Source organism: Eretmochelys imbricata, chromosome 2 (assembly GCF_965152235.1).
Source record: "Eretmochelys imbricata isolate rEreImb1 chromosome 2, rEreImb1.hap1, whole genome shotgun sequence".
Taxonomy (NCBI): Eukaryota; Metazoa; Chordata; order Testudines; family Cheloniidae; genus Eretmochelys; species Eretmochelys imbricata.
In genome coordinates, this window is record NC_135573.1 from 267,290,897 (window position 1) to 267,431,785 (window position 140,889).

At 50.5% G+C, this 140,889-nt stretch overlaps 4 protein-coding genes across 8 annotated transcripts in view; all 4 read left to right on the top strand.

The window, feature by feature from the left end:
- The first annotated feature begins 17,763 nt into the window (after positions 1–17,763).
- On the top strand, positions 17,764–25,189 carry LOC144260050 (zinc finger protein 783-like). Of its 3 annotated transcripts, none has more exons than XM_077808556.1 (6): positions 17,764–17,907; positions 19,536–19,925; positions 20,755–20,881; positions 21,365–21,478; positions 21,736–21,849; positions 22,170–25,189. In XM_077808556.1, exons 1-6 carry the CDS (start codon positions 17,884–17,886, stop codon positions 23,483–23,485), a joined length of 2,085 nt encoding a protein of 694 aa, XP_077664682.1. In that variant the 5' UTR covers positions 17,764–17,883; the 3' UTR covers positions 23,486–25,189. The 3 variants fall into 3 exon arrangements, with proteins under 3 accessions (XP_077664682.1, XP_077664684.1, XP_077664685.1); XM_077808558.1 differs by having other exon boundaries at positions 22,173–25,189; XM_077808559.1 differs by having other exon boundaries at positions 17,792–17,907; positions 19,144–19,925.
- A 5,975-nt stretch (positions 25,190–31,164) lies between these two features.
- On the top strand, positions 31,165–43,466 carry LOC144260057 (zinc finger protein 783-like). Its single transcript, XM_077808575.1, has 6 exons — positions 31,165–31,304; positions 32,146–32,544; positions 33,706–33,832; positions 38,789–38,902; positions 39,337–39,447; positions 41,412–43,466. The coding sequence occupies exons 1-6, from the start codon at positions 31,281–31,283 to the stop codon at positions 42,320–42,322; spliced, it is 1,686 nt and encodes a 561-aa protein (XP_077664701.1). The 5' UTR covers positions 31,165–31,280; the 3' UTR covers positions 42,323–43,466.
- Positions 43,467–44,672: 1,206 nt separating this feature from the next.
- On the top strand, positions 44,673–90,547 carry LOC144260217 (uncharacterized). Its single transcript, XM_077808772.1, has 18 exons — positions 44,673–44,929; positions 46,278–46,676; positions 48,274–48,400; positions 49,113–49,226; positions 50,749–51,623; positions 60,199–60,384; positions 61,406–61,795; positions 62,714–62,840; positions 63,825–63,938; positions 64,945–65,055; positions 65,557–66,505; positions 74,918–74,996; positions 75,503–76,050; positions 78,401–78,842; positions 82,615–82,741; positions 84,413–84,529; positions 85,900–86,154; positions 89,184–90,547. Exons 1-18 carry the CDS (start codon positions 44,906–44,908, stop codon positions 90,281–90,283), a joined length of 6,084 nt encoding a protein of 2,027 aa, XP_077664898.1. The 5' UTR covers positions 44,673–44,905; the 3' UTR covers positions 90,284–90,547.
- A 17,466-nt stretch (positions 90,548–108,013) lies between these two features.
- Positions 108,014–140,889, top strand: part of LOC144260049 (zinc finger protein 783-like) — a 33,608-nt gene continuing 732 nt past the window's right edge. Inside the window, exons 1-8 of one of the 3 annotated variants that reach the window (XM_077808553.1) lie at positions 108,014–108,155; positions 118,486–118,887; positions 121,232–121,358; positions 126,928–127,041; positions 127,230–127,343; positions 127,614–127,727; positions 138,977–139,090; positions 140,039–140,889. The exon at positions 140,039–140,889 is cut by the window's right edge and continues 732 nt beyond it. In XM_077808553.1, the coding sequence (XP_077664679.1) occupies positions 108,132–108,155; positions 118,486–118,887; positions 121,232–121,358; positions 126,928–127,041; positions 127,230–127,343; positions 127,614–127,727; positions 138,977–139,090; positions 140,039–140,889 (1,860 nt within the window). In that variant the 5' untranslated portion in view covers positions 108,014–108,131. Of the gene's footprint in view, positions 108,156–118,485; positions 118,888–121,231; positions 121,359–126,927; positions 127,042–127,229; positions 127,344–127,613; positions 127,728–132,603; positions 135,868–138,976; positions 139,091–140,038 lie in introns of those variants that run through there. The other 2 variants (XM_077808554.1, XM_077808555.1) reach the window with 2 other exon arrangements.

Here is a 140,889-nt window from a genome sequence, read left to right on the forward strand (position 1 = left end):
CAGATAAACGGGGCTCCGCTGTACATTCAAAGCACCTTCAAAAATCGACCCCAGGAGGGGGAGGTTGCACTCACTAGGGGACACAGGTGCTGTCAGTAAAAAATAGTGACTTGTTAACACAGGCTTTTATTTTTTCACACAATGTAAAAACTCAAGATTCTCTGTAAAAATGCAAATTCCACCTTTTTCCCCCTGGCAAATGGATTTCTAGGCTCCCTGATGAGCACCCTGTTTACCCTCTTCTAGGGTAGCCTGGATCTTCGGCCTGCCGCACCAGGACAACGATGAAGCTGGGCTCCTGCCAACAGACTTCTGGGTCCCACACTACTCTCAGGTAAACCCCAAAGCGTTCCCAGGCCCTGGCACTCCTCCATTAAGCCAAGGCCTCTCTCTCCTGGTAGGACGGAGGGCTGGGGCTCTCAAGCTCAGTAGGAGGCATGCAATGGGAACGTCACGCCTCCCCAGCTGCAGCAGAAAGCAGCCCCCGGGCCCAGAAATGGTCTGTGTGTGTCAGTAGCTGGAGCTCAGTGTCATGTCATTGGGGGGGTCCGTCAGAGAGAGGTGTGTCCTGAGCATGGGGCTAGGAGCTAAGCCAGCTCCTGGTCCTGGCTCTGCAACACAATGCTCTGCGGCCTTGGGCACATCACTTAAGCTCTGTGTGCCTCACTTCCTCCCCCTGAGAAATGGAGCTAATTCCGCCTGCCTCTCAGCTCAGGGGGATGCCAGGAGGATTAACTATGGCTTGTGAAGCCCAGTATAATGCTGTGTAGGGGAGTATCTTGGGGGGCATAGAGCCACCATAATGTTTCTTACATGCCCCCATCTTAGCAGAGAACATAGCCAAGAAAACAGGGGGTGGCACAGGCATCCCTATGTTATGCTGATCCCTGGCTACTGGAAAGGCCCCTTGGGGCCATGGGTAGCTGATATAAAACAGCCCCAGGAGCAAGCGTCCGAAGCACAGCTCAGGATCCGGGTCATTAATATTTATTTATAGGCATATCCATGGCATTCCTCTCTGTAGTATCTGAGCAGTTACTGTTGGCAAAACACTTTGAGAATAAAGTGCTAAATATTATATCAGTGACATCAGCTTATATGGACTGTGCAGCATCAGCTAATATGGACCATGAGGCATCAGTTTGGACAAACCATGTGATAAGCATTGGCGAAGCTGTGTTTCTCTCCCCAGGAAATAGCAAGCCGGGCTTCATTCATCACAAGATGGGAACCACAAAATGATTTTAAAGACCTCACACGCGTATTTGTGATTGGAGAGGAAGCCTGGCCTAGTGGTTAGTGCTCTGCCATGGGTTCAGTGCCCTACACTGCCATGGACAGCCTGCACATCTTGAACAAGTTATTTGGGGTCTGCCCCAAAGCCCTTTAAAGTTAATCAGAAGATTCCCACTGACTTCACTGGGCTTTGGATACGGCCCAGGCCTGCTTGTCGACATAGGATTGGGGGGAGTTAAACCAGTTTGAAAATACTTGCGTACACACGATGCAATTCATTATAGTCCACTAAAACTCTGGATTTATCAAGGACACAGGAGCCCTCTTTCAAAGAGAACTACGTTTGCTGCAAATTGAGTTAGTTTAGGCAATTGCTCACATGCAGGCAATGTTGCAGCGTATTACTTTGGCAGTCCTCCAACTACTATCCCACATTGCTTTGCAGGCAACCATTAATGACCTGTCTGTTTACCTGTGTGCCCTCTGCTGCTCTGGGGTCACATTGACCAGATGTCCTGTCCCCCATTTAAAATCTGGCGTGGGGCCAGACTTTGCCCCCTTGGTCCTGGGTTTGAGTATATCCGCCTTGCTGTGATATTACTCCAGAAGCCTCTACAGCATGCCTTGAGCAGTTGCTTGGAACCATGCTGAGACCCTGAATCTCATCACATCTGTGGAGAGGAGTCGGTACAGGAAGCTCTTTTTGTGGCCATTGCTAAGCAGATGACTGTGAGGGGCCAGAACCAGGACACCCATCAGTGCCGGATAAAAACAAACAGTTCATTCGGACTTACATTAAAACCAGGTTTCAGAGTAACAGTCGTGTTAGTCTGTATTCGCAAAAAGAAAAGGAGTACTTGTGGCACCTTAGAGACTAACCAATTTATTTGAGCATGAGCTTTCGTGAGCTACAGCTCACTTCATCGTGAGCTGTAGCTCACGAAAGCTCATGCTCAAATAAATTGGTTAGTCTCTAAGGTGCCACAAGTACTCCTTTTCTTTTTATTAAAACCAGGGGTGCTGGTCATAGTAATGTGACCTGTCCATTTTTTGAGGAGCTGGAGAAGATTTTCATAGAATCATAGAAATGCTAGGCTGGAAGGGACCTTGAGAAGTCATCAAGTCCAGCCCCTTGTGCAGAGGCGGAACCAAATAAACCCCTAGACCATCCCTGACAGGTGTTTGTCCAACCTGTTCTTAAAAACCTCCCGTGATGGGGATTCCACAACCTCCCTTGGAGCCAAGATCTCTTTGGGACTCAGGACCCTGATACCGGCCACAGAGAAGGTGAGCCTGATTCCTGCCATGAGACTGATTCCTGCCAGCAACTAAGCCCGGTTCCTGGACAGAAACCCAACCCCTGCAGGCAGGCCTGAATTCCTCATCTATACAATTCTAATAGCCCGTCCTGACCTTCCCAGGAGCTGTGAGGATAAATACATTACAGAGCGTGAGGTGTTCAGGTGTTGGGGCCAGGTGCGTACCTGGAGAGAGCACATGATTCAGAAGTGTCGGCCGCGGAGCCCTCAGCAGTGGGAGAGGCTAGTGAGATTGTCCAGCAACAGAAGAACACACTGTGCAGTCTTCAGACACAACGTCTGTCTGAAGGGGCCAGGGAGGAGGGTGTTGGTGGTGAAATCCAAAACTGGGAATCAGGAGAGCTTGGCTTCATTCCTAGCTCTGTAATTGACTCACTGTCTGACCTTGGGTAGATGAGCTAGGCCCAACCTTTCAAACCTGGGTGCTGAATGGTATGGAACTGGATTATATTTTATTGATTTCAGGGGGAGTTGCTGGGTACTCAGCCTGTCTGCAAATGAGGCTACTTATTTAAGTGCTTTAATATGGATACAGGGGTCTACTTTAGCTACCCAAGTCAGAATATTTTGGCCTTAGTTGCTTGGTGCCTCAGTTTCCCTTTCTGTAAAATGGTATGCTACTTCCTCTACTATATCATACCTCTTCCTCTACTTGAGCCAGCATGCTAACAAGAGCCATGTGGCTGCTGCTGCATAGGCGGCAGCTCAGACTAGCCACTGGTGTCCGAGACCCCTGGGGTCCGAGCCTGGGCGGCCGCCATCCATGCCACCAAATCCACACTGCTCTTTTTAGCACACTACACTGAGCAGAGCTCGCATGAGTGTGTCTCTCCAGGCCGGGAGGCACGCTCCCAGCTGCAGTGTAGACATACCCAGTCTGAGGGGGTGCGACTAGAGGGCCCTCTGATGCTTTAATGGACACCTGGGCCTTCTACAAGGACTGAGAGAGCTCAGGCTAGGAGAGGAATCACAGGAAGGGGGCTGGCTGCCCGACCCCTCCTGTAAAAGGCATGGAGCCAGCGTCCGCAGACAGGATACCAGTGGAGCTAGCCTGGGGGCTGAGAGCGCTATACTGGGGCAGGGAGAAGACTCAAAAGTAGCCCAGAAAGGGATTAAGAACAGGGCCCAGAGGGCAGACTGAAGAAAAGCCCATGAAGGGCAGAAGAACCCTTTATGTGCTGGGACTTTTCAGTTGGACGTGTTTGTTTGTGGCTTGGCCAGAAGGCTAAGCCACATCTCCAGCACTGACCCAGTGTGTGGAGTTTGAGGGCCTGAGGAAGATGGCAACTGAGGCACGGTGCCCCGGAGCGGCCAGTGGCCACAAGGGGGTGCACAGGAGGCGGCCCCAACCTGTTACAGAGCAGGAGACATTCCAAGCAGTTTGTCTCCCAGGTCAACATAATTTCCCCATGACACTTGTGTCCTCGTGCCGTAATAAAACACGGCACGATGTCCCACTGGGATGGAGAAATGCAACAGGGCAACTGCCCTGCAACCTCAGGGGACCTTCAGGGGACATTTTAAGGTGGATGGTAACATGCATTTTGCCCGAACAAAGGCTGTGGTAGCAAGGATCCCCCTTAAATGCAGAGCGCCGAGGGACCCAGTTAGCTAATGGCGGGGTTTTGTGATGTGGAGATGTGGTAACTGGACTGTAGCTTAACTCACATAGGCCACTGCTCCCCTGAGGGTGCCTCTTCTCCTGTCCCTCCTCGCCTCGGACAGGTACAGAACAGTAGGGGATGCACTTCACAGCAGGGTGAGCAGCTCCCCCACCACAAAGCACCTCCCTTTTCCCAATGGGGGGCTGAGATGGGCCTTAAGTTAGCCCCACCCCCTCGCCACAGAGCCCTGCCCCCTGCTCCTCCTCTTCTCCCCGAGGCCCCACCCCCTGGCCAGGCTGGAAGCCGGAGCCAGGCTATGGTAAGGAGCCCTGGACTGCTGTGGGGAGCCCTGGACTCTCCATCTGCCCTGGGCGGCATGCCAGGAGGGGTAGGAACATGGGCCAGGGGCTGCTCTCGGGCACCCTGGCGCTCAGGGCAGGTGGAGGATCCAGAGCTCCCCACAGCTGACTGGGCTCCCTGGGCGGCTCTTACCATGGCCTGGCTCTGGCTTCCAGCCTTGCCAGGGGGAGGATCCTTGGGGAGAAGAAGAGGAGCAGAGAGCCTGGCCACAGTTCCGGCACTGATGCCCCCACTCTTCTACACAGGTTCCAAAGCTCCCGCAGTTAATCTGCCACCGCCTCCTACAACTTCCTCCATTGTCAGGACGCCCGGCCGTGATGTTTAAATATTACCCCATGGACTCCAAGCCTGCCTTGTCCTCTGGGGGTGCAAGGTCCTGGGGCTAGAATGACCCTTGAGGATCAGAGAATTGGCAGTGCAGACATCCTGGGGGAATTAAAAACTTGGGGGACTGCTCCATACTGACTGATACAAGAGGGGCACCCCTGCCTCAGGAACACTGTTCTCTGCAGTACCTGGCTTCTCCCTGGGGTCTCCCAGCCAAGCGCTGACCTAACCTAGATGGCAAAATCACACCAGGTCACAGTCCATGCTGGTGTGGTTTAATGAAATGTTCCAGCTGCCCGGTTTACCGCAATCCCACCCTGTGCCTTCCCACAGCAGTTTGTTAACAGGGAGCCACATTGCAGCCACAGAACTGATCAGGCCCCAAGGGAAGGCAGGGGTTGCTTGCTGTCTTGGTGGTGAAGCACCTGGACCTCTATGATGTGGCTGTTACACTGAGAAACCCCATCATATTTCTCAGACATCCCTAAAATTGCTTTTAAGCATGAAACGCCACTCCTCCGGCTAAATTAAATAGAGCTGTCAATATATTGTTTCAGAAGGGTGGAGGATGTACCCCGGGGGGCACTATTTTAGATTTGATTCTGACTCACAGGGAGGAACCAGTTGGGAATCTGAAGGCGGAAGGCAGCTTGGGTGAAAGTGGCCACGAAATAACAGAGTTCGTTATTCTAATGGCAGGAAGGGAGTGAGAACAGCAGAACAAAGGCACTGGGCTTCAGAAAAGCAGACTTCAGTAAACTCAGGGAATTGGTAGGTAAGGAGGTCCCATAGGAAGAAAATCTAAGGGGAAAAGGAGTTCAGGAGAGCTGGCAGTTTGTAAAAGAGACAATATTAAAGGCACAATGGCAAACTATCCTGATGTGAAGGAAAGACAGGAAGAATAATATGAGACCAATATGGCTACTGCAGGAGATCTTTAATAACCTGAAAATCAAACAGAAATTGTACAAAAAGAGGAAACATGGACAAATTGCTAAGAATGACTACAAACAGACAGCACACGCATGCTGGGACGAAATCAGAACAGATAAGGCACAAAATGAGTTACAACTAGCAAGGGACATAAAAGGCAGGACAAAGAGGTTCTATAAATAGGTTAGAAGTAAGACAAGGACAAAGGAACGTACAAGTCCATTACTTAAAGGGGAAGGAGAGCTAATGACACAGAAGGAGAGTTTATCAGATGGCACAGAAGGCTGAAGGGTTTAATACCTTTTTGCTTCGGTCTTCACTAAAAAGGGTAATTGTGACCAGATGTTTAACATGATTAATATTAATAATCAGGGGAAGGAAAATAGGCCAGAATAGGAAAAAACAGGTTAAAGAATATTTAAATAAGTGCGATGTATTCAAGTTGGCAGAGCTTGATTCAATGCACCCTAGGGTACTTAAGGAACTAGGTGAAGCCATCTCTGAACCATTGGTGATTGTCTCTGAGAACTCCTGGGGGATGGGTGAGGTTCAGAGGACTGGAGAAGGGCAAACAGAGTACCTATGTTTAAAGAGGGGGAAAAGGAAGATCAGGGGAATTATAGACAGTCAGCCTTACTTTGATCTCTGACAAGATACTGGAACAAACGATTAAACAATTTGTAAGCGCCTAGAGGAAAATAAGGTGAGATCCAATCTGATTTTTTCTTGGTTCATCTTCCTTTCATCAGTTAAAGGTTCTCCTCCCTAACCCTTTCCTGTGCTTCCTTAATATGGATGCATGGGCCAGATCCTCAACTGGTGTAAATTCTCAGAGTCCTATTGACTACAATGGAGCTACACTGGTTTTCAGCAGCTGAGGATCTGCCCCCAGATATTGGTGGATGATTATCATGTCCCCCTTAGTCATCCCCTAGATTTAGTTCTTGAGGGCATTTGTTCCTTCCCATCTACTTTGGAGCGTGGACCAGGCCTTAGCCTCATGAAATCTATCATTTTGTGAGCACCGTCACCCAAGTTGCCTTCCACCTTCAGATTTGCAAGCAGTTCCTTCCTGCTAATCAGCATCAAGTTTAAAATGGCTGCCCCACCACCACCTCCGGTTACTGTCTCCACCGTCTGAAAGAAAAATTTGTTCCCAACACATTCCAAGAACTTACTGGAGATATTGTGTTTTGCCGTATTGCTTTTCCAACAGATGTCTGGGTAGTTAAAGTCCCCCATCACTACAAGGTCTTTCTTGTGTTTTGGGTATTTCTGTTATTAGTTCTGGAAATCCACCTCCTCCTCTTGATTTGGTGATCAGTAGTAGACCCCTACCAGGCCACTGCCCCTGTTAACATTTTCCCTTTTAATTGTGATGCGAAAGCAGCCACTCAAAATGTTTCTGAATACCCCCTGCTAGATGGTAGATATTTCTGAGAGTGACTAAAGCCACAGTAAAAAGGGAATGCTACTATCCTGCCCACAAAGAAATCCGACCTGGACAAAACACGCTGCTGGAGTTGTTGGGACAAAGCTATTGCAGCACCAGAGTCCACAATTTAATCAGATGCAGTGGATAACTGTCTGAACTACGTTCTCCATGGTCCAGTGAGCCTACTGAGAGAGTCACAGTGGAGGTTCCAGCACAAACCTTCCCTCTGCTCTTGTATCCCCGCTCAGGACTTCTGAAAATTCAGGCCTGTGGTTTCTCTGAGACTCACTTTTCCCATCTGTAAAATGATTTTTACCCATTCATGCGCTAAGTCTCTACAGGGCTAGAAACAACTGGTTCCCGAGCAACTGCTGCCGACATGCCACCACCAACAGCTCTGCTACGACAGAGGAATATTTGCTCCTTTGCCTTCCTGGCTTCTGGCTCTGACCCGTGGCTCTGGTTCCTGGCTTCTGATTCCAGCTCTGACCCTTGACTCTGGCCCTAACCACTGGGCCTGACTGTGGCTCCATCGCCTAGGTCTGACTGCCCACTCCCTGGCCTAATGCAGACCTGCTGCTGTTACAAAGAGCTACATGCCATCCTCGACAGAGACCCCAGCACCATCCCCAAGAGCACCGTGGATACTTCAGAGGAGCCTGAGTCACAGGCCCCTGCCTCGAACAGTGAGGAGGAGAAGGTGGGAGCAAGAAGAGGAGTATGGGGGACAGGCAACTGGGGGATCCAGCTCTGCAGCAAGCCAGGACCTGTTTTTTACTCCACCGCAGTCCAGCCAGTCCCATCAGTCGAGCACAGGCAAACCTGATGCAGGGGAAGGAACCTTGGGTACGTGTGCACTTGACTTTGAAATTACAAGGCTGGCCCCCCAGAGTAGCAGCACTCATATTTTGATTTATTCATTTTCACTCTAGAGTTAGTGGGGGCCATGCGGAACAGTTTGTGTATGTGCACTAAGATGTCCCATGAACCCTCCGTAGAGATCTAAGTGACTCTTCCATGGAGGTACTCTGCAATCCTCTGCCAAAGGTTTTGGGGAGGGCTGCCTTCTTTCTTCTGCTGCAGCAGGACACTGTCCCATACCACTCAGCAATTATTCCAGCAGGCAATATTGCAGCACTCAGACTAGCAGTATACGGGCCCAGGCGGCATGGGGATGCCAGCAGCCACTGAGCTCTGTCTGCCTCTTACCCTCAGGAGTGAGATATCAGCTAAAATTACTGTGGAAAACAGTGCCAGTATTCAGTGCTGCTGCCCTATACAACTAGAACCATGTAACCAAGCTATTCCCACCTCATTTCCCCAACCCCGACAGACCATATTCACCATGGTTGTGAATTCACCATGGTTGTGACTGGTGCTGTGCACAAGCAATCCCAAGCAGAAGTGAGAATGTGCTTACAACTTTTGGAGAGCAAGGGGAGTGAGTTCCGCCTCTTAAGTTTTGATTTCCATTGTGAATATAATGACCACGGTGTCTCTGTGTGTTTTCTCTACAGCTGCTACCACTGCAGCCTTCAGGGTCTCTTCCTACTCACCCATGAATGTCTACGCCAGATAAGGAGGAGAAAGAAGAGGGCTCAGGATGACAAGTTGCAGGAGATCCAGCAAGCCAGTGCTGCATGAGAGAACAAACACAGGGCCTGGAGGGTCACTCTTGCAGACAGCCTGGAGAAGGATAGAGGGGAGAGGGAAAAAATGCAGGAGAAGGAGAGGGACATGCAGTAGGACATGCCTGCGTTTCTCAGACAGCAAACAGAGATGCTGCAGACTCTGGTGGACTTGCAGGTTCAACAATCCCATGCTCACCTTCCTCTGGAGCCCACAGAGAATTCAATATCGGGACCTCCCTTGGCCTGCCCCTGAACATTCCATGTGGCATCAGGGGTCAGTGCATAGACAAGACAATCACAGCTTCACATACACTGTCCTGTGAAAGCCACAGTTGGTGTATGTGTACCTGAAATGGAAATGACTGTTCTTTCCCCTTCATAAGTTCTGTTTGCTAAATTTATTAAGGTTTATAAAATTTGAAATGGTTTTCTTTTGAATGCTACAGAATAACATTTTATATTTTTGAACATAATTGATCTTTATTGGTTCACAACATATGCTGGCTGATACAGATCAGTTCTGAAAGTGACCAATTCCCAGTTACTGCACTGTGTCACACAACTCATAACATCATTCACAAACAAAATTAATAGGTCCATTGACAATGCAATATTCCTACATATACAGCAATCAGCACAAGATTCAAACTAGGCTGCAAAAGAGCAAGGCCAGGTAAAGCACACTGCAGCAACACACATTACTCTGGCTTGCTATTAAAATGGTCTTTCAAAGCCTCCCTGAGATGTATAGCTCCACGTTGATCTCTTCTAATAGCCCTTGTATCTGATTGTTCAAATTCAGCAGACAGCCGCTCCACCTTTATCATCCACCTGGTGGAAACTTTCCCCCCTTTGATTCACACATATTATGTAGGACACCGTGGGCAGCTATAACCATTGGGATATTTTTCTCACTGAGGTCCAATCTGGTAAATAAACTACGCCAGCGACCCTTCAAATGACCAAAGGCTCATTCTACTGTCATTCCACCAAAGCCATCAAGCATTGCAAAATCTTTCAAAAAGACCCTGTGCTGGATGGTGGCGAGTTCTCCAGTGAGATACCTACCCATGGTGCACTTCACTCTGCATCAGTACAAGTGCTCTTGGTGAGTGCAAGCACCGCCAGCGCTGACCTTAGGCATGGGTGAATGGGGTGCAAGCCCGGGCACTGTTACAAATGGGGCGCCTCCGGAGCAGGGGTGCCCCTCCCCCTGCTGGCATCTTCAACCCCATGGCTCCTGCCCCCTGTCTTGGAGCTGCCCCTAGCCAGCTGCTCCCAGGAACTTCCTGTCCGCTGTAAAGGGGCGGGGAGGGACTCTGATGTCAGGCTGCCTCCGCCCCCCCTTCCCCCCTGCCCATGTACCCTGTCTCCACAGAGCGGGGGCGGGTGTGTATGTGCTGACAGGGCTCACCAAGAGAGGGACGGAGCTGCTGGTGGCTACTGCTGTATCTGAAGGAGCTTTCCTTCAGACTCTTGAGTGCAGCTCTCTTCAAGGGGCAGCACGCGGTCTCTCACACACTCCCCCAGCTCACACATGCCGGCAGCTCACAAATGCTGTCTCTTTCACACTCATCGCCCCCCAACACATACTTATATTGTTGTTTGTACTTGTTGGTACTTCCTGCAATAGACATATAGTCTCTGTAATTTTATTCTTTCAAAGTGCTGTTATTTTAGTTTTTTGACTGGTCTGTGCATTTCATAATTTTATTTCTCTCTTATGCTTACATTGAATTCTTTTGAGTAGTGAGTTCTAAAATGCCTAACCTGTCCTCGTTGGAGTAATTATAATTATTACTGTTATTATCATATTGTGCTTTTTCATTCATTATTTAAAGTGGTACAAGCAAATAATCGTATCCTCCTAGAATGCACCTTTAGCTTGTACTCATTTAGTAATGCCAGTTTAAAAAACATTAGCTAAACACATAACTTTAGACACTGGGCAGATGAAGGTGGCTTATGTTCAAATTATATTTTTAGTTATATCTGTAAAATAACTTAAAATTTGCATGAAAATAAACGCAGTTCCAGCTCTGATATCAATAGCAATGATGGAGTCAAATGTTAGTGAGTCACAGACATGATTGTGATCAGTAAACATAGATGCCGAAATAATTAGAAAAACGAATTCCCTTTCTTAATAAAAGAGAAAAAAACCCTTACTCACACATGTTGAAATTATGTTTTAAATGAACAACAATTGACTAGAACAGAGGAGATAATGGCAGTAACACAGTGTTTCTGTTAGAGAAGGTAAGCAGATTATATTTATTTTTATTTATCTCCACTAAAGATAGTGAACTGACACCTCAAGGCTTGGGATGGGGAATATCTTGCTGTATTATCTCCTGATTGTTCTAAATTTACATATAAACTTTAAACGTGGCTTTAATTGGCATTTGTACTGTATATATTTTTTCTTTCTTTATATAACAATTAGAGAAAGTGCTCCTGTCAGCTAATCCCTAAATTATTATCTGAAAAAACCCTAGAGTTTTCAGGTGCCTAAGTAGTCCCTGGAATCATGAATAAAGATTCCTCCCACCCCCCAAAATCTGAACCAGTGCCCTGGGTGAGCCAGGGGTGGCCAGAGGGCTGCAGGAGGGCCTTGGGCTCTGACAAGATGCAGTCACCCTGCGACAGTGCGAAGCCTGCCTTGAGCCACATGCCCGAGCATCAGGCACCACAAGCCACGGTGCAGAAGGGTGGCAACACACCATATGCCAGGCCACCCTTACTTCTGCACTTCTGCTGGCAGTGGAGTTGCCTTCAGAGCTGGGCGCCCGGCCAGCACCCTCCAGCATCAGGCCGCCCTGCCGGTGCTTAATTTGAGCCACGGCTCAGCTCTGGCATCTCTTTCAATACAAATTAAACACTGCGGGAGGCAGCGGGGCCCAGAGGTGATGGGGGGAGGGAGCCCGTGGGGGCCAGGAGTGATGGGGGGATGCCAATATACAAGTTCGCCCAGGGTGCCATTTTCCCTAAGGCCGGCCCTGAGCACCGCCAACACAAGCAGCCAGGTATGCACACACACAAGCGATGTACTAACTGCCGTGGCCATATGCCGACGTAACGTAGGGCAACATAACTCTAGGGTAAAAAGAAAAGGAGGACTTGTGGCACCTTAGAGACTAACCAATTTATTTGAGCATGAGCTTTCGTGAGCTACAGCTCACTTCATCGGATGCATACCGTGGAGCTCACGAAAGCTCATGCTCAAATAAATTGGTTAGTCTCTAAGGTGCCACAAGTACTCCTTTTCTTTTTGCGAATACAGACTAACACAGCTGTTACTCTGAAACCTGTCAAATAACTCTAGGGTAGACATGTCCGAAGTGGCTGAAGGGTCAATGACCAGAGGCAAGAACTAGATTATGGAAAACAGCTTCTGCACAGTGATGTGTCAAAGCCCGTCAGAGGGGGGCTCAAGGGGTGGCTAGAGTGGGGAAAGGGAACATGTGTCACTTCAGAGAACACAGCATTGCGACCAAAGCAACTGATTGCACCTGATAATGAAATGCCACTGTTAGAAAAGCCTAATATTCTGACATAAATCAAGCTGAAGCGATGGCCTTCTAGTCTGTCCCCTCTGGGCCCCAAATGGGAGGTAGGCTGACTCTTGCCAAATACTCTTTACACGCTATTGTTCTTTTGGGCTATACTCATCTTGAGAGAAGGAGCAGGTGCATCCAAGTGAGTGTCTGAGTTTTTTAGTAAAGAGCATAAGGAAACTGTGAGGATTTAGATGAAACCGATTAGACTCTGAAGTTCTTACTAAGCAGAAGAAGGGGAGGAGCTGCATCACCGTTGCTCTAGTTTTTTGGCAAGAGACAGATTTCTGAAGGGAACAGGTGCATGTGACTGATACGGAGGCAGCTTCATAACAGAGGCAGCTTTCTCCAGTGGTCATAGGAAATGACTGTGAGTCGGGGACCTGGGTTCTAGTCCCAGTTCTGTCACTGGCTCCCTGTGGAAGGCTGGGAGTTAGTGGGGGAGCCAGGAGTATGTCCAAGAGTACCTGACCCCTTGGTCTGTTCCAACCACTCGACAACTCTCATGGGTGGCCTTACTCTGAAGGAATCTCTGTCCCTGTTGTTCTCCCTTGTGCCCTGAGATGCAGTTGTGTGCTAATTCTCGATCTCCTAGGTAAGTGATTTACTAAAAACTTAACCTTTTACATTTGCTTTAAAGACTCTTAACTACCATCAATTTCAGACTCTTGATGTCGTTAACAGATTAGACTCACTTTAGCCAGCATATTCATAAGATTATGCTAGTTCCTGTGCTGGAGGTCACCCAACTCTATGGCTATTATTACTGAGTATAATTAGGCTTCCCTCATAAGAGATTTTGGAAATAGATCCTCCCTTTATTCCAGCAGATGGGGGAACCATGATCAAAACTGAGAAGCAGCCTAAAAGCCTACCACCACCAGGGGGACGCTCAGAAGAGGAGTGTGATCCACATCCTATATTCTTCATCGAGATATTGTTATGATAGGAATATGGCATAACTAAGGTATGTTTTATGCAGATGAGTCATGTGAGGTATCATTGGAAAGGTTATGATGTACTGACTATGATTATCCTATTTGTAGACATGTATCATTTCTGTATCTGAAGTTAGGAATATTGACAAAGTAACAATTACAACTGTGTTTACACCTGGGCAATGCCCACCAGACAGTATGCAATCAGCTTGAATGGGCCATTAGGGAGAACAACAGGACTTTGAAGATGCTAATCTCCCACCTTCCTGAGTAGCCTCCTGGGATGCTGCTTTGACACTGCAGGGTCATGTGATCATGTCACCTGCTACTGGACACCATCTTGGGCTGCTAGTATTTTGCCACTACTAGGGGGTGGGGTTCAAACTGGGAAACAAAGGATTCCTGCCATATGTAAATCCTATTTAAGGCTGGGGTGTGAGTTAATCAGAGTTGGTTCTTCATTGAATCCCGGCCCAAGATGACTGCTAAAAAAAACTGAACTGGGGAAGGACTGGACCCAGGCTAGAAGGTGTCTGGTCTGTGAAAGGAATATCTGGAATTCTAAGCTGCAAGCAAAAGAAGTTTGTCTTCAAGAATTTCTGCAACCTGCTTAAAACAACATTTAGGGTGAGAAATTACTACTTGTAGCCAGTTTCTTTAGTGTATTAAACTTAGTTTGTGTGTTTGCTTTATTTGCTCAGTAATCTACTTTGATCTGTTTGCTATTCCTTATAATCACTTAAAATCTATTCCTTGTAATTAATACGCTTGTTTTTGTTTTCTATAAACCAGTTTGTGCAATTAATAACTAGGGTGGCAAAAAGCTATGCATATCTTCCTCCACATTGAGGGAGGGGCTGATTTTCCTGAGCTTATGCTGTACAGATTTCTGTGCAGCGCAAGACAATACAGTTTTGCATTTAAACTCCAGAGGGGGCGTGAATTTGAGTGCTGGGCAATCCCCAACCTGAGTCTTCCCATGCAGACTCAGCTTGGGGCTTGCCCAGCACTCAAGTGCAGTCTTCAGTGTCTGTGTCTTCCTACAGCTGGGCATGTCCCTACCTGTGCGTGTGCTAGAGGAGGCTTGAGGGCCTGGCATAGCAGGACGGGGTGAGGGAGCCTAGGCTGGTGGAACAGGTGGTCTCAGTGGGACTCCAGTACATCAGGTGGCACCCTGGAGTGAAGGGTGGGCAATCCATCATAAAGAGGTTTTCCAAAGGGAAGAGCAGGAAATGACCCATGAGAGTTGAGAGAGACAGCAGACTGACAGGACTGGAAAGAACCCTGAGGACTCTGTTCGGTATAAGAGAGGTTGCAGTGAACTCCTTTCAAATCACAATCCTTTCATGTATTTATACCTGCTCCTGTATTTTCACTCCATGCATTCAATGAAGTGGGTTCTAGCCCACGAAAGACTTATGCCCAAATAAATTTGTTAGTCTCTAAGGTGCCACAAGGACTCCTCGTTGTTTTTGTTCTGGAGGACGCTCACATGGAAGAGGGGCCATGTACCTCCACGGATCCTGGGCAAAGGCAGAGGAATCTCTTGGAATGTGCCAAAATTCTGACTCTTGCTATGCACTGAATGTGAGGATCTATGCATCTTGGATCTTACTGAACACCAGCGACCCACGTGGCAAAGGAACCATATAGCTGTGTGGAAAGCTCTAGCCAAGAGCAGGGTCTCGGAAGGCCTGGAGGGAGTCCATATCGGTGCTCTAAGTGCCTGAAAAGTGTTAGATTTAGATCGTATCTCCCCATTCACAAATGGACCCACCCGGGGAGAGGCCCTTCTGCTGTACTCTGTGTGGGAAGGGCTTCATTGAGAAACATCTGCTCACCAGGCGCTCCAAAACCCACGCAGACAGACTCTACCGCTGTCCATGGCAAGAGAGGAGCTTCGCTGAGAACACACCAGCCTTCACACAGCAGAGATGCCGTCCCACTGCACTCAGAGAAAGAAGGATTTCAGGGCTAAGCACTTTCTCACCAAACACTCCATAGTCAGTGATGGAGAATCTACTACGACCCTTTTGGTTAATTAGTCTCACCATTAAAAAAATTAAGCCTTATTTCCAATCTGAATTTGTCTAGCTTCAACTTCCAGCCACTGGCTCATGTTATACCTTTGTCTGCTAGATTGATGAGCCCATTATTAAATATTTGTTCCCCGTGTAGCTACTTATAGACTGTGATCAAGTTGCCCTTTAACCTTCTCTTTGTTGAGTTAAATAGATAGACTCAAAGAGCTCAATCACTAGAAGGCAGGTTTTCTAATCCTTTAATTATTGTCATGGCTCTTCTCTGAATCCTCTCCAATTTACCAGAACTCTTCTTGAATTGTGGGCACCAGAAATGGACCCAGGATTCCAGCAGCGGTCACACCAGAGCCAGATACAGAGATACAGATACAGAGATACAACCTCTCTGCTGCTTCAAAAAAGAGTCCTGTGTTTACACATCCCAGGACTGCATTAGTCCTTTTGGCCACAGCAGGGCACTGGGAGCTCAGCTGATTATCCACCAGGACCACCAAATCTTTTCCAGAGTCACTGATTCCCAGGACAGAGTCTCCCATCCCGTAAGTATGGCCGACATTCTTTGTTCCTAGATGTATATGTTGACACTGAGTCATATTAAAATACATATTTGTTTCCACCCAGTTTACCATGAGATCCAGAATGCTCTGAATCAGTGACCTGCTCTCTTCATAACTTACCACTTCCCCGATTTTTGGGTCATCTACAAACTTTATCAGTGACAATTTTATGTTTTCTTCCAGGAAACTGATAAAAATGTTAAATGGTGTAGGGCCAAGAACTAATCCCTGCAGGATCCTATTGGAAACACTCCCACTTGATGACAATTCCCCATTTACAATTATGTTTTGAGACTTATCAGTTAGCCAGTTTTGAATCCATTTAATGTGTGACATGTTAATTTTATATCATTCCAGTCTTTTAATCAAATTGTCGTGCAGTACCAAGTCAAATGCCTTACAGAAGACTAAGTATATTATGCCATTGCTACTACCATTATCAACCAAACTTGTAACCTCATAAAAAAAATCAAGTTTGTTTGACGGGATCTGTTTTCCATAAACCCATGGTGATTTGCATTAGTTACATTACCCTCCTTTAATTCTTTGGTAATCAAGTCCTGTATCAGCCACTACATTATCTTGCCCCAGACTGATTTCAGGCCTATAAATATCCTTTTAAAAAATTAGCACATGAGATTTCTTCCAGTCTTCTAGAACTTCCCCAGTGTTCCAAGACTTATTGAAAATCAACATTAATGGTCCAGCCGGCTCCTGGGCACTGTGCTTACAACCTAAATAAAGACAAACGGTGGGAGGGGAAACAGGCATGGAGTGGAGACTTGTGCAAGAGATCTCCCAGCAGGTTGGTGGCAGATAGAGACTAGAATCATGGTGTCCTGACTTCTTTTTCCATAGATTTAGCAGAATTTGATTTTTTTAAAAATAATTTTATAATGTCAATGTTCATTTTAAAGCCCCCCCCCCCCCAATACTTATTGATTTTAATGTTTCGCAGTTGTGAAAAGTTACGAGTAGTATCAGAGGGGCGGCCGTGTTAGTCTGGAGCTGTAAAAGCAGCAAAGAGTCCCATGGCACCTTATAGACTGACAGACATATTGGAGCATGAGCTTTCATGGGTGAATGCCCACTTTGTCAGATGCATGTAGTGGAAATTTCCAGAGGCAGGTAGTAAGTGTTTTCAAATCAATGTACATGTTCACAGTTGCGGGACATTGGGGAGGGGGAGGTCAGCCAACAATGATTTTACAACAGTCTAATTTGGGAGCCAAAGAGACAAAGCTTTATCACCGTTAAAACACCAACTGTCAACAAGTCCAAGTATACGAATAGGAACTCCCCTTCATTTAAAACCAAACTCTAATAAGTTCCCCGCAGCATTTGTCTCCTTTTGCCTGTCCGTGCACAGACAGATCGGAACATGGCCCCTAGGTTTCTGTGTAGGGTGAACTTGACCTGTCCCAACAAACATCGAATCCTTCCAAGCCGAAGAAGGGTCGCACTGGGCCAGGGCAATGGTCCACCCACCGCAGGGGCTTGCCCTGGGCCAGGGCCAGGGCCAGGGGCTTCAGAGGGAAGGAACACAACAGGCGATCAGCCCTCCCGCCACCCAGCCGCCCGCCTGCCCCGGCTCGGCACCGCGGCTAACAGGCCGCAGCAGCAGGTCCCCGGGCAAGTCCGGCTGCGAGACGCCGGAACCCCCCAGTCCCAGCGCCGCCGCCGCCGCCCCCCGCCGGGCTCCGGTCACACCCCACCCGCCGCCAGGGGCCGCTGCCGCCCCGCTCCCCGCCGGCCCCGCCCCGCCGCTCCCGGCCCCGGCAGCCAGGCCGCGGCTCCCTCCCTCCCTGCGGGCCGCGCTCGTTCTGCTCCGCCCGGCAGCGGGGCCGGCCCGTGGCGAGGCGGCGCCGGGACTCTGCCCAGCCCGCAGCGGGAGCGGGGCTCGGCCGGGCCGGGCCCGCGGGAGCAGCCCCGCCCGGGGGGGCCATGGCCGAGCGGGCCGCTGCCCAGGTAAGGGCCCGGCGGGCGGGGGAGCCTCGGGCCTCGGGAGCTGCTCCCAGCCCGGCCCGGGCTGCCCCGGGAGCGCGGTGCTGGCCGGGGTTGAGCCCCGGGGCGGGGGCGGCTCCGGCGGGGGCGGGGAGCAGGGACCCGCCCCCGCTCCCGCCAGCCCCGCTGGCTTGGGGCCCTCACGGGACATTGGCCGCTGGAGGGCTCGGGTTTGCCCAGGCTCTGGTCGGCCTGGGTCTTTGTCCCGCCCCGGGGAAGCCAGGAAGCGGCTGGGAGCCGAGCTGGGGCCGAAGGATTCAGGCTGCAGGGGGATGAGGGATCGGAGGTCCCGTCTACACCATCACCACAGTGGTTTTGTCCCCGTTTGCGACCCGAGTCTGAGCCAGTTGCGGCAAACACCCCTCAGCCGTGTCTCTGCCGCCCCTTTTCCACCCCACGGCCCTTTTCCATCCTCCCTAGGGAGCTTGTTTCCCTGCGGTCCGGGCTCCCCCAGGCACCTACCCGGGTGGCCGCGGGCTGTCGTGTCCCCAAAAGCCCAGAGCCGCAGAGCAGCATGTGGGGGCCGTGCGCTCTGGGGCGTCCTGGCAGCAGCCGCGTCAACCTGGTGGCGCAGGCCTGGCTGCCGGGTGTCGGTACCAGGGCTGTGGTGCTGGCCCATGCCACCCGCACACCTGCTCACAGAGTCTCTCGCCCTCAGCAGGGACCGAGCAGGGTTTTCTCACAGGGGGGCTGCTGCTGCAGCTCCAGCACTGAGCGCTCGGACGGGGCCTGTCTCTTCCTGCTCTCGGTTTTTCCCCAGCTCGGCTGCCTGGCGTGTGCTTGTCGGGAGCAGGGAAGAGGAGTAGGAGGAGATAGATATTGGCAGCACCAGAGCCTCCAGGCTTGTGTTACCCCCTGACTGGCCGTCCCCGGGCTCTACCACTCTTTCTACTTGAACAAAGGCTGGCCTGGGCCCTCTCCAGTACACCCATCTCGCTGGTTTTTCCAGGCTCCCTTCCACTCTGCTCCTCCCCCCCCGCGCACCTGTCATACTGCTCACGGTCAGGCTGTGCGGGAGATCATAGAATATCAGGGTGGGAAGGACCCTCAGGAGGTCATCTAGTCCAACCCCCTGCTCAAAGCAGGACCAATCCCCAATTAAATCATCCCAGCCAGGGCTTTGTCAAGCCTGACCTTAAAAACTTCTAAGGAAGGAGATTCCACCACCTCCCTAGGTAACGCATGGTTGGCTCTTTCCAGCGGTGAAAAATGTCACGCATGGAGCGCCACTCAGCTGAGTGGTAAGAGTCTCTGGTGTGGGATAGGCCTGGCATGTGTTCCCCAAGAACCTTCTCCACGTCTGTTTTGAAATGGCAGCGGAATTAGGTCACCTGGTGGAAGAAGCGTTCAGATCAGCAGGTGTAGCAAGTACGTCGGTGACGAGCCTGAGAAGTTTATATCGTTAGAGTCCCAAACCCACCAACATGAGGCTGACAGAGAAGGGTCTGTTGTCATTTTTGTTGTTGCATCTGGAAGGCAGCCGTAAAAGACTAACTCTCGAGCCCAGAGAGCATGGAACAGCCTGGAACACATGAGCGGGCCTTACGCCCTTTCTCTTTGTGGCCGATCTCTTCTTTTCTCCTTGCAAGCAGGCTCCGCAATGGGATGTCACAGCCGAGCAGCCAGTGCCTTTAACCCCCCCGACTGTCCCTGAGCATACTTCTGAGGCAGGAATGCAGCTGCCGCTGGAACAGACTGCCATGTGGCCAGAGGTAACTGTGGAGACGACCGTGGAGTCGCATGCCACGCGACTGTTGACGCTAGAGGGAAGAATGGGGATGGCGGAGAACAAACTAGTTGGCTGCGAGAGGACAGTGGTGGAGTTTGGGAACCAGCTGGAGAGTAAGTGGGCCGTGCTGGGAACTCTGATCCAGGAGTATGGGCTGCTGCAGAGGAGGCTGGAGAACATGGAGAACCTGCTGAAGAAAAAAGATGTCTGGATCCTAAAACTTCCCCCAGGCACCCAGGGAGAAGTCCCCAAGGTAACAATATCCCAGCTAGCACTGAGGGGCAGACGTAAAGCTGTCCCCTCTATTAGATGTCCACGGGGTGTGTAGCCCAGTGATATTCAGGTCTGTTACAAAATTGCTTGGGTAGATTGGGTGTACTGGTGCATAATGAAGCCCTGGTTGGGGCTCCTTAGCTCCGTTCTCCTGCTCCCCATCTACAGACCCATCTATAAGGGGGGAGAACTACAAGACACTCTGTCTTAAGCTAAGATGCTGTGACAGGCTCTCAGATCCGGAGAGAGTACAGGGAGCCATGGAGTGAGAACAGGAAATTAGCAAATGTAGTCTAGAGCTATCGATTTTAACGGTGGTCATCAAGTCTTAAGCTGCAGGTTCAGTACTACAGGTTTTCGTAGTATGCAACTGGTCAATGATCAGTTGAAGTGTCAGTCTTTGGTTTTATTACATCAATCGAACTATTGCAGGCTAAGGCATGAAGAGGGGGGTAAAGTCACGCTCAATCAGCAGTGGAAGGCTAGATGAAAGTAGTGGGTCCTGAGAAGGCAGGAGGGAGAATGCTTGGCATACGCACTGCTGGAAGCTTTCCAGATGTAAGGGCAGCATGAGAAGAGGCATAAAGGCAGAACCTGGAGAAGCTGACAGAGTGTTAAGAGGGAACTGGGCAGAGTACGGCCATGGGAGGGAGCGCTGGGGGTGCTGTGAGAGGCAGGGGTGAGCTGCGTCACGCTCTGAAGGTGATGACGACGGAGGTTTGTGCGACACTGTGCTGGGGAGGGGAGGTGCTGAATACTCTCCCCAGTGGGGGCAGGAGGTGCTGAGGCTGTGACGCTTGTGATTTCAGGTCCCTGTGAAGTTCGATGAGGTCTCGGGCTGTTTCTCCGGGCAGGAGTGGGGGGTTTTAGAGCAACGGCGGGAGGAGCTTCACAAGAACACAATGAGGAACAACTATGAGACGTTGATCTCGCTGGGTAAAGATGAGTTGAAAATTCCTTTAGTAACAGTCAGATCTCGGAAGTGCCAGATGCTGCTCAGTATATTGCTCAGGCTGTAGGCACCTGCTAGCCCTGCCTCTGGAAGACTCTGGTCTTACCCACAAGGAGGTAGGGAACCCCTCTTCCTGATCTCTCTCCCCATGCATGATGGGGGGTACCTAAAGCGTCTCCTGCAGGGCCCGTTTTGCTCCGCACTACTTGGCTGATCAGATTCGGGGAGCACTCCTGTGATCTGCTTACTGTTCCTGAGCCCAGACAAAGCGAGCCAGTCACACGTCAGACCTGTCGTTAAGAAAAGAGCAGCCACCCTATCATTTACTTCCAATGGTGCTGCCCATGGCCTCTGGTGATGGAAGGGGGTGGGTTTAAACTAGTTAAAGATTCTGTGGATTTGTAGGTGTGAACTCAGTGAATTATTAACCAAACCCTAATCCGCTTAATATCTTTTTCCATCTACAGACAATGCTGCTTCCACACCTGATGCTCAGGCCCGGATTGAACCCGGGGTAGAGCCTCGTGTCCAGGAACAGCAGGAATGTCAAAAAAGAGAAACCCCGCCGGATCCCAGCACAGGTGAGGAGGAACTGACCAGAGCATCTTGGAAGCAGCAAGAAGTCGTCGAGGGCAGGAAATTAACATGATTTTCCTGTGCTCTTGTAGTTGTTATCTCTTCTGATGAGTTCGATCAACATGTTCCTTCTCTGTGGGAGTTTTCGCCTTTCACATCTAGTGCTGGCGCCAGTCAGGTGTTGCCATCTGCCCTGAAATCCTCCCTAAAGGGTTCAGCGGGTGTGAGAGAAACCTAATGTCATTCTCCTTCCCGTGAACAGGATCTCCCATTTCTACTCCCAGCGATAGCTCATGGATTAAACAAGAGGAAACGCCGTGTGCTGAGAGTCACGGGGGCTTGGTGGAGAGAGAAATCCCTACAGATCCCATCAAGGGTGAGTTTACGTACACAGGAAATGCTTTGCCCGCAGAGGCAGAGAAGAGGGATGTTACTGGGCAGTGGAAGTAGATCACAGACTGGAGGAACAGAATGGGGGGGTGGGAAGGTGATAAATATGTAAGGACAAGGTAGCTATGGTGAAGCAGAATTGGGGTGGGTTATGATTATTCATTTGTATGGCTCCAGCAGTGTGCTAGGCACTCTGCAGACAGCCACCCTCTCCGCTCTCAACTTCCTGGGTTTTCCTGGTGAATGAGGAACGTCCTGGGATGAGGTTGCTGTTAAATCCTCTCTGGATTCCCTTTTATATTCCAGCAGATGAGTGGTGTCTTGAGGACAGTGCTGCCATCCCGGAACTTCCCAGGGGGGCGCAAGGAAGCTCAGAGGAGGATTTCCAGACACCTGCTGAGAGATGGAGCCACGGCAATCAGTGCAGCTCACTGACACAGCAGGGAAACCCTGCAGAAAGCAGCCTGGGCCAGCTCACTCCGTGTGGAGGAGACTTCAGCGGCCTTGCACCAGCCACTGATCAGGAGGAAAGTCACCCAGGAGAGGGACCGTATATATGCAATGAATGTGGGGAAAGCTTTGTCTGTAAGCAGTTGTTCGCAGCGCACCAGGGAGTCCACACACCAGGGGAAGTCTCCATTTCTCCAGCATGTGGAGAAGGCCTCACTCAGAAATCCAATCTCCTACATCCCCAGAGAAGCCAGGTCCTGGCAGGTGCAAAGCCCTACAAATGCTCTGAGGGCGAGATAAACTTTAGCCTCAAATCCAGCCTTCTCAAGCACCAGGTCAGTCACATGGGGTACACCTGCGCTAAGTGCAGGAAGAGCTTCAGGCTGAAGATAAGCCTCCTCGTCCACCAGCGACTCCACGCAGGGAAGGGTGAGGGCTCGCTGCTCTGTACGGACTGCGGGAAGAACTTCACCCACCCCTCGCAGCTGGTCCGGCACCAGCGGATCCACACTGGGGAGCGGCCCTACCAGTGCACCGACTGCGAGAAGAGCTTCACGGAGAAGTCCAAGCTCACCAACCACTACCGGACGCACACCGGGGAGCGGCCCTACGCCTGCGCCCAGTGCGGGAAGCGCTTCATCCGCAAGCACCACCTGCTGAAACACCAGCGCGTCCACACGGGCGAGCGGCCCTTCCAGTGCCCCGAGTGCGAGAAGAGCTTCACCCAGAAGTACTACCTGGTCGATCACCGGCGGCTGCACACGGGCGAGCGCCCCTTCCAGTGCCCCACCTGCCAGAAGAGCTTCACCGAGAAGTCCAAGCTCACCAGCCACTTCCGCATCCACACGGGAGAGCGGCCCTACCACTGCGGGGAGTGCGGGAAGCGCTTCACAGAGAAATCCCAGCTCACCAACCACTTCCGCATCCACACCGGGGAGCGGCCCTACGCCTGCGCCCAGTGCGACAAGTGCTTCATCCGCAAGCACCACCTGCTGAAACACCAGCGCGTGCACACGGGCGAGAGACTCCACCGCTGCCCCCAGTGCGAGAAGAGCTTCCGCTACAAACAGTCGCTGAACTGCCACCTGAAAATCCACCTGGGGGACCACTGCCCCGTGGGCAGCGCCCTGGCCCCCGAGCAACAGACCCCGGCTAGACCTCGTTGTTTATGAGAGAGACGGGGCAGGAGTCCCCGGGCTGGGAGCGCCTTGCAGGTTCTGACGTCATGTGACGTACAGGGAGGCTGGGATTCCCAATTCGACCTACAGGAGTGTGCAGTGTTGTCGTAGCTGTGTTGGTCCCAGGAATGAGAGAGACAAGGTGGGTGAGGGAATCTCCTTTTATGGGACCAACTTCTCTTGGTGAAGGAGACAAGCTTTCGTGCCCCCCCAGAGTTCTTCTTCAGATCAAGCTGGAAAGCTTGTCTCTTTCACCAAGAGGAGTTGGTCCGATAAGATATTTCCTCATCCACTGTGTCTCCCTGCAGGAGTTAGACATCCAACTCCGGGGCATCGCGTCCCCTGAGGCTGCTTGGAAAATCGCAGCCTAAAACAACCCACTAAATTCCTTAAACATCCAGCCTACAGCCGGCGCTGGATAACTGTTTTATAACTGTTGGCAGTTTCATGCTGCCATCCTGTAAGGGGTTTTTAATAAAACTACCTAGTTCTCACCTGGCACTTTTCATCAGTAGAGCCCAAAGTGCTTTCCAAATTTAAAATTATTTTAACACGTTCTAAATTTTGGGAGCCCAGCTGGAGAAGCCTTAAAGGAGCCTGATTTTCAGAAGGTGTCTGCTTGGCACTTGCTTAAAATCAGACCTCTTGAAGGCCCAATTGAAAACTGAGGGGGCCGCCCCAAATCATTTGTCACTGCTGAAGGACACAGGCCATGATGTGCAACTGACTCCTGTTTAAAGTCTCTTTGGTAATAAATATGAACTTTTTCCCCGGGGGGCTCTCAGGTTGGGAGGTGTTGCCAGCTATTCATTGGCTTGTGGATATTTGGAAGGGGTACGGGTTCCCCGTCACTGTTGTTCCATCTCCTTTTGCTGCCGCTCTGAGCCAGGAGAGTGAAGCACTAGACTAAAAAGCCTGGTGGTGTTGAAACACAGTGATCAGCACTCCTACCTACGGGCCAGAGGTGGAACGGGGGACTTCCTCCCCTCCCTGTTTGGAAGGGAAGGATTTTGCTGGGTGGAATGAAGCAGGCAGATGCACAGTCTAAGTCTGATGTGACAAGGTACTGAATGGTCTCCGGTCCTGTTGACTGCAATGGGAGTTGATGGCGCAGCTCAGCACTTTGTAGGATTAGGCCCACAGAGTGGAGAGCTTAAAAGCGAGAGGGACCAAGGGCCTGCATCGAGCAGCTTTATGGAGTAAAGAAAGCATGGAAGGGGCAGCCCTGTGGGCAGGGGGGATGGGGAGGAAGGTGGCAGTGAGTAGGAGAATGGAGCAAAGGGGACAGGGGGGAGGGATGGTGGGGGTGGGGGGAGAAAAGAGAGGTGATCCTCCCAGGAAGAGGGCAAAGCTAAAGAGCAGAGTCCCACAGCTCTTAGCTCAGTCTCTGATGAGGTAGAGCTTGATAGCAGGAGGCTCAGGCTTATTTGGGTTGGGGCCAGTGGAAAGGTGGTCACAATCCATTCGGATTCATAAATGAGGGGAGTGTCACTCTGGGTTGGTCAAGTAGATCATGGGTTCTGAGTACACTTCCCAGTAAACATCCTAAAGAGCTGCTGGGTTGGTGACAGTAAAACCTGGCAGGGAGTCTCCTGAATGATCCAAGCCATGCGGACAAGGAGGGTTTTCAAATACTGTTGTAAATATCAGTTTAATGAACATGGTGCCTCTAACTAAACGTCTTTCCCTTGGTTTCAAGTCAGGTGCAAGTCTGTGTTTTGTACCATACCGCTTTCTGCTGAGCTTTCCAGCATTTCCATTCGGCCACCTGTGTAACTTGCTTAATGAGCGCCACTAACCCAGCCCACCTCTGGTTTTTCTACTGGTTTATCTTCCACTCCCCGTGGCTGCTGCCACTCTAACCTCCTCCTGCTACAAGCTGAGTTTCACTAGCACTTTCCCAATGCTTGTCAGGTGAAAGACCCATTTTCAGGGTCAGGCCTATTAATTAACACACCCAGCATTGTGAGATCAGTAAATACGCCCATTGGACAGATGGGGAAACTGAGGCAGTGAGCGCTGAAGGCACTAGTCCAGGGCTGTCGTTATCAGTACTCCTGTTAGAGGTTTCAGAGGAGCAGCCGTGTTAGTCGGTATCCGCAAAAAGGAGAGGAGGACTTGTGGCACCTTACAGACTAACCAATTTATTTGAGCATAAGCTTTCGTGAGCTACAGCTCACTTCATCAGATGCATTCAGAGGTGTATGAAATGCAAAGTGAATCTTGTGCATTAACCTGAAGTTTAAGACTTAGTGTGCATGGAACCACCAGTGTGTGCTCCTGAAAAGCTTGTGGTTCTGTATGGCCACTGTGCTGGCTGCCCCTCGCCAAGTTTGTGCCCATGTTGGCCTGCACGCCCTATTCTCCCTCTGTTCCAGTCTAGGGGGCCCATCTCCTAGGAATGGCCGAGGGGTGCTAGGTGGCCGGTCCCAGTCCCCGCATCTGGTTGTGGGGAGGTGTCTGGTGTTGGGCTGCTGGGGCTGAGCCCTGAAAGATCTTCCAGGGCGGAGGGTAGGACGCAGCCTGCCACCCCCGGCCTGGGGCTGAGGGACTAGCAAACGGCCCCGGCCTCTCTCTGTCAGCACTGAGACAGGGGTGTGAGACCTCAATGGCTGGCACCAGGGGAGGGTGACAGCAGGGAACCCCCCCAGTGCCCAGCGCCCGCTTGCCAGGGGTCCGGGACATCAGGGCCCTGCTCTCCCGGGGGCACGTTTGTAACCGGGGGGGGGGAGGTCTAGCCAGACCCTGCAGGGACGGTGAGGGGCGCCCCCCGCCCTACCCCATAGCTAAGGCGGGCGGGGGGGGGGGGGTGTCCCGCAGGGTCTGTGACCTGCGCCCTCTCCTGGGCGGCTGTTCCACCCGGGGGCGGGGCGGGGCGGGGCCGGGCTGCAGCCCCTCCCCCCGGACCTTTCCCCACGGCACGCAGGGACCGGCTCCGGCTGGCGCCCCCTGCAGCTCCTCCGTCGAGCCGCCGGGGGCGCTGCCGCGTGCGTTCACCTCGCGGCGGGCGGCGATGCCCTGCCGGGGTCGCTGGGCTGCCGGGCGGGGGCGGGGAAGCGAGGGCCGGGCCGGGCCGCCGCCGGTCTGGAAGCCGCTTCTCCGCTCCCGGCATCCCGCTCTCCCTCCCGCCTCCTCCCCGCAGTGCTCCCCTGCCCCAGGGACCCCCGCCCGGTGCCCCGATCCCCCGCTGCTCCAGGGACCCCCCCAGGCTGCTCCCCTGCCCCAGGGACCCCCGCCCGCTGCCCCGATCCCCCGCTGCTCCAGGGACCCCCCCCCAAGCTGCTCCCCTGCCCCAGGGACCCCCGCCCGCTGCCCCGATCCCCCGCTGCTCCCCTGCCCCAGGGACCCCCGCCCAGTGCCCCGATCCCCCGCTGCTCCAGGGACCCCCCCCAGGCTGCTCCCCTGCCCCAGGGACCCCCGCCCGCTGCCCCGATCCCCCGCTGCTCCAGGGACCCCCCCCCAGGCTGCTCCCCTGCCCCAGGGACCCCCCACCCGCTGCCCCGACCCTCGCTGCTCCCCTGCCCCAGGGACCCCCGCCCGCTGCCCCGATCCCCCGCTGCTCCCCTGCCCCAGGGACCCCCGCCCAGTGCCCCGATCCCCCGCTGCTCCAGGGACCCCCCCCAGGCTGCTCCCCTGCCCCAGGGACCCCCGCCCAGTGCCCCGATCCCCCGCTGCTCCAGGGACCCCCCACCCGCTGCCCCGACCCTCGCTGCTCCCCTGCCCCAGGGACCCCCGCCCGGTGCCCCGATCCCCCGCTGCTCCAGGGACCCTCCCCAGGCTGCTCCCCTGCCCCAGGGACCCCCGCCCAGTGCCCCGATCCCCCGCTGCTCCAGGGACCCCCCCCCAGGCTGCTCCCCTGCCCCAGGGACCCCCGCCCAGTGCCCCGATCCCCCGCTGCTCCAGGGACCCCCCCCAGGCTGCTCCCCTGCCCCAGGGACCCCCGCCCGCTGCCCCGATCCCCCGCTGCTCCAGGGTCCCCCACCCGCTGCCCCGACCCTCGCTGCTCCCCTGCCCCAGGGACCCCCGCCCGGTGCCCCGATCCCCCGCTGCTCCAGGGACCCCCCCCAGGCTGCTCCCCTGCCCCAGGGACCCCCGCCCGCTGCCCCGATCCCCCGCTGCTCCAGGGACCCCCCCCAAGCTGCTCCCCTGCCCCAGGGACCCCCGCCCGCTGCCCCGATCCCCCGCTGCTCCCCTGCCCCAGGGACCCCCGCCCGCTGCCCCGACCCTCGCTGCTCCCCTGCCCCAGGGACCCCCGCCCGGTGCCCCGATCCCCCGCTGCTCCAGGGACCCCCCCCAGGCTGTTCCCCTGCCCCAGGGACCCCCGCCCGGTGCCCCGATCCCCCGCTGCTCCAGAGACCGCCCCCAGGCTGCTCCCCTGCCCCAGGGACCCCCGCCCGCTGCCCCGATCCCCCGCTGCTCCAGGGACCCCCCCCCGGCTGCTCCCCTGCCCCAGGGACCCCCGCCCGCTGCCCCGATCCCCTGCTGCTCCAGGGACCCTCCTCCGGCTGCTCCCCTGCCCCAGGGACCCCCACCCGCTGCCCCGACCCTCCCTGCTCCAGGGACCCCCCCCAGGCTGCTCCCCTGCCCCAGGGACCCCCGCCCGCTGCCCCGATCCCCCACTGCTCCAGGGACCCCCCCCAGGCTGCTCCCCTGCCCCAGGGACCCCCGCCCGGTGCCCCGATCCCCTGCTGCTCCAGGGACCCCCCCCCGGCTGCTCCCCTGCACCAGGGACCCCCGCCCACTGCCCCGATCCCCCCTGCTCCAGGGACCCTCCCCCAGGCTGCTCCCCTGCCCCAGGGACCCCCCACCCGCTGCCCCGATCCCCCCTGCTCCAGGGACCCTCCCCCAGGCTGCTCCCCTGCCCCAGGGACCCCCGCCCGCTGCTCCAGGGACACCCCCGCAGGGTGCTCCCCTGCCACAGGGACCTCTGCCTCAATCCCCTGCTGCTCCAGGAACCCCCCCCCAGGCTGCTCCCCTGCACCAGGGTCCCCCACCCACTGCCCCGATCTCCCGCTGCTCCAGGGACCTCCCCCAGGTTGCTCCCTTGACCCAGGAGCCTGCACCTGGTGCCCTGATCCCCCGCTGCTCCAGGGACCCCCCCCAGGCTGCTCCCCTGCCCCAGGGACCCCCCACCCGCTGCCCTGATCCCCCGCTGCTCCAGGGACCCCCCTAGGCTGCTCTCCTGCCCCAGGGACCCCCGCCCGGTGCCCCAATCCCCCGCTGCTCCAGGGACACCCCCCCAGGCTGCTCCCCTGCCCCAGGGACCCCCGCCCGCTGCCCCGATCCTCCGCTGCTCCAGGGACCCCCCCCCCCAGCCTGCTCCCCTGCACCAGAGACCCCCACCCACTGCCCCAATCTCCCACTGCTCCAGGGACCTCTCCCCAGGTTGCTCCCTTGACCCAGGAGCCTCCGCCCGGTGCCCTGATCCCCTGCTGCTCCAGGGACCCCCCCCAGGCTGCTCCCCTGCCCCAGGGACCCCCCACTCGCTGCCCCGATCCTCCCTGCTCCAGGGACCCCCCCCCAGGCTGCTCCCCTGGCCCAAGGACCCCTGCCCACTGCCCCGATCCCCCGCTGCTCCAGGGACACCCCCCCCCAGGGTGCTCCCCTGCCACAGGGACCTCTGCCCCAATCCCCTGCTGCTCCAGGGACCCCCCCCAGGCTGCTCCCCTGCCCCAGGGACCCCCCACCCGCTGCCCCGATCCCCCCTGCTCCAGGGACCCCCCCCCCAGGCTGCTCCCCTGCCCCTGATACTCCTTTGCCCGCTGCTCTAGGGAAACCCCAGCTTGCTCCCCCATTGACCCCCGTACCCCTTCCTCCCAGCCAGTTCCACCCACCGCTCCCTGATGCCCACCATCCCCCCAGGGATACTTTCCCTCTCTCTCTGCCAGCCAGTTTATAGATTCATAGACTTTAAGGTCAGAAGGGACCATTATGATTGTCTAGTCTGACCTGCACAACACAGGCCACGGAATCTCACCCAACCATTCCTGTAACAAACCCCTGACCTATGTCTGAGCTGTTGAAATCCTCAACTCGTGGTTTAAAGACTTCAAGGTGCAGAGAATCCTCCAGCAAGTGACCCGTGCCCCATGCTACAGAGGAAGGTGAAAAAGCCCTGGGGCCTCTGCCAATCTGCCCTGGAGGAAGATTCCCTCCTGATCCCAAATATGGCCATCAGCTAAACCCAGAGCATGTGGGCAAAACTCACCAGCCAGGCACCCAGAAAAGAATTCTCTGTAGTAAATCAAATCCCACCCCATCTAACGTCCCATCACAGGCCATTGGGCATATTTACAGATAATAGTCAAAGATCAATTAATTGCCAAAATTAGGCTATCCCATCATACCATCCCCTCCATAAATTTATCAAGCTTAGTCTTGAAGCCAGATATGTCTTTTTCCCTCACTGCTCCCCTTGGAAGGCTGTCCCAGAACTTCACTCTGATGGTTAGAAACCTTAATCTAATTTCAAGTCTAAACTTCCCATTGGCCAGTTTATATCCATTTGTTCTTGTGTCCACATTGATACTGAGTTTAAATAATTCCTCTCCCTCCCTGGTATTTATCCCTCTGATATATTTATAGAGAGTAATCATATCTCCCCTCAGCCTTCTTTTGGTTAGGTTAATCAAGCCAAGTTCCTTGAGTCTCCTTCATAAAACAGGTTTTCCATTCCTCGGCTCATCCTAGTAGGCCTTCTCTGTACCTGTTCCAGTTTGAATTCATCCTTCTTAAACATGGCATCCCTCCAAGCTAGCTCCCCCCCCCGCGCAGCTGCCCAAGAAACACCCCTTGGGGTGCCCCTCATTCCTCCCAGGTAGCTGCCCTTTCACCCGAACTGCTCCAGATACCCCAGACTTCAATCATGCAGCACCCCCATCTACCAACCTGCCCCTCATTTCCAACTGCCCCAGACACCCCCAACCTTGAACTCCCAGATACCCCCTGACGCCTGCCAGCCCCCAGCCATCAGCTTCCCCAGTTGAACACCTCTCACTATTAAGACCGTCTGGAGCCCCTACCCTACCCCCGCTGCCAAACTCCCACCCACCAGCTGCTTCACACTCTTCCACCCTCAGCAATAGTGTGGAAGGCTGGGCTCTTTCACCACACCCCTGACTTTCTCTCCTCTGAGAAATGTCACACACCAAGCTAGGCAAATGTGGCTGCGATGTGTGTCCCAAAACCAGTCCCCTGCCACTGGCCTGAAAGGAGACTCCCCGTTAGCTGTTCGCAGTACTGCGTCAATGACACACAGCTGAACGGACGGATGCCATCCTTGGGCAGACACCCGCCAGCGTGTTAAATACTGACGCTGCCGTAGCACGACGCTCAGGTTGCAAGGATACAACTGTTTCGGAGCTGGGCAACGCAAAAGTTAATGCAAATGCAATCGACGGGGGCACCCTGCCGATGCCACAGTGCACCCCCCCCCCCCCCGCTGCTAAGCGCCTGCAGGCCGCAGCCAGGCTGAGCACTGGGCCAGCGCCCACAGAGGTGACGCGACCCCGGGTTTCTATTTGGGCTTGACACCCTCCCTCCCCGCAGGAGAGTGGGGGGGGTTGCAAACCCTTAGGTGCCGTTTGGCCCTCCCCCCTGCAGGGGGCGCTGCTGGCGCTCGGGCCCCGCGGCCGGCGAGCCGGACTCCCAGCATGCACTGCTCCCCCAGCATGGCCGCCGTGCCCAGCCCCTATTGAGGAGGTGCTGGGACTCTGCCCAGCCCAGAGCCGTCGCTGCGCTCGGCCCCGCTCCCCGGCAGGCTCCGGCTCGACGCTCCCAACCCAGGGCCATGGCTGAGTGGGCGCCCGAGCAGGTAAGGGACCGGCGGGGGCCGGCACTGCCCTGGGGGGCGGCATCCTCCCCCTGGGCCCGGGGAGCCGGGAGCCGGCCCCAGGGGAGCCCTGGGTTTCCCTGCCCAGGCCCAAGGGGCTGCGGGGGGGGTCCCTGGTTCAGGGAGCGGGGAATGGAGCTTTGCCGCTTTTCAAGCTGCAAGAGCCGGTTCCTCCCCCCTCCCCCCCCCCCGCCTTGTGTGTTTCTATGGCAGCAAATGCTGTGACTAGGGCTGCTCCCACCGCCTTTGTAGCCCAGAGAGACTTGCTGTGGCGGAGAAACCTCTAGGGCAGAAGGCTCCAAAGGGCTCCATCAACGGAAAGAGCCATCTGCCTGAAAAGCTCTTACCGGCTGTTGTTACATGTGATGCTAAATGTTCTTACAAGTCACTGATTAGAGAAGGGGAAAATGGATGGTATTTTTTTTCCCCCAGTTATTTGCCTTGTGCATTTGACAGCCCTTTGTGTATACTCAGTTTTGCTGTTTTCTCTGGGCGGGTGGTCTGTTTCCCCTATTGCTGGGGATGGGGAGGCTTTCACACAGCACCAGGGTGTGGAGAGAGAGAAAATCAAAAATACAGCTGGAAAAACACAAACATTGGTGGGGTTGCAGGGACAGAGAGAGGAGCTGAAATTACTCTTAATGCATGTTTGGTTGGATTTCAAGTTTCACATTCTCATTGTGACCCTGTAGTAGTAAAGATCCAGACTCGGAAAGCTCTCAGCTGGCTGTGGCATGTGGCTCTTTTGTCGTTTCTCTCTTCGACTGACTCTGCTATGTGAGAATGTGACCCCCTCCTTTCCAATATCTGTCATTGCAAACAGGCTCTTGAATGGGACATGGAGTCCCAGGACCTGTCACTTGAACAGCCTCTTGCTGTCCCCGAAACAACTTCTATGGAAGAAACAGATCTTCAGACAGCAGAGATTTCCCTTACCGTCGTGGCTGAAATCCAAGCTGTGGACAGGAAGGTTGAGGTTCAGGCAGCACAACTGATGAATCTGGAGGGAAGAATGAGGATGGCAGAAACAAAACTAGTCGGTTGTGAGAAGACAGCAGTGGAGTTTGGGAATCAGCTGGAGAGTAAGTGGACTGCGCTGGGAACTCTGATCCAGGAGTATGGGCAACTGCAGAGGAGGCTGGAGAACATGGAGAACCTGCTGAAGAACAGGAACTTCTGGATCCTGAGACTTCCCCCTGGTGCTAATGGAGAAGTCCCCAAGGTAACAAGGTCCCAGCTAGTGCTGAGGGGATGTAAAGCCAGACCCTCTACCAGACACTGAAGGGGCTTTTCATACACTCAGAATGTTCTGCACAAGTATATTTGTTTTAAAGGGAGTCATACTGTGGGTGTTCCCATCCCCATTCTTGCTGCTCACCTGCTCTGCAGCTTCCCTTTGTCCCATTGTTTCCAATGTATATGGATTCTGCTTCTAACATTGCTTCCTTTGGAAATTTGACCTCTTAGCTCAGGCTAAGGTGAAGGGGGGAGGCTTTCACTAATCACGTGACAAACAATTTGAGAAAGGGAACAGGCTAACTAACCAACCGCTGAGATAAAATCAGCAGTGTTTCTTCCGTGCCCATCTCACTCATATATTTGGTTGTTTGGAGAATTCTAATGTAAATGTAACAGTGTGGCTGGCAACGGCAGAGCTGTGTTTAATGGGAGATTTAAATGCAGGGTGTGACATCCCCAGAGAAGCCAACTCAGCCAATTGGAACAGGGCTTTGCAACTAAAGCATCTTTTTTTGGATACTGATTGGTCAAAGTGCCCAAGGCAGCTCAGCCTACATAGTGTCTGGTGTACGCGTGGCATTTGATAACGCATAGGTAAGACATGCTGCTGCTCTGAGCGACTTACAGTCTGAGTCACCGATCCTGCAGTCAGATCCGTGTGGGCTGACCGTTTGCTCCTGCAGAGTCTCGTGCAGTTCGGGGGGCTCTGCACGAGTACCAGGGTCTGCTCATGTCCCTCCCTTTGCAGGATCAAGGGTCAATTGCAATAGACGCAACTAAAGGATGAAGCATGCAGCAGGCTGTCCAAAGGGTCTGCGATGGAAATCATACAGAAGGCTTTGGCTGTAGGAAGAGGCAAGGACTAGATGAGGTGAAATCCTGGCCCCAGTGAAGTCAATGGGAGTTTTGTCACAGACTTCAGTGGAGAATGGATTTCAGCTGTGTACAGCTGATGGGAGCCAAGCCCAATCTTGGGGAGCAGCAGATGGGAATGGGGAGGAACAACAAAATCCAGAAGAGAATACGGTGACAGAGGGAGCACTGGGAGGGAGAAGACAGGGCAGAATGGGGTGTTGGAGGAAACAAGGGGTGGTATGTAGACAGGGAGCAGAAGGTGCTGAGTGTATCATCCTTGTAATTGCAGGTCCCCGTGACTTTCAACAACAACTCGTTTAATTTCTCTGAGCAGGAGTGGAAGAGCTTGGACGAATGGCAGAAGGAGCTTTACAGGCACATCATGAAGGGCAACTACGAGGCTGTGATCTCGCTGGGTAAAGACTGGCTGGGCTTTTGTTCCTCTCTTCGAAGCTGTGTGGTCTCTGAAGTGCCAGATTTCCCCAGGGTCTGACTTACGCAAGCTCCATTGCACCCTGGTGGATCAGGGGTCTGGATGTCTTGGAGGGGGTCTGATAATGGGATATGGAGACTTTGACGCAATAGTGGGTTGTTCAGTTAATTATCTAGGCTGCACTATGAGTACCTAATGACAGTCAGTGGATGGGTGTGTCCATCACAAAAGAACCCGCACAATTAGTGCACCTTGCTCAGGGCTTGTGTACACTACAAAATTAGGTCTACTTAAGTTAGGTTGATTTACAGCCACCGCAGTAATGAAATCAGCTGTTGCTGTCCACACTGCCCTCCTTCTACCGGTGGTGTGTCCTCGCCAGGAATGTTGCACTGACGGAAGTGGAGCGTTGTGGGGCACTGACAGCCATGCAGGGCTCATAGCTAGAGCTCCCCCACCCAGGCCTGAGGCTGGGCTCAGTTTCATAGCAGGGAGCCTACCAGCAGTGAAATTGATAGTCATGTCAGTTTCACAGCTGCTGCTATGTCACATTTCCTCTCTGGCTCAGGCGGTCAGCCCACAGCAGGGCTCACAGCTAGAGACCCCCAGCTCTGGGGCTGACAGCCAGAGCCCAGACAAAATGTGAAATAATAGCAGCCATGAAACTGACAAGAATGTCAATTTCATGCTGGTAGGCTCCCACCTGTGAGATGGAGCCCACTGCTGGGCTCACAGCTCAGACTGTTAGCCCCAGGGTGGGGTGGGGCTCCCACTTTGAGCTCTGTTGCCAGGACTGACAGCCAGGAACCCTGCTGCCGCCTCCCAGTGAGGGATTGGGTTAGGGGCGAGGAGAGCCCAATCCCAGCCACCTCCCAGTCAGGAATTGGGATGGGGGGGAGGGGGGAGAGTCTGAGCCTGGGTGGCAGCTGGGTACAGGCGCTCTTCCCCTCGCCCCCCCCAATCCCTCCCCGGGAGGTAGCAGGGAGACTCTGGGCTGTCAACCAACAGGCGATGTAAGTAACACAGACAATGTGTCGCCCGAACTACATTGACCTAAGTGCTTCGCCTCTCGCAGAGGTGGAGTTTTTAGGTGGATGTCGTGGGCGACTTACATTGGTGGGAGCACCATTCTAGTGTAGACACTTACATAGTTAGGTTTCAGAGTAACAGCCGTGTTAGTCTGTATTCGCAAAAAGAAAAGGAGTACTTGTGGCACCTTAGAGACTAACCAATTTATTTGAGCATGAGCTTTCGTGAGAAAGCTTATTATCTATAGCTTATTACCAGCAGGACAGTGGGGTGGGAGGAGGTATTGTTTCATATTCTCTGTGTATATATAAAGTCTGCTGCAGTTTCCACGGTATGCATCTGATGAAGTGAGCTGTAGCTCACGAAAGCTCATGCTCAAATAAATTGGTTAGTCTCTAAGGTGCCACAAGTACTCCTTTTCTTTTTACATAGTTAGGTTGATGTAAGCTACCTTACGTCAACCTAACTCTGTAGTGTGGACCAGGCCTCAGCTTGACAGGCAGTCCAGAACCTGGATACTGGAGTGGAGACGGACAACAGTTATCACAGAGCTGGGGCACAGGTAGAAGAGGGGTGCTCTGAATGGAGAGAGGGGAATTTACCTGTCGTCTTCGTGCTAAGGTCCAAATCCATTAAAATGGGTACTTCAGTCTGCTTGCCTCCTGGAGTCAGAACTAGTCTGTCAGTCACTGGCAATAATCCTCTGTAGGTCCCTCCACTTTTCTACCTCCCCAGCAGCCTGGCATCCCCCAGCCGTCCCTGCTGGACAGCATTGCTGAGAGAACTCCAGGCTTCATTTCAAATGTTCAGCCTCACAGCTGGGCTCCGTATTTTGTCTGCTTCCCAGGGCAGCATTGGATTTTGAAGGAGTTGGTTCCCTCAGCTCTGCTTCCCATTTGGAGGCATTTGCAGTGGCTGCTGTCCCTCCAGGCTTCAGGGACGGAGCTAGGCTGAGAACAGCCAGAGGCAAAAGGAAAGGTCTGTCTCCTGCTTCACTTCATTACTGAGCGTCTTGCTGGGTGCTGAGCTGGTGCTGTGTGCGGAGTGCAGTTTGCTCACAGCCAGTCTGGGTGGGGTCAGCTTGGGCCCAGCTTCTGCAGACAGGAGAGGTGGCAGCTAGGATTGGAAAGAGGTGACAAGGCAATGGCAAGCAGGTGCCCCATTTATGTGAAGCGGATGGAGCTAGAAGGGCAGTGAACCAGCATGGAGATCATGCCGCCATCATCCCCACAGCCTGCACCAGCAGCCATGCCTTTGATTGCGGCACCTCCCGCTCCACTTCCTCACGGGCTGTGCATGGAGGGAACTGACACAGCAACAGATGCTGCCAACACCAGAGAGTGCAGAAAAGGGGCTCCCGGCCCAGCTTTCCCCCTGTTGTCATATCTATAAAGCCCCTCCGCCGCCCCTGCCTGGAGCCTCACTTATATCCCAGACTGACATTTCCAAAGTAAACCGAGACCTAACTTGTCCTTGTGGATTCCATGCCACAGAGAGCAGTAGAACTTCTGGGAAGCCCATCCTTGAGCCCCAGGCCAGTACCTTCCTTGAGAGACTCAAGAGACATGTGGGGAAGGGGAGATAAGGAAGCCTAGCCTCTGCGGATGGGGAGATCACCTGTCACTGGCAATATTTTCAGAGCAATCTGAGCCCAGTTGTATGCCTCCCTCTGAAGCAGCCCTATGGGGACCTATTTCTGAAGGGGAAAATGAATAAATAAAATGAGCGCTGTTTTCCACACTCACCTTCCCAGCATGCAGCAGGGCACAGCGATGCAGAAACCACCAGGCTGTGGAAATATACTGATTCCTCTAGGTGCATGTGCACACATGCTCCTCTACAAAGGGAATTGTCCCTGCTTAGGAGAGGAAGGCCAGCAGCCTAAAGCAGAGGAAAGAATCAAATAGTAAAAAGCAAAACAGGATAGACTCTTCCTGGCCAGAGTGAATGGAGTATTGTGGAGTTTCGCAGGCTGGGTCTGCAGCTTCCCCAGACAAACTATAGCTGTATATAGCCTCATGCACCTTGGGAAGGTGTAATGGAGGACAGGGATTTCTTGCCTCTCCTGAAAGACTGAGAAAGCATTGGGCTGTCGTCCCCAACTGCTGCTGACGTCTTGGGTATTGTTCCCAGCTTGTGTTGCTGGTCCCATGCTTCACCACCTCCCCGCTGCTCCCCAGAAGATGGTTGTGGAGTGAGGAGAGGGACAGCAGCCCGGCTGTGGAAGAATCAGGAGGCAGGAACGTGCCTCTTGGCCCATCATTTCTTGGTTTCTACCTGCCCTCAGCCTCCATTTTCTAAGGCCATAAGTTTCCTTATTGTGCACAAGTCAATTTCCCCTGGTATCGCTACGAGGACAAGTGTGGTTATTTCCCCTGGTGGTAGGCGATGCAGTGTTTCTCACCGGGGGAGATTTTTACCTGGAAGAATGGACTTCTCACTCTCCAGGCCCTTCCCAGGCAGCCAAGACCAGGCAGGGGTCATTTCAGCCCCTGCTTGGGCATGAAAGCTCTCAGGTGACATCATCCAACCAAAATAAACAAATATAAACTGCCATCTGACGCTCAAAGTGCCCCCCACGCTTTCACAAGCAGTGCTGACGTGGGTGAACAGTATCGCAAGTATGGCCCTTTTCAGTCTACACATTGCATGGCCTAAGGACTCCCCCCTGGGTGGGGAATAGTGACAGTCACATCTTTCACGTAGGTTTCCTGCGATGCATAAGCTGGGGAATCTTGAGTTATTTCCTTCTTGGTTTGGCACTGGTGCAATGCTGCTGGAGTCCTGGGGGCCGGTTCTGGAGCCCGCTGTTCAAGAGGGATGTTGATAAATTAGAGAGGGGTCAGAGAAGAGCCACGAGAACAATTAAAGGATTAGAAAACCTGCCTGAGAGTGGTAGACTCAAGGAACTCCTATCTATTTAGCTTAAGAAAGAAAAGGATAAGGGGTGACTTGGTTACAGTCTAAGTATCTACATGGGGAAAAAATTATCTACATGGGGGACAATATTTAATAATGGACAAATTATTAAATATTGTTCTTAATTAACCACTGGAACAATTTACCAGGGGTCATGGTGGATTCTCCATCACTGGCAATTTTTAAATTGGGTTTGGATATTTTCTGAAAGCTCTGCTCTCGGGATTATTTAGGGGAAGCTCGCTGGCCTGTGTTATCCAGGGGGTTCAGACTGGATGATCAATGTGGTCCTTTCTGGCCTTGAAAGGAAACTCATAGATTGAGCGATTCTTTGAGTAATGAGGTCCACAGATCCTCCCCCACCCCACGGAGACAAATGCATCCTCCAGAATAGAGCTGGAAATTGACCTCCAGGGATTCGGGTTTGTTGTTAGGTGGAATTTACCATGTTCTGCAGTAGGAGAAATCATTGTGCCTTTTCCCCAAAGTATAATTAACACAGTCTGTAATTTAGAAAAATAGAATGAAATTATCCTGGCTGTGGAAGTTACCTCAATTGGAGGGAATTTCATGGTGCAGGGCGTTCCCCTGCCGTCAGTGTCTGACCAGGCTGGTTCTGCCCCCAAGCTGCAAGCAGGCTCTAGTACTTGTTGTAATGAATCTGGTAACCTTGTTACTCCAAGAAAGGAAATGTTCAGATAAGCACAGATAAAATCTTCCTACTCTCCTCCCCATGCTGCAGGGCGTGTTCCTTGGGAGCACTCCTGGGAACGCTCCTGGTGCCTGAGCCAGGCAGAGCGAGCCGTGTGCAGTTGGGTGTGATTGCTCAGACTGTGGGTATGAGAGCATCTTCTTTAGCCTCCGTTCCCGTCACCCTCAGCAGTGAAATGGGGGTAGCCGGCAGTGATTTTAAGGGTCTGTGTGTATTCTGACCTGCACTGTGTGAGTATGAATAAAAGTTTCTGCCCCCAATATCCATTTCCACATGCAGATGCTGCCATTTCCAAACCCGACCTTCTGTCCCGGATTGAACGAGGGGAGGAACCCAGTGTGGGAGATCAGAGTGACTCTGAGGAAAGACAAATCCCTGCAGATCCCGGCCTGGGTGAGTAATAGATTAAAACTCCTCATAAACTGTATGAGAGAGATGCTGAAACCTGGGGCAGTCTGCCTGAGTCTTTCATGCATATCTCTGCTGATGAGTTTTGTGAATGTTTTTCTTATCATAGAATATCAGGGTTGGAAGGGACCTCAGGAGGTCATCTCATCCAACCCCCTGCTCAAAGGGGGACCAATCCCCAACTAAATTATCCAATTTCCCCTATCCCATCTCATCCCTAAATGTCCCCCTCAAGGATTGAACTCACAACCCTGGGTTTAGCAGGCCAATGCTCAAACCACTGAGCTATCCCTCCCCCCGTCAAGCCTTTTCTAGCTACCTCTGGTTCTAATCTGATGTTGACGTCTCTCCTGAAATCATCTCTATAGCATCTAATGAATGTTAGTAAAACAACACGTAATTCTCTCTCCTGTGAACAGGATCTCCCGTTTCTACTCCCAGTGAGAGTTTGTGGACTAAATATGAGGAGCCGCCTGTCACGAATCAGGGAGTCTCTGAAGAGGGAGGGATCCCTACGGACCTTGGCACATGTGAGTTTTAGACACAGAGCATCACAGAGCTCTACGTAGTCAGAGGTGGAACAGAGATGGCGCTCTGTAGATCTAGGCTCTGCGTCTGCACCCGGACAAAGAAGGAAAGTGGGGAAGCTGAGAGTGGTTGATTGCAGTTAGGGAGGGGGCAATAACAGAGAGGCCATGGGCTCTGAGTTTTGGACGGATCATAGCCTCCGTGGAAAAGAGATGGGCAAGAGAGAGGGAAAGGGGAGGAGTTTCACGTGGATGGAGTCGGCACGCGGAGTGATAGGCAGACACAAGGTCAGAGTGTTAGGGAAGAAAGAGTCTGCTGAGGGATCCGAGGAAATGTAGGAAACCAGCGAATGAGGGGGCGGGGTGATACTAGAACTGCAAGAGTTGCTTGGTTTCAAGGCTGCCTGATCCCTGAAGTTTGGGGAGTAGAGATTTAGAAGAGTAGAACAGCACTGCAGGGTAGAAGATAAGCAGTGAGGCTCCTAGCCTTGAGAGGAAAGCTGTGGAGAGCCGTAATGGAACTGGGGGGAGGGGACTTCAGCCTGTGGTAGTGTGTAGTGGGTGTAGCCAGGACTACAAGCAGGAACAGTGTATGTCTTCTCTGATGTGTGAGGGTGGAGAATCCAGCCTAGAGAGACAAGGACACATAAAATAGTATTTAAAAGTATCTAGAGTCCAGCTGAGCACTATCTTGTGTCATACTTGGGTTCTGCTGATGGGATCCCAGGGAAGTGAAGGAGGGTGGAATTCACACTTTTGCAGGGGTTTCCTGCAAAGCCTGTTTAACGGGACGTTGGACCTGTAATGGGACGCACACAAACCAAGTTAGAAGTACATTAAGGTTGCAAGTGAAGCACTCATGGGTTAGGAAGCGCTAGGGTTATGGTTGCTTGTGCACTGCTCAGTCGTGCTATGGGGATGGTTGCTTGCACAGTCCAGCACACACAAGCTAGGAGGGTCTGGAGCATGCGTAGCACGGACAGATTCCTTGACTAACTGACCAGTGAAGCTGTGAGAAATCTAGTGAGCGTGTGCAAATGTAGAATTTTCAGAGGGTTCTAACTTGGCCAGATTTGGGTGATTTTCACAGGAACATCAAAAAGCACTTCCCTGGCTCAAAGGACCCACCTCTTGCTGCCAAATTTCCAGTCCGTGCCCCAAAGCACAGGAGTGCCAGAGCTTCTCAAAAAGAGAGGTTGCTAGGATTTTAACACTGAAAACCAAAATATTTTCCCCAGCCTTGTTCTCATAAATGGCTGCACTGTTTTGACTGAAAATTTACCCACACACAAAATTCAGCCTGAGGCAGATACGCAGCATGGAACATTTCAGCTAGAACCATTAAGATTTGGCAAAGTTCTAAACAACTGAAAAGAGGGTGTTCTACTGGAAAGGGTTGGGCAACTTTAATAATAGGTGATGCTGGCAGCCCAGCCCCACCTGTGGCTACTTTTAAAATCAAAGCTTAAATTCTGCAGAAATCAGGGATGTGTTCAGCTCTCACCTAAAATGGCTGAGTCTGCAATAGTCCTGTCTCTGTGTTTCTTTCCAGTGTCTTTGATAACTGCCAAACATTGAAGCGGAGCAGGACCCCATTGTGCTAGGTGCTGTTCTAACATAGAACAAAGATGGGGCCCTGCCCCAAGAATATTTTGTATCTTTTCCAGTGTAAATGCCATATTCTCCAAGATTTATTGTGCTTCATCTCCTGAGAAACCCGCCATCTCCATCTAGCTGGGCCTCGTCGCCATAGATTCAGGCTTCAGTTGTGAATCAGAAATGTTTTGGTCTATTTGCATGCCAGTAAGGTCTGTAGGCCCCAGCTGGGGGTCATGGCCCCATTGTGCTAGGCACGTGCACACACCTAACAAGACAGTCTGTGCCCCAGCGAGTTTACAGTGCACATAATGAGGCTTTTGTTAGGCCACTGGATGAAGTGAATGTCTCTGTTCTCTCTGTTCTGGCAGACGAGCAGCAGTGTGGTGAGGAAGGTCCTGCAAACCTAGATCTTCCTAGCCTGTTACCAGGAGACTGGGAAGAGCTTTTCTGCAGTCCTGAGGAGGAACTGACAAAGGAGAGCCAGTCCAGCTCAGCGATGCTGCAGAGGAGCCCTCCTGGGACTGGGCTGAGGCGATCTGCTCGCCGTGGAAGAGATTTAATGAAAAATGTCTCTGAGGAAGCACACGCAGCAGAGGGGCCGTACATATGCTGCGAGTGTGGGGAAAGCTTCCTAGACAAACAGCTTTTTGCCACACATCAGAGAATCCATGCATCAGGGGGAGCCTGCACTTCTCTGGAGCATGGAGAAAACATTAGACAGAAACCCAAAATCACAACTCCTCCAAAAACCCAGGCACCCGTCCGTTCAAAACCCCCTAAGCGCCCTGAGCCAGAGAAAAGCTCCAATCTCAAATACGGCTTCGTAAAACACCAGGCAAACCACATGGTGGAGAGGCCCTATACGTGCACTCAGTGCAGGGAGAGCTTTAGTCTGGAGGTGAGTCTTATCTTACACCAGAAGCTTCACACGGGGAAGGGCGATGGGCCCCTGACGTGTACGTATTGCGGCAAGGACTTCCGGGACCTCTCCAAAGCGATCCGACATCAGCGGATCCACACGGGAGAGCGACCATATCAGTGCACGGAGTGTGGGAAAAGCTTCATCCGCAGGGATCATCTCCTGAAGCACTGGCGGGTCCACACGGGGGAGACGCCGTACCAGTGCCCCGTCTGTGGGAAGAACTTCCGCTACAAGGAGTCGCTGAACTGCCACCAGAAAATTCACACACGGAACCCCCAGCCCCTGGAGGGCTCACAGCAGCTGGAGACGGGAACCCAGACCACCCTCCTCGGTGTGAAAAAAGAAAATAAACAGTAGCTCCACCCTGGGTGGGGACTGAGGGGCTGTTGCATTTAAAATGAAAGAAAGCATGGGAGGTGCTTCACAACGGCGAATGAACGGAAGCCACGGCCCGTCCTTGTGGCCATGCTACAAAGCTTTGCTTCACTGACGTTTAAATGGAGTTCCTCTTCCTAACTACTGGGGTGAAATCCACCCCATGCAGGGGGCCAGCATGAGGCCTGTGCACCACTTAAACCCTGTGTGGGTTGCATGGGACTTAATAGGCCTTGTGGACTTTACCCCTGGAGAATAAATGAGCTATTCCCCGGGTTGCCAGCAGGAGACAGCATTTCGTAGGTGTTTCCCCACCTACCCTGCTTCTGGTGCATATTTATAGGAGTGATACCAATTTTCATGGTCATTGTTTTCCACAGGCTTTCATTGCAATGCTGGAAGCATGGAGGGGGCACCATTCCCAGCCAGCAGGCCAGTCAATCTAGTGGAAGAGAAGAACTTGGCTGGGGAGGTGATGCAGGGGTGGGGAAAGGGACAGAAAAACCCCAAGCTGGAAGAAGTGGACGCAGAACTGGTCCTGGAATGGGAAGATAGAAGGGATTGGAGCAGAGGGGACCGGGAGGGAGGCAGATGGACATGGATGAAGGCTGTTGGGTGGGAGAGTAACTCCGGGGAGGATGTGACTGTGGAGATACTCTTCTCATTCCACCCCTGAGAGGGTGAAATTATGCACCAAGTGGGCTCTAGACTCTGTTTTGGACTTGGCCCAATGGAAAGGTGCCTATGATTCATTCATGTGAACTGCCACTGAAGGTGATTTTACTGGTCACAAGGGTAAGTGACACAGGTGAGAGCAACTTATGCTAAATCCTGGGAGGGGTGGTTTTAGTTAATGCTATATCAGAACTAGGATATTATTCTAAGATACAATAAAACGTGGCACTATATTTCACAGTCGATCTAAGCTATTTAAATGTATGAAATAACTGACCCAAGATTTTCAGACTTTTGTAAATATTGGTTGAATTACATAAGAAATAAGTGGTGTTAAGGAGTGACTGTAACTAGATGTCTCTTTCTCTGTGGAATGTCAGCTGCTGGTCCTGGTTGTGTTTTTGTAATACCTTGTTTGCAAAATCTGTCAATACAGTGTTTCCATTCTGAAGCCCTTGTCCGGCGAATCAGTGGCTGGAGCTCTGTCCTACCTCCCCGCCAGTCTCATCCTCTCCCTGCTGTATAGTTTGTTCTCCCTTTTCCCCCCGCTCCCCTGGCTGAAGCATGCTTGGCTGTACCTGTTAAGAGTTGCAAGTTTTCCTAGCACTTTCCTAGCAACCTAATTAGTTTGTCAATTGCATGGTCTGAACTAGCTCCCCCTTGTAGTCAATGAAAACAATATTGTCAATGGCCAAGCATTGAAAAAATCATGTCATGCCCCCCTCCCCCCATCATGAGGTTGGTTTCAGCCTCACCAGGTGTTCAAAGTAATAAATGATGGAGATGTGTGTGTGTGTTTTCTCAAAGATCTTCCTGACAATTAGAACCTTTCCTTTACTAGTAAGTGAAAGTGGTGACTGTCAGGTAAGCCCAGGCCTCAGAAAGTGGGTGTTAAGGAAAACACCAGCGAGTGTGAGATGAGGGCCACAAGAAGCGTCCACTGCTGCTAGTCAGTGTCTCCTGAAGGTGAAGCTGAGACAATCCCATGTCATCTAGAGTCGCAGGCCAGTAAGAAAGGGAACCTTTCTGTGATTCCCATGGCAATGGTGCTGGGGTGGCTCTGGGATCTCCCCCCTGCATGCAGCACTGCACCCATCTGGATCTGTGTGGCGTTAAGGGGAGGCTCGGGCCAGTGCTGTGTAGGGGGTGCTCCCCGCAGGGTGAGGGGTCGACAGCTGCTCCTGGCCTGGGGGAGGCTGGTAGTGCTGAAGGGCTGGGAGACGTTTGACTGGGAGCCTGAGCGGCACTGGGTGTCAGGCAGCAGCCGGGGATTGGCATCCAAGCGAACCTGCCGGCCCGGGGAGCGAACTCCGCGAGGGGCCCGTCGGCTGGGGCCCCCGCCCCGGCTTTCCACCCCCTGTGGGGGCTACTCCGCCCCGCGGCCCGGCCTTGCACCGTAGGGAGCTGACGGCGGGAGCGGCCTTGCAGCGGGCCCGGGGCGCTGGAGGGACCCGCCCCAGCCCGAGCTCCAGGCGGCTGAACCGGGTGCGCCCCGAGCGCCGCGTTTCCGTGGGGACGGGACCGACCCGAACCCGCAGAGCGACCGACAAGGCCCCGGGGCGCCCGGCGCCGCGATCCACCCGCCGGCAGGGGCCGCTGCCGCCCCGCTCCGCCGCTCCCGGCCCCGGCAGCCAGGCCGCGGCTCCCTCTTTCCCTCCCGGCCGCGCTCGCTCTGCTCCGCCCGGCAGCGGGGCCGGCCCGTGGCGAGGCGGCGCCGGGACTCTGCCCAGCCCGCAGCGGGAGCGGGGCTCGGGCTCGGATCCGGATCCAGCCGCCCGGCTCGTTCCCTGCGGAGCAGCCTCGCCCGGTGCCCCCAGCCCGGCCAGCGGGAGCTCCTAGGGCCGCCCCCGGGCCGCGGTGAGGGGCGCTCCCGGGCCGGGACAAAGGGCCATGGCCGAGCGGGCCGCTGCCCAGGTAAGGGCCCGGGGGGGCAGGAAACCGCCTGTCGCGGGGGACCCCCGGGAGCTTCTCCCGGGCCCGCGGGGAGCCGGGACCGGGGCTTTGCTGCCCGGCAGCCGCGGTGTCGGTCTCGGCTGAGCGCCGGGCGATGGGGGCAGGGCCCCGCACCCGGCTCCTGCCGCCGGGGCTCGGCTCCGCCCGGGGCCGCACGCTCTGGGGAGGGCCCCGGGGCCGGGTGGTGTCTGCCGGGCTCGGGCGCACGTCGGGGCGGGGAGCAGCGGGCAGGCGGGCGGCCAGTGACACCGAGACCGGGCCCGGTGGCAGGTTAACCTGGGGCATCTGCTCCGCCTGCCCGCCCGGGGGCTTTGCGCTTTGTCCCTGCTGGGAGCCGGCGGGGCGGTTTTCCTGGAGCCCCCCCGGGGGAAGGGGATAGTTCTGGTCCTGGGCGCCCAGACCGCGGGTTTCTAACGGCACGGGAACAAGGGCAGCGCTTTCTGCACCCTTGGGGCGGGGCTGGGCTGGGCTGGGCTCTAGGGCAGAGAGAGGATTTTCAGACCCTTCAGAACACAAACCTCCCCTTCTGCCCTGACACGTGTTTGGGGATCGGACTGGATACCGCCCGCCCCCTGGCTGCCCAAGGAGGCGTCGCTGCAGCTCAGGGGGGGCTTTGCTGCCCCTTCCCCGCAATGCTTTTATAAAAGGCAGCCTGACCAGAGATTCTCCCTCCCTACTCTGAGCAACTTATTTACTTGTAGTTGACCCGCTGAGTAATTTGATTGGTTACAGCTGGCTGAAAACTTCCCAGATCCTCCAGGGCTGCCACAATGGTTAGCTCTGAATAGAAAAGCCCTGGAAGGATGCTGGATCTGCTGGGCCTTGAGAGCGTGGAAATGTTCCAGTTCTTACTTTGCTGGGTCTGTCAGGTGCTTACAAATACTCAGCTGGTCTCTCAAGTGGGCGGCAGGGGCACTTTAGACAGGGGGTCTGAAACTTTTCCATGGTGTAGCCCACATCTTTAATAACGTGTGTATCTTGCGGACACCCCCCTCCTCCCACTGGCTGTCTCCCAGCCCAGCGCCCGCTGGTTTGCAGCTTCCCTGCGGCAACAACAGGTTTCAAAGCAGAAATGTACCTGATAGTTGATCTTTCAGCCTTAGCTTCTGGAATCTCGTACTTTTGAGTGCTTAATTTCTCCACCTGACCTCTGCATAACATCATGCTAATTCTCTAGGAGGTTTTACGTGTGCATTCAATAAAAATAAAAATGGGGTCTGAGAAAGCATCGAGCAGCTTGTAGCGTGCGAGCGGCTGTTGCTCTCTGGAGCTGCTGTTGACAAACTCCTTTTTCCATGTCCCCGCACAGGCTCCTGAATGGGACGTGGAGTCCCAGCACTCAGCTCTTTCGCAGCCCCACGCTGTCCCCAGACGGACCTCTGTGAGGGAAGCCCCGCTGCAAACTGCGGAGATCTCCCTGACTCTAGTGGCTGCAATCCAAGCCGTGGAGAGAAAAGTGGACGCTCACGCCGTCCGGTTGATGAACCTGGAAGGGCGAACAGGCACGGCTGAGAAGAAATTGATAGGTTGTGAGAAGACCGTGGTGGAGTTTGGGAACCAGCTGGAGAGTAAGTGGGCCGTGCTGGGAACTCTGATCCAGGAGTATGGGCTGCTGCAGAGGAGGCTGGAGAACATGGAGAACCTGCTGAAGAACAGGAACTTCTGGATCCTGAGGCTCCCCCCAGGCGCTAAGGGGGAGGTGCCCAAGGTAACTATCCCAGCTGGCTAGATCATACTGATTAAAGATGGAGGGAAATTATGAGGTAATTGAGTCAATTTCTCCTCCACACATGCAAGGGCCAGATGTAACACCCCACTCAGCCCCATGCAGGATGTACAGGTGTTACACTGATCGATTGTTTTTTGGCTAAGAAGCAGCATCTGCTTCTTGTTTCCTTGTGATTCCATCCATCAGCCCCCTCTCCTCCTCCCACTGGGTTCTACACACGCCAGTCACGGCTCCCCCCCACGGGGTCAGTGAGCTCTCGAGCAGAGAATCACTTCTGTGGGATGTTTGTGTAGTGCCAGGTCTATAATCTCCGCTCCTGACTGGGACCACTAGGGGCGATCACGATACAAATAACTAGGATAGAATCAATGGCTAGAAACCACTTGAAAGTGGCTTCAGGTTGTCCTTTGCCCCTTGATCCCCCGGCCAATTCATGAGGGTTTGAAAATCGCTCCTTCCTTTTAAGCCGTGGCGGTGTGGGAGACCCACACAAACAACAGGGAAACTGGCCGGCTTTGCGAGGGAGAAGACAGAAGTGCAACTCACACAAAGGTGCTGTCGTGCACAAAGCAAACAGGCTCGAAAAAGAGAGAGGAAAAGGGCCACCTCATCTCTTTCGGTTCTGGGCTCCGTAAGAGTTGCATATTAAGAAGGAAGTGTGTGGGGTTTTTTTTAAGTTGAGGGCACCCCTTTAAAAATAGGGAATGATCCTGAACCATATCAGAGCATGCACTGGACTGGGAATCCAGAGAGTTGGGGTCTGTTCTTAGGTCTGTCACCAACCTGGTCTGTGACCTGGAGCAAATCCCTTCCTTTGGAGCCTTTTTCCCCTCCAACCCTATGACTGCCTTGTGAGCTCTGTGGGGAGGAGGCTGAGTGTGTATACAGCACTCAGCACAAGGGGACTCTGAGCGCAGCTGGGGCTTCCAGTAATAGAAGGGGAGTTATACCCAGGTGATCTATAGATCTGATATAAACCAGTCTATGAGGGCACTGCAAAGCCCTGGTCAGAGCTGATTAACCCCATTCTGCTCCTTCCTACCCTCCAGCCAATGAAAGGAGAGGGATAAAGTGTGAAAGCCTCTGGAAGGGCTGTACCGCTGTGTGTTCTTCACTGTCACTTACCATGTGACAAGGATCCTACTGCCAGGGTTGCTTCCTAGGGTGATTTCACCTCTTCATGTAGGGCCAAGTGGGAGGACGAGCATTGACAGATCCGGCAGGGGACAGGGAATTCTGGAGAGGAAACAGGCCCGGATTGTCACACCCTTACTCACATTGAGTAGCACCTGAGTGCATACCCTATTCACCAGGAATAAGGGTATCAGAATCGAGCCCTAGGTGACAAAAAGGGATGAAGTGTGATGATGTTTATTTCCTCCTCCCTGTGCGAGTTGTTCTGAGCAGTTTGTCCAGTAACGTGCTTAGAAGAAGAAGAAGAAAAGTTGTGAAGCGTTTCCGTGGCGCGTGTGTTAAATATTCTCCCCGGTCTCGTGTGTAGTGTCACGTGACCGCGGCTGCTGCTGCCATTACGATTTGACAGCCGCTGCTGAGCGTGCAATGCTTGTGGTTGCAGGTCCCAGTGACATTTGATGACGTCTCCGTCTATTTCTCCGAGCAGGAGTGGGAGAACTTAGATGAATGGCAGAAGGAGCTTTACAAGAACGTGATGAAGAGGAATTACGAGACCCTGATCTCGCTGGGTAAGGATCCTCTCATAAAACCTGTGACCTTTGCTCTGGGGGAGGGATATTTTCAGGTCTCTGCCTTCCGGAGGCTGTTGAGGGACTGTAAGAGTCAAGTGAATTTAACGTCCTTTATGCAGCACGGTGTCCTTCACCGGCAGGTTTGACGTGCTACAGGGCTGGAGGGTCGATTGAATTAAATGCTGGTGTCAGTCCAGGAGGGTTTCCGCATCTCAAGCCGCAGCCTTCACAACTGATACGCTGCTTGGCCACTTCATCAGAGGTGCTTGGGGAGAACGGGCCCCAGCCAGAGCACATTACACACATGTGGGGCATGGGCCTGGCCCAGCTGCTGATCCGGAGGGTCCTGAGCATACACATGGTGCTCTCCTCTGTCTGTTCCTTCCCTGCAGTGGGGCTAGGGGATCCGTGTGCCATTCCCTCCCTGCGTGGAGGTGAGTCCTGGCAGCTGTCCCATCAGCTAGCCCTTTCTGCTTTTAGCCCAGCTGGGGAGCAGTCATGTGATCTGAGCCCAGATGGAGCAAGCAGGGCTCCACTCCCTGCGGTTCCTCACGGACCCATCGGGGTGGGGAGAGCAGCTTTGCTGGTGTCGCGTTTGCCTCCATTCCTCTTCCCCATCCCATCGCCATCAGCGACCAGAGGGAGCTGGTTTGAAATCCGTTCCTGCTCCGGGTAGCCGGTTAGTGTCGATATCTCTTTCCACGAACAGACTACGCCATCTCCAAACCCGACATCCTATCCCAGATAGACCGGGGGGAGGAGCCGTGTGTCAGGGATCGGGAGGACTCCGAGAGGAGAGAGATCCCTCTGGAGCCCTGCTCGGGTGAGTTATAGACAGCCTCACAAAATGCTTTCTGGCCAGAGGTAGGAGAGAGAGAAGGTGCTGAACTGAGCTGGGGGTGGGGAGGGGAAACTGTGTGCAGAGCAGATGGGCTGGGAAAGCCATGAGTGAACGTTCTTGACAACCAGTGGCAGAGAGGGGAGACTGGAGGGAGGCGGGAGGAGAGAGGGACAGGAGAGGGGGGCGTAGAGGGACTAGGGTGACCAGATGTCCCGATTTTATAGGGACAGTCCCTGTATTTGAGGCTTTTTCTTATATAGAAGCCTATTACCCCCCACCCCGTCCCGATTTTTCACACTTGCTGTCAGGTCACCCTAAGAGCGACTAACAGGGAACACACTCTCGCAGGCCTCGGGAGTGAGAGCCAGGCAGACCGGCAAGGGAGCCACTGTGCAGAGCTGAAGGAGGAGATTGAAAGCGGAGCAGAGTTAGCATGTGGGTAAAGAGCCCATCACAGTGGGGCAGACAGGCAATATTTCAAGCCCCTGGCCCACACAGGAGGGTGTTAATGGCTTCCTTCAACCCCTGATGTTGACCTCCGGTTGGGGGGAGGGCAGATCACACCCTGGGATCCAGCGGAGAGGCCACTGGAGGGGAGTTAAGAAGCGGGCTGGATCCAATGGCTGGAAGTTGAAGCTACACAAGTTCAGACTGGAAACAAGGTGTCCGTTTTTGCTGGTGACAGTAACGATCCACTGGAAGGCGTTACCAGCAGTCAGGGTGGGGTCTCCACCCACTGACCATTTTTAAACCAAGGTTGGGTGATTTTCTAAAAGATCGGCTGTAGGAATTATTCTGGGGCTGTTCTCTGGCCTGTGTGATACACAAGGTCCAACTGGGTGATTCCAATGGTCCCTTCTGGTCTTGGGATCTATGAAAGGGGCCTGGCTTCGTTTCCCAGCTGTCAGTGACCTACAGTGGTACGAGTAACAGCGTATGGCCCTTTGCTGCGGCCGTGTGGTCTGCAAGGCGGGGCTCTCCAGCCTTCTGCGTGCTGGCTGCATCCTAACGGCAGGGGGAGAAAGCCACTTGTTCCCAGCAAAGCCGACGTTCTGCAGAGCGCAGCTGATGGTGGACCCCTACCCTGGGTTATGCAGTCAGCAATTTCCCTGCACCTGTGCCCCCCACCCCCACCCCCGCCGTGCGCACGCTGACAATGGAGGGAGATCTCCCCTCCCAAGGGGCGCTGGTACAAACTGCCCACTCACCGCTGGAAGAGTGACAGGGTGGCTGAGATGCTGCTGGTGCCGAAAGGCGGATGGCACCCATGGCGCTGAACCGGGGCAGTGGGAGACTTGCCTGGAGCTCTGTGCAGACAAGGCCTTAGATCAGCAGAACACTTATAACTGCCCCCGCTTTACCAGGGGTTTCAGCTCCCTGGCCGTGGTCAGTCCCAGCCCGGCCATGGGCTTGCATTGGGAATCCAGGACACCATAGTTTCAGGAGGTTGCCTCCATCCTCCTCCTATGCAGTGAATACAGCCTGGCTTCTCTTTGTATTGCAGCAGGTAGTGAGGTGGTGGTCAAAGTGGAGGAGGAGAACCCTGAGGAGGAGCCGGAGAACTTGCAGCTACAAAGGACTTTGCCGGAAACGGAGGTTTTCCAGTGTCCGGAGCAGGGAACAACCCATGAGGAGAGTCTGTGCAGCCCCGAGAGGGAGCCAGCGGACCTGCCCGGAAACGGCCTGGAGGAGCTGTCTCTGTGCGGGACAGACCCCCAGGAGCTCGAGCCATTGCTTGTTCACCTGCAGAGCCCTGCAGCAGCGAGGCTGTTCGTATGCGCCGAGTGCGGGAAGAGCTTCCGCAGCCGGCAGCATCTCACCCTGCATCAGAGGGACCACGCAGGAGCAGGGGCCTGCCTGCTGCAGCCTAAACATGGCCCCAGACCCCACCCCGGGGCCCAGGCGGGAGGCAAACCCTACCAGTGCTCCGAGTGCGAGCGCAGCTTCTGCCACAAGTCCAGCCTGCGGAAGCACCACCTGGCGCACACCGGGGAGCGGCCCTACACCTGTGCCGAGTGCCGGAAGAGCTTCAAGCAGAGGGTGAGCCTGGTGCTGCACCAGCGGATCCACTCGGGGAAGAGCGAAGGCTCCTTCATCTGCACACAGTGCGGTAGGTACTTCAGCCACCACTCCAACCTGACGCGGCACCTGCGCATCCACACGGGGGAGCGGCCCTACAAATGCACCGAGTGCGAGAAAAGCTTCACGCGCAACCAGTACCTGGTAGAGCACCAGCGCATGCATGCAGGCGAGCGCCCCTATCGCTGCCCTGAGTGCGGCAAGAGCTTCCGCTACAAGCGATCGCTCTATTACCACCAGAACATCCACACCGGGAAGGGCTTCCCCCTGCAGGGCGTGCTGGACCCCGGGCCGGGCCACGTGGGGTAAACCAACAGCAGGGCCAGAATCCACGCTCCGTGGGGCTTACAGGGGGCTGCCCCCCTCCGAGAGCAACGCCCGGGAGCTCCAGCTAAGGCACCGCAGTGACTCGATTGTTACGGGAACTAAGCTATATTTTGAATGCAGCCTTTTGTTAAGAGAAGTAGGAGTGTCAGCCTGGAGGAGCGGAGGGTCCCTGTTCTGGTCTCAGGGCCGACAGAGCCTAGCTGGGAGGGAAGGGTGAGGCGATGGGGGATAGCTTGAAGGGGACATGGGGCCTTCCTAGCCCCAGCTCCACCGAGTTGTTCATGTGGGGCTGGGCACTGATTTCTCTGCAGTGTCCCAGCCTCTGTGTCCTGCTGTGACTGAGTGGTAAAGGGCCCCAGCAGCAGGGAAAGGGGCGTCCCCGCCGCAGGCCCTGGGCCTCCTGCAGCCCAGGGAGAAGAGCTGGCAGTAATGGTTCTGACCCACCATGTGGGACCACGGCCTATGGCCTGGGTTAGGGAACGCCACACCAGGCAGGGCTGCACCCAGCTCGGTTTCAGTGGGTGTTGCCTGGGGATCCCCTGGCTCATGAATGTTCAGATATTCCGCTCCCACACTTTGCTGCCCCATTGGAGCTTGGGAATCTGTGCGGGATCCGTGTATTCTCATAGCAGGGGCCGTGGACGACCCAGCCATGATCCTCTGGGAATCTTGCTCGGGATTCCTTCCTTCCCTGGGCTCCTCCAGTTCATTCCTGTCGTGATCCTTCTTGCAGTTAATTTTCCCACCTGCCTGCTGTTTGGCTGGAGCGCCCTATGGTGCTTCCCTGGGGTACCTTGTTACCCCCTGCCCTTAGCGTAGGGAAGCTTGATCTGTGCCTGCCAGGGGTCAGCTTCCCAACTCCAGCGGGCAACACAAGCCCTCCCAGCTAGGCCTCGCAGGGCCCCTTCCTCTCTGCTGGTTACCGATAGGCCCCCTCGAGCCTGCAGCATCTCCCTGGCGCGTCCAGCCCCTGGACTGCCGCTCACTTGCAGGATTCACAGATTTGCTGCTTCCCAAGAAACAGCCCACACCCCGCTGCCCCTCAGTTTGCCGCTCCGCTTCCCACCCAGCACTTAGATTGGTACATCATGAAATCGAGGATAAGGTTATTTAATGAAGCCCAGAGCATCAAGTGATAGCAGATGGTTCCAGCCAAAGTAAAATCATAACCAGTGTTGTAGGACCTTGCCTTTTCATTGCCGAGAGCCCCCACGGCTGTGAGAATATTGCTCGCACCCCAATCCTGGCAGCATTTTACAGCCTCACTAGGTGCTTGCCTCCGAGGTGAGGGATTCCGGGTGTTTCCTTGCCCCCCAACCTCTAGCAGTCCCATCCTTTGTCTTTATTCATAACAGGACGTCAACTGCTGTTTGTGTCAGCGTGTGCAATCTGCGAGAGAGGATGTTCACAATCTCCCCTTTTGCCTGTGGCTCGGTGTGCAGCCGGCCCGTGGTGTGAGCTGCCCAGTCACACATGGCTGGGGGGAGAGCGGGGTCTGCTACCTCCTGCCTGAAATGAGCATTTCCAAGGTGTGTCGCCTCCTGGGGACCTGCCTTGTTCCCTCCAAAACCCTAAGAAGGTCATTTTCAGTCCAGAGCCAGCTCTCTTTAACCATTCTCCATACATATGTCATGCAATGATTCTGATGACTGGTAGGCTACTGGCTCTGCGTAGAGACCTTCGATGAACTCTGATGCATACATCCGACTTAGGGGATCCCTGCAAAACCCTGTGCCCTCTGCCAGGTGGCACCCAGGAGTCTGCGGTCACAAGCCCATATACGTTGTAACCTTCCCCCACCCGCTCTCGAAGGCCATTTCAGTGAGATGGGGCAGAGCGCTTCGCCTTTTGCAGCACAGGGGCACGGATCCCACCCCATGTGCTTCAGCGTCACTGAGCAGGGCATGGCTCCCACGCTGCCTGAAGCACACGAGAGCAGAGCGCCCCTGCGGGACATGACCTGAGAAGGACCAAGGTGGGTGGGATGAATCAGAGAGAGGAGGGGAAACGAGGGCAGAAAGCCAGGAGGGAGGAACTTGGTGGGTTGAAAGGTCCATGGGATGAGGTTCTCACAACAGCCTTGGAGGTAGGGCAGGGCTATTACCCCCACTCTACAGCTGAGGAAACTGAGGGACGGGCTAAGTGATTCACCCAGGGTCACTCAGGAAGTCAGTGGCATAGCAGGGAACTGAACTGAGGTCACTGAAGTCTAAGACTGGTGCCCTAGCAACTGGGCCATCCTGCCTCTCATTGCCATTTGGAGGAGGGGGGCAAGTTGGTAGCAGCAAGAGTCTGGTCTGGGCTCGATTTGTTTTTGGCCACACAGGATGGTAAAAATCCGCCTCATGACTGAATCCAGTGTGACTTGCCCCCAGCCCGCTGCAGTAGTCCGGCTCGCAGTCTCCACGGACGGACACCAAGGGCTGGTTGGTCACTGAAGGATTTCTGTGCTGGGGGCAGCCCATTGGTGTGCTGCTGGTTAGCATCTGCCCGAAACTAAAGTGAAGACAGCTTTGAAGTGACCCCACCAACCAGGCTCTCCAAAGCATGCCAGGAGATGGAGGGAAGCTATGAACCAGCTGTGACGGGGTAGGTTCCCTCTGGGACCGGGTCCTGTCGGGTGCTAGTCTGTCTCTTTTACCTTTCTGCAGTTTTCTCCACTCTGACCCCCTGGTTTCCTTGAGAGCCTCCACCCTGTACCCTTCCCCCACTGCTGATCTGCTACCCCCCACACTTACTCCACCTTTACCCTCCTCCCCCATGACCAGTGTAAGCTGTGGATATGGCTAGATGTGTTTGTGTTGGCTGATTAGACTGTAAGTTCTTCGGGGGCAGGGACCGCGTCTTCTGTGTCCTGGCACCTAATAAATGATGATTATTCCCCCTACGGTGTAACTAGCTTGTCTGTTCTGACATTGTAACAATAACACACCTAAACCCCTAGCTAGGCTGAGCAGATCTCCTGAGCTGGAGACAGCTCTGAGGTCTGGGCTTCTTCCAGGGGAAGTGAGGAGCAGGGTTGGCAATGGGCTGGGGGGTTAGATGGGAGAGCTGAAGAATTGCAGGACAGGGGAGAAAGGAGGGGGTGAACTTTGAAGAACAGGGAGGGGGATCCAGACTTTGGAAACCCTTGAGCCCACACAGGGTTGGGGGGAGATGGAGAAGGTGAGAAAAGAAGAACATGCAGGGGAAGGAGAAAAGGGGTGGCATATGGCGGGAGAGGGGAGAACAGACCATGCCTGTCGGGGGAGCCCTGGAATAATGTTCTCTGAAGCTTGGTGGGGAAAACCTGAGAGGTATCCCAGAGTTTTGGCCACCCACAGCAATAACGCATCCTGCAGCGGGGTGCATTTAGATGGGTCCTTGTGCCTGTGTGGATCCCCCTGCTGCAAGAGCAAGGCCTTGGTTTTAATTCAATACAAAACATGACAGAGAAGCTCCCTCCATCCCTGGCGGAAGAGCTGGTGAAACCAACCACCAGCCAGCAGGTGTAAGGATGGCGCATGGTCATTTTTCAGACCAAACAACCTTATCTGTGCCCTTGTTGTGGTGTGGCCAGTTTTCTCATTGGCCTGTGCTAGCCCTAACAGGCCCCTTGCAAGGCATCATCATCACAGGGGTCTTAGCTGCCAGGTTGTCTCAGGTCGATGCCACAGGACTCGTCCTTTTCCCCAGGGGGGAATATCTGGGAGAATGTTCAAGTAAAATCGTCTCTGCCAGTTGAGCTCCCGTTTTCATCTCCGGTCTGAGCCACCCCCAACAGGAATCTCGGGGTGATCAGACAGGGCCGACCTCCCGAAGGATCCCACTCTTCCTGGAAACATAGTGCAGGACCTTACATGACATACTCTCAGCCTTTAAATCCTGGCTAAATACATATTGGTGTGTGCTCCTAGCTACTTCATCATCAGTGAGATCTGTGTGTGTGAATGTCTTTTCCTTTTATGTTAATAGCGAGTGTTAAATCCAATGTCCAGTCCTTTAAATGTAAATTTTTCCTTGGAGTTAAACCTCCATTTCACACAACTGCAACTTGGTCATTTCCTGATCTTCAAGTGTTTCACATTGCATCCTTCACATTTTTAATGCCATTTTTGGTATTTAATTTCCTAGATTTAAAATAAAAGCAACAATTACCCCCCACCCCTGTACAGCACAAGTGCAAGCCCTGTATAGTTTCACTCAGGATCTCTGCACCAGACCCACACAGGCAAGGGTGGAAGGCGATGACGGGGGAAGGCTAGGGCTGGGGGAGGGGGAGGAGCCAGGTTTATGCAAATCCTGTGTTGCATGCTAGGGGTGCAGAGTGACTGCAAAATACCAAGCCCCCAAAATAAACCACTGTAGCTAAAACTAATAATAAATCTGTGGCCTCAATTTTCATCAATAATGGGGGATTTTGGGTGCCCTGATTTCCAAGTGCCCAATGTGAGCCATCTGAAAGAGTCCTGATTTTCAGAGGGAGGTTGCTCAGCACTAAAAAAACCTTGGGCCCCATTCACATATTTCAATTTGGACACCCAAACACGTCACCTCATTGTGACATACTATACCTTGGGGGGAGCATCTTATAACCCCCATATTCCTCATCTGTATATAATTGTGATCTTGCATATAAAGCAGACTGTGTGAGGTATCAGGAGAAAGTTATGATCTGCTGAAAGTCATTTCTCTAGCCATATACGTATATCATTAATGCACAGGAAGTTATGAGAATTGTGTAGTATGGTTGTCACTAAAACATGCTGTAAATCGGGGAATCTGCCAGATACTAGCTCCCCAGAGGCAACAGCAAGGAAAGTATTAAATGCCCAGGCGGGGTGTCAAACAACCCATCAACCGCCATTGTCCAGCAAGGGAGCTACAATTCAATGACTCACCTGCATGAGGCCACACCAAGGGAATTGCTCATCCTTGCCTGGAGACTCAGCAATGCACCCAGACAGGCCTGGACTTGTGCTCCCCAAGCACATGGGACTGAGGGTATAAAACAGAACACAGCAGGCCCACTCTTCATCTTTCTCCTGCCCTCGCTGATGCTGCAAGGAACGACACTGAGAAGACTTAAGACTCCAACAGAGGAGACTGGCCTACGTTTCAAGGGTGAAATCTGTGTACTATGAACTGCAGTATCCAGTGGGGTGAGAAAAACTGCTTAATCTAGATGTTGCCCAGTCTAATAGGGTTGAGACTTTAGACTGCGTGCTTATATTTTATTTTCTGTTGGTAACTAACACTGACTTTTTGCCTATCACTTATAGTCACTTAAAATCTATATGTTGTAGACAATAAATTTGTTTTACTGTTTATCTTTACCAGTGAGTTTGTATGAAGTGTTTGGTAAATCTGCTCAGGCTCTGCAAAGGCTGGTGTATGTCCACTTTCCATTGATGAAGTGGTGAACCAATTAATAAATCTGCATTGCTCATCTTGAGCAGTGCAAGACATATTTCTGGGGTACAGTGCTAGGAGCTGGGGGGATCTGGCTGGTGTTCTTATGTTGGTGCCTTTCTCTGTGTGATTCATGAGTGGCTCTGGGAGCATTCATGCCATCTAGCTGGGTGTGGGGGCTCCACATGTGGTTATGCTGAGCGATCACAGCACCTGGAGGGGTTTGCTGCTGGTCACTAGCAAGGCATTGTGAGAGACAGCCCAGGCTGGAGAGAGTTCAGGGGGGCACAGCAGTCCCACAGTCCCAAGCTGCACCCCGGGTACCCCATCACATTCATATCACTAGCTGCTTTTGAAACATTCAGCCCTGTGCCAATCTCATAAGAACATAATGTAAGAGCGGCCAGACTGGGTCAGACCAAAGGTCCATCTAACCTAGTATCCTATCTTCTGACAGTGGCCAATGCCAGGTGACCCAGAGGGAATGAACAGAACAGGGCAACTATCAAGTGATCCATCTCCTGTCGCCCATACCCAGCTTCTGGCAGTTGGAGGTTTAGGGACACCTAGAGGATGGCCATCCTGGCTAATACCCATTGATGAACCTATCCACCATGAACATATCGAATTATTTTTTGAACCCAGTTATACTTTTGGCCTTCACAATGATTTTCACAGGTTGACTGTGCATTGGGTAAAGAAGTACTTCCTGAAGTTTGTTTTAAACCTGCTGCCTGTTAGTTTAATTGGGTGACCCTTTTGTGATGCTGTATGGAATCTGGGGGACACTTTAGGATATTATGAATACCAATATTGTAAAATTGCAATGAGTTGTGCCAGGTATGCCATGTAAGGTATCTGTACAAATGTTATACTGTAATTTGCCAAGTATGATAATCTTTTTAATATATGCTTGTATCACCTTTGTATTGTAAGTTATAGATATGCATGTTATATCTGTATTTCCAAACTTGTGCTCTGCATCTGGGTGACGCTCCCAGACAGATTGGCAACAGCCTGCTTGATGGCCCATCAAGGGATATCAGCTATACAATGAACCCATTGAAAGGTTCAGGGGCTACATCTTATGATTCAGCAAGGCATGCAGGGACACGCCTATGGACAGAACTCTAAGGTTTCCATGCCATGTGCTGGGCAGCTTGTGTTTGAAACAAAGGAAGCACAAGCTGCATGGCAAAAGACTATAAAAAGACAGCTGCATCCTCTCCATTTTGTCTTCATTCCTGCCTCTTACCTCTGGAGGAACTTTGCTACAAACTGAAGCTCTGAACAAAGGACTGAATGACCCATCCCAGCTGTGGATGTGTTCTAGAGGGACTTTCAAGCCTGCAGACTCGTGCAATACTGCTAAGAACCTGATCTATGGACTTTGAAGTCTTTGTATGTATGTGACTGTTTTACCATTTAACAACTCTCTTCTTGTTCTTTCTTTTTTTCTTGATAATAAACCTTTAGTTTCAGACACTAAAGGATTGGCTGGCGGTGTGGGATTTAAGATCCAAACTAGTACTAACTTGGCAATGCGGCTGGCCCTTTGAGGGTCAGAAGAACATGTTGTATAGTGAGCAGAGTTTTAAATTACTCCTCTCCTTACTGAACCTAGACGCTGATTGGGAGCCAGAGACTGGAGTGCAATGAGAGGACTGTGTGATTCCTTTTTTATGCTTCGTGATAACCAGTGTGAAGGATCAGAAGCGCAGTTTGTGACTGGTTGGGGAGTTTAACTTCAGTGTTAACCACCAGTTTTGGGAGTATCTGCTCTCCCTTTTGCAGCCTGCCCTGACCTTGGCATTTCCAGTGAGGGTTGCCCTAGGCACACTGGGTCACGCCCTAGTTCTTGTGTGATGTGAAGGGGTAAGTAACCTTTCCCTATTCACTTTCTCCACAGCCAGTCATGATTTTACAGATCTCTATCATATCCCCCCCCCCCCCCCCCAGTCGTCTCTATTCCAAGCTGTATAATCCCAGTCTTATTAATCTCTCCTTGGCTGTTCCATAACTCTAATCATGTTTGTTGCCCTTCTCTGTTCCTTTTCCAATTCTAATCCATCTTTTTAGAGATGAGGTGATCAGAACTACACTCAGCATTCAAACTGTGGGCATACCATGGCTGTATATAGAGGCATTATGATATTTTCCATCTTATTAACTATATTCCTTTCCTAAGGGTTCCTAACAGTCTGTTGGCTTTTTTGGCGGCTGCTGCACCTTGAGCAGATGTCCTACTAAAGCCTCCTTTCATTGGCAGATCTCAGACCAACCGGAAGACGTACTAGCTCTGCTTTAGGATGGATCCACTGAGGCCATGTGACCTTATGGCCTTTACAAGGGTCAGAGCCCCACTAGTTGAAAGGCTGCTTGTTTAGTGTCTTGTTCCAGTGCAGCACACAGCAAATGAGGCAAGACATGCCCGTCCTCTGGGGCTTGTTTCCCTTCTATGAAATGTGACCGGCAGCATTGGGTGCCTCTATAGACCCCAATGCGCTTTGGAAAGGAGGGTTGGGGGGGACGAATGCGTAGCCCCATTGCGGGGGTGACCTGCCCAGAAAGCAGGACTTGCCCGAGTTCACACGCACACCCCTTGCATAGCGGGGTTGCACAGTTTGGTTCAAGGGCTCTCAGCACCCCCACTATAAAAATTGTTCCAGCGGCCGCGTGGGTGAGCTCACAGCAGTTATTGGGCCCACTTCTGTGGGCGAGGGAGGCGAGCTTTCCAGCTGCTGCTCCCGGCTCCCGCCCCCCTGCCTGCTGGATGGCACCGACCAGCCGGGGCCATGGACAATGCGCCCTCAGCGCTCCCGGTGACCCCGGGCGGGTGTGATCCGCGGGCGGAGCGGCTCGCAAGGGGCATGGCTGGGGGGTGGCCCACGGAGACCTCGATAACCGGCGGAAGGAAGCAGCAGCGCGACAGGCCCCTGGCCCCCATCGCTGCGGGGCGCAACGCTGCCGGGGAGCCGGGGCCCGCTGCGAGCGCGGGCCGAGCCCAGGCTCGCCCTAGAGCCCGTCGGGGCTGCGCGCCGGTCCAGGGGGGCCCCGCCCCGCCCCGGAGCGCGCCCGGCGCCGCGATCCCCGCCGCCAGGGGCCGCTGCCGCCCCGCTCCCCGCCGGCCCCGCCCCGCCGCTCCCGGCCCCGGCAGCCAGGCCGCGGCTCCCTCCCTCCCTGCGGGCCGCGCTCGCTCTGCTCCGCCCGGCAGCGGGGCCGGCCCGTGGCGAGGCGGCGCCGGGACTCTGCCCAGCCCGCAGCGGGAGCGGGGCTCGGCCGGGCCGGGCCCGCGGGAGCAGCCCAGCCCGGGGGGGCCATGGCCGAGCGGGCCGCTGCCCAGGTAAGGGCCCGGCGGGCGGTGGAGCCTCGGGGCCCGGGAGCTTCTCCCCGCCCGGCCCGGCCCCGGGAGCGCGGTGCTGCCCGGCCGGGCTGGGGCCGGTGCAGGGGCGGGCAGCGCTGGGCGCCGAGCGGGGCCGGCGAGCCAGGGCCGGGCAGGGGGTTGCAGGAAGGGGGCCAGGCTGCCTGGCGCGGCAAACGCCCCGGTCTTTGTGCCTTAGAGACACCGAGCAGCCGGCTGGTCACCTGGGCCTCGCTCTCCTCTCGCCCCAAAAGGCCTTCTACACCTGTGCGGAGCCTTCCCTGCCTGCTCTGGTTTTGGGGGTTTTCAAACCGGGGCACCCCAGTGCCGGAGCCAAAATGTGAGCCCCGACTTTGCAAATCTCCGCCTTCTTGCGCTACAGGCAAACGTGAGAGCGCTGCTGTCTTCGGGCTACTTCGCCATGTAAACAGCGGCTGCCTTTTCCTCCAGGGCGCTTCGTGTGTGATGGCCAGTAGGAAGCGCGATGATGCGCAGGGCCGCGGTCCACGTTCTGCAAACTTCTGCGAACCCCCTGGAACGGATCCGTGTGTTTCCATCCTCCTAGTGCTCCATGTTACCGCCGCCTGTGGGGGGGGATGCTATCTGAGCGGGTTTAGGACAGTGTCCACAAAAAAGATTTACTAAAATTAAAATGAACAGCTGTAAAACCATGCCCGGGGTTAGGTAGATGTGCAATTATTTCTCTGGCTTCAAAATAGAAAATAGCAGGCAAACCAGCAGGCTGGACATTGAAATCTCAGATGCTCACACTGTGGTCTAAGAAATCTACCCCCACCCTTTGTCTGTCAGTAAGGAACTGACTTAAGCTACATGGATATAGGGCACTTTTACATTGAAGTCAAAGTGCCCTCACGTGGGGGCTGCAGTTTCTTAACTGATTTAGTTAAATTGGTACAATGATCTCATGGAGACAAGGGCTGGAGGAGACTCTCCTAGGTTGGACCAAGACCTCAATTCTCTCAATTTCTGTCCTTGCAACCAGGCTCGGGAATGGGACATGGAGTCCCTGCACTCGGCTCCTCTGCAACCCCACGTTGTCCCCAAGCAAACTGCTGTGGGAGAAACGCAGCTGCAAACTGCAGAGATCTCCCTGTGGACTGTAGTGGCTGCTATTCAAGCCTTGGAGAGGAAGGTGGATTCCCATGCCTCACAGTTACTGAGTCTGGAGGGCAGAACAGGGACAGCTGAGAAGAAAATATGTGACACAGAAAAAGGAATGATGGAGTTTAGTAACCAACTAGCCATGCTGGGATCTCTGATCCAGGAATATGGACTGATGCAGAGGAGGCTGGAGAACATGGAGAACCTGCTGAAGAACAGGAACTTCTGGATCCTGAGGCTCCCCCCAGGCACTAAGGGAGAAGTCCCCAAGGTAACGATATCCCAGCTGGTGCTGAGGGGGAGATATAAAGTTTTGAAGTTGGATTAGATATTGAAAGGGGAATTGAAGAAAAATGATCCTATTTTGTATCTTATGTACTCTTTTATTTTAATATAATATGTAGTGTGTGGTTTTCCTCCTCCACTCTCTGGCTGCTTCCATCCTCGCTTACCAAGTTATTTGGATTCTGCTCCATCCCTGCGTCTGTAGGCAGTCTGATTTCTGTGGAGCTAAGAGGAATAAGAAGGCCTTTTGCAAACTTATCCGAGGAGAGAAAAATTGATAAATGATCAGGAGTTTAAAATGGCAGAAGTGCTGAATTGCTCGTTTAAATTTGTCTTTAATGAAAAAAATAAAACAAGGTGTTTGAGCAGTGAAGAGGCAAGGAAAGCCTTGATGGTGTAGCTGCTGATGTATATTAAAACAAATTTCAGGTAAAGAGGCTATATTCTATATCTGAGCAGGTCAAGGTAACATGAATCCTAGGGGCCAAGAGGAACAGAAGCAATAAGCACTGAAACTTAACAAAGGACATATTTTGCCACATAGATTTGCTCTTTTTTTTTTTTTTTTAGATTGACTCGCAAGATTCTCATCTGATTTAGCACACCAACTCAGGGTGTGTAGCCCCACTGAAGTCACATGAGTAAAGACTTTCTGCGTGATTGAGGGTTTGGAGGACAGGGCCCCTTATGCACTGTCTGAACACAAATAAAGCATATAATTTAGTGTCTTGTATTCATACTACAAGCATTCATCTAGATTGACTGGATACTGGCATTGTTACCTGGATAGAAAACTGAGGGAAGGCCCATAAACAAAGGGCAAACCCTAAGTTAAGTGGATATTGTCATGTTAACATCGTGTTTTGTTTTTAATTCTTTACTTATATTACCCCTGTGATTTCAGGTGCCAGTGACATTCGATGATGTTTCCGTCTATTTCTCCAAGCAGGAGTGGGGGAAATTGGACGATTGGCAGAAAGACTTTTACAAGAATGTGATGAAAGGCAACTATGAATCATTGATCTCGCTGGGTAAGGATCAGTTTTCTTTCACTCACCTGTTAGAATGTCCGTGATCGCTGAAGTAAACCCGAGAGATGGTCCTCCGAGGACTGGGAGAGGAGAGCAAGCTTGCAGCGCTGTTGCTTGTGCCCTGTCCATTCTGTAGGGATGAAGGTTTACTTCATCCCTACAGAATGGACAGGGCACCTTTCACCAACAGTGAAAGGCACCTTTCACCAACAGTGATGGTTCCAGCGAAGCAGCGCTTGTAGCCTTCAGTTTGTGCTTCGTTCGTTCCTTCCATTCCGCAGAGAATGAGAGGTCTGCAGCGACTGCTCACCTGCAGCTTTCCAGCCCTGAATAACAGGTCCATATCATTGCACATGTTCAGCCTACACACCCTGGTGCTGACACAGTTGGAATATCCCAGGCCTGCTCTGTGCATTGTGAATGTGCCCTGACATTGCTGCTAGACTAGACGGAGGGCGGTGACTCGTGGTGCTGGTGCTCTTGCCCAGGGTGGTGAGTGACGACTCGGTTGCTCGCTGTCGTTACTTTGCTGTGCTGGGTGTTCGCTCTCTCCCTTAGCTCCCAGCCTTTAAAATGTCTCCCAGTTTCTGGTATCACCAACCTCGAGCTAAAAACTCAGCAGAAGGAAAGATGCAATAGTCAGGAAACTGATACACAGCAAATCTTATAAATCTTATAGCTTTATTCTGTTGTGCCTTTGGATGTCTGAATTTTGGGGGGCGGGGGAAGCAACCCACCAGCCCCTCTCTCCTAGCAGCCAGCTCTCTCCCTGCTTGTGTGAGGGCGCTGCGGTTTGAAATAGGCACACAGGAAAGTGTGGGTCTGGGCTTCTCACCGTGCTGCTTGCCTGCAGGAATGGAGGGCTCCTCCCTGTGCCTGAACCGGGAGGGCAGATTGGTTTAAAATCACCCTTGCTTGTCCGTAAATAATACTCAGTACCAATGACTAACCCTCCCACCCCTTCCTGTCCTCTCACATGAACAGACTACGCCATCTCCAAACCTGACCTTCTGTCCAGGATTGAACGGGGGGAGGAGCCGTGTAGGGGGGCTCAGGAAGACTCTGAGGAGAGAGTGATCCCAATGGAGCCTAGCACAGGTGAGTTATCTGGAGCGTCATAAGGTGCTTTGCTGCCAGATGTAGGAGAGGAAGGATGGCTCAGTGGTTAGAGCACTAGCCTGGGAGTTGGGAGACCTAGGTTCAATTCCTTCTCTACGACAGACGTTCTTTGCAACCTTGTTGTCTATATGCCCTATCTGTCCTACCTCACAGAGGTGTTCTGAGGATAAATACTTGGTGTGAGGACTCTCAGATTATAGCAATGGAGGCTTTGTAAGCAGGATAGGGAGGTAAAATAGTGCTGTACAGAGTTGGATGCACAGATCGAGAAGGAGGGGCACCGCAAGAACAGGTGCTCCCTCCAGCTGTGGGGTGTGAGGTGGTTCTTTATTGATCGGGTACGCCAGATGGCACAGAGAGAGCTCTGAGTGAAGCCACAGAGTTGGCTGGTTTGGAAGCAGTTTGCTCTAACTTCAGCCAGGATGGAGAGAGCCATGGAGGGGTTCAGAGATGGAAAAGAAGCCAGGAAAGCTTATGTGCCTTCTCTGGAGCAGAGAGCCAGGAATTAAGAAATGCAACACAGAGGGTTTGTACTAGGTGCGTGATTAAGGTAGGAACCATATTTCAGCAGAGACAGAGGAAGGTAAGGACTGCTGCTTTTCATACTCCCTGTGCCCACTGGCCAAGCTTTTCCAAAGGGACTAGTAACCCTGAGTACCATAATGTTCGGGTGCAAGTGCAAAGAGCCATGAAATCCAGCCTGGTTCCTTACTATACACAGCAAATTTCTCTATTGACATAAAAATCAGGAACCAACACAAGCTGCATCTTCACTGCCTTATTTTGTGCAAACCTCTCGCTTGCTCTCATCTCTCCCTGCATCGTGTTGTACCAAGCCCAGACTGTAGGCACCTTTCAGCGTGGGTTATTTTTCTGTTCTCTCTGTATAGCACCTGGGTGCTCTGTGTAAATGTTAGCTAATAGAAGCATGGGAATGGGTGGACGTTAGCTAATCACAATGTAATTTCTCTCCTCTCGCAAACAGAATCACTGAGCCTTACTCATGATACTGTATCGTGGATAAAACAAGAAGACCTGTACATCAGGGATCAGTGGGACTCGGAAGAGAGAGAGATCTCTGCGGAGCCCAGCACAGGTGAGCGAGCGATTGGAATGACTCAAACAGTGAATGCAACAGGAATCTGTCAATCAAGGGAGACCTTTGTCAGCTCTTAGCGTCCCGTCTTGTCAGATAGTCCTCTCTCTCAAACTGCATTTCTCAGATCACTTTTGCAGAGCTCAGTCACAGCTACCCACCAGGCCTGACTGATTTCCATTCAGCCATCTCTTTTTGGGCTCTTTGGGAGGTGGGTTGGAACGGAATTGGTTCTTCTCCTTTTTATGCCAAAGGGACATTCTCCTCTAAGTCTCTTAGCCTGGCGTCTCTTTTCCTTGGCTGGCACTGAGGATTGCACCATAAGTCCCCGCTCGCTGTCTGCCTGTGTAGGAGTTTTAGAGCGGGGCAGTAAGTTGGTGACACAGGTTTCTCAGGCAGATGGTGCCTGGAAGCAGAAAGATGGCAGGGTGCAAGAGAGGCAGGTGGTGGATGGACAAGGAACAGAAAACTAATAACTCTTGGTTTCTCCTCTGAGTCCAGCAGACAACGAGGTTGTAGTCAAAGCTGAGGAGGGAATCCCAGTGAGCTTGGAGCTGTACAGCACATTGCCTGGACCACCAGAAGAGACTGTTTTCCAGTACCCTGAGCAGGAACCGATCTGTGACGATCAGGGCAACGTCAGCATCCAGGGGGAATACCCTGACGGGAACAGTCTGGAGGACTCTGCTGCGGGTGAGAGAGACTTCAGTAACTTCACCACGATCATTGTCCAAGAGGAGAGCCTCCCAGGAGAGGCACCGTACGTCTGTTCTGAATGTGGGAAAAGCTTCCTTTATGAGCAGCAGTGTGTACTGCACCAGAGGATCCATGCCGGAGCCCACACGCCTCCTGAGCGCAGGGAGAGCTTCAAGCAAAACCAGTGTCTCAAATCCTGCCCAGAGGTTCAGCTGGGGGAGAGACTCTATAGCTGCCCTGAGTGCGAGCGGAGCTTCCCTCACAAGTCGAGCCTCAGCAAACATCAGCTCTCCCACACGGGGGACCGGCCGCACACCTGTGCTGAGTGCAAGAAGAGCTTCCGGCTGAAGATCAACCTCATGATACACGAGAGGAGTCACGCGGGGAAGAGCAGGGGCTCATATATCTGCAACGAATGTGGGAGGGGCTTTAACCACCATTCGAACTTCATTAGGCACCAGATGATCCACACTGGGGAGAGACCGTATGGCTGTACCGAGTGTGGGAAAACCTTCATGCGGAAGGAGCACCTCCTGACCCACCAGCGCCTGCACACGGGAGAGCGGCCCTACCAGTGCACCGAGTGCCGGAAGAGCTTCACCCGGAAGCAGCACCTGGTGGGACACCAACGCATCCACACGGGGGAGAAACTCTGGGGGACCCTGGCAGCACAGAGACGCTTGCACGACCTGCCAGGCAAAACGCACAGGGGAGAGCCTGCGTCGCTGCCCTTGATGCACAAGGAGTTCCCCCCGTAGATGCTGTGTTAAGTGCTACCAGGGAACTCTGGCTGGGGACAATCATGATGGCATCTGAGCAAAGGAGAGAGACCAAGGCTCTGGGTGTTGAACAGAGAACTAAATGTCAGCGGGATGATCCGTGGAGAGGTCTAGGCTGCTGGTTTATTAGCAGTTGAGTCCATTCCCACTAGGGCAGAAAACAGCTAGGCAGGCTCAGTGCTCCCTGGGAAGCTTGTCGTTCTTTTCCTGTGTTTCTCTCTTGCTAATTCATCACACTAAAGGTAGTTGCATCTTCCTTAAGCCAACGAGAGCTACTTTTCAGTGTTCATAGGTGTTTGACCTGTCAATCAGGATTCCCAGCTGGTGGTATGCAGGTAAGGTGCCCATTGGAAAGGAGAAGCCATCTCTGTCAGTTAACGGAACACGTTCACTTTCTTCTACAATGTTTAGTCACTGTCACTAGCTTATGTTCAGTGTTCTTGACGGGAGTGGACATCTTTCCCTTGGGGCTGTGTCTCGGGCACCATTCAAATGATGGATTCTGTGCTTGAGACATCACAGGGCTGCTATTAACCTGTGAGCATCATGAAATCTGGATAACTGTCCATGAGCCCATTGAAGTAACAGACTGCTTGGGGGACATTTTCCGCAGTACCTGAGTGACTCAGTCCCATTGACTTTCCAGAATGGGGTGGAGTGGGGACTCTTCCACCTGGACCCATCCCCCAAGGGAAGTAGCTGGTTAATATTTACGTTCCTCTGTTCCAGTAGTTCTAAACCCGTGGCCCGCATGTGGCCGAATTAACACACAGCTGCAGTCCAGCTGTGCGCTAAAGGCGGGGGTCCAGGGCCTGGCCCCACACAGCAGAGGTCTGGCGTCCAGGGCTGCCACCTGGCCCCAAAAAGTCTGGGGTCCGGGGTTGGGGCTGCTATCCAGCCCCGCGGGGTTGGGGGTCCAGGGCTGCTGGCTGGCTCTGCACAGCAAGGGTCCATTGCTGCCCGCTAGCTCCTCACAATAGGGTCCAGGGTTGGCGTTGGGGCTGCTGGCCGGCCCCGCGGGATTGGCGTCAGGCCTGCCACCCAGCTGCCCTGCCACCTGGTCCCATGTGGCCAGGTCCAGGATCAGGGCTGCTGCCCGACCGCACACAGTGGGGTCCAGGGTCCCTGTCACCTGGCTCCTCGCCCAGAGCTCTGCTCCTGGCCCCACTCTATGGAGGGGTCTCTGAGGGGGAGATGCTGGGCTTAGGGGTCTGTGGGGGGAAATTCGGGGGAGGGGGAGGGAGGCGTGTGCTGTGGTTCTCAACCTGTGGCCCCGGTAACGCATTGTGGGCCGCATATACGGCCCACAATGATAAATAGGTTGGGAACCACTGCTCTGTTCGTATCCACGTGGGCAGAGCTGTTGCTCTGCGAGTACTTCACATGTACGTTCTCTCAAATCCTCTTTTCAAAATGCACAATAATAAAATGTACAATCAAGAGCCAGACAAAGATACCGTCAGAAACTGACCGTCTGCCAGTGCAGCTCAGCCTGCCATGCAGCAGCAGTATGTTCCATTGCACATATCCGTCCGGTCTGAAATACCACGATGCATGGGGAGTGATTCAGAAAGAATTCTTACCTGACGAGTTTGAGATAATTACAGAAAAAAAGCTTATTGAAATAATTGTCAGATGATTAAGATCCTAGGAGGGCTGGTACCCTCCACATCTGCCTGATTGTGAATCCCATACCCCCATAGTGGAGCAGTTACTGGCCCCATTGATTTCCAGGGGACTGAGCATAGGATAAGTGCTCACCAGTGAGAGAAAGGGGTTCAAAATCTAGTCCAGAGGGTGTGGGCCCAGCCTACACAAGCTGGGAGGGAACGGTGGGGCTGAGAACAGCTGGTTGTGCGTGTAGAGTTCTTTGAGACTCACCTACGCCATGTTGTTCACGCAGATGTAGAGCCAGAAGCTGGTTTCCGTGAGCAGCGTCCTGGCCCCAGGCTCCTTTATTGTTAAATTATAACATTGATATTGTGATAGCACCTCCAGGCCCCACCTAGGTCAGGGCCCCATTCTGATGTTCACTGTACAGACGTAATACAGGACAGTCCCTGCCCCAAAGAGCCTACAGTCTGCAAGACAAGATGCATCAGGTAGATGAGACAAATGAGCGGGGGAGACTATCCAAATTCTTAGCCGGATGCTCTCCACTTGCCCAGCCATTATCAGGTTGCAGTTTCTCACGTGCATTTTGGAAGACTCGAGTTTTGAGGAGGGATTTAAAGGACAAGGTGTAGTGGCTTTATGGATTTTGACTGGGAGCTTTCCCCACATGTAAGTGGTGTTGTGGGAGAAGTGGAGAATCAGCAATGGAAGCCGGCACCACTGGTGGAGCAAAGGCAGAGTCAACGGTGTGCTGAGGTAAGAGGTCCAATAGGATAGCACTACACTGTGGAGGACTTCTTGTTCGATGCGACTGAAGAGGAGGGGCCAGTGGAGGGAAAGAGAGGATGACAGTGATGAGCCAGGAAAAGGATTTTAGCAACACTGTTTTGAATGTGTGTGAGGGCTGCGAGATTGCTGACATTGAGGCCAGAGAGGAAGGGAGAGTCAAGATGTGAGATGATCAAGACTTGGACAAGAATTCTGGCTACATGGGCAGAGATGAAAGGTCAGATACTAGAGATGTGGTGCAGTAAGAAGTGGCAAGATATAGACATGGCCTGGATGTCTGATTTAAAGGAGAGAGACGAGTCAAAAATGTCACAAGGGGCGAGAGGAGAGCTTTGCGGGAAAGATCAGGAGCTCTATTTTGGCCATGTTAAGTCTTAGTTGACCACTAGACCTCCAAACGAGATTTCAGGAAGACCGGCTGTGTTCTGTTGTGGCCATGAGTGAAGAAAGGCCCCCAGCAGAACAGAGTGGGGGTATCCATGTCTCAGCAGCTGCTTTTTGAGGGAGGCGGGCTGAGCTTCCTGCACCCCAGAGAGAGGGGGTGGAAAGAATTTTTCTGATCCATCACATGGGTCTGCAACCTGTGAGTGGGTTTAGGAAATACCTGGCCAGGCAGGGCTGCACCAAAGTTGGTATTTAGCAGGTGTTTCCCAGGCATCAATTGGCTCAAGAAGGTTCGGATATTCAGCTTCTTCCTTTTATTGCCAGGTTGAAGCCACTGAGGGTATGTCTACACTGCAGTTAGATGCCCGTGGCAGCTGGCTTAGGCTAATTGTGGTGTAGACATTCAAGCTTGGGCTGGAGTCTGGCCTCTACGACCCTGAGAGGTGAATGTCTACACACAGCAATTAAACAGCCCCTTAGCCAAGTCAGCTGGCACGAGCCAGTAGTGGGTGTCTAATTGCAGCACAGATATTCCCAGTTTCACCCATGGAGTGAGAGAGACCTGTATGTTCTCATACCATGGGCTGTAATAATCCAGCTTGGATCCCTCTAGAGCAGTGGTTCTCAACCAGGGGTCTGCATACTGCTGGGGGGATGCAGAGGTCTTCCAGGGGGTATGTCAACTCATCTAGAGATTTGCATAGTTTTACAATAGGCTACATAAAAAACACTAGTGAAGTCAGTACAAACTAAAATTTCATACAGACAATGACTTGTTTATACCGCTCTGTATACTATACACTGAAATGTAAGTATAATATTCCAATGCTGTGACATTTTTATATCTGATTTTGTAAGCAAGTAGTTCTTAGGTGAGGTAAAACTTGGGGTACACAAGAAAAATCAGACTCCTGAAAGGGGTACAGTAGTTTGGAAAGGTTGAGAGCCACTGCTCTAGAGGATTTTCCTTTCCTTCAGGGCTATTTACTACGGGTTGCTGTGGTTTAAGCCTGCTATGTCTGTGCAAAGCCTTGTGTCTAGATCCATGCCTGCTGAGTGTAACATCTGTGCCAACAAAGCTAGCTTGTCTCTGATGGAACCAGTGCAACAGTCTGCACCACTTTAGGTCCACACTTTGGAGAGACAGGCATCGCTTCAAGCTGAAATGGTGAAGCTGAGTGTTGCCAGAATCAATGCAACAGTTCAGTGTGTCCATATCACTCACCAGTGTTAGCTGTGCCGTTGTGTGCAGGACATTCGTACTGCCCCCCAGCCATTTCTGTACCACTGCACTGTGCTACCTATCCCATACATGTTTAGCACAACTCCCCAGAGTGGGAGGAGGGGTTGGTGTGGGAAGCACTTGATGTGGTGGAGCAAGTGCCCACCTCAGCCAGGAAGGGGTTAATAAGCACCTGTAGGCACAATCAGTTCCCACACTGGCACGTATGTGAAACCTTCTCCCTAAAAGAGAGACACCAAGCCCTGTAAGGGTGACACTCAGAGGGAAGGAGAGCCAGGGCCCGGAGCTCCCTGAATCCACAGAACCAGCTGACTAGGAAGGCTGCTGAAGGTCCTCTGCTGCCCAAGTCCTCTGGATAAATTGTTCTAGTTTCTTAGAGCCGAGGACGCTCAGCCTGGGCCTCTCAGACTGACCAGGGGTTAAAGAAACCCAGCTTTGACTCAGAGACTCTGACTTGTTTGCCTTGCCAGACAAATGAGAGGATTGGGTCAAAAGAAATCTGATGAGGTTCAACAAGGACAAGTGCAGAGTCCTGCACTGATGATGGAAGAATCCCATGCACTGTTACAGGCTGGGACCGACGGGCTAAGCAGCAGTTCTGCAGAAAAGGACCTGGGGATTACAGTGGACGAAAAGCTGGATATGAGTCAGCAGTGTGCCCTTGTTGCCAAGAAGGCCAATGGCATATTGGGCTGCATTAGTAGAAGCATTGCCAGCAGATCAAGGGAAGTGATTATTCCCCTCTATTTGGCACTGATGAGGCCAACCTGGAGTATTGCATCCAGTTTTGGTCCCCCCACTACAGAAGGGATGTGGACAACTTGGAGAGAGTCCAGTGGAGGGCAACAAAAATTATTAGGGGGCTGGGGCACATGACTTATGAGGAGAGGCTGAGGGAGTTGGGCTTATTTAGCCTGCAGAAGAGAAGAGTGAGGGGGGATTTGGTAGCAGCCTTCAACTACCTGAAAGGGGGTTCCAAAGAGGATGGAGCTAGGCTGTTCTCAGTGGTGGCAGATGACAGAACAAGGAGCAATGGTCTCAAGTTGCAGTGGGGGAGGTCTAGGTTGGATATTAGGAAACACTATTTCACTAGGAGGGTGGTGAAGCACTGGAATGGGTTACCTAGGGAGGTGGTGGAATCTCCATCCGTAGAGGTTTTTAAGGCCCAGCTTGACAAAGCCCTGGCTGGGATGATTTAGTTGGGGTTGGTCCTGCTTTGAGCAGGGGATTGGACGAGATGACCTCCTGAGGTCTCTTCCAAGCCTAATCTTCTATGATCCACACTGCATTGCGGTTGCAGGACTGTTCTACTTTGCCCTTTTTGTTGAACTACTGCGGGGGGGGGGGGCAGAACTACTCCCCTGATACTTGTATCTGGAAACACATCTCCTCTTCTGATCAACTCTGTAACAACTGCAGCACCCAAAGGAAGGCAGTGGGAACAAAGGGAGGTGCCTAGACAAATTGGAGGATTGGGCCAAAAGAAATCTGATGAGGTTCAATAAGGATAAGTGCAGAGTCCTGCACTTAGGACGGAAGAACCCCATGCACCGCTACAGACTAGGGACCGAATGGCTAGGCAGCAGTTCTGCGGAAAAGGACCTAGGGGTGACAGTGGACGAGAAGCTGGATATGTGTCAGCAGTGTGCCCTTGTTGCCAAGAAGGCCAATGGCATTTTGGGATGTATAAGTAGGGGCATAGCGAGCAGATCGAGGGACGTGATCGTCCCCCTCTATTCGACATTGATGAGGCCTCATCTGGAGTACTGTGTCCAGTTTTGGGCCCCACACTACAAGAAGGATGTGGATAAATTGGAGAGAGTCCAGCGAAGGGCAACAAAAATGATTAGGGGACTGGAACACATGACTTATGAGGAGAGGCTGAGGGAACTGGGATTGTTTAGTCTGCAGAAGAGAAGAATGAGGGGGGATTTGATAGCTGCTTTCAACTACCTGAGAGGTAGTTCCAGAGAGGATGGTTCTAGACTATTCTCAGTGGTAGAAGAGGACAGGACAAAAGTAATGGTCTCAAGTTGCAGTGCGGGAGGTTTAGGTTGGATATTAGGAAAAACTTTTTCACTAGGAGGGTGGTGAAACACTGGAATGCGTTACCTAGGGAGGTGGTAGAATCTCCTTCCTTAGAAGTTTTTAAGGTCAGGCTTGACAAAGCCCTGGCTGGGATGATTTAATTGGGGATTGGTCCTGCTTTGAGCAGGGGGTTGGACTGGATGACCTCCTGAGGTCCCTTCCAACCCTGATATTTTATGATTCTATGCCCCTACCCACTCCCCAAAGGGGGCACTCTAGAGGTAAATCCTGTGACACCTGCCACACTGTGTGTGGCCGGAAGGCTATTCTTGGATTTTGTAATGAGCATCCTGGAACGCCCTGGGAACTGCTGCCGTTTCCTATATTCATCTCAACATGGAGGAGAGATGGGGTTCATTCCATCAGAAATTCTAATTTGATTGATTGAAATCTTGCTGAATTGGAGGCCAGGACTGGAGACTGTGGCGAGCAGAATTCCAGCGGAGTTCATGCATTGGGGATGAGGATATTGCTGATATCCTAGAATCCATCCTGGAACTGCAGGCCCTGCCCCAGAAAAGGGGAAGTGAGGACTCAGGCTGCTGACCCAGATGTTTTGTTCTATCCCACTGGAGGGACCTGCTGTCTAAGTCTTGTCACTGAGATGAATGCCACTTTGGGTTCAGGACCCCACCTAGTGCTAGAAACAACTGTGGTGGGAACCTGGCATGAGGACTGTGGCTGCAGAGCTTCTGAATGGGCAATGAGACTGACTGTCGGTCATCTCTAGGGGGAGCTTGTCATGACTGTGGGACTCCAAGTGAAGTTATAGATTAAAGGGTTATGGATTCTGACGTACTGTGTAGCTGCCCAGAGCCAGTCATTCTGGGTGGTACTCAGAGTCCTAGCTTGGCTGGGCAGTGGGCAATGCTCTGTAGATCTAAACTGCCCATTTGGCACTCCCATAATACAGTGAGAGGCACTATAGGAAAAACCTAGTGTTGCTGAGCAACATCGGGTATTGCTTAAAAGGACAGGACTAGGGAGTAGGGCAGCTAACTGAGGGGTGTATTTCTGAGCTGCTGGGTGCTCCTGGGCCGGTTTCTGTGCCTCTTCCTCTCCCTGTCTTGGATTGTGAAGCCCTGGGGACAGAGACCATCTCTCACGCGGTGACTGTACCGCGCCCAGGTCCCAGTCTCTCTTGGGGCTTCCAGGGGTGCTGCCCGAACTACTACGCGAAGGTGGGTGAGGTCTTATCTTTTCTCTGGTGGGAAAAGAAACTAGCCACTGTCAGAAGACAGGATACCTGGCCGGATGGACCTTTGGTGTGACCCAATATGGCCCTTCTTATGTCCTTTCAAGCTCTACGGCCCTTCCACGGGGCTGGGGATCCTCCGTCTCAGCCAAGCGAAAGAGTCAAGGGTCTACACAGCCCGCCGGCCCTGGGGGCAAGGGGCTTTCCAAGGCAGGCCCAGCTCAGCTGGCTGCGGTGTTAACCAGAAGTGAGGATTGGGGTGGCGGATCTTACTGCAGGGGCAGGCCTCTGGGCCCCCTGTTCCGGGTCAGCCCTCAGGGTTACCAGCCTCACCCGGGTTAATGGGTGCGAGGAAGAAGGGAGCCAGGCTTGTTGCCGGGCAGATGGTGGGGGGTGGGGGAAGGCTGCAGGGTGCTCACCTGGCCAAGGGCGTTGGAGCCTTGTGATTGGGTGAACCCTGGGGGATGGAGGGCTGCCTAAGCCAATCGGAGGGGGGGAGGAGAGGAGGCCAGCTGTGCCAGAGGGGCGCGCGAGACCCCCCCCCCCCCGCATGAGGGGAAGGCAGCGGCGGGCCAATTCGCCCCTCCCCCCGCTGTCCGTCCCCTGCCCGAGGGGGGCACTCGCCACCCCCGTGACTGTCTCTCTTCCCTGCCCAAGGGGGGCACGGCCCATCCCCAGACTCTCTCCCCGCCTGAGAAGGGCATGGGCGGTTCCCCGCCCCCCCGCCTATGCTGGAGGAGAAGGCAGGTGACCCCCCCCAGCCTGCCTTCCCCCACTGCCATGATGGAGGGGGATGCAAGCAGCCCCCTCCTGCAATTGCCTTCCCCCCGCCCGAGGGGAGTGTGGGCGACTCCCCCCCCCCAACTGCCTCCCCCTCCCGTCTGCCGAAGGGGGTGGGGATGCCCCTCCCGCTGTGTGCCGGGGGGGGCACAGGCGATGCCCCGGAGGAGACGCACGGGTGACCCCCAGGACCTCTCCCCTGCCCGTTGCCGATTTTGCCCCGACGGGGGTTTGCTGAGCTACTCTGGGGGACAGCACCTGGTCGCTGACGCCCCCTGCGCCCACCGGAGTCAGGCCGATGGCGGCCGCAGAGAGCGGGGCGCCCCGCCATCGGCCCCTCCTCACCGCCTCGGGCCTGCGCTGCCTCCGCCAGGTCCGTGGGCCCCCGCAAGTTGCAGAGCCCGGGAGTGCGGAGGGACCGGGACTGGGGAGCCCAGCGTGGGGGGGGGAGGGTGTTACTGGCGGGTTGGATGGTGTCCCTGTCCCACCCGCTGCTAGCCCACCTGCCGCGGGTCAGCGCGGGGCAACGGGGCAGCGATCGCTGCTGCGCCCGTACCGGGTCTGGGGCGAGGGGGGTGTAGGAGGGATCAGACAGTCCCGGAGTGAGCCCCGAAGCCCCCTAGGGAGGTCCCGCCGGGTTCCCGACTCCCCGAGGCAGCTCGTGGCGGCACCGCTGGCGAGTAGCCGCCCTGGGGGAGACAGCGCCTGGCACAGCCCCTTGGCCGAAGCAGTACGTTGTGAATGGAGGCTGAGCTCCGCCCGCGATCCCCTGACTCCGGGAGCCGGGGCTCGCAGTGACCCCCCCCCCCAGCCGGGCTGCGGGGGAAGGGGCGGGGCTCGGCAGCCGCCTGCCCCCCGGGGGGCCCCTGCGCTGGGCAGACGCCGGGAGGCGATTCCCCGCCCGGCCGGGGCCGTGCGCCCCACCCGCCGCCAGGGGCCGCTGCCGGCCCCGCTGCCCGGCCCGCTCCGCCCCGCACGCAGCTCGCGGACCCTGCCAGCGAGGCCGCGGCTCCCGGCTGCGCTCGCTCTGCTCCGCCCGGCAGCGGGGCCGGCCCGTGGCGAGGAGGCGCCGGGACTCTGCCCAGCCCGCAGCGGCAGCGGAGCTCGGGCTCGGCCGGGCCGGGCCGGGCCCCGTTGGGATCCAGCCGCGCGGCTTGTCCCCTGAGCGGGGCGGCGGGCGAGTCTCGTCGTGACTCCCCCGGGTCCCTGCGGAGCAGCCGCGCCCGGCCCTGCCCGCCCCCAGCCCGGCCCGCCGGCGGCAGAGCTCCGCGGGCCCCGAGCGCCGCCCCCGGCGGGCGGGCGGGGAAAGGCTCATGTCCGCCCCCGGGCCGCGGTGAGGGGCGAGCTCCCGATCCCCCCGCCCGGCCGAGCTCCGGCGGCGCCTGGGCCGGGAACAAAGGGCCATGGCCGAGCGGGCCGCTGCCCAGGTAAGGGCCTGGCGGGGGGCCCCGAGCGGGGCGGGAAATCGCCTGGCGGGGGGAGCCTGGACAGGGGGCCCTCGCGAGCTTCTCCCGGGCCTGGACCCCGGGAGCCGGCCCCGCGGGGAGCGCGGCGCTGCCCGCTGGCTCCTGGGCCGGGCACGGCCCGGGCTGGACGCTGAAGGGGGAGGAGGGTCCTGATCCCCCGGGCGGGAGGCGGGAGCAACAGTGATCTAGCTGGTGTTTCCCAGACACGGGGGGCAGCTCCGCTCCTGCGGGGCCCTTTGCGGCTGGTCCGGGGAGCAGGGAGCGGGGCTTTGCTTTGCTTTGCTCGCCCCGCTGCAGGGGACCGACCTCCCAGCCGGGCCCGCCCTGCCAGCAGCCAGCGCTCCCGCCTGGCTAGGACCGCAGGGTCGGGCTTCTGCTGCGGGGCTGGAGGAGAGCGGTTCCTACCCATTTGTTGTTGAACCATAACTCAGGGTATTGTGTTGCGCACACACTCACAGTAGCATCGCAGCCGCCTTCCAGAGGTGGCAGAAATGAGCTTTATGGGACCTTGTGACTATTGGAGAGTCCCTCTCTCTAAGGGGAAAATGTTTATGCTTAGTGATGATGGTTAATAATACATTCTCTTTTATTTCACAACACTTCAGGTGTTGAGCTTTTTTTTTTTTTGTTTCTCTCATAGTCTGGACTGGAGGGTTGAAATCCTAAAGTGTCTGTTGACTTGAAGCATAACTCCACAACCCCATTTCTGTGACTTATTTTCCACATTATAACAGATCTTAGGGGCTCTGTTTTGTTAGTAATGGCAGCTTTGTTTCTCTAGTTTAATTACTTGGATTTTATTATTCTTTGTATAGCTACTTTAATCCCCCAGAGTTCAAAAGCTTTTCATAAAAACTAGACATATCTACGGGGATCCCTAAACAGAGAGACCTCTAGGTGGAACGTGCCTTCTTTACCAGTATGTGCAAAACGTGTACACGAAGTCGAGGACAGGATATCAAAAATGACTGTATTAAACTAATTCTGTGGGTGAAATCTACGAAGGAGGAAAGTCCAGAATTCTCTTATTCATACCATGACTCTTATGGAAAGTATTAAGGAATGTTAAATGACTATAAAGAGTCAGGTCTCTTTTTTTCTCTCTCATCTGAAGGTATGTCTACGTTGCACACCACTGGCCATGGCTTGTAGGGTATGTGTAGCTGCACGCTGCAGTGAAAGGTAGGCTGCAACCACCCTGCAGTATGTAGCTACACCCAGCAGTGAAAGGCTTTAGCAGCGGGGAAAGGCTTCTGCAGTGAGGAGCTGCTGGAACCTTTCCTCGTGTCTCTTCCCTGCCAGAGCCTTTCCCTGCGGCTGGAATCTTTCACTGTAGCGGGGAAAAACTCCGGCAGTTCCCTGCTGCCAGAGCCTTTCCCCACTGTCTTCCCCCTGCCAGAGCCTTTCGTCACTGCAGAGATCTGCTGGAGCTTTTCCCCACTGTCTTCCCTCCTCCAGAGCCTTTCGTTGCGGTGGGGAACACTCCAGCAGCAAGGAGACAGTGGGACACTACACTGCTAAATAATAGCAGTATATACAAGGAGGGCACAGCTTGGGCTTGTGGAGAGCTGTGTAGGGTACAGCCATGTTTTTACTCGCCTAAGCAGTGCCTCACCATCTGCACTGCTGTTTTTACCTGTGCTGGGGGGCAGGTATTGTATGTACTCTATGCACTGCCATAGGGAGGGTGCAGTGTAGACATACCTTGAAAGATGGCACCTCAGTAGCACAGTGCCTCTTGAATTTCTGATGAATCTTTGCTTAGACATCAGTACAGAACCAAATCGCCAAAACCATTTCCAGCGGCAGCCAGGGTCTCCCTTGCAGGTTTTCCTCCTGAGAACTGACAAGAGACATCCCTTATTTTGTGTATTCCAGTGAGAATGTAACCTAAGGATGGTATAGGAGTGAGCTTCTTAATGGCTTCAAATCCATACTGTGAGACTCAACAATCTAAATACTACTAGTCTGGCACACATCGGGAAAAGGGACTACAGACATATAAGAGAGTAAAAAGAAAAGGAGTACTTGTGGCACCTTAGAGACTAACCAATTTATCTGAGCATGAGCTTTCGTGAGCTACAGCTCACTTCATCAGAGAGTGAAGTTCATTTCCCCTTTTCTAATCAATTAAAAGATTGAAAAATAACTCTTCCTTTAACTGAAGTCTGTGGGTCCCTTAGGTATGAGCTGTAACTGGACATGTGCACTGACTGCTTATTGAAACCCATGGGAATGTCCCCATAAGACTTAAGATCCAATAGCAGGTATTGCTAAGAGCAGGAGACTCTTGCCCTGTTTCGCTCTGTAGCCAACCATGTGACCACGACTCCATGTCTAACGTCTGTCTTTGCAAACAGGGTCCAGAACTGGATGCAGTGACACAGGGCCCATCTCCTTTACTGCCTCCCCTTGTCCCGGAACGAACTTCCGAAAGAGAAACTCAGACTGCAGAGATTTCCCTGACTGTTGTGGCAGCAATTCAAGCCGTAGAGAGGAAGGTGGATTCTCATGCCACACGGTTGTTGGACCTGGAGGGGAGAACTGGGATGGCTGAGAAGAAATTAATAGACTGTGAGAAAACAGCAGTGGAACTTGGCAACCAGCTGGAGAGTAAATGTGCTGCGCTGGGAACTCTGATCCAGGAGTATGGGCTGCTGCAGAGGAGGCTGGAGAACATGGAGAACCTGCTGAAGAACAGGAACTTCTGGATCCTGAGGCTCCCCCCAGGCACTAATGGAGAAGTCCCCAAGGTAACAATAGCTCAGCTAGTGCTGGCAGGGAAGACTAAACGTTCAAACCAGTCTCTAGAGCTTTGCATGCAAGCTCAAGCCTGCAGTTTGGGTGCAGAATTATAGGCACGTTTTACAAGTGCCTACTGCAGACTAGAGAACAGTAGAGCATATACTATGGCTCGAGTCAGGCGTGCAGGAGAGCTGGGAAGAAGTGAGCCCTAGTGAGAGTTAATTGAACTAGGAGCTCAAAGCAATTCAGAAATAAAACTGCCCCTTAATATTTTCATGCCTCTTTCCCCTCTCTGGAGCTGTTTGTGGGAAGTGGATCAGAGGAGAATGTCCCTGTTATGAACAAAAATATTAACATAAGAACAGCCAAACTGGGTCAGACCAGTGGTCCATCTAGCCCAGTATCCTCTCTTCTGACTGTGGCCAGTGCCAGGAACTTCAGAGGGAATGAACAGAACAGGGCAATCAAGTGATCCATCCCGTCATCCACTCCCAGCTTCTGGCAAACAGAATAGCCATTGATGGACCTATCCTCCATGAATTTATCTAATTCTTTTTTGAATCTTGTTCTAGTCTTGACCTTCACGACATCCCCTGGCAAAGAGTTTTGCAGGTTGACTGTACGTTGTGTGAAGAAGTACTTCCTTTTGTTTGTTTTAAACGTCCTGCCTATTAATTTCATTGAGTGACCCCTAGTTCTTGTATTATGGGAAGGAGTAAATAACATTTCCTTATTCATTTTTTCCACACCGGTCAAGATTTTATAGACCTCTATTATATCCCCTCTGAGTCATCTCTTTTCCAAGGTCTAAGAAATCTCCCCTCACATGGAAGCTGTTCTATACCCCAGTCATTTTTGTTGCCCTTTTCTGTGCCTTTTCCAATTCCAATATATTTTTTTTTTGAGATGGGGTGACCAGAACTGCATGGAGTATTCAAGATGTGTGTACACCTTGGATTTATATAAAGGCATTAGGATATTTTCTGTCTTATCTATCAGAGGGGTAGCCGTGTTAGTCTGTATCCACAAAAACAATGGGGAGTCAGGTGGCACCTTAAAGACTAACAGATTTATTTGGGCATAAGCTTTCATGGGTAAAAAACCCACTTCTTCAGGTGAGGCATCTGAAGAAGTGGGTTTTTTACACACGAAAGCTTATGCCCAAATAAATCTGTTAGTCTTTAAGGTGCCACCAAACTCCTCCTTGTTTTTGTCTTATGTATCTCTTCCTAATGATTCCCAACATTCTGTTAGCTTTTTTGACTGCCGCTGTACATTGAGTGGATGTTTCCAGAGACCTGTCCACTGACTCCAGGATATATTTCTTGAGTGGTCACAGCTAATCTAGACCCCCATCATTTTGTATGTATAGGTGGGATTATGTTTTCCAATGCTCATTACTTTGCAGTCTGCTTTACTATCTTGAGTAATTTTGTATCATCTGCCAGTTGGGCTATCTCACTGTTCACCCCTTTTCCCAGATCATTTATGAATGTGTAGATCAGCACTGGTCCCAGTACAGGCCCCTGGGGGACACCACTATTGACCGCTCTCCATTCTGAAAATTGACCATTTATTCCTACTCTTTGTCTCCTGTCTTTTTAAACCAGTTACTGATCCATGAGAGGACCGTCCCTCTTATCCCATGACTGCTTGCTTTACTTAAGATTCTTTGTTGAGGGACCTTGTCAAAGGCTTTCTGAAAGTATATTGTATCCAGTGGATCTCTCTTGTCCACTTGTTTGTTTGACTCCCTCAAAGAACTCTGATAGATTGGTGAGGCATGATTTCCCTTTTCAAAAGCTGTGTTGACTCTTCCAAAACAAAACATGTTCATCTATGTTTGATAATTCTGTTCTGTACTATAGTTTCAATCAATTTGCCTGGTACTGAAGTTAGGTTTGCTGGCCTGTAATTGCTGGGATCACCTCTGGAGCCTTTTTTGAAAATTGGTGTCACATTAGCTATTGTCCAGTCATCTGGTGCAGAAGCTGATTTAAGTGATAGGTTACATACCACAGTTAGTAGTTCTGCAATTTCACATTTGAGTTCCTTCAGAACTCTTGGGTGAGTAGCATCGGGTCCTGATGACTTATTACTGTTTAATTTATCAATTTGTTCCCTAAGCTTCCTCAGATTTGTCATTTAAAAAGAATGGCTCAGGTGTGGAAATCTCTCTCACATCCTGTGCACTGAAGACTGATATAAATAATTTGTTTAGTTTCTCTGCAGTGGCCTTATCTTTGACTGCTCCGTTAACACCTTGATTGTCCAGTGATCCCACTGATTGTTTAGCCAGCTTCCTGCTTCTGATGTACTAAATATTTTTTTGCTGTAGGGATTTTTTTAAAGTAGGGATTTCTCAGATCCAGTTAATTAGGATTTGGGGGTAATGGTTCATGGCTGGCAGTCTTCTTCCAGTAGCCAGACTTCTTCTTAGTGTATACACAACGTGTCTCAGTTGGCACGTGACCAGGATTCATCATTGTCTTTGGTCCACTGGCTGGATCATTAGCTTCCACGGCCAAGGCCGGGTACTGATGGGCAGTGTGACGTGAAGGCTGATCCATGCCAGACTGATTCCCTGATATTACAAGTTGCTATTAGTGAGGCAACCAAGCAACAGAAGAGAGCAGGTAAGGGGTGTCTGAGGCTAGGAAAGGGTGGCAGGAAGCAACAGGTAGGTGTTCTCTGGTGCCAGGCAAAAGGGCATAGCTGGGACTCAGGAGAAAGGGGACAGGCTTGATGTACTTAAAAATTGGTACTAGGTGAACAATGCAACCAAAGAAAAATAAAAGTTCCTTTAATGTTCATTCATATTTGCATTGACAGCTTTTGTACTTCACAGATATTTTAGCAAGTATGTTTACTGGTGGAAATGTCATTGAAAATGGTGGTTTTTTTTAAAATGTTGTTGCATATTCACAAAGACTATCAAATTTATAAGTGTCAGTACTTGACTGCAAACTTCATTCTGAATCATAGTCATCCAATCGGAACTGAAACAAAGGGCTGTGTGTCCAATCCAAACTGCTCTGTTCAAATACTCATAACAAAGTCCTTGCAAATTAGCTACAGCTTGGAATTATTTGCAGAAATAATTAGTTGGCAAATAACCGCAAAAACTGCAATCTGTTTGATGATTTTATCAGGTGGAATTCACCATATGAATGAATTATTATGAAATATTTGCCCAGCTCTGCAGAAAAGAGCTGCCTTTGTGTGTATCTGAAAACTGTAAACATTTCTGAATCAGATTTGTATAATAACTAGTGACAGTCCAAAACTGTGAACCTCAGGTCTGGAACAGAATTTCTCCAGAGTTCTGGAGCAATTAAACATGGGGGTTTGAGGTCATCTCCTTCACAGAAATGAGGATCAACCATGATGCCTGATTCTGATCTCATTTAATAATTTGACGCACATTATAACTTGAGTAATTTCAGTGGCCTTGGTCCCGGTTTATATTGATGTGAGATCAGAATCAGATCTGAGGGGTTTGGGGTTTGGATAAATTCTGATCTGGATTTGAAGCCGACAGTGTTCAGAGCCAGGGTTTCAATTGAGATACATTATATTGTAGAAATAGGAATCTGAGAATTGTTTCCAGATACACATGAGAATAGATTTGTGTTGTGGATTCTTCACCTCACTGAATTAGCTTTGACATCTGAGTGGGATGGAGAGAGGATTTATTCCCCTTTCACTGAAGTTAAGGAATCAGATGCCAAGATATAAGTGTTACAGAAGGTGCTAAGTGTGTAACATTTGTGATTCCAGGTGCCTGTGACATTTGATGACGTCTCAGTCTATTTCAATGAGAAGGAGTGGGAGAAACTAGATGAATGGCAGAAGGAGCTGTACAAGAATGTGATGAAGGGCAATTACGAATCTTTGGTCTCCTTAGGTAAAGATCAGTTTTCACCTGTTATAAACGAACTTCAGAGATTTTACAGGCTGGTGGGTCAGCACATAGCATCCTCAGTGCCTTTATGATTGAAGGTCAGCTCTGTTTTAAAAGGAGACTTAAAAATACTCCTCCTTCCATTGTTTTCTAGCTTTTGGTAGTGACTGGATATGTGTGTGTTCATCCCTTATAAATAAGGCTATGATTTTTTTCATGGAGATCATGGTAGTTACAGAATCCGTGACTTCCAGCGACCTCCGTGACTTTAGCTCCGGGGGGGGAAGGGGTGTGTGTGTGCGGAGCACCGAGTGGCCCTAACCCCTGGAGCTCTGAGTGGGTGGCGAGGGGGGCCCCCGGAGCTCTGAGCACCCCCTGGAGCGCCGAATAGGACCCCACAGCTGCCTAACCATTGCCCGACAGTGTGGGGACCCTGCAGCTGAGCTTCCCATTTTGTCATGGATATTTTTAGTAAAAGTCACAGGCTTCTGTGAATTTTTCTTTATTGCCCATGACCTGTCTGTGACTTTTACTGAAAATATCCATAACAAAATCTTAGTCTTTCTTATAAACACTGTTAGGCGATCCTCACGTCAGGGCTGAGACATGCTGGCAGAGCAGCAAGGGAAAAGCCTGCATTGTTTGCTTATGCTGCCCCTATTTTCTGGATAAACACGGGACACGGGTCTCCAAAACTCTTAATCCAGTGCCTTTAAGGAATGCGGAGTTCACTTTAAAATGGTGCTTTGAATATAAAACCTGCTGTGGACGTATAGACACGTGCATTTATAATTAGAGACTGACGTTCAGCACTAACCTAGTGCTGTTCCCATTTAAGTTGGGCCACTGCTGAACTCCTCTGAAATGTCCCCCCAAAAAATCTCCTTTGCTAAAGGGTGGTGGCTGGTCATCGCTTCTGGATTATGGTGAGGCCTCATCTGGAGTACTGTGTCCAGTTTTGGGCCCCACACTACAAGAAGGATGTGGATAAATTGGAGAGAGGCCAGCGAAGGGCAACAAAAATGATTAGGGGTCTAGAACACATGACTTATGAGGAGAGGCTGAGGGAGCTGGGATTGTTTAGCCTGCAGAAGAGAAGAATGAGGGGGGATTTGATAGCTGCTTTCAACTACCTGAAAGGGGGTTCCAAAGAGGATGGCTCTAGACTGTTCTCAATGGTAGCGGATGACAGAACGAGGAGTAATGGTCTCAAGTTGCAGTGGGGGAGGTTTAGATTGGATATTAGGAAAAACTTTTTCACTAAGAGGGTGGTGAAACACTGGAATGCGTTACCTAGGGAGGTGGTAGAATCTCCTTCCTTAGAGGTTTTTAAGGTCAGGCTTGACAAAGCCCTGGCTGGGATGATTTAACTGGGAATTGGTCCTGCTTCGAGCAGGGGGTTGGACTAGATGACCTTCAGGGGTCCCTTCCAACCCTGATATTCTATGATTCTATGGTGCTGGGGGAGAAGTGACTTTTATGAAAAATGGCGAGGAACGGTTCCTGTACGCAGATGCTTTTCAGATCATTATGATAAAGAACAAGTGCCCTAAAGAGACACTGTCCAGCTGATTTCAGAGTCTGAGTTAAATGTAATTTCAGGTCTTATGTAGGAAAGGTAAGGGGAAATGTTGTTAAAGCTTATGGCACAATAATCTCTTTCTCACTGAATAGACTCTGCAATTTCCAAACCTGGTGTTTTGTCACATATCGAACAAGGAGTAGAGTCACGGGTCAGAGGGCAGCAGGACTCAGATGAGGAGAGAGAAATCCTTACTGACCCCAGTGCAGGTGAGTAGCAGATTAACGCAATACTGAGTAAATGTATTAATTGTAGCATCTGAAAGTAAAATAATGATATGGTGCAATGCACATCTGGGGGCACTGATTCTGGGCAGAATGCAGGGTTCTGCCAGAGATGGAGTAGAGAGAGAGAAAAAGGGCAGGAGTGTTCCCTGGCTGGGTTGCTACAGTGAGGGAAGAACACAGAGACAGTAAGGGGAGAGGGAAAGCACAGTTGGAGTTAAAGACAATCTTAGGTTCAAGGGAGCAAGGTTTGGACATGTAATTACTCAGTATCCAGATATAGGTCAGCCTGCAAAACAGTGACCCTCCAGGCTGTGGAGAGTCCTGGGAACAGGGCACTGTAAGTGGTGGAATGACTCAGCAGGGAAATCAGTACAGCTGCAGTCAGCAAGGTATCTTCCTTGCAGGGTTAGTGCTTATAACAAGGAAAGAGAATCAGCTAATATAAGCAGGGAAATGGAAATGCTGGGGGTTCAGCCCAATCTTTCCAAAGGCCCCCCCTTCTCCCCTGCCTCCCAAGCAGCCGCTCTTATAGCCCTCCTTTCTATCTATCTGCCTCTCCTCACTGTAGCATCTAAGCTCCTCACAGTCACTGATGGATTTGTCTTCAGAGTATCCATTTGAGGTAAGGTGTGCTAGTCCATGTTTTATAGATCAAGAGTCTGAGGCACAGGATAGATTAAGTGACTTGTCCAGGTTAATACAGGCAGTCTGGCTGACGGAGACGTTGACCCCAAGTATCCTGAGTCCCAGTCCAGGGCCCTATCCATTAACCCATCCTTCCTAGCACGCCTCTCTGAGTGCACCTTTCCAGACTGAGGGGAAGCTAAGATGGAGTGAACACCCTGTTCACTGGGGACCAGGTGGTGTCTCTGCACCTTATCCCATTAGGAGAGGTGAGGATTAGGGCAACCAGAATGAGCAACTGGAGGATCAGAGAGCGAAGGTGGAATGAGCTCACTGCGTGGCCAAGAGGCTGGATATGGAGCTGCATAGAAAGGTGATGGAGGGCTGGGGTGAGATGGTCTTGGAGAAAGAGTTTATACTGGCTACCGGATTCTGGACCCCCTGAAGCTTGCAGCCTTGGGATTTAGGAAGATCATTAACCCCGGGAATGTTTGAGGTGACTGAGGCACTACTAAAGACTTCTGCAGCAGTGGTTTGAGGTCAGGGCAAATCACCTTCTGCAGGAAAACGCAAAAATGGCAAATCAGCCCTAAAACTGTGGTGTCTGCCATGCCACAGCTCTTTCCGTGATGTGACTGCACTGTGAATCAGAAAAGGGTTATTGCTAATGGTTTCTTATATCCCAACTCAGTGGGACGAATCATATCTGGGTTCTCTCTTTATTGCAGCAGGTATAAGGGTTGTGATCAAAACAGAGGAGATTCATCCTGAGGACTGCCCTGAAAACCTGGAGCTGCACAGAATGTTGGAACGATCAGAAGGAAGTTTCCCGAATCCAGACCAGGAAGCAACCCATGGTAGTCCGTATGGCTCAGTAACACCTCCGAGAAACCCCTCAGGGAACTGTCTGGACGAGTCCACCGAATATAAAACAGATTTCAGTGAAATCAGAAGAGTCATTGTTCAGCAGGGTAACTGCACAGGTGAGAGGCTGTATGTGCTGAATATGAGAAAAGCTTTAGGCCAAGGAGAAGCCTTGTATTACATCAGAGGAGCAGAGCAAAAGCAGGACGGTATGAATGTACAGAGTGAGGAAAAGCTCCAGGGTACAGCAGTGACGTACAGTGCAGCAGAGAATCCATATGGGAGGGAAGCCCAGAGCCTGCCTGGGGGGAGGAGAGAACCTTTTAAGCAAAAGAACAGTCTTAAATCCCACCAGAAACCCATGCAGGAGGAAAACCTGTGGAAGTAGTGACCATGAGAGCAGCGGAAGTCACACATGAAGTCAGGGGACTCCAGAGTAAGACACACCAGACACATATAGTAAATGTCAGAAACGTCTCTCTGAAGACCAGTCCTACTGCACAGCAGAAACTTCATTCATTAGGCTGTAGCAGGTGACTAGCATGTTCCTGGTAGGGTGAAGGCTTCAGCCACATTTTGTGTCCTATTAGACATCAGAGACTCGAGAGTGAGACACCTTGCCAATGCATTGAGTATGAGAGGAACTCTATTATAGTGCAAAATCTTGTAAAATGCCAGCGAGCCCACACTACAGATACTCACTACATGGAATGGAGGAAAGCATTAGCCAACCATATGCGCTTCTCCATCACCAGCTACTCTGCTCAGAAACTGGATCAAAACACTGAAGAAACTAAGTGCTTCAGAGAGAAACTCGGCTATCCCCAAACAATGCTTTTCCTGAGGATTTACCACATCCTAGCAGCTCCCTCTGGGTAGAAGAAAACTGCTGTATAAATACTATGAGCTAAAATAGGATTAAGGTAGAATTGGAAGTGTGTTCGGATGACTGTTACGTAGGAACTAGAGTTAAATCTTGTAACCTGTCAAAGGTCTTATTCCTAGAAGGCAAGGAATTGGGTATAAAGTTATTGGTGAGCTCTGCTAGGGGAGAGCAGACACCCGGACTATCTACCGGACCTATATGTATACCTTGGATGTTCTGTGCCATGTAGCGTGACTGGGAACTAATCAAATACCACTCCCAGTGGAAAGCAGAGGCTACCTCATACTTACCCAGAGGGGCCTGATCACCATGCCAAGTTTTCCAGGGAGACCCAGAGTGATGATTAACTGGGTCCTGTGATTAGTGCAAATATTTTCTATTCTGCTAAGTCTGTCTTGCTAATGTGGCCAAAAAGGAAAAGCCAGCTTCGTCATAGTTCTGTGTGGTCAGAGTGATTTCATCCCGTTTTGCCTAACGCATCCTTTTCCTACAAGTGGGGAATGCAGAGGGAGAATCCTAAAACAAACCTAAAATGGATCAAATTGTTTTAGCCAAATTGACGTTACTGGAGTGCTCTATCTCATCCAGGACTTTACCATCCAAAGTAAAACTTGGATGAAAGTGCCCCCCCGTGCCTTGTAGCTCAGTATTATGTGCTGCTTTATGGTATTTTGTGTTGCCAAGATCTCTCTGGCTTTTGTGAAGATCAGTAAACAACCCTCTCCACACACACACACACACCTTTTTTTTTTTTTTTAAGAAACCTTTTCTTGTTTCTCTCAGTAGCTGGCAGCCAACTATTTATCTGGGTTATATGTGCATTCCTCTGTTTTCTTACCTATCCCCTACCGACACAAAGTGAATTGTAACAATTTTTGACCCTACTTTTAGTTAGCTTATTTCATAGATATGTTTAGCTCCATCCTAGGTGATCCTTGATGCACGTGATGACAATTTGCTGCTGTGGTGGTGGTGGTGTAGAGCTGTCATGTAGGAACTGAGCCATGTCTCACTGACAAACCCTGACTCTCTAAAGTGTAAAAGCTAATAATAGCTTTGTTTATATACAAATGGCAAGACCGAGCCAGACTCCTGCTGCAGGACTTAAGGCTGGCAAACAAGCACTCTTCTCAGGTTGGGGTCTGCACAGTGTCATTGAGGATGCTTCTGATCTTGCTGAGAATGATCTATACTCAGCCAATATTTTATTAACAAGGGGATACCACAAAATGGTGTCCCTGAACTGTATGCCAGGCCACATTTGTTTCAGGGCGAAGTGGGTGAGGGGATTGCTGAATAGATTACCATATATACTCGTTCGTAAGCCAAATATTTTTGGTAAAAAAGTGACGCATCAAAGAGGGGGGGGTCGGCTTATAAACAGGTTTTCAGCAAAATTTGATGATTTTAAACTCTCTGAAATCATTAAATTGACTATCTAATACATTGTCGTTTTATTTACCTGGAGCATCTGCAGGCATGGAGCCCCTCAGTTCCCTTTGGCCGCGGTTTGCCGTTCCCAGCCAATGGGAGCTGCGGGAAGTGGCGCCATTGAGAGCTGAGGGGCTCCGTGCCTGCGAACACTCCAGCTTAAACAAAACATCCCGACCCGCCAGCGGTTTACCCTGATGGGCCAGGAGCCAAAGTTTGCCAACCCCTGAAATGTAGGGTCGGCTTATGAAAGGGTCATACAGTTCTTACCATTTTTACTTATCCATCCTGGGGTTGTCGGTTTATAAACGAACCGTCTTATGATCGAGTATATACAGTAAATTTGTTTTCCCATTTAAACAAATATACGTCCTCATACCCAAGTGGGGAACTAGATAAGTTCATGGAGGGTAGGTCAATCAATGGCTATTAGCCAGGATGGGCAGGGATGGTGTCCCTAGCCTCTGTTTGCCAGAAGCTGGGAATGACCTACAAGGGATGGATCACTTGATGATTATCTGTTCTGTTCATTCCCTCTGGGGCACCTGGCATTGGCCACTGTTGGAAGACAGGATTCTGGGCTAGATGATTTAGTTGGGGATTGGTCCTGCTTTGAGCAGGGGGTTGGACTAGATGACCTCCAGAGGTCCCTTCCAACCCTGATATTCTATGATTCTATGGACCTTTGGTCTGACCCAGCATGTCACTTGCTCCTAAAAACTCTTCAGGCAGTTTCCGTTGTGTATCAAGAATGTCTTAATCACAAGAGGCTTCCTTTATCCTAAGCAGATGAAATTAATGATGTCTTGGTTCTCTTTTGAATTTTCCCAGATGACGGGATTGTGATCAAAACTGAGGAAGAGGATGATCCTGACACCCTGGAGCCATATACCATGTTCTCAGGCAGGGCAGAGCAGCAGATTTTCCAGAATCATGAGCAGGGGGCAACCTGTGAAGCTCAGTGCAGTTCCAAAATGCAACAGAGAAACCCAATCGGAAACAGGCCGGGGCAATCTACTCCCTGTGAAAGAGACTCCAGTGAAACGAAGACGGTCATCGTCCACCAGAGAAACCGCACCAGGGAAAGACCGTATATCTGTCCTGAGTGTGGGAAAAGCTTCATGCTGAAGATCAACTTTATAATCCACCAGAGGAACCATCTCAAAGAGGGGCCCTATGAATGTAACGAGTGCGACTTAAGCTTCAGGATCAAGCAGCAGTTTCTCCTGCACCAGCGTAGCCACACACGACGGGGAGTCGGCCCGGCCCGACGTGTGGAGAACTTCAGAGACAAGCACAGCCTCAAGCCAGAGCCGAGAACGCCGCCGGCAGGGAAACCCTATAAATGCACTGAGTGTGAGAGCAGCTTCAGCCACAAGTCGAGCCTCAGCAAACACCAGATCACGCACGTGGGGGAGCGGCCGTACACATGCAGTGAGTGCAGGAAGAGCTTCCGGCTGCAGATCAGCCTGATAATGCACCAGAGGATCCACACGGGGAAGAGCGAGATGTCCTTCATATGCCCTCAGTGTGGGAAAAACTTTAGTCGTCCCTCCCATCTCCTCAGGCACCAGAGGACTCACACGGGGGAGCGGCCCTATAAATGCACCCAGTGCGAGAAAACCTTCAGTGAGAAGTCCAAGCTTACCAACCACTACCGCATCCACACGCGGGAGCGGCCGCATGCCTGCACTGAATGCGGCAAAGGCTTTATCCGCAAACACCACCTGCTGGAGCACCAGCGCATCCACACTGGGGAGCGCCCCTACCACTGCACTGAGTGCGGCAAGAACTTCACTCAGAAGCACCACCTGCTGGAGCACCAGCGGGCTCACACCGGCGAGAGGCCCTACCCCTGCACTGAGTGCACGAAGTGCTTCCGATATAAACAGTCCCTTAAGTACCACTTGAGGACGCACACAGGGGAGTAGGAGCCAATGGGAGCTGCCTCCAAGCTGGGCATTTGAGTCCGGAGTCTGTGTGAAAGGAAGCAGTGGTGCAAGAGTGTGTAGGGACTGATAATTTGATGTAAAACAAATGAAGCAAATAACATGCAGCAAAATTAAAAAGAACAGAAAAAGCTAATTTAGGGTAAATATTCATCATAATGTACAGGATATTTTGCTGAAGTAGGACTAACTGCTTTTTAAATCTATTCCTTTTGATAATAAATGTGAAGTAACTTTTATTTGATACGCAAATTTAAGATTTCAGTTTTTTAAAATATATAATTTTACACTGTACATCGTACCTTTTAATCTGGAAAATCCCAAAGTGGTTTACATGCCTTATACAGGGATTGTGTCACCTGCTGCCGAGATGCAGCTGCCCCAGGGTGGAACATGGCATCTCTTTAACAGTGCGCAGGAATAGTACATGCTCCAATCCCAGTCGTGATGATTAGTATATCCACACAGAAACTACAAAAGGAATTTTATATGGATTATTTAAATATAAAATGATAAAGGATGGCTTGCCCTAACAATGATTAATTATACAATACCGTGGAATCCCAGTCACTTTAAAATGGTCATGCCACCTGGAAGCCAGCCAGCCACCTACCTCTTTATCGTTCTGGGAAGATAGACAGTGTAAAGTGGAAATTTGTCTAGCTGACTGATGTAAAGACCCCTGCTCTTGTGATGAAAAAAATCTACTCAGTTATCCCGTCTGTCTCCCTGCCAACACATGATGTTCCCAAATGTGTTGGTCGTTCTAATTTCAAAGGACCCAAGTGGTAAAGTTTCCACTGCATCCCTTGTCCAACTGTTCTCAGCTGCCCCATCTCAGCATTAGAAAGTTTGCAGATATACGTTAACTCTCTAATGGGCTTTATTAGAGCGTAAGTGGTCAGGGCCTTGGTGTTCTATTTCACCTGAAAGAGCACTGTCCTCTTGAACATTGCACTGGGGCATTGGCTCAGTGCATGTTCATTCAGTCAGGTCTGGGAGGGGAGGGCGGGGCTGGGAGATCCTCGGAGGAGCCCTCTCAGCGCTAGTTTGCGCACAGTGTTCAGAGTGATGTGGAGCCAGGTGCTAGTTTCCCAGCACAGTATCCCTGTCTAGTGTGTCCTGCTGTGAATGGGAAAGACCAGCGCAGCACAGAGTGGGATGGTTGTGTCGCAGGTGCTCTTCTGGGTGCGTTTGGCGTGGCTCTGAATCTCCTGCAGCCCAGGGTGGGAATAGGAATGAAGCCTTGGGTTGGGTTTAGGAAACACCGGTTTCTAGATCTGGTTGTGTTTCCCAGGGATCCACTGAATGGTGAATATTCAGGTATTGAATTTCATGTTATTGTCACACTGGAGTCAGTGCAGAGTGAGGGACCAATAGCTCTTCATACTGGGCTATAAACAATCCAGCTTTGTGCTACTGGATTGCTCCTTCCTCCCAGTGCCTTTTTCTGAAATTCTTACAGCTTTGTGATTATTCCAGTTCTGTCATCTCATGATTCTTGCAGTTCACGTGATTAGTGGCATCACATTTAATTTTATTGGCTTTGGTCACAGATTAAATCTAGAGAAATTTGAGCTGAAAAGTCATATTAGTCTGTACAGTGCACTCCTGGGTGCCAACGTAGAATCCTCTCCTGTTGGATGAAATTCTCCCCCGTGCAGATGGCCAGCACCTGGGTGAGTTAAATAGGATTATAAGTGGTGCCAGTGCCTTATTCTGGCCTGACCACAGATAAATTGCACCCACTTGGACAATATGGCCAGTAAACCATGGCGTTTATTTCCTTTTAAAGCTGTTAATGTGGTTTTCAGGCTAAATTGTGTGCTACGTAAAAATAAGCATCTCGTTAGAGGTATCAATGTATGTTCTGTTTATATAAAATGTAATGTATTAGCTAGCTATGCACTGACTCTAAAGCGCTTATGTGGCCCCAATTATCATGGTATCTGAGTACTTCACAACCTGTAATGTGTTTATCCCGTCACACCCTGTAAGGAATTGAACGCAGGTCCTATATGTGCTAAGCATCAGCCCTAATCACTGGACTGGCCTTGCTTCGTGGGCCCTTACAACTTGATTTTGCAATAGAGCATTGTATTGGAAATTGCAGTGGTACCTCCCTCCCGCAAATTATAATACCACATATTTCCTCTGGCTGTTTTAATTGCGTGGCTCTAATGCTTGGAATTCTCTTCTTCCAGATAAAATACAAGCATTCTGGATTGAGAGAATTTAAAAAGTAACCAGATCCGCTACAAAGATATGGGGAACCAGTATAAAGCCAGTCAGGGATATAGCAGTCAGGGACTGTCTCGGCATTTGAACTATGGACTCTGCTGGGTGTCCATACTGTTTGGCGACTGGCCTGTTCTGTGAGCTCTTCCCCTGTGCAGGGGGTGCTGCTCATGCCCAGAGCTGAGGAAGAATCTTCTCTGGGCTTTGCTTTAAATGGCTACCGGCTGGGTCCCAGGCTGTACTCTGTCTCTTCAGCATAGCCCATCGCCTAGCGAGGAGAAACGGGGACTGCCCAGCCCAGCATGGGAGAGGGAGTGGGGAAACACTAATGTCCACCCTTGTGCAGAGATGAGGGGGTGAGATCTGGAGTCCTCCTGCCCCACTGAGTTCCATCTGCATCTGGGATTGGGAAGGTGGATCCTGGCTGAACGTGGGCTCCAGCTCAGGTGAGCGATTTAACCTGGGCTCTGGAAGCGGAAAGCTGTATTGTCTCAGAGGCTGTAGCAAACACAGACTTGTGTGTTGTCCAGCTAGTAGAAAGGGACAACGCTGGCCTGTGAGTATTGGCTGTACGTGCAAGACAATTCCACTCACTGTTGGGAAAAGACAATTGTGTTGTACATTCCGGGCTGCATACATACTATGTTTTAATGTCACGCTTGGAAGGAGGTTTCCTTTTTCCAGACTGGTAATGCTTTGAATTAGGCCAGCCAACCCAGACTTCAGGGGAGGGATAGCTCAGTGGTTTCAGCATTGGTCTGCTAAACCCGGGGTTGTGAGTTCAAACCTTGAGGGGGCCATTTAGGGATCTAGGGCAAAAATTGAGGATTGGTCCTGCTCTTTGAGCAGGGGGTTGGACTAGATGACCTCCTGAGGTCCCTTCCAATCCGATATTCTATGATTCTATGATTCTAACAAGATGTCGTCGTTTCACTCTCTGTATTTAAGTTTAAATTAAACCCATAGCATCAAGTTCGGCTCTCATTTTCATCCAGGCACTGAATGCAGCCGTTAGAAAAATTTGGCCCTATTTTCTCAGTATGTTTTTAAATTAAAATTCCTTTCTCAATGTTAAAGATTTAAGAATGTTTCTCTTATTGTTATGACCCATGGGCTGTGGGTCCCTCTGAGATGAGTATTTGTCAGCTGAATTGGTTTATTCTCAAGTTGTAGGTGCAAGAGTGAAGGAGTTTGTAGGCTTGTGCAGAAGCTGCTCTGCAAACCAATGTCAACTGAACATACTGAACCAAATAACAGAAATCACCAGTGCAGACAAGACACCAAGCATCTTAAATAGGTTTTAGTTCTTAAATGAGCCTCTGATCTTGCAATCAGATCAGTGTGGGTGCAGGGTCACTGGTTTGTGTGCCTAGCATGTGTCTGTATAGTGCCTTGGTCAATGGAGTCCCATCTCAGTTGGGGCCTCTTGGTGCTGCTGTGATACATCATATGGTCTGCCTATGCGGATCGGATTGCAGGATGGGGGCCAGAGTCTGTCTTACAAACACAAGGTCCAAAAGGATCAGAGGCTAATCTGGGACTGCTGTGGAGACAGAAAATATCTGAAAGCTGATGTAAAGAATTTAGGGGGCAGGGTATGAAACAGCCCTGCTTTGGTGTGTGATGTGCATGTCAAGTTTCAGCCCAAAGCAATTTAAGCTGTCAAGAGATTTAACTCCTCAATCAGCTTCATAATTAACACCTCAATAAACCATAAAGTATCTTCACTGGAATGTGACTCTGTAAGAACAAAGATCCAAGCTCAGGAAGCACCGAGGGGCCAATGGCAAGTGAGAGCTCTTGAGTTGTGTCTCGTAGCTGACTCTGCTAGATGAGAATATGACCTTGCATTCCTCTAATTTTCTGTCCTTGGAAACAGGTTCTGGGATGGGTTGTGGAGTCATGCATCCAATGCATTTACAACCCCCTGTGGCCTCTGAATGAACTTCATTGCAAACTGCAGAGATTTCCCTGTGGACAATAGTGGCTGCAATTCAAGCTAGGGAGAGGAAGGTGGATTCTCACGTCACGTGATTACTGAGTCAGGAGGGGAGAATGGGAACGGCTGAAAAGAAATTAATAGACTGTGAGAGGACAGTGATGGAGTTTGATAACCAGCTGGGGAGTAACTGGGCTGTGGTGGAAATTCTGATCCAGGAGTACAATCTATTGCAGAGAATGTGGAGAACCTGCTGAAGAACAAGAACTTCTGGATTCTGAGACTTCCCCAGGCACTAATGGTGAAGTTCTCAAGTTAACAATATCTCAACTAGTGGTAGGAGCAAAGCCTGACTCTGAGTCAGACATTAAAGAGGTGTTTAGCATGGGCGGAAAGAATTTTTTGTGATTAACACACACAACTGAGAGTCATAAGATCTGGGTTCTATTTCTGCTTCTGCCAGAGACTTCCGGTGTGACCTTGTGCAAGTCATTTACGTTACCGTAGTGCCTAGGAACCCCAGTCTAGGGTCAGGCCCAATTCTGCTAGCTGCTGTACAGAGAAGTAACAAAGAAAACAGTCCCTGCCTGAGAGGGGTCGCAGTCTAGGTGAGGGACAGGATGCAACAGGTGGGCAGAACAGACAGCTGGGGGGATGAATGGACAATAAAGCACAATGTAGCCAAATCTAGGACAAAAGTGAATCCGTCTCTTCTTACGGATCCCTCCGTTCCCGGTTGCCCATCTTCTGATGCGTAGGGCTGGCCTGGCTGTTTCCGCCTCTGAGATTCTGGCTTCCGATATATAATGTGAGATACCCAGGAACGGAGGGCACACTGAAGCTACTACTGATAACTTGGAGTTTTGCCTGTCTGGGTCTAAGATCCCTGTTTTAGTAGTGAGGGGAAATAGTACTGGCCTACCTCTCTGGAGTGTTGTGAGGATGCATTCACTGATACTTGTGAGGCACTACTATGAGCCCCAACATTGGATCATCTGGGCATTTCAAATATGTTTGTGTTTCAAGATACAGGGCTATTCAGCTAATACATTTTATTCAGCAGTTCAATTGAACTGCTGTATTCAAGTTTAATGAAATGTTGAGTCTCTCAGTAATGAATTGAAGATGCAAAGGAATGTGAATTGCAAAACGGAAACATGGTGGCAATAATTTGCACAACAATGATATTAGGGGAATGTGAGGAATGTTTATACGAGGACTTTTATATTCTCCTATTCCTTTTCCTATTTAATAATAATGCAGTTGAATAAGGAAGTGTGGCATGTGAATGCTTATGATTTCATAAGTCCTGGTGATGTTTGATGACATCTTGTTCTATTCCTCCTGGGAGACGTGGGATAATTCAGGAGCTTCACAAGAATGTGATGGCGAACTATGAATCTTTGATCCCTTTGGGTGAAGAGAATGTTCCACTCCCTTATTAGAAGCTTGGTGATCAGTGACGTTCCACTTCCAGCTTTTTTTCTCTACTTGCTGTGGGTTCTGGAGGGTCAAGGCTTAGAGGTGTCTGAAATCACCATTGTTCTGAATGCGCTGTTGGGAGCAGAACCTACCTCCTATCAGACTTTTTACTTTTCTGCAGATTCCTAAGTAGCTTCTTTGCTTTGGATCACCCTTCACCTCCAGTTTCACAAGCAGATTGCTCAATAATCATTTATAATTCCTTCCAGCTAGTATTTAAATGAATTGTATATTGTTCCATAAACAGATTCTACAATTTCTGACCCCTGCCTAATAGCCTACAGTGAGCAAGACGGGGGAGCCATGTGTGAAGGATCAGGGGCACTCTGAGGAGTGAGAGATCCCTGTACAGGTGAGTTACCCAAAATACTGCAGTGAGAGGTTGGAGAAGAAAGGAAAACTCTGTAGGGAGAGGGCGTTGAGAGAAAGGTGAAGGGCTGGAAAGGAAAAAAGTAGCAAGCTCTTGGAAGTTCACTTGCAAATTAGTTACTGAGAACAGAGGATGGAAAGAGTGACAGATTTTGGAAAAGGTGATAAGGTTCAGAGCAGATCTTAATCTAAAGGGAATAGAGAACAGGAAGTGAGTCAGGGTCTTGGAGAGGCAAAGCGTTCCATATAGATAAGGTACCATAGTGTCTGTACTGTCACATTCAGTACAACCTGGGGAGGAAGCACGCAGGCTGGAGACGCACCATGAGTAGAGGGCAGCGTGGGTGGCTGTACAGTTGCGGGGCTGGTGGAATGAGTTTGAGGAGAGCTTTGCAACGAGGAGGACAATCTTGAATTAATGGCAGAGATTGTAGTAGGAAGCCATTGAACATGACAAAGGATTAGACTGATCCAGTATCTAATATCAGCCATGTCGCAACCTAGCCTTCATTCTAATGGAAACAATATTGTGCCTGAAAATCACTGTGTTCGCACTGTTCTGTCTGCAATGAATTGTGGTGCAAATATGAGTAATTAGGCATGGCACTATCGGATCTGTTTGTGGCGAGACCTCTGACTACTTTGATTTAGAGAGAAATCTATAAAACTCTGGCCCATGGTCATGTTTCCCAACCACAGCTAATATAACAGACGAGCTCCAGAATTCAGGACCTCCCACAGATCAGAGTGGAGGGATTTTGGAAGATCATGAAACAGGGAAGTGCAGTATTATAAACCAGGTGTGACTAGGAGATAAGTAAAGACTTCATCACTCTGTTGTAAGATTTGGGAAGGAATTTGGTAACATTGCATTGGTTCCTGTGTGATAGCAGGATCTATGATGCGCCTCATTTATGCTTTTTAATTTCAAAATCTTTTGTTCATGTTAATCCTCACAAGATTCTCTGAACTGTTTCATTTTACAGATTGGGAAACTTAGGCAGGCTGCTTAAGTAATTTAGTCATGGCAACAGAAGGCGGAGGTATCTGAGCATTAGTTAGAATTCAGTCATCCTTTGTAGGTCACACAGCTCATTTAAAAAGGAAAGGCTAGTGTCATGATCCAGTCAGTGTGGGATGCAAATCCAGACAAGTGAGAGGTTGCATCACTGCCTGCCGTATAACCTTGGGCGCCTCACAATGCTTTGCTGCTGTAGCTTCCAACCTGGGCCATTCCCAATCAGCCTACCAGCATGCAGGTCACATCCTGAGTGTCTGTGTGGTAGACAGTCCTGGTTCAGCAGCTCTGACCCCAGCAGTATAATACAACCTCATTCAGACTTCCATCCGCCTGGGTTACTACTTGCACCCTGAGACACTCCCAGTTCCACATTTTCCCAAAACCATGAGCTCTGCAATGTCCTGGACTGTTCCGAGAAATAATACAGTTAATTTATTCCTCTAAAGACACAAAAACACATCACAGCTTATTAGCTTAACTGCAGTGAATATACCCTTCCCTTCAAACACAGCACTGAATTGGTTTATAGTAAAATAAAACAAACTGATTAATAACAGGACATAGGTTAGATGATGCTAAGTAAAAGGGAAAAAAATTAGAAAGGGTTATAAGCAAAAGTGAAAACACATCTAAAAGTCTAAAACTTAATTTAGCAAGATACAGACTTTGTTCAAGATACTCTCTCACCAGTCATTCTTCTTCCCAGCCAGGGCTGACTTTCTCTCAGGACTTTTTACAAAAGCACAAGGGGCTGGTTTCCTTTGTCTTCCCAGGTGAAAGATCTTTGCCTAAGCAGGTTTCTCATCTAAATTCAGTTTCAGAGACTTCAACTCCCCCGGTTGAAGGACCTGTCTTTCTAAGCTTGCAAGAGCTCTGGCCTCTTGTGTCTGTCTAGTGATGGATGCCTGAAATGGCTTATTATCTGTCCTTGCTTATATCTCCTGAAGATCAATAATCTTGCTTCAGGAGGCAGGAGTACACAGGAGGGCTTCAGGCTGATCTGTCCACCAGGCGCTGAGCTCCTGTGAGCTTCCCATCCCCCTGTACGTAAATAGGGCTTCCATTGTTTTGATTCTACCATGCTTAATTTACACAAGAGACAGGAAAATAGCTGCCCTCCCTCTGCTGTCTGCGCGGGAACTATTCCTGCCTTTGTTGGACCACACACTTCAAAACACACAATAAATGAGTATTCATAACTCCTCCCATAGCGTTAATACATTTTACAATATAAATCACCAGCGTGTTACAGGCATTCATAAAAGACCTTCCATGACACACGACTATTGCATTCAATCAGTTGATTCAGTTGCTCATTATCTGAGGTTTAGAAGCCTCCCCCCCGGTCTTTATAGCTCAGATAAAGTTTCTCTTCCCAACTGAGGTGTAGCCAGGCTGTCTCTTTCCCCAATTTGTTAGCTTTGTTTATCTGGTATGTAAATGCATCTCTTATTTAATTTATCCCTACTGAAAGCATTAAATATAAATGAATAAAACATAGATGTTATGTCTTTCCCTAATTTTAAGAGGAAAACATGCTTCTTATGCAGTTAGTACATTTATAAATAAAGTCTGGTAAACAAGTGTGCAAAGCCTGAATGACACAAGAATAAAGGAGAAGTGTTAACATTCCTTTTTAGAAAAATTTTTTATGGAGTTAGTAGTACTTTGCTAAATGAAGCTCTTGCACAATTATTTAATGACTTTATGACAGAGAAAGGAGAAGTGTTAATACAGCTATACATGTACAACCACATGCAATTTTCTCAGTTTTAGAGAAAAACAGGTTTAGGTTTAAGTCTAGGCTTACTTGGTCCTGCCTCAGTGAAGGGGGCTGGACTGGATGACCTCTCGAGGTTCCTTTCCAGCCCTACATTTCTATGTTTCTATGATTCTATAATTTTAATGAAGTTATTTAATGCACTTCAAAATAAAATAATTAAATAAATTACAAAAACAGTAATTACAGAAGACAGATTTAATGCATATATATTAACACTATTTTACAAAAAATCTTTATATGCAGTTAGTGCATTTCTAAATAAAACTTTAATGTCATAGCAATACAGAAATGTTAGGTTTCAGAGTAACAGCCGTGTTAGTCTGTATTCGCAAAAAGAAAAGGAGGACTTGTGGCACCTTAGAGACTAACCAATTTATTTGAGCATAAGCTTTCGTGAGCCGCTGTAGCTCATGAAAGCTCATGCTCAAATAAATTGGTTACTCTAAGGTGCCACAAGTACTCCTTTTCTTTTTACAGAAATGTTAATACCTCATATATAGAATTGTGCATTTTTAGAGAGAATTTTTATGCATTTAGTCCATTTTTAAATAAGGTAATTAAATAATTGTACCTAGTCTTAAAGATGGTAATAAAGAAGTGGTGGTACATACATATATATCTATAATACATAGACAAATACATACGTATATGCACGAAATGTATACAGACAAATATTTTTATTCATTAAGTACATTTCTAAATACTCATTAAATAATTGTACAAAGCTTAATGATAGAGGAATAAAGGAGTGTTATATAAAATTGTGCATTTCTAGAGGAAAATGTTTTTTATGCAGTTAGTACAATTCTAAATAAACAGTAAACAGCTGTACAAAGTCTTAATGAGAGAAGAATAAAGGAGAAGTGTTAAGATGCATTCTTAGAGAAAAATATTGTTTTCTGGAATTAGTATTTTTCTAAATAAAATCTATTAAATAATTGTAGAAAAGGTTACTAAGAAGAATAAAGCAGAAGTGTTACTTTTATATATATATATATTTATATATATATATATATATATATATATAATGCATTTTGAGAGGAAAATATTTGTATATGCAGTTAGTACGTTTCCAAAGAAAGTCATTAAACAATCGTGTAAAGGCTTAATGACAGAGATAGGAGACCTTAAGACATATACATGCATTTTTCTCATTTTTAGAAAAAAATATCTTTATATGCATTTAGCGCAGTTCTAAATAAAGCCTTAAAGTCAGAGGAATAAAGTATTAGTACTGACATATAATCATGCATTTTTGGAGGAAAAGCTTTCATATGCTGTTAGTAGTGTTCCAAATACAGTTCATTAAACAACTACACAAAGGTTGCAAAGTGTTAATGACAAAGAGAAAATATAACTTCTCTCTCTCTCTCTCTGTGTAGTTATATTTTCTTTGTCATTAATTATTTAATATAGATATATACTCATATATAACTAGAGAATTAATTATATCATACAGGATACAGTTGTTCTCCAGCCTCCCTTCAGAGATGACCAAGAAAGTTTTAAAATAACACAAAAAGGAAAAAGGAGGAGAGAAGAGAGAAACTTCCCCCACCTCCAGATTGGCAAGAGAGAAATGGCAGAAACCCCTGTTCTGTGTCCTTGGGACAAAACACACTTCATTGGCTGAGCCTTTCAGCAGGTATCCTTTAACTATGGGACCTTTGCAAAATCACACCTTCTCGAATATTAAATTGCATCACATTTTCCTGAGCCAGTTTGTAGGTTTATTCTAGTCTCATGGCCTTCTATGGGATTATTCTCTGTATCATATTTATTAAAGTGTAATTAATCCCAACAAAATAAGTACGCATATACACGTATCCAACTTTGTACAACACCTATGTAAATTTAAGAGTGGGGGATGAGAAGTGTCCATTTAATGCCTCTTGACAGGTCTTCTGTTGTGTGCCGCATTACCCAGTTGATGGTAATGTTGAAGAGGATTGCAGACATGACACACCCCTGACATACTCCAGTTTTGACTTCAAAACTGATCTCACTGTGATCAGCTCCACAAGTAAAGTTGAAATAGAAGCTTTTGATGACATTGATTATAAGCAAAGGAATCCCTTGAAGACCTGGACTTCGCAGATGATGTCGCTCTCCTATCACATACCCAACACCATATACAAGAAAAAACAACTCGACTCAATACATTCAGCCAGCTAATTGGACTGAAAATCAACCGCAATAAGACCGATATCACGACCTTTAATATTGCCTCACCATCACCAGTATGGATAGAGGATTATGTTCTCACCAATGTAGAAACATTCACATACTTGGGCAGCACTATCAGGCAGGACGGTGGAACAAAATCAATAAAGCCAGGAACACCTTCAGGAGCTTAAATACAGTCTGGAAATCATCAAAATACAACACCAAAACCAAGCTCAAGATTAATCAGAGCTGCGTAGTGTCAACACTACTGTAGAGTGCAGAATGCTGGGGAATGAGAAAGTATGACATGTCCAAACTGTCTTCATTCCATACAACCTGCCTCAGAAAAATCCTTCGTACCTTTTGGCCCAGAACAATCTCAAACCAAGATCTATTGACACAGTGCAGCCAAGAGGATCTGAGCACCATCATTGCCAGGAGGCATTGGAGATGGATCGGTCATGTGCTTCAGATGGAAACTTGATTCCATCACCAGAGTAGCAATAAGATGGACACCTGAAGGAAGTGAAAATGAGGCTGCCCGAAAACAACCTTGTGAAGAAGAAATCGTGGTGAAGAGCTGTAGAAGCTGAGCTGAAAACCCTGGGGCACCGCTAGGGAACCATTGAAAGACTCACCAGAAACAGACAGGAGTGGAGGAGCATCGTCACTGCCCGAAACACCAGAGGCGTAATGCGAACTTGATGATGATATAAATTTAGCAATTAGCCATATTTGTTTTTTAATTGTGGCCAAGGAATAAACTTTCCTCTTTTTACACATTTCCTTTAGCAAATGTCTTTAAAAATTGCTAGAGAGACCACACTGGAATTACATGGCTAAACTTTATTCCAATTTCCCTTATTCCATTTACTCAAAGTAATGTATTCTTTCAAAAATATAAAAAGTTATTAGAAATTAGCACCTATTGGCTTAGATGGTATTAGAGGATTCTTAATTTTTAGTAAAGTTTTTGAAAGGCCCATAAACTTCTTATTCTTTTTTTAGCAAAACATACAACATGCAAACACACACAAAGTACCACTGATGCCCCCTCCCCGCCCTACTTCCAAAAACAAGTATACATTTAAGCCAACCTGTATACTATTTTATAAATGACTGTAAGCATATATTCAAACTAGTTTTATAATTAATTATAGGTAAGACTCACTCACACACATTTTATTTTTCTGCATTATTTTATACAAAATACACACACAGCCTAACTTAAAAGAAATCTGGTGGTGTAAAATTGTTTAATACACCCCAAGTAGGCAAAATGCAGACCTAGTTTAAACTATTTTATGTAAAAGTTTTACACTTTTTACCAGAGATGATAATACTGACCCCTCCCTACACTCACAAACACACATACATACACACAGCACCATCAGCCGCCCCTCCCTCTTCCTTCCCAGAGCAATTAAACATACATTCAAACCAAACTGTATATTATTTTATAAACTACCTGAAGCATAAATTCAAATTAGTTTTATTTTAGACGTCTCTCATTCACGCGTGCACACACACACACTTATTTTTCAGTATTATTTGATAGAAAACCCACACACAACCTAACTTCAAGGAACTCTATTGCTGTAAAATTGGTTAATACACCCCTGTATAAGACAAAATGCAAGTCCAATTTAAACTACTTACTGTATAAAGTAACATTATAAATGTTTAATGTAAAAAGAGTTGGTAACGCTTTTAACCTCTATTTTCCACAAACTATTCCCTTTTTGTTATGGTAACCCAGGAACTCTTTCAGAATTTAAGGTACAGAATGTACATTTAATTAACATTATTAACATGGATTTAATAAATAAAAACAGCAATGGAATATTAGGGAAACCTATATTTGGTATTTAAGAGGCAGTAGATACAAATAAAATGTTCTTAACATTCAATCTAAAATACTTTAGCAGTAACTATTTAGCACTATTAACTTATTAGACACATTTAGCAAAATACAAAAAAGAAATTAAAAATCATTGAACACTTAGACACAGACACACTAACCCAGACTTTTAAAGATAACACACAAAAACAGAGCTGGAGGATGAGAGTTGGTCTGGATTCTTAGGAGTGTTGCAGCGTCATTTTAGTAAATGTTGAAAATCTTAATTTTGTTAAACACTTTTATACCTGTTCTTTGTAGCTGCCATGCTTTAGCCTGGGGGAACCACGTGTCATACAAAAATTCTCCCCAGCCTCATGACACATTAGATTATGCCTTTGGTTTTTCCAGCTTTTCTAATAATTTTTCACAGGGGGCCAGAAATCACATTTACAAAGGCCTCAGGAGTTATGAGAGTACATCCTGGGGCAAAACTGCAAGACTGGTCATTTCTGCAGAATCCCCCCCCGCCCCCCGTACCGTAATAACCCAATTCCTTGTCTTTGCAGCCTGAGTGATATTTTATAGAATTACCTGAAAAGCAAAAAGACCTTTTGTTCATCCGTACCCCAGGACACATACTGGACCCTCAACGAAGAGCAGTGACTAGACATGAACCCTAAAGGAATGAGGAGGGAACAAAGTAACTGGCTGAACTGGTGCAAAACTTCAAGCTCAAACATATTTTTCCCACTGTTACAAAGCCCAGTATTGTAATCAAAACGCACCGATAGCTTTCCTTCGGGAGCAATATTTTAGAGAGCTAGCTGCAGAACAATTGCTTTCCCCCCATTTTGTCATTACATTGAAGGGGTCCCAAAGAATTCATTTCCCTGCCCTTTTGTAAAACTCTTCACTGCATAGCGCCTTTAAACCTGTAAGCTGTAGCACGCCCTCCTCCTCCTCCCCCACCGCTCATAAATAAGACATTTTGATTTTGCCTTAACCAAAGAGAAGGAAATAAAAATTCCATTATATTTAAAAGATACACTGTCCCACCTTTAAAATCTAGTGTTACCTTGTTTTGAAAGTTTTGTGTACACCCTATTGCCCAGCATACAAAAAACCCCCAACCAAATAAAAACTTCCCTACAGGCAGTTTACAAAGATGGGTATAGGCCTCTTAATAGGCTCATTGCTTGTAGAATGCATCCTCCTGAGGTATGCCAAATTTCAAAGCAATCCGACAAAGCATGTTGATTTTAGAGCACTTAGAAAGGTGTACCTTTAAACAAATGTCTTGTCACAACCTATAATACCAGAGATCTTGTGGCTGAGAAGCAGCTGTCCAGCCCTCCAAATAACAAAAGGGAAGGCAGTGTCTCAGTGGGATTCCAAGGACCTGGGTTCTACTCCTGCCTCAGCTACTGGCTTGGAGAGTTAATGTGGCCAAGTCACTTAATTGTTTGTGCCTCAGTTTCTCCTCCCCTTCTGCAAATTACTCTGTCCAGTACAGCTTTGTTGTTATTTAAACAGCACAAAGGTGTACTAGACACTTCACAGAAGGAATGTAGACAAGGCTCCTGCCCTGAAGAGTTTACAGTCTAATTTTAGATGTGATGCAATAACTCAGAATAACAAACAATGGGGTGGGGGATGCCCTTCCAACAAGTATGGCAACCGATGGCAGCAGAGCTATGATGCTGGGTTGCTATTTATATGCTTCAAAAAAGCAGCCTTTACAAACTCCGAGAACTGGGAGGTAAGTTCTCAGGGGAAGAAAATCGAAGGGAAAAAAGAGTTCAGGAGAGCTGGCAGTTCCTCAAGGAGACAATATTAAAGGCAAACTGAAAACTATTCTGATGCAAAGGGAAGACAGGAAGAGTAGTAAAAGTAAGGAGCTCTTTAAGGACCTGAAAATCAAAAAGGAATCCTACAAAAAGTGGAAACATGGTTAAATTGATAAGGAAGAGTACAAAACAGCACAGGTCTGCAGGGGCAAAATCAGAAAGGAAAAGCCACAAAATGAGTTACACCTGGCAAGGGACATAAAAGGCAATAAAAAGTGTTCTTTAAATACATTGGGAGCAAGAGAAAGAGGAAGGAAAGTGTAGGTCCTCTACTTAGCAGGGAAGGAGAGCTAATAAATAACTGATGAAATTAAGAAAGCTGAGGCGCTTAATGGCTATTGTGCTTCAGTCTTCACTAAAAAGGCTAACGATGACCAGATTTAAAATTTTTAAAGCTAATGTTAAAAAAATGATATAATACATAGGTTGGGGAAAGAGAGTCTGTACATCTGGGTATAGCGCTTAGATTATCCACAAATACAAGGTTTGTTTTTAAAAGACACATGATACACAGAGTACATAATCAGCAATAACCCAAATTTATGTGAATAGATTTAACAATACAGTTTAGAAATTAGAAATCTGAATACTTGGGTACATCACTCATGAAAAGTTGTACAGGGATTTGGTTGTGGAAAGCAAAATATATCGATGAGTGAGATTGTCCCTCCATAAACACAATGAATATTAACAATTAGGGAGAAGGAATAGAAGCCAAAATAGGGAAAGAAAGGTTAACGAATATTTAGATAAGTTAGATGTATTCAAATCAGCAGGGCCTGATGAAATTCCTCCTAGGGTACTTAAGGAACTAGCTGAAGCAATCTTGGAACCATTAGCAATTATCTTTGAGAACTGGAGGATGGGAAAGATCCAAAAAACTGGAGAAGGGCAGAGGTAGTATCTCTCTCTTTACAAAGGGGAACAAGGAGGACCCAGGGAATTATAGACCAGTCAGCCGAACTTCAGTACCTGAAAAGATATTTGAGCAAATGGTTAAACAATTAATTTAGAAGCATCCAGAAGACAATAGGGTTATAAGGAATAGTTAGCATAGCTTTGTCATGAACAAATCATGCCAAACCAACTTAATTTCCTTCTTTGACAGGGTAACTGATCTAGTGGAGGGGAGAAGCAGTGGATATGATATATCTTGATTTCCGTAAGGCTTTTGACACAGTCCTACATGACATTCTCATATGCAAACTAGGGAAATATGGTCTAGAATGATGAAATGACTATAAGGGGGTGTGTGTGCACAACTGGTTGAAATTCTGTACTCAAAGAGCACTTATCAATGGTTTTCTGTCATATTGGAAGGGTGTATCTAGTGGACTGGGTCCAGTACTATTCAATATTGTTATTACTTGGATAGTAGAATGGAGAGTATGCTTATAAAATTTGAGATGCCACCGAGCTGGGAAAGGATGCAAGCACCTTGGAGGGCAGGTTTAACATTCAAAATGACCTTGACAAATTACAGAACTGGTCTGAATTCAACAAGATGAAATTCAATAAAGACAAGTGTAAAGTTCTACACTTAGGAAGGAAAAATCAAATGCACAACCACAAAATGGGGAATAACTGACTGGGCAGTTTTCAGAGTAACAGCCGTGTTAGTCTGTATTCACAAAAAGAAAAGGAGTACTTGTGGCACCTTAGAGACTAACCAATTTATTTGAGCATAAGCTTTCGTGAGCTACAGCTCACTTCATCGGATATGAAGTGAGCTGTAGCTCACGAAAGCTTATGCTCAAATAAATTGGTTAGTCTCTAAGGTGCCACAAGTCCTCCTTTTCTTTTTGCGAATACAGACTAACACGGCTGCTACTCTGAAACTTGTCAAAATGATAAAAGGTTTAGAAAATCTGACCTATGAGGAAAGGGCATGTTTAGTCTTGAGAAAAGAAGACCAAGGGCAGACCTGGTAACTGTCGTCCATTACATTAAGGACTGTTAGATAAGAGGATGGGGATCAACTATTCTCCCTGTCCACTGAACGTAGGACAAGACGTAATGGGCTTAATCTTCAGCAAGGGAGATTTAGGGTAGGTTTTCAGGAAAAGCTTTCTAGGGATAAGGGTAGTTAAGCTGGGGAATAGGCTCACAAGGGAGTTTGTGGAGTCCCCATCATTGGATGCTTTTAGAAACAAGTTGGACAAACACCTGACAGGGATGGTCTAGGTCAGCAGTTCTCAAACTGTGGGTCAGGACTCCAATTTAATGGGGGTCACCAGGGCCCGTGTTTAGACATGCGGGGGGGGGGGCCAAGGGCCAAAGCCCAAGCCCGATTCCTTCTGCCTGGTGACCCTCCTGGGGTCGTGCACTAATTTTTGTTGTCAGAAGGGGGTCGCAGCGCAATGAAGTTTGAGAGCGCCTGGTCTAGGTTTACTTGGTCCTGCCACAGCGCAGGGGGCTGGACTCGATGACTTCTGGGGGGGGCCCTCCGGCCCCACACTTCTGTGATGCGATGCGATGCGATGCTCGTGAGGGGAAGCTCCCTGCAGTGCAGCTGTGGCCGGCTGTTGCCCCCGGAGCCTCTGAGATGGGCCTGGCAGGTGGCAGAGGCGCAGGGGGGGTGGGGGGTGTGTGTGTGGGGGGAGTAATTCCCTAGGAAGGCCCCGGAAAGGGGGAGAGCAGGGACGGGGGGGTCCCAGCTGTGCAGCCCCCTCCTCTGCCGCCAGCAGAAAGCCCAGCCCTGTTGCCCCCCTTCCCGAAAGGTGAGGGGGGTCCCTGCAGAGGAGGGGGCAGGGGCTAAGGCCGGCTGGGAAAGGCGGGGGGCCCGGTCGCGGGGGGGGGGGTGAGGCCGAGGGGCGGGAGGGGGACCAGCCGCGGGGCCTGGCGGCGGGAGGCGAGATGCGGGTGAGCCGCGGCAGGAGGGGGCCGGGGGCCGCAGTCTGGGAGACCCGCCCCGGCGCCGCGATCCCCCCGCCGCCAGGGGCCGCTGCCGCCCCGCTCCCCGCCGGCCCCGCCCCGCCGCTCCCGGCCCCGGCAGCCAGGCCGCGGCTCCCTCCCTCCCTGCGGGCCGCGCTCGCTCTGCTCCGCCCGGCAGCGGGGCCGGCCCGTGGCGAGGCGGCGCCGGGACTCTGCCCAGCCCGCAGCGGGAGCTCCTGGGGCCGCCCCCGGGCCGCGACAAAGGGCCATGGCCGAGCGGGCCGCTGCCCAGGTAAGGGCCCGGGGGGGCAGGAAACCCCCTGTCGGGGGGCGGGAGGGGGTGGGTCTGTGGGGGTCTGGGGTGTGTGTGTGTGGGGGGGGTCTGTGGGGGTCTGGGGTGTGTGTGGGTCGGTGGGGGGGGGTCTGGGGTGTGTGTGTGTGTGTGGGTCGGTGGGGGGGGTCTGGGGTGGGTCGGTGGGGGGGGTCTGGGGTGTGTGGGTGTGGGTGGGTCGGTGGGGGGGGTCTGGGGTGTGTGTGGGTGGGTGGGTCGGTGGGGGGGTCTGGGGTGTGTGTGGGTGGGTCGGTGGGGGGGGTCTGGGGGGTGTGTGTGTGTGTGGGTCGGTGGGGGGGGTCTGGGGGGTGTGTGTGGGTCGGTGGGGGGGGTCTGGGGGGTGTGTGTGGGTCGGTGGGGGGGGTCTGGGGGGTGTGTGTGGGTCGGTGGGGGGGGTCTGGGGGGTGTGTGTGGGTCGGTGGGGGGGTCTGGGGGGTGTGTGTGGGTCGGTGGGGGGGGTCTGGGGGGTGTGTGTGTGTGTGGGTCGGTGGGGGGGGTCTGGGGGGTGTGTGTGTGTGTGGGTCGGTGGGGGGGGTCTGGGGGGTGTGTGTGTGTGTGGGTCGGTGGGGGGGGGTCTGGGGGGTGTGTGTGTGTGTGGGTCGGTGGGGGGGGTCTGGGGGGTGTGTGTGTGTGTGGGTCGGTGGGGGGGGTCTGGGGGGTGTGTGTGTGTGTGGGTCGGTGGGGGGGGTCTGGGGGGTGTGTGTGTGTGTGGGTCGGTGGGGGGGGTCTGGGGGGTGTGTGTGTGTGTGGGTCGGTGGGGGGGGTCTGGGGGGTGTGTGTGTGTGTGGGTCGGTGGGGGGGGTCTGGGGGGTGTGTGTGTGTGTGGGTCGGTGGGGGGGGTCTGGGGGGTGTGTGTGTGTGTGGGTCGGTGGGGGGGGTCTGGGGGGTGTGTGTGTGTGTGGGTCGGTGGGGGGGGTCTGGGGGGTGTGTGTGTGTGTGGGTCGGTGGGGGGGGTCTGGGGGGTGTGTGTGTGTGTGGGTCGGTGGGGGGGGTCTGGGGGGTGTGTGTGTGTGTGGGTCGGTGGGGGGGGTCTGGGGGGTGTGTGTGTGTGGGTCGGTGGGGGGGGTCTGGGGGGTGTATGTGTGTGGGTCGGTGGGGGGGGTCTGGGGGGTGTGTGTGTGTGTATGTGTGTGGGTCGGTGGGGGGGGTCTGGGGGGTGTGTGTGTGTGTATGTGTGTGGGTCGGTGGGGGGGGTCTGGGGGTGTGTGTGTGTGTATGTGTGTGGGTCGGTGGGGGGGGTCTGGGGGGTGTGTGTGTGTGTATGTGTGTGGGGTCGGTGGGGGAGTCTGGGGGGTGTGTGTGGGGTCGGTGGGGGGGGTCTGGGGGGTGGGTGTGAGTCGGTGGGGGGAGTCTGGGGGGTGTGTGAGGGTGTGTAGAGGGGGTGTGATGATTTTCATCGATACTGGCTCAGAGATAAATAGGGGGGTGCCATGGACCAGACCAGGAAGCTAGAGAGGCTCCGGCTCAGCCCAGCGTGGGTGGATCAGCAAGTATAAAATCCTCCTGTCCTGGTCCTGCCGGAGTGTGGGGCTGGGGCCGGGGCCCTCAGCGGCTGTGCAGCAACCCAACAGCCCGGCTCCTGTTCAACTTTCACCTTCCTCATCCCTGACCATGTCTCTCTTCATCCGGACACACTGCCTACGTTATTATTGTCACTAGATTTGTTGGGTTACATCAGGCCTTTTAAGAGTAATTTTTCATAGTTCCATAGTTTTCCGGGTGGATTTTCTTCATAGCTCAAAGTTCCCCCTTGGGGTTCATTTGAGATGGTTTTTGTTTTCAGCCCTGATCCTCTGTGGGTGCCTGTGCAGAGCCCCACTGCAGTAAGCGTGCATGGGTCTGACACACAGAGCCCCATTGAATTCATGTGGAGCACTACACAGATACATGCAGATGCAGAATCGGGGCCGTGAACTATTATTGGTTGGGTGTTCTGTGCCAGGAGGTATTCAGCTATTGGTTTCCGTTAAGCATCTATAATCACTTTTGAAATTACATGTCAATTTAAAAGAAAAAAGCACAAGTCTGACATAAGTGGTTGGAAATTGTAGAGGAAAAATAAACCACCAGACAAATCTGGATCATGTAACTGAGAAATGGGAAAGAACAATAAAATCATCTTGTCCATTCCCATACCCAGGCCTTTGTTCAGTCTTGGCTTAAGTCTCCCAAGCAACAGCGCTCCCACCCCTTTTCCTGGGAGACTGTTTCACAGATGAACAGACTGTTGTTTTCTGTGAATGCAATAAAGCCACTCCATATTAAGAGATACATTTTTTTGTGTTATATAGAATTTTAAAGAATTGTTTCCATGTGTACCAGAGAGGGATGCATAGCCCTCTGGAGGAGAGGTACAAACTAATGCCATGTAAATGACAGGTTTCAGAGTAACAGCCGTGTTAAAGTCTGTATTCGCAAAAAGAAAAGGAGTACTTGTGGCACCTTAGAGACTAACCAATTTATTTGAGCATGAGCTTTGAAGTGAGCTGTAGCTCACGAAAGCTCATGCTCAAATAAATTGGTTAGTCTCTAAGGTGCCACAAGTACTCCTTTTCTTTTTGCCATGTAAATGCTATTTGGTACTGTGATTACATTTTGATTCTCTGTCTAAACCTCGCTTTTTGTTAATCTAATTAAACTCAACGCGTGCTAGATCGTGCATCCCTTACATGAGAAATCCTAACGCCTCATCCCATTGTCAGTGGGAGCAGTCACATGTGGAAGGGGTTTGTGTTTGTCAGGCAAAGAGAATTGAGTTGAAAATGTACCAGGATTGTTTTTAAAAGTAAAACCACATCTCCAGCAAGGGGACAAGTAGTAAGAGTTGCTGAGCACCTGCTGCTCCCCTTGAAGCTCATGATTTGGCCTTAAATTTATTCTTGGTTCCTTTGAAGTATAAAACAGGCAACATTTGTGAGAATTTACAAGTGCTATTTTGACCCCCAAAATAATTCCATATTGTTCCACAAATTCAACAGAAACCTACTACAGAAGAATGGCTATCGTGGGTCAAGTATCAGAGGGATAGCTGTGTTAGGCTGTATCCCCAAAAACAATGAGGAGTCTGGTGGCACCTTAAAGACAAACAGATTTATTTGGGTATAAGCTTTACATCTGAAGAAGTGGGTTTTTTACCCATGAAAGCTTATGCCCAAATAAATCTGTTAGTCTTTAAGGTGCCACCGGACTCCTTGTTGTCATAGTGGGTCAGACCAATGAACCAACCTAGCCCAGTATCCTGTCTTCCAACAGTGGCACTGGTGCCAGATGCTTCAGAGGGAAAGAACAGAACAGGTAATCATCTAGTGATCCATCTGCTGTTGTCTAGTCCCAGCTTTTGGCAGTCAGAGATGTAGGGACACCTAGAACATGGGGTTGTCTCCCTGACCATCTTGACTAAAAGCCATTGATGGCCCTATCCTTCATGAACTTATCTATAATCCTTTTTTGAATCCAGTTCTACTTTTGACCTTCACAACATCCCCTGGCAATGAGTTTCACAGGTTGACTGTGTGTTGTGTGAAGAAATACTTCCTTTTGTTTGTTTTAAACCTGCTGCCTGTTAATTCAGTTGTATGGCGTCTGGTTTTTGTTTTACATGAAGGGGTCAGTAACACTTCTTTATTCACTTTCTCCACACCAGGCTTGATTTTATTGACATCTATCATATCCCCCCTTCGTTGTCTTGTTTCTAAACTGAACAGCCCCAGTCTTTTTAATCTCTCCTCATATGGAAGCTTTTCCATACCCCTGTTCGTTTTTGTTTCCCTTCTCTATACCTTTTCCAATTCCAATATATCTTTTTTGAGATGGAGTGACCAGAACTGCATGCTGTATTCAGGATGTGGGTGTAATGGAGTTATATAATGGCATTATGATATTTTCTGTTTTATTGTCTATCCCTTTCCTAATGGTTCCTAACATTCTGTTTGCTTTTTTGACTGACACTGCACTTTAAGCAGATGTTTCTGAGAACTATCCACGGTGCTCCAAGATCTCTCCTGAGTGATTTCAGCTAATTTAGACCCCATCATTTTATATGTAGAGTTGGGATTATGTTCTCCAATGTGCATTACTTTGCATTTATCAACCTTGAATTTCATCTGCCATTCTGTTGCCCAGTCACCCAGTTTTGTGAGATTCCTTTGTAACTCTTCACAGTCAGTTTTGGACTTCACTCTCTTGAGTAGTTTTGTATTATCTTCAAACTTTGCGACCTCACTGTTTACTCCTTTTTCCAAATCATTAATGAATACGTTGAACAGCCCTGGTCCCAATACAGATCCTTGGGGGACCCTGCTATTTACTTTTATTCACTGTGAAAACTGACCATTTATTCCTACCCTTTGTTTCCTATCTTTTAACCTGTTACTGATCCATGAGAGGACCTACCCTCTAATCCCATGACTGCCTATTTTGCATAAGAACTTTTGGTGAGGGACCTCCTCAAAGGCTTTCTGAAATTCCAAGTACACTATATCCAGTAGAAAGAAAATGAGTACTTGTGGCACCTTAGAGACTAACAAATTTATTAGAGCATAAGCTTTCGTGAGCTACAGGTCACTGCATGGGATGCATACAGTGGAAAATATAGTGGGGAGATTTTATATGCACAGAGAACATGAAACAATGGGTGTTATGTAGCAAGAGTGATCAGGAAAGGTGAGCTATTACCAGCGGGGGGGACATGACCTTTTGTAATGATAATCAAGGTGGGCCATTTCCAGCACTTTACAAGAACAGTAGGAGGGGAAATAGTTTTACTTTGTGTAATGACCCATCCACTCCCAGGAATCTCTTTGGTCACTCGATTACGAACCTAAAAGTGGCAATTCTTCAACAAAAAAACTTCAAAAAGAGACTCCAACGAGAGACTGCTGAATTGGAATTAATTTGCAAACTGGATACAATTAACTTAGGCTTGAATAAAGACTGGGAGTGGATGGGTCATTACACAAAGTAAAACTATTTTCCCTTGTTTATTTCCCCTCCTACAGTTCTTGTAAAGTGCTGGAAATGGCCCACCTTGATTATCACTACAAAAGGTTTCAGAGTAACAGCTGTGTTAGTCTGTATTCGCAAAAAGAAAAGGAGTACTTGTGGCACCTTAGAAACTAACCAATTTATTTGAGCATAAGCTTTTGTGAGCTACAGCTCACTTCATCGGATGCATACTGTGGAAAGTGTAGACGATCTTTTTATATACACACAAAGCATGAACAAATATCTCCTCCCACCCCACTCTCCTGCTGGTAATAGCAGTTGGAGAACACTTCAGTCTCTCTGGTCACGCGATTACAGACATGAAAGTTGCTATATTACAACAAAAAAACTTCAAATCCAGACTCCAGCGAGAAACTGTTGAATTGGAATTCATTTGCAAATTGGATACAATTAACTTAGGCTTGAATAGAGACTGGGAGTGGCTAAGTAATTATGCAAGGTAACCTATTTCCCCTTGTTTTTTCCTACCCCCCTGTAGCCAGACAGCCAGCCCCCCCTCCTCAGACCAGCATTGCTGGAAACACAGGAGGAAGCCGGAACAGGGCACTTAACATATATTCCAGCACAGCCTTTGAAGCTGTGAAAGCACAGGTGTGCTGCTACAATGTGCCTCTGGGAACAGATACGACGATTAAGCTCACAGCAGGCAGAGGCCCTGTGACAGACATGGCTCTTAGCCCCTACTAAATAGCGTGATGCACACACACCAATATCCTAGGTGGGAAAATATTTACCCTGATAAAAGAAATGTCCAGTAGTCGAAACTTATTGTTTCTCTTCTTTGCAAGTGTAAACTACTCTTGCGAAAGCTGGCGTCACCCAGACAGACCAGCCTCAATTTGGCATAAGAAAGGAGAAAGAGAATAAAGGAGTACAGAGGTATAAGTAGGGGACCTACAGCACCATGATTTTTGAGTGCTTTTCACTATCTATCTGCTGGTCAGATAAGTGACAGCCTCCCAAGGCTTCTGCAGCTAAGAGGGTCCCTAAGCCTTGTCCCTTATTCGTCTTTCCGCGGAATTGAGTGACCGATCCTGGCTTGGCACCGCTGGAATCGAGAGATGCAAGGAGGGGGTAAGAAGCACCCACACCTGATCTCCTATCTTTAGTGTACACATATTTTGAAATAGAGCTCTATACTTTGTTTTCTTTCTTTGGGATTGTGGCTTTAGTTTTGTAACTTGTTTGTGTGTGTAACATCTCTACATTTAAATAAGTAGGCACTAGCAATTTTGTAACCACATGATTAGAATCTAGCTTAATAAATTTTGGTAACCATTTGTGCATAAGCCTGACTTGTTTTCTCTGGTTTACTGTAAAGCAGCCAACACAATTAAAGAACCTCAGCCGTTTTGGCTGTAAAGCCTGGCCATTAGGTGAGAGTACTAAGAGCCTAGCGTTGAGTTGTGCCGCCTCCACGGGGCAAACTCTTGGGGCACCTGTCAGTCAATCCTGGCTGCCCGCTGCGAAGGAGCTCTGAGCTCTAGCAGTTAAAGTCACGGGTGTGGAGAGGCTCTTAGTGCTGCCATTGGGGCACCTGTCAGTCAGTATTGACTGCCCGCTGCGAAGGAGCTCTGAGCTCTAGCAGTTAAAGTCACGGGTGGTTAGGACCTTGGGGCATCCATCAGCCTAGCCCGGGCTGCCCGCCGTGAAGGGACAGTGCATCCTAGCGGTTAAAGTCACGGATGGTATAAACTGGCATAGCTGACACCTCACCAAACATCCTTGGCCGTCAGCTAACACCCGCCCCCCCCCCCCCAGACGTTCTTCTTTAACCCTGGATTTGTGCTGGAAATGGCCCACCTTGATTATCATACACATTGTAAGGAGAGTGGTCACTTTAGATAAGCTATTACCAGCAGGAGAGTGGGTTTGTGTGTGGGGGGGTGGGTAAGAAAACCTGGATTTGTGCTGGAAATGGCCCAACTTGATTATCATACACATTGTAAGGAGAGTGATCACTTTAGATAAGCTATTACCAGCAGGAGAGTGAGGTGGGAGGAGATATTGTTTCATGGTCTCTGTGTATATAATGTCTTCTGCAGTTTCCACAGTATGCGTCCGATGAATTGAGCTGTAGCTCACGAAAGCTTATGCTCAAATAAATTGGTTAGTCTCTAAGGTACCACAAGTACTCCTTTTCTTTTCACTACAAAAGGTTCCCCCTCCCCTGCCCCCACTCTCCTGCTGGTAATAGCTCACCTTTCCTGTTCAGTCTTATTACAGTGTGTATGGTAACACCCATTGTTTCATGTTCTCGGTGTATATAAAATCTCCTCACTGTATTTTCCACTGTATGCATCCAGTGAAGTGAACTGTAGCTCACGAAAGCTTATGCTCTAATAAATTTGTTAGTCTCTTAGTCTCTAAAGTGCCACAAGTACTCCTTTTCTTTTTGCGGATACAGACTAACACGGCTGCTACTCTGAAATATATCCAGTAGATCACCCTTGTCCACATGTCTGTTGACCCCCCTCAAAGAATTCTAATAGATTGGTGAGTCATGATTTCCTCTTACAAAAGCTGTGTTGCTTCCCCAACAATTCACACTATAGTTTCAACCAGTCTGCCTGGTACTGAAGTCAGGCTTATTGGTCTGTAATTGCCAGGAGCCTTTTAAAAAATTGGCATCACATTAGCTATCCTCCAGTCATCTGGTACAGAAGCTGATTTAAGCAATAGGTTACATATCAGAGTTAATAATTCTGTAATTTCATATTTGATGTCCTTCAAAACTCTCATCTGGTCCTGGTGACTTATTACTGTTTAACTTATCAGTTTTGTTCCAAAATCTCCTCTAATGGCAGCTCAGATTTGTCACCTCAAAAGAGTGGCTCAGGTGTGGGAATATCCCTCACATCCTCTGCAGTGAAGAGTGATGCAAAGAATTCATTTAGCCTCTCTGCAACAGCCTTGTTTTCCTTGAGTGCTCCTCCTCAATCGTTTAGTTGGCCCCACTGATTGTTTGGCAGGCTTCCTGCTTCTGATGTACTTTTAAAAAAAAGAGCTTATGAGTGAACATTCCTTTAAAGGAAAAGACTTATGGGGCAATAGAATTAAACACATGCTCATAGCTAATACTGTGCTATGTCTGTATACCGTACAAATGTTTGTGAAAAGCAGGCTGAATTTACTTTAATTTTGTTTTCTTACCAAAAGAAATTGAGCAGAACAGTAATTTTCTAGGATGGCTATAGATTTCTCCCATTTTTTAGGACACCTATTAAAATTAGTTTGGGGGTATGTGATGTTAGGGCATGTCTAAACTACAAAGTTTAGTCAGGTTACATTGACCTAACTATGTAAACGTACATGCTATAGTTTTCCTCCCGTGGCTGTAACTCGCTCGCTACTCCGACCTAGTAAATCCACCTGAATGAGAGGCATAAGGTTTAGGTCGACATAGTTTGGGGGACGCAATGTCTGTATAGACACTGCCTTACTTGCATCGCCTGTTGGCTGTCAGGGTGGCTGACAGCTGGAGCTGTGAAATTGACAAGAATGGCATTTTCACTGCTGGTATAGTCCCTGTTTTGAAATTGAGCTGGAGGGGGTCAGGGGGAAGTTTTTTTTTCCAGCTGTGAGCCCCAGAGGTGCTGACAGCTGGAGCCTCACTGTCCTGCACTGAGAGACCGGGCTGTAGGCTCCTCACAGAACACCCAGCTGTAACCCAGGCTCTCTGATCCCGCTACGCACAGAGCTCCGAGCTGGAGCCTGGCTGCTGCCTGGGGTCTCAGCTCCCCACTCTGCATGGAGCTCCTGCCGCTGAGAGCCTGGGTGACAACTGGGCTCTGGCTGAGAGCCCGGGCTCTCAGCCCCCCAGACTGTGCCCCTCTTAAGTCAGTGCAAGCGCTCCTGGGGATGACGTGCACCACTGACCGAAGGAGGGTAGCGAGGACATGAAAAACGGCAGTAATTACTGCGGTAGCTGTAAGTCTAAGTGCTTGTTTTCACTACGGGGGTAAGTCGACCTAAGTTACACTACACCAGCTATGTGAATAATGTAGCTGGAGTCGACGTAGCTTAGGTCAACTTACCCTGGTGTCTTCGCTGTGCTGTGTCGACAGGAGACGTTCTCCGGTCAACTTCCTTTACTCTTCTCAGAGAGCTGGAGTACCATGGTTGACCGAAGAGCGCTCTGCCATTGATTTAACAGGTCTTCACTCGACCCGCTAAATCGATCTCTGAACGTTGATCTCCCTGGTAGTGGAGACCAGCCGTAACTTAGGTCAACTTAATTGTGTAGTGTAGACATGGCCTGGAAAAGGAGTTAAGTTCCAGTGCTCAGTATTGTCACTAACACCAAGCATGGTCCTTCAAACAGGAGGATAATTTCTTCTCTCATTTATCCTGGTGGAAATCCAGAGTAACTCCATTGACTTCTGTGGAGTTACTCTACTTTCATATTGGTGTAACTGAGAGCAGAATTTATCTGCTAACTGCAGTGCTTACTCTGCATTTTGTCTCCAAATTACTACAGTGGTTGAATAGCCTGAAAAGTGCTTTGAGGTCTGATTCTTCCGATGAAAAACACTGCGGATATGTCAGAATTTAATACCGGGGGTTTCTTTTTTCAATATGAATACGCACACAAATAACTCTCCCTTTCACTGGTATGACATTAGGCCTGAGTTATGAGACAGTATCAGTGGTAACATTTTGTAGTTGCATGTTGACTCTTGCATGTAGTTGCATGTTGACGGAGAAAGAGTTGCTGGATATGGGCGTTAGGTGCATTACAAACCAACATAAACTGAATATCTTGAAATATAAAGCGCAAGTCACCAGCATAGGAAGAATACTGTGTCTGAGAAATGGGTTAGGAAAAGAAGCAGTTACCAAGGCAAAGGAGGGGGGAAAAAAGAGTGCCTGAAACTACTTAAGAGTCATTTTGGAAGTGAAAATTGTGCAAAGCTGATTAAAAAACCCTGATCCTCGTTAACATGTGAGGTCCCTTTATGCTTCCGTAGTGGTGTAACGGGATATTACTGAAAACGAGGATCAGGTCCAAATGTTAGTAAAACTTGGTGATTGTCTGTGCAATGCAGCTATCAAGCTTCAGCCCAATGCAGTCTAACTGTCAGTTATAAAACTAGCAAATTAGTTGGATAATAGTGTTAACATGCTTTTTATGGTCACATCTGGAGTGTGTAGACATCCATAAACATCCATCCATGGAAAGTGCTGAGCAGCCTGTGGTGAGCAGTTCTTGCACTTTCTCTTTGTAGCTGGGTGTGACAGATGGTGATGGGACCCCAACTTCATCTGTTTCTCTTCTTGTGGACAGGATCAGGAGTGGGACATGGAACCCCAGCAATGGTCACCTTTCCAACCCTCTGCTATTCCTCAACTAACTTCTGCTAAAGAGACAAAGCCAAACTCTGCAGAGATTTCGCTTTGGACTGTTCTAGCTGCAATTCAAGCAGTGGAAAAGAAGGTTGATTCTCATGCCACGCGGTTACTGAACCTGGAGCGTAGAACAGTGACAACAGAAAAGAAATATTTTGACTGTGAGAAAACAGTAGTGGATTTTGGTAATCAAATGGAGAGTAAGTGGGCTGCGCTGGGAACTCTGATCCAGGAGTATGGGCTGCTGCAGAGGAGGCTGGAGAACATGGAGAACCTGCTGAAGAACAGGAACTTCTGGATCCTGAGGCTCCCCCCAGGCACTAAGGGGGAAGTTCCCAAGGTAATGATGTAGCTAATAATATTCAAGAACTGTAGTAAAACAGTTTTCATTATATCTCTGATTACTACCACTCTGACTCCAACATTCCCAAACGCCTTTATGCCTGAAATTTTGTATGTGTGTCCCCTATTGGCAGCAGAGGGGTTTTCTGGGACAGTCTGGTGTTAAATGGGCCCATTGTTTTTGAGAGAGGAACGTTTTCAAAAGATTTCACTCTTCAAAGAGTCTTTATTTTTGTAAGTTGATCTCTCACACAACTTGGTGCAGAAACTCCATATCTGTTCGTTTTCCTCTGTGAGATCTAGTGCAATATGTTATATAATGTTAGAAACTAGAGTGAATCTGAAAGCACCATGTTGTGTCTGTGGACTTTATAATCTTTTTGATCGTGCCACGTTTATAGACGCTACAGCAGTAGCCAGTGGAATTTTGTAAATACGACAAACCAAGTACATTTGAGGTAAGTTGGTTAGAGCTCTGCAAGTGTGGCCGGAGCAATCTGTGCAGTCGATAGGCCAGATAGTTTGCTTCAAGGAATTTGGAAGCTTTATTCAATTTATAAATTGTTCTTGAGGTTTGTGCTCACTCGCAGTTGTCAGCCTTTCTCCACTTCTCATTAAATATTGAATAGGGCTCTGCAGGGGTAACTCCGATTGCTGCCTTTTCATTACTCTGTACAAAATCTTGACTGATGTGAAGTGTCATAAATAAAACTGAATTCATCAGGTGAATGAATATCGTATTGTATCTGATCACAGAGGAGCGGATGCACAAACCATTACTCCCTCTGAGCAGTATCTTCATCCACCAGTAGCCCCGCTGAAGTCACTGGAGCTACTCTTGTCTGCATGGGGAAGTTACTGCAAAATAGTGGTGGCGTGTATTTATTTGGCGTGTGCAATCTAGTCAAGCCAAGCCACAGTGTCCTTATCGATGTTCAAGGCACGAAAACCACCAGGAAGTTGAGTCATTTTGCTGTCCTCAACAATGTGTGTCATGGTTTGTGGCTGCCCACATCAACCTAGTGGACTGTCTCTAAAACGCCACCGAAATTCCGCTGCAGCACAAATTCCCTGTCCGGTACGAAACCGGTTCAGATGGCTCCGTTGCCTTCGCGGTCAGTCCAACCCGGGGTGATGTTGAGTGGGGTCCGAGACAAGATAATTATTTGTCACTTTCTCTGCGGATCATGAAGCTCACCACGCGTCCTCTACCATAAATCCCGCACCTAGTAAACTTATCCACAAAGGGTGCCATGAGGGCAGATGACTATGTGGTGGATTAAGCAAGGCTTTAATTAACAGTATATGTGGCATATCACATAATTTCATCACGAGGTTTGCTACGCTTTCCTCTCTGTGAACACTGGGTGGAGCAATATTGCAGAGAGCGAGTAACCATGGTAGAGGAGTAGATTTAAGTCTGCATGAAATAAAACGCATGGCAGAATTATGTTGTACGTCGATCATCTTTGTGTGAGATGAGCGAGCCCAGACTGGAGCATGGCACTCCACTGCTGAGTAACAGAGTGCCAAGGCTGAAGTGTGTAACGTTTGGGCGTTGGCGCCCCATGTTGTCCCGGCCAGGCTGTTGCATGTTTTGACCTTAGTTGCTGTCTCTGTAAGATGGTCATGAAATGTGAGAGTTCTCTCCAATGTGACGCCTGGAAGGACCCGGGTGTGAATCGTGTTCTGTTCGCTGACCACTGAGAACTACGTTCAGCTCTCTGCCCAGTTGTGCATGATATAAGTGGAAGGCGCTCGCCACAGTCTTTCTTCCACTTGTTATCAGGCGCCTCGGACTACGATACTCGGCCATACGGTGTGTATAAGAAGCACAGTACCCCATGTGGATGCTCTTCCTCAGCACCTCCAAAATGGATTAACCTACACTACACGAAGGCACTCCTAGTGTGGAATAGCTGTTCTGCACTAGCTCTTCTGGGCTTCTTCCCCATGTAGACGAGCTCTAAGATACTGCTCAATGGGAATGAAGGTACCAGTGCTTTGGCATTCACAATGGGCTTCCCAATATGTAGCACAAATGGTGCTCTTCTAGAGAGCAGAGTCGTTCCCCTCCCTTTTGTTCCTCTCCTCATATGTTTCCTTATGTTTGTGTCTGAATTCTAGGCATTTGGAGGGGAAGCATTGTGGGTTTCTGTACAGTACCTGGAACTCTTACGGAAGCTGTAAAAATAAATTATAATAATGAGAAATGTTCTTGTGTGTCTTCGTCCCGTTCTCCCCCCCGTCTCTTAAATGCTAAAGAAGATGTAAGTGGCAGTTGACTTTAAGGCACTGGGGTGCCATACAAGGTGCTGAACCTGTAACCTCTGTCATTACAGGTCCCATTGGCATTTGAAAATGATGCCGTTTACTTCTCTGAGCAAGAATGGCAGAACTTAGAGGAATGGCAGAAAGAGCTCTACAAGAACGTGATGAAGGGGAACTATGAATCTCTGATCTCGCTGGGTAAATATTGGTTCTCACTCGTTTAGTAGATGTTCTGCGATCTCAGATATTCATGGGCCAGCTCCAGCGCTGGGCTAACGGATTTGCACTTGACATAGAATCTTTGTGATGGGTCGACACATTTTTCACTGTTGTTGATGCCAGTCTAGAATGAAAGGAATGCAGGGGTGACCTGCTCCCTCCATCTCCAGTGCCTTCTGGCTGTGGATAATGGTTGCAGTTACTTGGAAGTACGCATCCCGAAACCTGCTATGGCCCATGTGTGGTGCTGATGTAAAATCTCCTACAGAACAGGGTAACAGAGGAAGAGCACACAGGCAGAGAATTGTTAGGTGGGAAATGCACAGAGGCATCATTGTAGCTAGAGGGAGGCATGTGCTGGTGGTGTAGTACACAAGCACTGTTGACTGTGGAGGCCTGTCGCTGAACTGTGTGTTGGAGACACCTGGGCTGCTGGAAACCTCACAAGGGCTGATGGGCACAGGCTGGATTCAAGGCAGTGGGCAGGAGAGACAAGGGGGCCAGGTGGAGAAAAACTGAACAAAGGGGAGGGATCGATGGACAATCGGCTTGTGGTGGGATCTGGTGCTTGTAATCCACCCTTTAGGTCTAATGTAGGAAACTAATAAACCAAGTGGGTTCTCATTCTGGTCTCAGGAACTGTGGATACAAAATAACCATCGCTTACCCCAGGGGTGGCCAACCTGGGGCTCCGGAGCCACGTGCGGCTCTTCAGAAGTTAATATGCGGCTCCTTGTCTAGACACCGGCTCTGGGGCTGAAGCTACAGGTGTCAACTTTCCAATGTGCTGGGGGGTGCTCACTGCTCAACCCATGGCTCTGCCCCCACTCCACCCCTTCCCACCCCCTCCCCTGAGCCTGCCGTGCCCTCGCTCCTCCCTCTTCTCCCCCAGAGCTTCCTGCATGCCATGAAACAGCTGTTTGGGAGGTGCGGGGTGGGACGGGGAGCTGCTGATCGGCAGGGCTGCCGGTGGGTGGGAGGCACTGGGAGAAGAGCTGATGGGGGGCTGCTGACGTATTACTGTGGCTCTTTGGCAACGTACATTGGTAAATTTTGGCTCCTTATAAGGCTCAGGTTGGCCACTGCTGGCTTACCCCCTAGATAGGCTCTGGCCAGGATGGGTCTCTGGCTGTCTGCAGGTTAATAACTAGGGAAGTAGCTTAATATTTAGTGCCTGAAAGATAACGATCTCCCACTGCATGGAGAGTCCTGAACCTCTGACAGGCAGCCCAGATCCTCCCTCACCAGGCATTTGTTTCTCTAGGAGCTTCGTTCCCATTATGCACCACTTTGAACAGTGATGCGGTACCTAAACTCTCTTCATAGAATCATAGAATATCAGGGTTGGAAGGGACCTCAGGAGGTCATCTAGTCCAACCCCCTGCTCAAAGCAGGACCAATCCCCAATAAAATCATCCCAGCCAGGGCTTTGTCAAGCCTGACCTTAAAAACTTCCAAGGAAGGAGATTCTACCCCCTCCCTTGGTAACGCATTCCAGTGTTTCACCACCCTCCTAGTAAAAAGTTCTTCCTAATATCCAACCTAAACCTCCCCCACTGCAACTTGAGACCATTACTCCTTGTCCTGTCATCTTCTACCACTGAGAATAGTCTAGAACCATCCTCTTTGGAACCACCTCTCAGGTAGTTGAAAGCAGCTATCAAATCCCCCCTCATTCTTCTCTTCTGCAGACTAAACAATCCCAGTTTCCTCAGCCTCTCCTCATAAGTCATGTGTTCCAGACCCCTAATCATTTTTGTTGCCCTTCGCTGGACTCTCTCCAATTTATCCACATCCTTCTTATAGTGTGGGGCCCAAAACTGGACACAGTACTCCAGATGAGGCCTCACCAATGTCGACTAGAGGGGAACGATCACGTCCCTCAATCTGCTGGCAATGCCCCTATTTATACATCCCAAAACTCCATTGGCCTTCTTGGCAACAAGGGCACACTGTTGACTCATATCCAGCTTCTCGTCCACTGTCACCCCTAGGTCCTTTTCCGCAGAACTGCTGCCTAGCCATTCGGTCCCTAGTCTGTAGCGGTGCATTGGATTCTTCCGTCCTGAGTGCAGGACCCTGCACTTATCCTTATTGAACCTCATCAGATTTCTTTTGGCCCAATCCTCCAATTTGTTTAGGTCCCTCTGTATCCTATCCCTACCTGCCACCGTATCTACCACTCCTCCTAGTTTAGTATCATCCGCAAATTTGCTGAGAGTGCAATCCACACCATCCTCCAGATCATTTATGAAGATATTGAACAAAACCATCCCCAGGACTAACCCTTGGGGCTCTCCACTTGATACCAGCTGCCAACTAGAGATGGAGCCATTGATCACTACCCATTGAGCCCGACAATCTAGCCAACTTTCTACCCACCTTATAGTGCATTCATCCAGCCCATACTTCTTTAACTTGCTGACAAGAATACTGTGGGAGACCGTGTCAAAAGCTTTGCTAAAGTCAAGAAACAATACATCCACTGCTTTCCCTTCATCCACAGAACCAGTAATCTCATCATAGAAGGTGATTAGATTAGTCAGGCATGACCTTCCCTTGGTGAATCCATGCTGACTGTTCCTGATCACTTTCCTCTCGTGTAAGTGCTTCAGGATTGATTCCTTGAGGACCTGCTCCATGATTTTTCCAGGGACTGAGGTGAGGCTGACTGGCCTGTAGTTCCCAGGATCCTCCTCCTTCCCTTTTCTAAAGATGGGCACTACATTAGCCTTTTTCCAGTCGTCCGGGACATCCCCCGTTCGCCATGAGTTTTCAAAGATAATGGCCAATGGCTCTGCAATCACAGCCGCCAACTCCTTTAGCACTCTCGGATGCAACGCATCCGGCCCCATGGACTTGTGCACGTCCAGCTTTTCTAAATAGTCCCTAACCACCTCTTTCTCCTCAGAGGGCTGGCCACTTACTCCCCATGCTGTGTTGCCCAGCGCAGCAGTCTGGGAGCTGACCTTGTTCGTGAAGACAGAGGCAAAAAAAGCATTGAGTACATTAGCTTTTTCCACATCCTCTGTCACTAGGTTGCCTCCCTCATTCAGTAAGGGGCCCATGCTTTCCTTGGCTTTCTTCTTGTTGCCAACATACCTGAAGAAACCCTTCTTGTTACTCTTAACATCTTTTGCTAGCTGCAGCTCCAGGTGCAATTTGGCCCTCCTGATTTCATTCCTACATGCCCGAGCAATATTTTTATACTCTTCCCTGGTCATTTGTCCAATCTTCCACATCTTGTAAGCTTCTTTTTTATGTTTAAGATCTGCAAGGATTTCACTGTTAAGCTAAGCTGGTCGCCTGCCATATTTACTATTCTTTCGACACATCGGGATGGTTTGTCCCTGTAACCTCAATAAGGATTCTTTGAAATACAGCCAGCTCTCCTGGACTCCTTTCCCCCTCATGTTATTCCCCCAGGGGATCCTACCCATCAGTTCCCTGAGGGAGTCGAAGTCTGCTTTCCTGAAGTCCAGGGTCCATATTCTGCTGCTTACCTTTCTTCCCTGTGTCAGGATCCTGAACTCGACCATCTCATGGTCACTGCTTCCCAGATTCCCATCCACTTTTGCTTCCCCCACTAATTCTTCCTGGTTTGTGAGCAGCAGGTCAAGAAAAGCTCCACCCCTAGTTGGCTCCTCCAGCACTTGCACCAGGAAATTGTCCCCTACATTTTCCAAAAACTTCCTGGATTGTCTGTGCACTGCTGTAGTACTCTCCCAGCAGATATCAGGGTGATTGAAGTCGCCCATGAGAACCAGGGCGTGCGATCTAGTAGCTTATGCGAGTTGCCGGAAGAAAGCCTCATCCACCTCATCCCCCTGGTCCAGTGGTCTATAGCAGACTCCCACCACGACATCACCCTTGTTGCTCACACTTCTAAACTTAATCCAGAGACTCTCAGGTTTTTCTGCAGTTTCATACTTGAGCTCTGAGCAGCCATACTGCTCCCTTACATACAGTGCAACTCCCCCACTTTTTCTGCCCTGCCTGTCCTTCCTGAACAGTTTATATCCATCCATGACAGTACTCCAGTCATGTGAGTTATCCCGCCAAGTCTCTGTTATTCCAATCATGTCATAATTCCTTGACTTCACCAGGACCTCCAGTTCTCCCTGCTTGTTTCCAAGGCTTTGTGCATTTATATATAGGCACTTGAGATAACCTGCTGATCGCCCTCATTCTCAGTATGAGGTAGGAGCCCTCCCTTCACAGACGTTCCTGCCTGTGCTTCCTCCCGGTATCCCGCTTGCCCACTTACCTCAGAGCTTTGGTCTCCTTCCCCCAGTGAACCTAGTTTAAAGCCCTCCTCACTAGGTTAGCCAGCTTGCTCGCAAAGATGCTCTTCCCTCTCTTCGTTAGCTGGAGCCTGTCTCTGCCCAGCACTCCTCCTTCATGGAACACCATCCCATGGTCAAAGAATCCAAAGCCTTCTCTCCGACACCACCTGCGTAACCATTCGTTGACTTCCACGATTCGACGGTCCCTACCCAGGCCTTTTCCTTCCACGGGGAGGATGGACGAGAACACCACTTGCGCCTCAAACTCCTTTATCCTCCTTCCCAGAGCCACGTAATCCGCAGTGATCCACTCAAGGTCATTCTTGGCAGTATCATTTGTGCCCACGTGGAGAAGCAGGAAGGGGTAGCGATCCGAGGGCTTGATGAGTCTCGGCAGTCTCTCCGTCACATCGCGAATCTTAGCCCCTGGCAAGCAGCAGACTTTTCTGTTTTCCCGGTCAGGGCAGCAGATAGATGACTCAGTCCCCCTGAGGAGAGAGTCCCTGACCACCACCACCCACCTCCTTCTCTTGGGAGTGGTGGTCGTGGAACCCCCAACCTCAGGACAGCGCATCTCATGCCTTCCAACCAGTGGAGTCTCCTTCTGCTTTCTCCCCCCAGACGTATCATCTGGTCCACTCTCCGCAATGGTACCTGTGGAGAGAACACGAAAACGGTTACTTACCTGTGTCTGCGTTGCTGGTACCCGGACATTCCCCCTTCTTCTTCTGGAGGTCACATGTTGCCAAGCTTCTTCACTGGCCTCTTGGCTCCGCTGTGCAACCTGCTCTAAATCTTTAGAGCTTTGTGCCCGTAGAAGCATATCCTGACTTTTGTCCAGGAAATCCTCAGATTCTGGTATGCAACGCAGGGTCGATATCTGTTGCTTCAGACCTTCAATCTTCTCTTCCTATATGGAGACCAGCTTGCACTTTGTACAGACAAAGTCGCTTCTGTCCTGTGGAAGAAAGACAAACATGGCACATCCAGTGCAGGTCACAATAGCTGAACACCCCCCCTCCATATCACCTTCCTACTATGAGCTTCCTCAGAGAAGCTGGCAAGATGTAAGCCTCACTGGGCTCACCCCAGGCGAACTCCCAGGCAAACTGCTGCTGTGTGCTGCTCTGCTGTTCCCCGCTGCTCTGCTGGTTCGCGGAGCTCTGGCTATTTTTAAACAGCCAGGCTTCCCTGAAACAAACTTTCTTACTGCTCAATGCTGCACGGAGCCAGGGAACGCTGACCTGTTTTTCCATCCATAGACTACGCACTCTCCAAACCTGACCTTCTGGCGCGGATTGAACGAGGGGAAGCGCCCTGCGAGGGGGAGGAGGGAGATGCAGAGGAGAGAGGAATCCCTGCAGAGCCCAGCGCAGGTAAACTCGTGCTCTCTTCTTTATTTTAGGGCTTTCTGTGGTGTCCTCTCTGTGGGATCTAGCAGGAAACAAAGGTGTTTGTGAAACTGCCAATGACACCGCTTTCAGCTCCAGTTCAGTGACTTGTTAGCAGCTACAGCGTAGAGCTGTTAGAACAGCATAATGGGATTTATCTTTCCCATGCGTAGAATTGCTGGTGTATACGCTTGACGCGACCTGCCAGAGTGAAGGCGAGGAAGAGCCGTGCATCAAGGGACAGGAGAACTCGGAGGAAAGCGAGATCCCGGCTGAACCCCCAGTCGGTGAGTGCTGTGCTGAAACAGCAGTGTTTTTGTAGCTATCTCGTCACAGAATGCATGGAGTGAGGTAAAAGAGAGGCCCCTGCTTTAGAGAGCTCGGGAAAGCTCTTATGAAAAGGGGCAGAGGGAGCAGAAGACGCGGGAAGAGAAGTCCTGTGTAAAAGCCATGCAGCTGGCTGTTGCAAGAGGAGGGCAGAAGGATGCTGCGATGGGGGCAAAGGGGATTCACAAAAGAAAGTCAACTTGCCACCTGTTTTCTCTTTCCATGAATAGAGTGTGCATTTTCCCAGCCAAGCTGTGTGTCCCGGATAAAGCGAGAGGAGGAGCTGTGCATCAAGGAGCAGGGGGCCTCGGAGGAGGGGGAGATATTCTCAGGGCCCAGCACTGGTGAGTTATCAGCAGTCTCACAGAATGCTGTGCAGCCGGAGGTGGAGTGGAGGGCTGGCGTCGTACAGGGACTTCCCCGGGGGGAGGAAGCAGGGTGGGAGTGTTCTTGCAGGCTCGTGAGGGGGAAGTGGCCGTGACAGGAGAGAGGGGGACAAGGGTCCAGAGCCGTCTGAGGACAAGAGGAGGGGGAAGGAAGGGTTTAAGGCCAGAGTTGAGCACAGCATTTCCCCCTAACAGGGGGAAAGCACCAGAAACGTGGCAGTTTATGCAATGGAGTAACCCGCCCCCAAAATAAAACCCACCCGGGGGCAGCAGATGCTATGGCAGTGACCACCATGTGGGAAGGACCAAGGACAACCAGGGAGGGTCCTGAAGATGAAATAAGACAAGGCCAGTACATTGGCTGGGAGGGGCAGCTCTCTGATCACTTTGTGGGGACGCTGGGCCCCATGGTCAGCTCCTAGCTGACGGTTCCGTCCTGGGCCTGCTAACCAGGACTATGACCCATTTAATCTGTCTGGCCAACTGTGAGGAGCCTGCCCCTTGCATGGGCTCTCATGAGCCCTGCCCATGCTCACTGCCTCCCTGCCATCGTCCCTAGGCACCCAGATGGAGCGGAGTCACTGACTGCAGCTCTGAGCAGGGGTCAGGTGCCCCTTCCTGAGGAGGGGATGCGGAATCCCACAGGCGTGGTGGGGCTCAGGTGCTCTGCACAGCTCCAGAGGGCTCCATACCCCAGATGCCAGGCCTGAGGACTTGACCATGAAAGCTTTCAGTCTTTGCTCATAAATCCGCCCCGACACACCGGATCACTTTGGTTGCTCTTCCCATAATTCCTCCCACCCTCTCACTAATCCTGGCACCAATGTGTTTAGAAATGAAAGCCGGATTCCAGGTACAGTCTGGGGTTGCCAGGCGTTCAGTTTTCAACCAGAACGCTCCGTCGAAAAGGGTTCCTGGCAGCTCCAGTCAGCACCGCTGATCGGGATGTTAAAAGTCTGGTTGGCGGCGCAGCAGGGCTAAGGCGGCAGGCTCTCTGTGCCCTAGCTCCGCACAGCTCCCGGAAGTGGCCGGCATGTCTCTGCAGCCCCTAGGTGGAGGGGCAATCTGGGAAGCTCTGCACGCTGTCTCTGCCCCCAGCGCTGGCTCCGCAGCTCCCATTGGCCGGGAACCGTGGCCAATGGGAGTTGTGAGGACAGTGCTTGCCGGCGCGGGCGGTGTGCAGAGCCCCCATGGTCCCTCCGCCGAGGGGCCGGACATGCCAGGCGCTTCCAGGAACTGAATGGAGCCAGGGCAGGCAGGGAGCCTGCCTTAGCCCCACTGCACTGCAGACCGGGAGCTGCCTGAGGTAAGCGCTGCCCAGCTGGAGCCCATGCCCCAATCCCCCTCCTGCACCCCAGCCCTGCACCCCCTCCCGCACCCTAACTCCTCCCAGAGCCCGCACCCCAGCCCTTAGCCCCCTCCCAGAGCCTGCACCCCACAACCCTCCTGCACCAGTTTTCCTAGTGGCTGTGTGTAGAGGTTGAATAGTATCAGAGACACTAAGGAAGTAATCCTGAATGCAGTGGTGTTGTAGTCATGTTGGTCCCAGGATATTAGAGAGACAAGGTGGGTGAGGTAATATCTTTTATTGGACACCCTTCTGCACCCCAACCCACTGCCCCAGCCTGGAGCCCCCTCCTGCATGCCTCATTTCTGGCCCCAGCCTGGAGCCTGCACCCCCAGCCGGAGCCCTCACCACTCCTGCACCCCAGCCCCCTACTCCAGCCCTGATTCTGCTCCCACACTCCAAACCCCTCGGCCCCAGCCTGGAGCCCCCTCCTGCACCCTGAACACCTCATTTCTGGCCCCACCCCAGAGCCTGCACCTCCAGCCAGAGCCCCCGCCCCTTCCTGTACCTCAACCCCCTACTCCAGCCCACAACCCCCTCCTGCTCCCCCAAACCCCTCGTCCCCAGCCCCACCCAGGAGCCTGCACCCCCAGCCAGAGCCACCACCCCCTCCCGCACCCCAACTCCCTGCTCCAGCCCAGAGCCTCCTCTTGCACCCCAAACCCCTCATCCCTGTCCCCACCCTGGAGCCTGCACTCCGTCCTGCACCCTACCCCCAGCCCAGTGAGGGTGAGGGAGAACGAGCGACGGCGGGAGGGGGGATGGAGTGAGTGGGGGCAGGGTCTCTTAGAAGGGGTGGGGCAGGGATGGGGCCTTGGAGAAGGGGCGGGCAGGGGTGTTCAGTTTTGTGTGATTAGAAAGCTGGCAATCCTAGTACAGTCTCACAACAGCAGTCTGGAGAGGGACGATGTCTCTGTATGTGCTGCCCCAAACTGCATTGGCTCTTTTCGCCACCAACATTGTCGTAAAAGCTCTTAACTAATTAACAATCTGTTCCCACCCCATGGGTCACTTCCTGCTTTTGAGGTTCCTCCTGCTCTCTGAGTACGATTGTCCCAGGTTGTTTCTCCCTCCATGTGCTAATTGTGTTTTCGAGGTTGAATTTCCTTTTGTTATCTCTTACCTAACTTGTTATCTTCTCCTGGTCATTCCTCTTGATGTTCGTAACCTGGCCAGTTTAATAACCTTTGTCAATCTCATTAATACACTGTTTACTCCTCCTTCCAGTCATTAGTAAAGACCTGAAATAAGCCTGATCCCTGCCTTGCCCTGTTGGACTCCTCCCCCGACTTGATAGCTGTTATTTATCGATGCTCTGTGTGCACTGCCCTTTGGCTGGGTTTTGATCCATATCCCAGTGCTCATAGCCAAGCCCGTTGGAATGAAATGCTCGGATTGGAATGGCCAGATGGCGTGGCCTGGTCTCCTGGAGCGAGTCACGGGCAGGATTAGCCTGTCAGTGTGTGGGAAGATTGTGAAGCCAGCTTTGAGGTGAGAGGTGACTGGAGAACTGTGGCAAATGTCCTGACGATGAAACCTTGTGCGTGGTCTGCCCCATCGTGACGGGATCCTTGTGCACAGACAGTGGTCGTCCTGTCCAGGAATGGGAAACAATTATCCTGCTCGTGTTCCTTCTTCTTCTAAGAAGGACGTCTGCGCAGATACTCCCAAGGGAGCAAAGGGGAAGGTGCGTGCCCAGGATCCAAAGAGCCGTTGGAAGAATGAGCGCTGCTGACCCACTTGTACGGCGAAGGAAGCAGCAATGCAGACGGTTTGAGCAAAGGAAGTGTGCAGTGCTGTGGTGATGGCGGTGAGTCGGTGGAGAACGGCTCATGTTCATGAGGTCTGAACACCGACAGGCACCCCAACCAAGGATTCTGAAGGGGGGTTGCCTGGCTCCCTGCCAGGGGGTTGGGAGGCTGGACAGAGGGACTCCTCTGGGGAGCACTGGACCTGAGGGAGAGAACAGAGGCAAGGGGCATGTTTTTGAGAGCCCGCTGGACAGACAGTGGCTGTAAGGACAAGCAGTGCTGACTGACAAGGCCCTGAGAGAGCTTCATCAGGGAAGGCCACAGCTACCGATTTCCCCCCTTTTCTGTCGAAACCTCCGAGCCTGCTCTAGTGCGTCTAGCCACAGTCGCTGCTAGACGAGGTGAAGTTTAAATGCTTTTCTCTGTTTCTGCTTCTCTCCAGTTTGTATGAAGTCTCTTGTTGAGATGCTACTGTAACTCGGCTGATGCGGGGCGACAGCTGCTGCCTGCCTGTCCCCGAGGCGGAGGAAGAGAGGTTGGACTCTCTGGCCCCAAGGCCCTAGAAAGAGCTTTTTGGCGGAGCTGTGGTCTGGCCTTGCCATGAAAAGGCACCACAGGCAGAGCCCTCTGCCATGGACAGGAGCCAGGGAACAGGAGCTTTGGCTGCAGGCAGGAGTGAGGAGTTCAGCAACAGCTGGGACAATGTTAGGAGGATATTTTAAAGAAACTGGTTTCAATCTATATCCAGCAGAGCCCTTGACAACCCTTCCCAAAGGGTGAAATTCACCCAGTGCAGGAGGTCTCCCCAGGGCTCCCAGCATCTCTTAACGCACAGTCCTACTCTGCAGCTGTGTGTGAACATGACCCCGTCTTACTCAGCAGGCTCTTAGGTTTACTCATTCACGCCTGCTGGCACGAGAGGCTAAAATAAGCTCTTACGACTAAACGCCAGTACCGCTAAAAGGGAGTGAGCTGGATTCCTCGTGCGTCATCAGCAGAATTGTTCATTCGGTTCCAGTGACAGGGACAATCCGTTACGCCTGTGCACACCCACTGAAGACAAGGGGGGTTGTAAAGGCGTCCCTAAAGACCTGAGCCAGCCTGCAGAGTCTTTGGGATTCATGGTGATGTGCCATAAGGAAGACCCCATCTTACCTCTCAGATCCCAGGCTGAGTTTGCAGAGCTTGTAGCCAGAGGACTCATGGTTTGATTTGTAAACTAAGCACAGCTGATGTGGAGCAGCTGAGAGTCAGTGAAGATGGAAACTCCTGCTGCCATTTGTATTGTGGCTTTACAAAGTGTAAGTGCGGTGTGAAGGCTTTCAGTGCGTTGGGTGAGTCTTCTGCACGGGGGCGGGACTTACAGCCAGTGAAATGCATTTTGTCTCTTTAGGCATGAAAGCTTAGACTGTGAGGGGGAAAAGCAGCTGCTTCGCCCCTGGTTCTCCAGGGGCCTTGGTAACAGTCGGGTGTTTCCAAGCACTGAAACAGGAAAACAAGAGGTTGTTGAGCTCATTGTCTCCAAGGGGAGCCGGATGCTCAGCACTGCTGGAATCTGTCTTTTCACCCTGTCCTCCTCTAAACACAAAATATTGCCCAGGACTGTTCTAGCTCATTTGCTTGGGAGAAACCTAACATAATGGGCTTTTGTAATGAAGTGGGAATGATTAACAGGTTTCCTTTATCCCAGTGGACACAATAAAATTCTCTGTATTTTATTTTTGTTTTATTCCAGCAGATAATGGAATCATGTTCAAAACTGAGCTGCTGGAGCATGGGGAACATCTCAAAAACTTGCAGCTGCAAAGGACATTATCTGGAATGTCTGAAGAAATTGTGGTCCAGACTCCCAGGGAGGGAAGGCCTTTGGATCATCCAGACAGCTCAATAATGCAGCAAAGGAACCATGACAAGAACAGGCCGGTAGAGTCAGTGCCTGGGGAGGAAAGCTTCAGGGAAAGCAACGCTGTACCTTTTTACCGGCGCAGCTGCCCAGGTGAGAGACCACATGTGTGTGCTGAGTGTGGGAAAGGCTTTCGGCTGAAGAAGAGCCTCACAATGCACCAGAGAAGCCACGCAAAGCTGGGATGTTATGAACCTGCAGAGTGTGAGAAAAGCTTTGTGTACAAGCAGCACTTGACGATGCACCCGAGAATCCACACTGGAGGGGCCACTTACAGCTCTGTGGAGTGTGAGGAAAGCTTCAAACAGAATCACCACCTGAAATCCCACCCCAGAATCCAGACAGCAGACAAGCCTTACAGTGCCGCTAAATGCACGAAAAGCTTCAGTGTCAAATCACCGTACAGGCAGCACCAGAAAAGCCACGTGCGAGAGAGACCCTATAAGTGTAATAAGTGCCAGGAGTGCTTCTCTCAGAAGAAAGGCCTCCTCACGCATCAGAGAATGCACACGGGAAGGAGTGGAGGGTCGTTAATGTGCACGTACTGTGGGAAGAACTTCAGTCACCCCTCAGATCTGATTAGACACCAGAGGATCCACACGGGGGAGAGACCCTACCAATGCACTGAGTGCACAAAAAGCTTTACGCAAAAGCAGCATCTGCTCCAACACCAAAAAATCCACACCCGTGAAAGGAACCGTATAAACATGCAGAACATGAGAGAGGCTTTGCTGGACAACATCTTCTTCTAGCTCACACAGGGCCCCCACAGTGCGATGGCCCTGTACTGTTGCCATGAGCTCATTGCTGTAGACACTCAAAAGAAACAATTTACCGCCAAAGGATGCACACTGTAGAGTAGGGGCCACACAAACTTCTTGCTGGAGTGGTGGTGTGTTGCGGTATCTCGTAGCTCGCTTGAAAAATACTTTTAATGTGAAATGCTCCAAGTTTAAAAAAAAAAAAGTAAACTGAATCACTTAATTGAAGTGATAACGAAATATGTTTCTCGGGAATGTCTGCTATTTGTCTGGAATTGGCAATATGTAAGCTACTCCCCTCGATGATATCCTGCAGCAGTCAGTTCCATAAGTTAGTCACATGTCGTACATGCCCCAAATAGTCTACAGGTTACTAAAAGTATACACACACAGGGCATTAAGTGACACCCTTGCTGACAGCAGGGCTTTGGAGCGGAGCCCGGAGCTGGAGCCCGGAGCAGCTCCAGAGCAGTGGAGCTGCAGGTTTTTGCCTGGAGCTGGAGCGGAGCCGGAGCACAGCTCCAAAGCCCTGGCTGACAGTCTCTGTGCAGATCCCAGGGAATGGGAGTTGGTTGCTAGGGGTAGGGCAGTGATGAGGCATATGGACAGGGCAGACAGAGGAACTTTGCATCTGCCAAGTTCCCTAGAACTATCCATCCAGCTCCTTAAGCACTGAAACTGACTTCTCATGTGCTGTCAGTTGGGCCAAATTCTTTCTAAATGACACTGTAAATCTGGGGAAACCCACTGAAGACTCTGGAGTAATTCCAGCCTTATGCTGCAGTAGCTGTGATCAGAATTTGGTCCCAGACTCATCGCACATGAGTACATCTGCAGGCGAGAGCGCATTCGCAAGGTTTCCTTTTATACCTCTGTTTAAGACACAAACAATGCAATTGAATAGAAAAACAAGTTGTTATCAGGAGACAGTACTTTCACTACACTCCAATGCCGTACTGAATTTCATATTGCAGTGAATTACTGTCTTGATTACCCTCTTTTTCCTGGTAGTTGTAGCATAATATTTCTGTTTATTTATTATCTGGTCGGTATTTTTCCTGTCTGTACAGTATTTTGTTTGTTTCCTTTCTGTGCAGCTCATGGTGTGTCTGCTTCTCTTATTCTCCTCTCAGTTCTTTTACTCTCATTTTTAGGAATCAGGTCTTGCCATACTCGGGGACTGTTAAATATATGTTACCAAGCTGTGTGAGTCTATTTGGTACATTGTCTAAATGTTTAGATCCCAGCTACACTGGGGATAAAACTGCTACCTGAAATGTTTTAAACATGTTTTAATTGGTCACTAGGCAGGCCCACATCATATTAATCCTGGGTTAGAAACTATATTGTCCTCTCCAGGGTTCCAGTTTGGGCCTGTAACTGGTGTCGAGTTGTTAGGACTGTGGCCCCTCGTGGAGGGGCAGAGCTGTTCCACTGACTCAGTCTGGCAGCCAGACCTGGGTGGGTCTCATAAGCTCCATTTGGGAACATCAAAGGCTGTGGGCCTTTAAGGAAGAGAGAGGTAAAGGGGGACCTGCAGGGAGAAACTCCAATATAGTTTTTCAGGAGAGAGATTGGCTGGTGATTGACTTAGTTTCAGTACAGTCCTGCCACAAGGTCTTGTTCGGTCATTTAAATAAAGGCAAACTCCAGAAGGGCACTGAATTTGGACAGTAACCATTATGGGAGCATGGAGTGGGGACTCTAGCCATTTACAGGGCCTGTCCCCACTCCCTGCTTAACCCAATTTCGGCCCATCCGCACTCCTGAGCTAATCTGGGTTTAAACCCAATGAACCTGAGTAGTTTAAAAAAAAAAAAAAACAGTTAGCCCTTGTGCAGCTGGGAGTTCATATTTAATATACTGTGTTGGATTTTTAGTTGAGAAGTTTATTTTTCCCAGCATTGGTGAGTTCTTTGATTTACCAGTGGCTCTGAGGGTTGTGATCAGGTCTCTTGTTTGTCTCTGTATTCATTTTTCAAAGTGTACTAATCCATGAGCATGTCAGGCTTCACCTGTGCCGCAATGCTGCACACCCTGAACCACCCGAGGGCAGCAGGGTTAGAACCCAGGTCTTCCAGAAACACAGGGCCCTGCCACATGTGCAAAAGGAGAATCTCTCTTAGCATTTAGCAACATAGGGCCTGTGCTAGGTGGAGGGACACTTCTGATTTTGTCCGGTACACACATACTAGCCAGTTCTTCAGTGTCTGTTTTTTTGATTACTTCACTTAACCCCCTTATTTCCCTTTTAAACTTGTACTGTTTAGACTGTGAGTCCTCCAGGGCAGGGAACCTGTCTGTCTCTGTCTCTGTAAAGTGCCGGGTAAATTGATGGCAGTAGATGCTTGATTATTAATAATAATAAAATTAAGCTTGAACAAACTACTGAAGCTGCGAAGTTCTGAATAAAGAAAAGGAGGACTTGTGGCACCTTAGAGACTAACCAATTTATTTGAGCATAAGCTTTCGTGAGCTACAGCTCACTTAAACTTATGCTCAAATAAATGTGTTAGTCTCTAAGGTGCCACAAGTCCTCCTTTTCTTTTTGCGAATACAGACTAACACGGCTGTTACTCTGAAGTTCTGAATGTTTCTTTTCTGTGATGCCCATCCCGTTGTGGGTTCTGGACAAAGTCCGAGCTGTGAAAGCAGCTCTGCGTGGTCCTGGGGTGTGGGCTAAGGAGGAGCTTCACAATGCAGCACCACTGAGCTGCCAAGGAATATATGATGTGTCTTTGGACTTTTTTCTCAATTGGGAGGCCCCCCTGTGCCTCGTTTAAACGATCGAATTCTGCAGCTAAGAGCAAAACCTAAAGCCAGGGGACATTCTTGTGATGCTTCATTCTCTCAGTGGAGAAGGGGTCATAGGTGAGTGAAACTCCACCTCACACCAGGAAGACTTGATTTAAAAAAACACAGCAGTGGAATTTGAGTGTGAGTGTGTGTGTGTGTGAGAGCATAGCCAGTATTGTACCAGCTGTGAACAGGACAGTGCCCACGCAAATGCCAGACAGCAGAGAGAACCACCTAAACTTGGCTTGTAAACAAGGAGCCACTAAATAACTAGGGATCCAGTGCTGCTTTTTCAGACTGACCAGGCAATCCAAGCAAACGTCCTCCTGGCAGTAAAATGAACCTTCCGCCACTAGAGCATGCATGCTGCATTACTGACTCCAGCACGGCCCGTGACTTGATTGCAAGGAATTCACAGACCTTCCAAGATAAAGATGCAAAAGGAACTGCTGGAGAAGACAAAGGATGCAGAGACTCTCGGTTACCACTCAGAAACTGCAGCCCCCTAAGTTCAGATGTTTGATTTCCTCGGAACTGGAACGTGCCCTCCTGCAGTAATCCTCTCCCTAGTTTGAGATTATTTCTGTAGCCTGCACAAATTATAATTTCATTTACAAATATGGTAATCGCCACAGGTGACTTCTAGGCTGTTTCGGTATCTCCTACAAAAAGATCACAAGCACAGCAGTAAAGTCCTCGAACTTTTTTATCTCTACTGAGTCTTTATGAGCCTACCCATTGAGGCCAGTGCAGAATTGTTCTTTCTAGTATATTTTCTAGTGTTGATCTTTTAATTCTTCACTATTATAAAACATATTTCAGTGCATTAGTGAGAGAGAGAAGTTAATTGGTTGCTGATATGGTGTCTACTTTGTGTCTTTATACTCCTAAATATTTCGCAGACGCTAGGCACCTTAGAAATGGGTGGGTAGAAGAAAGCAGATGGACAGTAACTACATTTTGATTAGGAGTTTTTTAATTAAAATGATTTCTGTTTAAGCCTCCTAAAAAAGTCAATAGATACATTGGATGTAAAAAGAACGAGGAGGACTTGTGGCACCCTAGAGACTAACAAATTTATTTGAGCATAAGCTTTCGTGGGCTAAAACCCGCTTCATCGGATGCATGCAGTGGAAAATACCGGATGTAAAGTCTCCATTCCCTAATACTGCCGTAGATATTAAAGGTGGACTTCTGTTTGATACTGGGTGAGAAGTACTTCACTTCCCTAAGTCCTGTTACTCTACAAAGTTTAGAAGCTAAGAAATCTAGATTTTAAATATTCTGGGCACTCTTGAGATTCATGCCTCAGAACTGATCTGAGCCAGGAGCCGGGAAGAAATATCCCTTCGCGATACAGTATTGCCCAGCTGACTAAGTAGCATCTAGATTCAAAGATTCTTGTCTGAGGCAGACACCAGGTAAAATGGGATTAGTGGCCAGTTCCCGTAGGGTGATTCCAGGCTTCCTGTTTAGAAGCCAGTTCAAAAAGGGCCAATTTCTCTTCCTTCTCTGTGCTCTCTGGCAGATGGGGAAGGAGGGGGGACAGGAGCAACAATAGGACGTGGGTCAGAAGAACTGTTCTTTCAACATTATTAAATACCCTAGAAACCCACCTGAAAATGTTTTCCTTCCGCTGGTGGCCTCCCCTCCGGCTCTCTTGGTGGCTGGTTGTCACCGGTGTCACCTGCAGGCCCCACCCCTTCTCTCTATCAGGAAGTGACAAACCAAAAATGTCTTTCGTCTGAAGGAGACTCAGCGTTGTAACGGCTGGCTCAGATGTTGTGGCCAACCCTTCAATCCGAGGCTCCTGGGTACCCACCTGGTGAGGAACAGCTGAAATGCCGTGTTCCAGTTCGGGGAGCTGCCCGGCCCTGACGGCGGCAGTGACTGTGCCTGGGGGGCTGGGATGCTGCTGCCTCTTCCGTGGTCCTGCCTGGGGCCTCTCATGGGATCCCCACATCCTCCCGTTGGACAGGAGCCCTTCCGATGCTAAATCTCCCATTCCCTCTAAGTGTCTCTGTCCGCCCTGCCATGCTGCCCCTCTTCCTTTGGCCCCCGGCTGCCATGGCATAGAAGGGTGGGGTGAGGAAGGTGGCACTGACTCTGGAGCTCGGCATCCAGGGCACGCGGACTTTCTTAAAGCAGCCAGCCTCGATTTCCTTCCTGGAGCCGATCACTTCTCAAAACATCTCCGGGGCTTTCAGCAGGTTTGGAAACAGGGAAGCCGCCCAGGGAAGGTCTGCCTTACGAAGCTTTGTCGGTATAGCTGTGTCGGTCACGGATGTGAACCCCTCCTCCCGCAGCTGACACAGCTGTGCTGGACGGCCTCCAGTGTAGGTGATCGGCACAGTGATGTCATTTGGGGAGGCGACAGAAAAACTCCTCCTGTTGGGATAAGCTGCCTCTACGCTAGGAGGCCACCGCTATTCTGACCAGGAATTAGTAGCGGAGAGGAGGCCTTAATGCTTGTTTTGTATAGGAGCCATCCAGTCCCCTGGTGTCCTGGGACCCCTGACTGGCTTGCATGGGACAAACCCATCTTCTCCCCGCTGTTTTATTCTCCTCTGGCCAAAACCATTTGGTTTGAGACGTCAGCTCCGTCAGTGTCAATAAAACATAACAGCCCCCAATGTCTCTTTCCATAGATTATGCAATTTCCCAAGCTGACATTTTATCCTGGATTGTACAAGAGGAAAAGCCGAGTGTCAGGAATCCAGGAGCCTTGGAGGAACGAGAAATGCCTACGGACCCCCGCCCAGGTGAGTTATGCGTGCCAGTGAGTGAATGGAAAGGCAGCGCCCTACAGAGCTGGGGGCAGAGTCTTGCCCAAGCAGAGAATTTACAGCACAGGACATTATGGGAGAATGGGGGCACAGGGGGCAGGCTCATGTGTTGGAGGGGCAGAGAGGCAAGCAAGTCATCTTGCAGACGTGGTGCCCAGAGGACAGGATGGAAGGAGGTTGTAGTCTGCAGAATTTAAAGCCAGAAGGGACCAGTTTGACCTCCTCATAACACAGGCCACTGAATCCCACCCAGCAACTCCTGCGTCGAGTCCAATCACGTGTGTGTGTGTGGGGGTGAATTGGGGTTACAGCTAACTGTAGACCCATGATAATAGGCTGACGTCCTAAGGTGAGGTTAGACGAAAAAGAAGAGGGAGAGAAAAGTTGTTGCAGGTAGATGAGGCAGCACAAGCAAATGACTGACCTCCCTCCGTCCAAAGCAAGGGAGAGGCCTGGCTGTGGGAAGGAGAGGAGGCTATGGCTCAGGGCGCAGATGGCTCTGAAATGAGGACAGGAGGGAGGGAAGTGGTCAGTGGGAAGTTTGGAAGCCAGGAGGTGCTCCCCTTGTTCCCTTCCCCATTGTCTTCTGATCATTCCAGCTTCTCTCCTCCTTTGTCTCTACATCGCCTCAGAAATCCCTCCCTCCTTCGCTCCCCCTGCAGCTGGAACCTTTATTCCCACCTTGATCACCTCCTGCTTTGACTGCTGCGACCTCTTCTCTGGCTGGGCTTTCCCATGAGCTGAGCGCCATGGGCAGGGCCTGCGTGTGCTCAACGGCTCTCAAAATTGGGCCTCTTTTAGGTAGAGGATTTAGGTCTGTGAGTTTAGGCCCCCAGTTTTGAAAACTGTGGTGCATGCAGGGAAGGGAGCTAACAAATAGACATGAATAGGAAGGCTGAAATAAAAGCGCTCTCTCCTGTCCAGCAGATTATGGGATTCTAATCAAAACCGAGCAAGAGGAATGCCCTGCCATCCTGGAAGCACTTGGAACGTTGACAGGAACGTCCCAGGAGGACGTTGGGCAGAGTCCTGAGGAGGGTTGGTGCAGTGCAGTATCCCCAGTGAAGAACCACCCAGGAAGCAGGGGACCAGCCCAGCTTGAAAGATGTTTTGGCAACAACAAGCCAGTCGCCATTCACCAGAGAAAGTCTGCCAAAGACAGGCCTAATAAGTGTGCCGAGTGCGGGAAAGGCTTTAGGCTAAAGAAAAGCCTTATCATTCACCAGAGGAGTCACACCAGAGCAGGACCCTATGACTATCCGAAATGTGCAAAGGGCCTCTGTCACCTGCTGCACCAGAGAGTCCATGCAGGAGAGGGAGCCAGCAGCTTGCCAGACCATCAGCAAAGCGTGGCCCAGATGCTCAGTCTCCAAGCTGACCCGGCAAGAGGCAGATGCTGTCCAAGCACGGAATGCGACAGCAGCTTCAGTCCGAACTCCAGCCTAAGCAATCCTCATCTCCTGCAGGCAGGAGAGCGGCTGTACGTGTGCACAGAGTGCAAGAAAAGTTTTCGGCTGCACATCAACCTCCTCATACACCAGAGAACCCATGCAGAGAAGGGCCAAGGGCCTCTTATCTGTCCATACTGTGAGAAATGCTTCAGCCGCTCTTCCCATCTCATCCGACACCAGATGAGCCACACGGGGGAGAGACCCTATAAATGCCCAGCCTGCGAGAAGAGCTTCACGGATAAATCCAAGCTCACCAACCACTACAGGATCCACACCGGGGAGCGGCCCTACCACTGCAACGAGTGCGGCAAGAGCTTCAGCCGC

Excerpts from the sequence above, each read along its gene's own strand:
- LOC144260057 (XM_077808575.1), top strand. The coding sequence starts at position 31,281 with ATGGCTGAGTGGGCGCCCGAGCAG. Across the intron at positions 31,305-32,145 it reads CTGAGTGGGCGCCCGAGCAG|GCTCTTGAATGGGACATGGA; the intron begins GTAAGGGACCGG and ends CATTGCAAACAG. Across the intron at positions 33,833-38,788 it reads CGAGGCTGTGATCTCGCTGG|ATGCTGCCATTTCCAAACCC; the intron begins GTAAAGACTGGC and ends TTCCACATGCAG.
- LOC144260217 (XM_077808772.1), top strand. The coding sequence starts at position 44,906 with ATGGCCGAGCGGGCCGCTGCCCAG. Across the intron at positions 84,530-85,899 it reads CCTTACTGACCCCAGTGCAG|CAGGTATAAGGGTTGTGATC; the intron begins GTGAGTAGCAGA and ends TCTTTATTGCAG. Across the intron at positions 86,155-89,183 it reads TCAGCAGGGTAACTGCACAG|ATGACGGGATTGTGATCAAA; the intron begins GTGAGAGGCTGT and ends GAATTTTCCCAG.
- LOC144260050 (XM_077808556.1), top strand. The coding sequence starts at position 17,884 with ATGGCCGAGCGGGCCGCTGCCCAG. Across the intron at positions 19,926-20,754 it reads CCCAGGGAGAAGTCCCCAAG|GTCCCTGTGAAGTTCGATGA; the intron begins GTAACAATATCC and ends TTGTGATTTCAG. Across the intron at positions 21,479-21,735 it reads CCCGCCGGATCCCAGCACAG|GATCTCCCATTTCTACTCCC; the intron begins GTGAGGAGGAAC and ends TCCCGTGAACAG.